The sequence below is a fragment of the Hesperophylax consimilis genome, chromosome 19, assembly GCF_061612785.1.
Source record: "Hesperophylax consimilis isolate HC1 chromosome 19, BYU_Hcon_1.0, whole genome shotgun sequence".
NCBI classification, from domain to species: Eukaryota; Metazoa; Arthropoda; class Insecta; order Trichoptera; family Limnephilidae; genus Hesperophylax; species Hesperophylax consimilis.
Window position 1 is genome coordinate 5,718,693 of NC_142854.1, and position 116,826 is coordinate 5,835,518.

The 116,826-nt window shown below is 35.4% G+C and overlaps 6 protein-coding genes across 9 annotated transcripts; 4 read left to right on the forward strand and 2 right to left on the reverse strand.

Moving 5' to 3' along the window:
- Window positions 1-13,271: 13,271 nt before the first annotated feature.
- Window positions 13,272-18,246, forward strand: LOC149414701 (uncharacterized). The gene has a single exon (XM_089643561.1). The coding sequence runs from the start codon at window positions 13,407-13,409 to the stop codon at window positions 14,880-14,882; it is 1,476 nt and encodes a 491-aa protein (XP_089499687.1). The 5' UTR covers window positions 13,272-13,406; the 3' UTR covers window positions 14,883-18,246.
- A 936-nt stretch (window positions 18,247-19,182) lies between these two features.
- Window positions 19,183-20,432, reverse strand: Coq4 (Coenzyme Q4). Its single transcript, XM_089643161.1, has one exon. It carries the CDS (start codon window positions 20,363-20,365, stop codon window positions 19,553-19,555), a length of 813 nt encoding a protein of 270 aa, XP_089499287.1. The 5' UTR covers window positions 20,366-20,432; the 3' UTR covers window positions 19,183-19,552.
- An 817-nt stretch (window positions 20,433-21,249) lies between these two features.
- LOC149414703 (uncharacterized) lies at window positions 21,250-22,683 on the forward strand. The gene has a single exon (XM_089643197.1). The coding sequence runs from the start codon at window positions 21,553-21,555 to the stop codon at window positions 22,420-22,422; it is 870 nt and encodes a 289-aa protein (XP_089499323.1). The 5' UTR covers window positions 21,250-21,552; the 3' UTR covers window positions 22,423-22,683.
- A 1,947-nt stretch (window positions 22,684-24,630) lies between these two features.
- On the reverse strand, window positions 24,631-27,461 carry Asciz (ASCIZ zinc finger protein). The gene has a single exon (XM_089643109.1). The coding sequence runs from the start codon at window positions 27,283-27,285 to the stop codon at window positions 24,955-24,957; it is 2,331 nt and encodes a 776-aa protein (XP_089499235.1). The 5' UTR covers window positions 27,286-27,461; the 3' UTR covers window positions 24,631-24,954.
- Window positions 27,462-29,839: 2,378 nt separating this feature from the next.
- LOC149414705 (uncharacterized) lies at window positions 29,840-44,941 on the forward strand. 2 transcript variants are annotated; one of them, XM_089643590.1, is made up of 7 exons: window positions 29,840-30,056; window positions 32,813-32,965; window positions 33,709-34,199; window positions 35,968-36,073; window positions 36,334-36,476; window positions 38,146-38,319; window positions 40,984-44,941. In XM_089643590.1, the coding sequence occupies exons 1-7, from the start codon at window positions 30,036-30,038 to the stop codon at window positions 41,168-41,170; spliced, it is 1,275 nt and encodes a 424-aa protein (XP_089499716.1). In that variant the 5' UTR covers window positions 29,840-30,035; the 3' UTR covers window positions 41,171-44,941. The 2 variants fall into 2 exon arrangements, with proteins under 2 accessions (XP_089499716.1, XP_089499717.1); XM_089643591.1 differs by lacking the exon at window positions 29,840-30,056 and adding an exon at window positions 30,260-30,471.
- Window positions 44,942-49,143: 4,202 nt separating this feature from the next.
- Window positions 49,144-109,413, forward strand: Ctr1A (Copper transporter 1A). 3 transcript variants are annotated; one of them, XM_089642883.1, is made up of 7 exons: window positions 49,144-49,366; window positions 90,204-90,424; window positions 95,669-95,728; window positions 100,979-101,091; window positions 101,793-101,906; window positions 102,603-102,632; window positions 106,616-109,413. In XM_089642883.1, the coding sequence occupies exons 2-7, from the start codon at window positions 90,233-90,235 to the stop codon at window positions 106,815-106,817; spliced, it is 711 nt and encodes a 236-aa protein (XP_089499009.1). In that variant the 5' UTR covers window positions 49,144-49,366; window positions 90,204-90,232; the 3' UTR covers window positions 106,818-109,413. The 3 variants fall into 3 exon arrangements, with proteins under 3 accessions (XP_089499009.1, XP_089499011.1, XP_089499010.1); XM_089642884.1 differs by lacking the exon at window positions 49,144-49,366 and adding an exon at window positions 68,936-69,199; XM_089642885.1 differs by lacking the exon at window positions 102,603-102,632.
- The last annotated feature ends 7,413 nt before the right edge of the window (window positions 109,414-116,826 follow it).

The following is a 116,826-nucleotide window of genomic DNA, read 5'->3' on the forward strand; positions in this document are numbered from 1 at the left end:
CATTTTCCTTCAGGTCCTTTATAATCTTTGAGCATTCTGTGTGGAGGAGAGAATGTAATATACCCACAAATTGGGTATCGTTGCTTAATCTGAGAAAGGTTATTTTAATTACTGGTTGTTATTGTCTAGCTTTGATTAAGCACCATCTATATATTTCACAAAAATGGTACTACAAAAATAAACCGAATAGGCATTTCTCTGAAATCGTATGACATTACAGCAGTTAATATATGAAATAAATGTCGGTCCGATCGGCATGCATTTGGCAAGGTTTTTGGCGCGGTTCACTCCAATCCTTTGGAAGGAAGGTACAATCATATTTTTTTCCGTAGATATGTAAAGTTGTGCCTATATTAAAAAAGGAGACAAACACAATGTAAAAATGTAAAAGCTTATTTAATGGACATAAATAAATTGATATTATTACCATGTAACCCCCACCCTCCCTTGTCCCACCCCACCACACCCTCTCTGAAGCTCTGTCCTCGTCTAATATAATTTCTATCGCTTTATTTTGATATTTTATTTTATACATTATTAATAAGTACCTAGACTAGTTTTTTATAATGCTGTCTTATAAACCTAACGAAGCGGTTAAAAACAAAATAACTTTTCATTTGATTAAAGTGTCAAGCCACTTATTTAAATATTTATTTAAATAATTTTGTAAATTCATAAAACTTCTACTCAATAGTAAATATGTGTACGTTTCCCGTTTTGGTTCAATATGTAGTGTACAGAATTCAAAACTTAAAATGTGAAAATAAAAATCATTTTGTGTTATTTATTAGTCCTTTACCTGATTCAGACCTGGTTAAGCAAAAAATGTTATTTTTGTGACGGTTTTGTATTAAAATTACAACAACTCGGTAACAAAATAAACGCTGTTCCTTGGTTTCGCTTAACAGAGTTGGGTTGTTAAGTTCATCTCCGTATTTGTGACGTACGCTATGTGGTGTCATTTTTAAAATGGATTTAACTAGACAAGGCTAATCTAGTATAAATACATCAATGCTATTTTCCCTTCATTTGTATTTTTGAAACGTAATTTTGAAAATAATCTGCTTTCGTGATCTGAGGGACACTACCATGGATATGGACACAATAGTCAAATACATGTAAATACCCTTTAATATTAATAATACCTCCAACTTATGACATTTCCCATACATTCTAATGGCAACATGCTATCTCAGCGCTTCCTAGCGGCATGAGGTTTTGGTTTTCTCTCACACTTTTTAATGGATTTTATGTGAAATTAATAATATCGAGCCATGATCGCCAAAAGATCGTAAGCGACAGTTTGGCTCAAATTGCGTTTTTTGTCATAAGCGATAGTTTGGCTCAAATTATGTTTTTTTATAGTAAGCGATAGTTTGGTTCAAATTGCGTTTTTTATAGTAAGCGATAGTTTGGTTCAAATTGCGTTTTTTATAGTAAGCGATAGTTTGGTTCAAATTGCGTTTTTTATAGTAAGCGATAGTTTGGTTCAAATTGCGTTTTTTATAGTAAGCGATTGTTTGGTTCAAATTGCGTTTTTTATAGTAAGCGATAGTTTGGTTCAAATTGCGTTTTTTATAGTAAGCGATAGTTTGGTTCAAATTGCGTTTTTTATAGTAAGCGATTGTTTGGCTCAAATTGCGTTTTTTATAGTAAGCGATAGTTTGGCTAAAATTGAATATTCTAGAACCAAAAAGCACGCGCCAAATGGACGTTATGGCCGTATACATTTCATCGTATATAACTGTTATAAAAAATTTAGTTCAGGCAAAATATCGTAAGAATCTCTGAAATTATCGTAAAATAATAGTGTGTCGCTTACGATATAATATACATTACATATTTTACGTGAGTGCGGTTCGAGCACCTTTGCGTTTAATGAATAACAACTTAATCCACGTTTTTCAAGTGATGAAAACATTGATTTAGAATTGTCAGACGATTCGTGGAAACTTATAACGGATAGTTCAAGTGATGTATCTATTATTGATCAATACATCAGGAAAGTAGGCACAGAGGGAATGCAAAAATCAAAACTGTTACCATAAAAAACTACACTGGAGAAGTGTGCAGGTCTATAAAAAGCCTGTAAAATCTCCATGTGATGGTAAAAAATGTAGAAATGAATGTTCAACCAAATTTTCTGAAGAAGATTGTAGAGCTATTCATAAACTATCGGGGCATGGCGAGTACCCAACGTCAACGATATTGAAAAGATAAAGGGTTGTTGCCATCGCCCAAATACTCGTACATCAACGGTTGTTGCTAATATATTATAGTAGGCGGAGTATCACTCATTGCTGTTATATTACGTGAGGCAATGAAACACACAACGTTGCCAGAAATTCCTTCTGAAAACTCTTGAAAATGCTCAGATGACTTTTCGATATACAAAAAAGCATTCGACAAGTACCAATACTGCCCTGCTAGAAAGAGAGGACACTCAGAGGCAGTTAATAAAACCAGTATGGAGAAAATAGGATTGCTGAAAAAATACATATAAAAACTGCCAGCTGTCCCATCATACTACTCCCGTAATAAAAGCACAAAAAGTATCGTCCCATAGAATTTAAAACATTTTCAATTTATACAGACTTTACGTTGATGCATGGATAGCGGATCTTTAATTGGATCACATAAAGTTTTTAGAGTTGTTTTCATCTTCCATAAAGATTTAATGTACTTAATGCAAAAAAAATATGACAGGAGAGGAACATGTTTTCGCAACAGAATTTTGACTGACCAACTGAAAAGTAAAGCAGAACCTCTATCCCTGTGTGTGAGCTTTGATCTGCAGAAGGTGCTAACCACTGCAAGCTGGAATAGTGTGAATTGATCTGCAGAAGTTGCTAACCACTGCAAGCTGGAATCGTGTGAATTGATCTGCAGAAGGTGCTAACCATTCCAAGCTGGAATTGTGTGAATTGATCTGCAGAAGGTGCTAACCACTCCAAGCTGGAATTGTGTGAATTGATCTGCAGAAGGTGCTAACCACTCCAAGCTGGAATTGTGTGAATTGATCTGCAGAAGGTGCTAACCACTGCAAGCTGGAATTGTGTGAATTGATATGCAGAAGGTGCTAACCACTCCAAGCTGGAATTGTGTGAATTGATCTGAAGAAGGTGCTAACCACTCCAAGCTGGAATAGTGTGAATTGATATTACAGGAAAAGGTATGCTTTTTATAATAAAAGCTTTTATGAGAGCGGAACAAATATTGGTTATTGTTATTTCTGAGGCGAAGCTGATGAAAAGCGTGGGTTCATCGAAAATTGTAGTAAACTTCATAATACTTGCTGCGCACCTTAGAAAAAGAAAAGAAATTTAACGATATTTTGCTGTAAAGTGATAGTTTTGCCGGTCAAAATCAGAACAGAGCTGTGCTTTCCATTATATCGTAATTTATGAAAACTGTCACCTTTAAACAAGCTTTAAATATATTGTTTTGACTGCCTAGTTATAAAATGCTGTCCGTTGCTTCTCTACATGCGACTATTAAAAGCTTTATAAGGCGAAAAGTGTTTTGGGCACCTTCAGAATTGGCCACAATGATTGCAAATACGAGAACTAATCCTCAAAATTTTCAGATAATTATCATTGATGACACACGACGAGTTCCGTGATTGGAAATCCTTTTCAGTGTCTTATTTGCTTAAAATATAAAATTAAATTTAACGAACTTAGAAGTGCCTCATTTCAACAGGGCTGGACTAACATCGATCTCAAAAACGGGTTTTTATGAGAGCAAGGTAAATGTCATCGATACAGACTATTATTAAATCTCACAAAAAAAGAATTATTAATTCCATGACAGTAAAACTGTACGAAGAAAGACTTCAAGTGTCAAAAAAAATTTTATTTGAAAATTGCATAATTTCATCAAGATTTCGCCAGGAATTCTTGACACTCCCATTTGATACTAAAATAGTCGATATTATAACGGAATCAGATAAGGATGATACAAAAGTTTGATGACAGTTGGATTTTACTTTTTTTCTCAGGTGAGAATTTTTAATTGTACCGTAATGTATTCGTTATGTATTCGTTTGGTACATGGATGTTAGTTAGTAATACTTTATTTTATTTATTTATTTATTTATTTATTTATTTACGGACAAATAGTCCATTAACAACATATTAATTACACGAATAAGTTTTATAAACAGAGATGACAGTGAAAGGAGAGCATATATAAATGAGGAGCGAAGACAATAACAATGACAATAATAATATAAAATTAAGAATGGGAGATAATAATAAGTCAAAGCATGAAGATGGTTCAAAGGGCATTAGAAATTAGACATTGCGTATTGACTGTCGAAAGTCATTTAGGCATATACCACAAAATTCAATGCTTTGACTTGACAGTGAGTTGACAAGTCTCGACATTCTGGACAAAGGAGAATGGTATCCATAATTGGTAGAATGTTGATTGACGAACAGCAATTCATTATTTCGGAGTCTACGGGAAGGGATGTTGAATTGGATAAGTTGCAACAAAGAAGGTGAGTCTGTAATACCATTGATAATCTTGAATATGCAAATCAGATCAGTGTCCCTTCTACGTTTCTCCAAAGAAGAAATGTTTAAAGTTTGTTCAACTTCATCATATGAGTACTCTCCTCTTTCAAGACCCAACCTCCAAGCGATTCCTCGTAGGAAGCGATGTTGTACGGATTCTATGTGACAGATGTGGACAGCATAGAAAGGAGACCAAATAACACTAGCGTATTCAAGGTGAGGGCGAACTAACGAGCAGTAAAGAGTTTTAAGGGTACTTATATGTTTAAAGTCAGAGGTTATTCTATGAACGAAGCCAAGTAGTTTAAGTGATTTGTTAACAATGTTGTTAATGTGCTCACGGAAAGAAAGTTTGCAGTCTAGAGTGACCCCAAGATCCTTGATAGATGTTACAGTAGATAAACAAACATTGTTTAATTTATAATCAAACTGAATAGGTTTTTTGGTTCTATAAAAGGACAAAATTTTACATTTATCAACATTAAGTTCCATGCAGTTTATTTTGCACCAATTATTAAACGAGTCAATATCACGTTGAAAATGTAAGCAGTCAAGGTAGGATTTAATTATCTGAAGAATCTTATTATCATCCGCAAAAAGCCAGAAGCGTGTATGAGAAAAAACTTTGGTGATATCGTTAATAAAAAGGTTGAAGAGAAGCGGGGCCAAATGAGCTCCTTGGGGAACGCCGGACGTTACGTCAATGTTAAAGGATTCAAAGTTGTTTATTTTAACCCTTTGTTTTCTATCGCTCAAGTAAGAGCGAAAGAATGATAACAACGGGTTTCTAATGCCTATAGCATAAAGTTTGGCCATGAGAATCGAGTGATTTACTTTATCAAAGGCTTTGGAGAAATCAGTATAGAGTACGTCAACCTGAGTGTTGTCTTCCAAGGCTTTAACAATGGTATTTGTAAAGGACAATAGATTAATATTTAATTTTATAAATGAGGCATTGAAATACATATAAACTTACATATCTTTTTTAGGAAGAATTCGCCAAAAACTGTCCGAAAAAACTACAATCACCATTTATAACTCCATTATTGCTACACATTTTAACTACTGCTCAACTATCCTTTTCCTGTGTAACGACCGAGAGCAAAATAAATTTCAAATTCTCCAAAATAGGGCAATGAGAACAATACTCAAATAACAATACTAAGACGAAATAGATATTCAAAAGTAAATAAAATGTTAAAGGAACTAAATTGGCTAGCGGTTAAACAGATGTTGACCTTCAACACGATGATATTTGTACACAAAATAGTAAACCACCTACTACCCAAATATTTTTCAAATAAAATTGTATACAAGGACATACACAAACATAAAACAAGGACGTGCAATGAAATCAGGCTACCAAAAAAGGACAAGGCGAATACTCAGAAATCAGAATAGTATACTATACACGGTGTCCGGAAACTCGTAGTACAAGCGGGAAACTGGTGAATCTACACCACATGGGGAACCCAAATAAACATAAAGTTTTTTGATTTGAGCATTTTCACAAAAAAAATATATTTTTCTGCTATTTTAGGGTTAAAGTTTTTTCTGGTGTTTAGGGTTGAACAACAGATGTTTTAACCCTGCAGAGCAGAAATATTTTATGATTACACCGGATTAAATTAAGGGTGATTTCAAAATAATGCTTCAAATCCGAGTTTCTTCATTTGTTTTACTTTCAAATAGTTTTGATTAGTTGGGTACTTTGATCTTCAGTAATAATTTATAAGAATTTGATTTTAAAAAAAAAATCAACTTCTAACTCGATTTACTCGATAACGAAAGCTCAAATCAAAAAAAAATATACCACAAAATCGACTCCAAATGTGATGTAGATTCACCAGTTTCCCGCTTGTACTACGAGTTTCCGGCCACCCTGTATAAAGGGATGAAATACCATAATGCGCTGCCGGAAAACCTTAAGTCTACCCCAATTGGAAAATTAAAGATGTTGTGTAGGAGCCACATAAAGCAAGAAAAAATATAGTATATTTATACAGGGTGTATCGGCACTAACCCGACAAACTTTAACCAGCTATTCCTTAGCACATTTGGAGTAAAAAATGTTATGTACACTTTGCTGTCCGGTAACATTTTTTTTCTTTTAAAAACAAAAAATAAATAAAATTTCCACACTCCGCTACTGCCCACAGTATAGGGGTAAAATAATTGGCAACGCCGCGCTACTGTCATCTCTTTCACACATATTCTGTCTCAAGTCCCGTGTGGTTCCCGCCACCCCGTCTCGTATCAGTGGTCAGTGCTGTTTTGGGAGTTCGCATGTCATCAAGTTTCTAGTTTCGTTTTTGTTTTGTTATCTAAGTTTTTACTGTTGAAATATGCCCCTCAATTATCCACCTGCCGAGCAAGCAGATATTGTTTTTGTTTATGGATTTTGCAATGGAAATTCACGAGCAGCCGTAAGGGAGTATCGCATGAGGTTTCCTGGAAGACGCGTCCCACACCATGCTACCTTTGTCCAGGTTTGTACCCTATCAATTGTTTATTGAAACTATTTACATTCATTGATAATGCCAAAAAGCGCTTTTGAAATTTAAACTGGGAACATTAAAAACATAACAAGGGGCCACCAACTTTAAAAATGTAAATTGTACTTTAGGTGATTTGTGTTCAGTGGTCACTAAACGGCGTTTTAAAAAGTTAATTAATTTTAATCTCTAATAAATGCATCATTCACTGCAATTGAATTCACTCCCTTTCTCACCATGGGATTATTTAAATTACTTGAATTCAATTTCACCCCTGTGAATCCAAGATATCAACCGTACCTAGTTAAGAAAATTATAATTTAAAACACTTTGTTATACATTTTACTATAAAAAAATGAAATAAATGAAGAGAAAACGTAAGTTTTCTGATATGTGCCTAAAATAAGTGTTCTTTAAAAATAAAATGAGTGAAAAAGCCCGCGATTGTTTATTTGACATTATTACTGAGCTGAATAATAAAAGCAGTTGTTATTTGTTGTTTTGTTTCAGATGTATCAACAATTGCGTGACTGTGGCATCGGACGGATTGAAGGCGCCGGCGGAGGACACAACATCGTTCCTGTGGCAGTTGAGGAGAGAATCCTGAACTTAATTACCGAAGACCCCACGCTGTCCGTGCGTCGGGTCGCTCTGATGATAGGACACAGGGAACACATGGCGGTATGGAGAGTTCTGAAGAAGCACGGGCTCAAACCTTTTCACTATAGGCGCTGCCAAGGCCTCATGGAGAATGACCACTTTTCCAGAGTCGTGTACTGCAGAAGAATGCTGCATAATGTCATAAGAGATGCAGACTTCATGAAAAACATATTGTTTACCGACGAAGCACAGTTCACTAAAACAGGAGTGCTAAATGTGCACAACTTGCACCATTGGGCTGAACAAAACCCCAAGCTTGTTCGGGAGTCGTCGAGCCAGGACAGATTTTCCATCAACATGTGGGCAGGAATCCTGGGAAATCAAATACTCGGTCCAATCGAGTTGCCTCCCAGACTAAATGGACCGATGTATTTGGAGTTCTTACAAGTGCAACTGGGCGAGATTCTGGAAGATGTGAACCTCGAATTACTACGGAGAATGTGGTTCCAGCACGATGGAGCCCCACCACACTATTCGATTGCCGTGCGGAACTACTTGGATGTCGAGTTTCCTGGTCGTTGGATAGGCCGTGGAAGTCCGGCCATTGCTTGGCCACCAAGATCACCCGACCTGACCCCCCTGGATTACTACCTGTGGGGGGCTCTCAAGGAAAAAGTGTATGCTAAGCCAATAGCCTCAAGAGAGCAACTGCTCGAACGAGTGATGGAAGCCGCTGCAGAAATTAAAGCAAATCCTGCAAACTTAAATAATCAAAATATAACAAGACTACACGCTTGCATCGAAAATAATGGTAGTCACTTCGAACAAATGCTCCAATAAAAAAATTAACATAAACTACATGTCCGCATTTTCATTTATTATTTATTGGTAAAATTCTCACAATGTCATTCATTTACACATCAATATTACCTACATATCAATATTTAATAAAATCTGTAGAAGAGTATGCCCGTCGGCATTCAACAAGTTTTTCGACAAGTGTGTCGAAAAGCGTCTTCTCTCTTTCCTACACACTAAATATTAATGGTTAAAAATGAGACGACTGATGCTTGTAAGCGCGCCAATACGTAAAAACAACGAAACTCGAATAAGAATTGCCAGGTGGGTTTTTTAATCGCTTTAATCTGACTTTAAACAGTAATTAAACACGTAAAAATTATTTAATATAATATTACAGTACAGTACTTTGAACCTTCGCAATAAATTTATTTGATTTTAAGTTTAGTTTGTAGAACTCCATTTCAATTTAGAGATTTTTTTTATTTTAACAGTCTTATTAAAAAATTTATAAAAACAGTGTGTTTATAAACAAGTTCTGCTAGTTGTAATTATTATTACGCGTGACAGCTGTTTCACCTTCTGACGGCATTATCAAACTTTGGTAAAGCCACTTACAGACGACGTAAGTGATAACTTTCTTTTTTTATTATTCTGGCTTTATTGATTTCCGAGTAAATTGTCGTAAATTATTATTTGCTAATCCCAATATTATTTGCTAATGCTAATAATTAAGTGAAATTTTAAACAATGCAATAATAGGATTATTGCATTGTTAATTTCACTTAATGTCGTTGGTATTTCCAACTGATGACTCAGGGGTTTATTTCCCTGAATAATTAAGTATTTTGGGGTCTAATTATTATGCATTTCATTACATCCGATAATTTAAACAATTTTTATGTTGAATTGGGGTAAGTTTTATGGCTAAGGGAAGGAGTGGAAGGTGAGGAAGTACCTGGATATTCAGATCTGGTCACCAAATACGGCTAGTCATTTCAAGCAACGTTTAAATTCTAAACCTGGATATTCAGATCTGGTCACCAAATACGGCTAGTCATTTCAAGCAACGTTTAAATTCTGAACCTGGATATTCAGATCTGGTCACCAAATACGGCTAGTCATTTCAAGTAACGTTTAAATTCTAAACCTGGATATTCAGATCTGGTCACCAAATACGGCTAGTCATTTCAAGCAACGTTTAAATTCTGAACCTGGATATTCAGATCTGGTCACCAAATACGGCTAGTCATTTCAAGCAACGTTTAAATTCTAAACCTGGATATTCAGATCTGGTCACCAAATACGGCTAGTCATTTCAAGCAACGTTTAAATTCTGAACCTGGATATTCAGATCTGGTCACCAAATACGGCTAGTCATTTCAAGCAACGTTTAAATTCTAAACCTGGATATTCAGATCTGGTCACCAAATACGGCTAGTCATTTCAAGCAACGTTTAAATTCTGAACCTGGATATTCAGATCTGGTCACCAAATACGGCTAGTCATTTCAAGCAACGTTTAAATTCTGAATTAATTAATCAATTACGAAAAAGCGTGGGGTTAAGAATATTTTTTTTAAATTATAGTTGTAATTTATTGTCGATTTTTTAAAAAAATTGCGATATTTTAAATAAAATTTAATAATTATTGTTTAAATAAATTAGCAATCTGGCAGCATTCATTTGCAGGTGGTCAATCCAATGCAGTCATGACGTTTGTGTGAGTGCTTTCCTTTGTCTCAGTGTGTTGCGCAGCAGTTTTATATGAACCGTTTTTTGATTCATCGGGATTGTTTTTAAAACTATACATTCTTTGTACCTTCAAATTAGTGGAAATAAACTTAAGTGTGTCAAGCTGCTCGTTATATTCCGGTAATTCTGGAAGGCTTTTAACATAAGCAATAATATTCATAAATCACATTCCGCGAAGTTGTAAATAACTAAATTTATTAAAAAATATACGTTGTAGGATAGCCTAGCAAGTAACATTTTGACAGAGCACTTACGGTGATTTAAAAAACAACGGCGCTGTTCAAATAATCCAATTATTATTATTGATAAGTACCTAAGTGAGGAAAATTGTTTTTAAAAGTGCTCAGAATTATTGGACTTCGATTATAAATTCAGGAAATCTACTAATTAGTTTCTTAGTTTCAAAATTAGACTATTTAATACGTGAAACGCGTAAGAGGTGAAACCAAAGCATTCCAGAGGTGAAACAATTTAGATACAAAAATAAAACTGATGTGTACAATACAAGAAGACAATCAGTGATTCGCATACGAAAAATGTGAATAATCATTATTGTTAAATAAAATATTTCTTTTCTGGTACTGGATTATGTAATACGGGCTTCGTTCGCAGCAACACGCGAGAGTTGCGATGTTGCTTTCAAATTTTGACAAAGGATAAAACAGTGGTGACATGTGGTGAAAATATGTTTAATTAATTTTTTATTAAAAAAAAACGTTACCGGACAGCAAAGTGCACATAACATTTTTTACTCCAAATGTGCTAAGGAATAGCTGGTTAAAGTTTGTCGGGTTAGTGCCGATACACCCTGTATGTAGGTAACAAATTAACTAGTCATTTGTAAACTTAAATGTACAAATTACTAAAATAAAATAAATAAATATGATAAAGTTTGTTTCTTTCATGATAATTATAATGCAAAGTTTATCGACAAAAGATTTAGTTTAAATAAATTGGTTTATTGTTTTATACCTGCCAACTGTTTTCATGTTTGAGTTGTAGATCGAATAATGATAAATCATGTGCGTATAATACTTTCCAGCTTTTTATTGTAACCAGAACGTGTACCAACGAATTGATAATGAGAAATAAAAATATATATTTTTATAGTAGGTCCGTTTTGTATGATATGCAAAACATCGTAAGCGACAAAGATTGCCTTTTACGAATATTAGAGGGAGCGCGCTTATATTAAAAAAACATAATAATAATAATTAAGTGAAAATATTTAATAAAGTACGACTCGTTTGAAATAGAGCAAAACTCTCTTATGCTTTAGTTGCATTGATGTATTATACTAGATTAGCCCTGTCTAGTTAAATTAATTTTAAAAATAACGCCACGTAGCGTACGTCACAAATATGGAGATGAACTTAACAAACCAACTCTGTTTAAACTCCTTGTACAAGCGTTCAAACTCGTAAGCGAAACAACGGAGAATTTGTTGTCAGAGGTGTTGTAATATGGACATAATTCAAATTTAAATATTTGGAACTCGGTTATTTTTGTGATTGAAAAAATGAACTTGCCCAGCATAGCTGAGAACCAAAATAGACCAACAAAAGGTAAAACGCAATGCACAGTGCCCATTTCACATTGCGTCATAATGCGTGGGCCTTTTCATAAATGTGCATGTGAACCAAACCAAAATTGTGTTGGGGTTATTTTTATATGAATATGCCGTGTCTAGTCTAATTTAGTCTATGTTTAGTTGTATTTAAAGATACACTTTGGTTTTTTTCATGCCTTTAACATATTAAATGGCAGAAAAAAACGTGTTTTCAATAATTTTCGGAGCTTACTTTGCGATTTTTTCTGAATTTGAAAGGAAAATTCATATAATTAACATAGGCATACTAAATGCATAGATATTATCTTCAAAAATATTTTTTTTTAACATAAAAACTTAAAGACTTGTTACAAATCGGTAGAAATTGGGTATGCGGGGGCTTAACTATTTCCATAATATAAGGTGGAAGGTATTAATAAAACTTACATTCGCTATAAAGTTTGGTACCATAAGTATATTACTTAAAAAATGAGAAGAAAAAATCGTCTCCTGTAAAATTTAGTTTTTGTCGGTTACGATCTTTAGGCGATCATGGCTCGATTTATTCTTTGTTTATAAAAATCAAAAAAAAATAGGCAAGCCACATATGGTAATTTATTATCCCGACCGTCGCTTTTTCTTGCGGGCATAATGCACTTTTTCTACAATCACAGGATAATATGGAGATGAATGATGGATTCGCCGAACATCACAGCGGTGCTGCCAAGGTTTGTTATCTATATGAGGGTATTGTGTCATCGCTTTATTAGCAGCGGACACATACCTGGACGGATGACGAAACTTGCGCTGGCACTGTTGTTAAACGCGGTAGACTCTCTCGCTGCAGCAGCTGGTAGAGTTTCTTCACCACCTAGGATTCTTGCTGCAGAGTCTCCATCTTCTATCTTCGTCGAACCTCAAAGCGGTGCTGCCAAGGTCTGGTATCTAAGCGAGATATTGTGTCAGCTCTTTATTAGCAACAGATACATGCCTGGACGGGCGAACCTCGTGTTGGCGCTGTTAGTGGACGCGGTGGACTCTCTTGCTGCAGTAGCTGGTCCAGTTTCTTTCCCACCTAGGATTCTTGCGGCAGAGTCTCTATCTTTTCTTTTATCTTCGTGTTACCCGTTCCTGTACTTCATTTTACTTAACTTAACTTCACTTTCTTTTTTTTTAATATTTATATTTTTTGTAATACCTGCATCAACTGTAAAGCGCCCCTGAGGTGATGTCTCACAAAAGCGGCGCTATCCAAATTATCCAAGAAATAAATAAATAAATTACAACAGACAATTAAATAATTACACTATTTCACTTTATTTATTTAGTTTGACGTATTATTAATATAATGGGGTATTTGCTACAGTGTCTCTCCTATATAAGTACGAGAAAAACAGTTAAAAATTATTAGAAAATATGTTTTTTATTTATCAAGACATCATCACATAGATCAAAATGTGACGGTAGGAACTATTATTTGGTATGGAAAAATATTGCTAGGTTGGTACTTTTACATACATTTTATTGCTTCACACTCTTCAATTGGTAGTTTGTAAGCAACAGCGGTGACGTTTGCGTAGTGAGTGGTTTATTTATGTTTACGCGTGACATTCTATATCGTAAACAAAACTTTACCAAGCAAACTAATAACGACATCAAAACTTAATTAATTCACAAATAAAACCCCAAAATGTCTCAAGATGAGGACGTTGAACTGAAAGAGCTGGTGACAGAAGCTTTAGAAAAAAATGGAGTCCTTGCCAAAATTAGAGCTCAACTTCGAGCCAATATTTTCATGACCCTAGAAAACGAAAACGACCAGAAATATCAAAATTCAAGACTTAAAGACGTTCTGTCGACCCGTGATGGCTTACTAACCCTTCTTCTAGTGCAGGAATTGGTTGAATTTTGTAATTTGGTACAGACAGCCTCTGTATTCAAGGCTGAAACCGGACAAGGTAAAATGTATTCGTACGAAGGAAGACTCAATCTTTTGCAAGGTTTAAAATTGTCCAGCAGTGTTAATAATGATGTTCCAGTTCTAGTACATTTAATCCAGATGCTGTTTAACGTAATTAGAAGTAAAGATAAACTTCGTACAAACTCAGGTATTGCCGCAAATGATAATAATATCATCGATGGTTCAAATGAGAGATCTTTCAATGAAAGCGAGGGCAGTCCAATTCCAGGAGTTGAAAATAATACATTCCTCGTTAATAGTGGAAGATCAGATCATTACGATCTGTCTTTTGATTCAGAAAGCTCTGTCCATGATGATAAAAACAATGCACTATTGAATATAAATCATTCGTCAGAATCTAACGATTCGTTATCTACGGAAATAGCGGGAAAAATGTCTTCAAAAGTTTCAACGGAAAGTGACCTACGATCCGAGGAATCGTCGATTAAACCTGATACTCCAGATCTATCGCAAAATGCTGCTAACGATTCTTCCGAAGAACAGAATTCCAAGTCCAACGATAGTCAAAAATCTAATATGAACTCGTACAGCAAATATTTAAGCGATAAACATAAATCTAATAAAAGCAAACCGGGTTCAAACGATGAAGCCCCGCCTGTTGATAATATAATGAAGCATTTCATCAATAGTAAACTCGGCGACAGTGGTAAGTCCGATCAGAGCATATCGGAGGAGATATTGAAAGCGTACAGCGATAGCGTTACGTGGTCGGAAGATTCACCGAGAACAGAGTCAAATACGTCGCTGCCTCCGAGAAATATCCTCGACGATACATTGCAAGAAAGCCCATCTACAAAACAACGAGTCAACAATCAAATCAACAACTTAAAACAACAAAGTTTAACAGTGAAAGACGCTACAACGAATATAACGTCGAAAAAAATCAATGAAACGAACAACACCTCAAATCTCACTAAAGAATTGGTACTTAAATCCAATGATAGAAGCATTAAGATTGATAAAAATAGTGTTTTAGAAAAGGAGAACCCTGATAAAGCGAACTGGAGTCCCTTAGCGGACTTGCCTACGTTGGTTGTCACCAAAAACACAAAGATTTTACCGTGCTATAATGTTAGTAAGACTGGTTCGGAGTCCGATCCAATTGTAATCCCTGAGAAAGTTGAAATTGCCCCGAAAAAAGCTAGCGTAATTGTCGAGAATGTTAAACATTGGTCCGATAACTAAGTGAAAAGTGGAAGTGGAAAACCGTTAGAAGCGTAACGGGGACTTGTTTGTGTGTCCAAAGCAAGTTTATCACTAATCTACTTCTATATCAGTCTTTATTACAGTATAAAGTAAAAAAAATTATCACTTATATTATTTTCTTGCCATTTAAAATTGACTGAATCATCCTACATTTACAATTTTTTTTTTTAAATTGATTTAATTTACATCTAACAATTATTATTGTGTAATATCAAATTAAAAGCCAGAATATTGTTTTATCTCACCATTTCTGGCAGAGGCGATACTTAAGCTTTCATTTTTCACAAAAATGTGAGAACAATCAAGAATGTTATTTGTATGTGAAATTTATTATGATAGTGACGTGACGATTGATACGTCTCATATATTGTTATGAGATGTCAATTTCAATCGTTCAGGGGGGTTCAATGGTGGTATATTTATAGGTGAAGGATGAAAGTGGACAGAGTGCTGTAGAAATGAGTTCCGTAAGTGTTAAAACCATAGAATAAAGAAGAACACTAGAGCCGCCTTTCATACAAATTTTAATGGATTCGATTGTCGCCACTGACATCGTACATAACCATTCCATTTGAATTTCAATTTAATAATGGTGAAACACAGTTCTGCATATGAAATTTAAGCAAAGAAAGGTCAGACTTTTGAATCACGAAATACGCCTAATGGACAAGCCCATTTCTTTCGTTCTTTATTCTGTGGCTAAAAATCTGTATCTGTGATGTCAAGTGTAATAAGCAAGAATAAGAAATACTTGGGTGGTTTGGACATGGGGTGGATGAAAAAATAAAGGAGTGTAAGGCGGAAGAAGTTGTGGATGATCAAGGAAGACAAAATGGCGTGAGGCTGATAGGGATATTGAAAGAAGGGCAATTGCAGGAAACTTTATTAATAGCAGACTGGACTGGAGGACTCCATTAATTGGACAACTTTGTATTAGTGCGATTGGCAAAGAAGCGAAGCTACCAGTCCACAATGGAGTAAGTTCTTGCTGTACCAACTGATGTATGGCAGTGAGGCTTGGAACTAGCAGAGGATGGTTAAGTGTGGTGTTTGAGAGAGAGAGTACAAAAACAGTGTGCAATATGGCTGTGAATGAATGAATGAATACTAGGAGCAGGTATTTGGGAAGTATGTTTATGAGAGATGGGATGGCTGATAGAGATATTGAAAGAAGGGTGAATGCAGGAAACTCCATTAATGGAGGACAGAACGCGATTGACGCCAATAAAAAGTTTTCCAAAGAAGCGAAGCTAGCTGTCCACAGTGGTGTGCTGTACCAACTGATGTATAACAGTGAGGCATGGAACTAGCAGACAATGGATGAAAGTAGACTGAATGCGGTAGAAATTAGATATCTGAGGGGTTTGTGTGGTAAAGCTTCGTATGACTGTTTTAAAAATGAGATCCAGAAAGAATACAAGGCAGATGTAAGCGAAATGGTTAAGAAAGGGACACTTAGATGATTTGGGCATGTGAGGAGAATATATGATGTGGAATTTAATGACAGTAGTAGTCTGGGACAATGCGGTCAGAATAACTGAAGAGTATGTATGAATTTTAATGTGTGGCAGTCTTCTATGCTTACCCCTGCGGAAAAATTATTTAAAGGTTAATAATTAGTACTCTGTTTTTAAGTTGTGCATTTTCTCATAATTTTATTAGTATCTGCTGTGTTTTGTTTTATAACTTGAATCATTTCATTTTCGTATGTGTGTTGAAGTAATGCTAAATCATGTGTTTTTGGTTTGAAAATTTGATCGCCTGGAAATAATTTTGGTGCGTAGAAAAGAATAAAATATCAGGCCTACAAAAAATGCTTTCAGGTGTAAAATCTCCTGCTCGCATATCAGACTTTTCGGATATGGTTTTATCGCATAATGAGACAAATTAAGTTTTTTAAATTATGATATGTTTTTTATTATTTGTGCCGAACTTCAGAAATTATAATAAAACATGAATTTTATCAGTGTTTTCTTGTTTCAAATAATTAATAATAAATAATTTTAATTTCAAAATTTTCGCCATCTGCGTAAGGAGTATGTGATTTCGCCCAATTCCGAATTCGCCTTCAATCAGAATTGAGAAAAAATTGTTTTGTTGTAATATGAATGACTGCTTGTGTTAATTCACACGTAATAATTAATAGTAAACTTTGACTGACTTATATTGTAATGCCGTCCCATTTTTAGGAATAATTTAGGTCTGTTTGTCTCTAAAAATATCGAGGATCAGGGTCCCAGGTTACCAAGCATCACGGGTTCAATTTCTGGTAGAAGTCCACTATCATTGCACAAGCAAAAAAATTCTAGTGGGTAGAATTCAAACAGTTCAGCCATTCGTAACCCGGGAATGTTTGTCATTCTTTTTAAAGCGATGCCATACGTAGTAATGCAAAATCATCTGTTTTTGGTTTGAAAATTTGGTCACCTAGAAATATTTCAGATGCTTTAATTATATACTGCGAGTAGAATACATCTTGGCCTTTGAAACGATCGAGTATTTTTTAGATAAGTCTTTTTATAAGCCCAGAAAAAAATAATGTATAAGGCCTATGAAAACTGCTTTAAAGTTCAAAATCTCCTACTTACGAACCCATTTTCGGTTATGTTTTTATCGTATAATGTGGCAAATTAAGTTATTTATAAAATGATTAAAAAAAAATTAAATATTTATGCCTGAACATCCACAAAATAAAATAAAAGGCACTTTTTGGCCATGTTTTTTTCTTGCATAAATCAAAACAGGCGGATGGTGTTAAGCGGGAATTTAAACCTTATCGCCATCTACGTAAGGGTTGTTATTGATAGCGGCTCAATTTAAAATATTACACGATGTAGTGCATCGCCTTAATAAAATAATAGTAATTTATGTGTGAATTAATCTGTAGATTTATAAATTGTATTTCATTGTCACTTACCGAAAATGGTAGACTATTTTTTATTATTATTTTTAACATAATTCATATTATTTCTAATTTAATTTAAGACATTTGTATTTATTTTTTAGTTTGTTATTTATTATTATTAAACGAGCAGGCAAAATTCTGCTGATACGATCATACCTGGTTTCACAATAAGTTTAACAATAATTGAATAAGTAAACTATGCATTTCTTTTCTCCAAATTAAATTGGTTTATATGTATTAGCAGCAATGATGATATGTTGTGGAAGTTTGTTCCATGCATCCACTACTCTATTTGCAAGGAAGTGTTTCCTAAGATCGGACACAAAAGGTGTTGTGTCTACAGATTTTTATTTTTTTGTTGGTGGTGAAGATTTCTTGGACGCCAAGGTGTTTTTGTTGTGCATTGTACTTAATTATTGGAGAGTTTCTTTCTCAGTTTGTCATTGATTTTTTGTGAAATATATTATTTAATATTTAAAAAAATAAAACATTCTCACTTCAATTGTTTTTTTTGTTTGTTTGTATACTCCATTATATACTATTTGTACAGTATTCATACTTCTGCCACACATCTAGGTTCATATCATAACACCATTGTAGACTGTTGGTGTTCAGTCCTCTAAATACAGTTCCTGCATTCCATCCTTCTTTAAATGTCTTTCCGTCTCTCGTGAGGATACTTCCCAGAGTGTGTATGAATGTAATTGTAACGTTTAGTAAACCAACCTTGACAATATTACAAGCGTAAAGAGTTGGAATAACGAAGGAATATAGATGAAGGAAGGATGGTGTTCCAGGACGAAGTTGCGATGTGTTAAATCCTCTCTGCCTACCTTGAGATGAAATGGAGTGATTTTTAAATACATCTGTTTGAATTTCACTTTTATTTTGGGGAATGAATGAATGCAAACTTTGGAAGTGGAAATTAACCCACTTCCCGACATCCGATCAAGCCGAAACTTGGCATATAAAATCACTCTCAACACGCATACTTCGTCCTAGACATAAGAATTGATAAGCACCCACTTGTATCTTGACTTCTGGACCGAACAGACACGCGAAAGCGTTCAGTTTGAGATAAAATTCAGGACATAAGGCCTCTGAAGATGGACAGTGAGATCTGTCCGAAACGTCAGGAATTAAAAAGTCCTTTTAAGGACTACGTTACGCGGGTAAACGGAGAACATCATTCTACATCGTACACCCGTGAAAACCTTAACCATAACATATATATATACATTTTTTAATTTAAAAATAAATGTATCGAAGTAAAAAACAAAGTTTTTTACGGATTGATTTTTAGTGACTACATACAAAATATCAATAAAAGGAGAATAAGTAACATAATTTATTTATAAACATAACAGTTAAAAATTCTATATCCACTAATAAAATACTACATAATGTCGCCGGATGCGTAATACCTCCAAAGTGGAGATGTATTTTACAGTAAAATGTAAAAACCAATTTCGGAGCAGGAAAACAAAGGTAGACCTCCAAATAATATTTATTTATTAATGTACACAATAAATTAAAAGAAATGGCAGACTCCATTCATTTTCCAGTTTAAAAAAAAGATATTTAACTCGCCTATAAAATTTCAAAATTTTTCACGTTGGAGATATTACAATATCTAACCTAATGGTATATGTACTATGTTATCTGCACTGAACAGGTTATCCCTAGCAATGTGATCACATTTCTATTGGTCTATCTCATCAGTGGCTGTCGGAAATGTAACCATTTACACTAGAAGTTTAGTAATATTCATTTCACTGTAAAAGTCTTCAATCGGTTGTTCCCAACGTTTCTCAAAGTATATTCCTTGCAAGAAGCTAGCATTGGTCCCCGTTTCTATCGCCCACGGCAGATAATGCTGAATATATAACTGACGATGCTTCGGTTTGAGGCGAACCGCACCGAATATACCCCCGCCAACACACATGGGCAGCCTGGTCTGTAAACCCTCCACCCATTTGATAGTAACCTCTCCTAGCATGGTCGTCTTCATCCCTAAACACGCATGCACCAAGTCATGAACTTCCCTATACCTCTGCATCACATAAGCTAATTCCACATCCTTAATAAACTGCACAGGCAACCGCGAATCTGCTGTAACTCCATTTTCCACGAGAAAATCGCTGTACATCTTCCCGACGGTTCCATCGGGAAGTTTTCTCAACCTTTCATAGTCTAAAGTCTTGGAGTTTATGCGCGGTTTATTCCTCAAGATATCAGCTCCTTCCTCTGTCTTCAGCATCTGTTCTCTCATGTAAATCAAGGCAGATTGTCCAGTCACTTCTCCTAGACAAGCAATCATATCTCCTCTGTAAGGATCCATTAAAGATATGGCTGCCGATCCAATAGATAAAGCCACTTTTTGAAATTGGCTGAGTTCAATGAAATTAGTTTTAACTTCTTGCTCGAAAGATTCATCCTTGGGTAATTCTTGAGCTGATGGCAAATAATTATTTATCGTTTGGTGCAAATTTGAAGATTGTAGACATCTTATTCCAGCGTTTTTAAAGGGCAAAATGCTTAACGGTTTTATCAGCATTGTGTTTTATTATTTCGAAAATATTTTAGCCGACGATTTTTTTTTTAGTATCTCCTGTCAGTTTTATTTTGACATAAGAGGTCATAGATAAAATATGTTGGTGTTGCTAGTGATAAAAACAGTGATTTCGATTTTTAAAAGGTATGAGCTACAGTGAATCCAGCATGTCTAGAAATGTATTAAATTGGAACTAAATTTTTCATTACTATGGCAACACCGAATTAGTTGCTTTGTCTATGACGTTTCGTATGTCTGTCATGTTATGGTCATGTTGCTCCGATTTACTGTCTTAAATCCGTGTATGATCCGCTCATTTAATAATTATTTTTTCATTGTTTGCCTGTATATTGTTTGAATTTAATTAAAATGAACAAACCGATACGTAGTGGTGCAAGAGAAGTTATATACAGCGTTTTTCAACGCTGCCTAGCCGAATATCGCGCGAAGATGCTCCTATCTAATTTAGAAGATGTTTACAAACGAACTGCAGAAATGACTGGTACGTAGTATAGTTTTTTTAATAAATTTCATTAGTATTAGAAGATTTATGCCAATTTTCGAGCGATTATAACCGTTACAATCTGATTTGAGGTTATGCTTAACAATCCGAATTTGACATTTCCTTTTGACAGTTCATATGAGGCCACAGGAAAAAGGGAATAACTCAATTAAAAAAAAAATTTGCAACTTCTTTAAACTCATAGAAAAGTAACTTTTTTCTTAATTTTATCTTTCTTTCTTTCTTTCTAAATGAATATTATCTAGTATGTGTTTTTTTTAACTATAATTTTTTTCTATAATACTAATTTTAATGATGTTTTTCACACACAGGAAAATCTGAATCAACGGTAAGACGAATCGTCAAGGAAGGGGAAAAGGCAGACGGAAAATTTGAAACCCCGGGAAAACGGAAAATAGGACGCCCTAAAAAAGAGTTGGATGATTTTGATATTTGTGCCATTCGACAAAAAATTCATTTTTTTTACATAGTGCGAAAAGAAGTCCCAACTTTAAGAACATTACTAACTGTACTCAAAGAAGACATTGGATTTGATGGTAGCCGGGAATATTTAAGAAGAATTTTGCATTCCATCGGCTTTGTTTATAAAAAGTGCAAAACAAACAGAAGTGCTCTTATTGAAAAAACAAATATTGCGGCGAAAAGAGAGCATTACTTAAAAATTATCATGGATAACCGAAATTTACCTGAAGAACTGCAAAAAAATATTATTTACTTGGATGAAAGTTATATCCATTCATCCTACAAGCTAAAGAAATGCTGGCAATCTATGGATGTGACAGGAGTTCAACACGATATTTCAAAAGGTAAGCGCTGGATCATTGTTCACGCTGGAAGTGAAATGGGTTTTGTCCCTAATGCCCTATTAATTTTTAATGGAACAAACAAAAAAGAGGATTACCATTCTGAAATGAATGCACATAATTTTAAAAAGTGGGTTGTTGAGAAGCTCATACCCAATATAGCAGAGCCCTCCATTATTGTCATGGATAATGCGCCTTATCACAGTGTTGTGAGAAACAAGGCACCAACAACCTCAACGAGAGTTAATGACATAAAAGCATGGTTATTACATAACAACATTGTTTTTGACAATTCATTAAGGAAACCATCATTGTTGGCTCTGGTTAAAATGCATAAGCCAGAGCCTGTATATGATATTGATGAAGTATTAGGAGAGCATGGTCACACGGTTGTAAGGCTTCCCCCTTACCACTGCGACCTTAACCCGATTGAGCTAATTTGGGCACAGGCCAAACGAAAAGTTGCATCTCAGAATATTGGAAACACGGTCAATATAAAAGAGCTGACAGAAAATGCTTTTAATAGCATAAGTGCTGATGATTGGAAAAATTGTTGCAAACACGTGATGAAAATTGAGGCAGAATATTATGCACGAGGCAGTACTCTGTATGATGATATCGATGAACTGATAATACGTTTAGATGAAGATGAAGATACGGAAGAAGAAGAATCGCATGAGGACGAAGATAATAATTACATGTCAGGTGTTGAATTAATAGACTCAGATTTTTAAATACCTTTTGTACCTACGTTTTTATAGCGAAATAAACGCCCACTTAAGACTTGTTTTGTTTTATTTTACTTCCATTTAAATTACAGTTTTTTGTGCAAAATTTTTGAAAATACAAATACGTTATGAAATATGCATTTTGGCTGAAGTGTTTTTTTTTAACATACATTCATTGTCCTATGAGCCATCTTGGTGTTGCCATTTAAAACCTAGAAAACGATTGCAGCGCCATCATTTGTTTTCTACACTTAAATGTCGAGCTGTACATTGGCTAAAATCCGGTTTTGGAAAAATTATTATACTATAATTTTGCAACAAATGACGATAGGTAAATACTCTGTTTCAAAAATGGTAAAAAAAAGTTATAAAATAGATAGCCCGTGAATTTAATGTAATACTTCTGTATAACATAATATAAAAACAATATTTTTTTTATGTGACACCTCACAAAAGCGCCCCTGACCAGAGGAGCCATGTCGCCACCCGGTTGGACAGAGTTGTGGGGCGGCTTAAGATAGGGGCTGTAGAGAAGGATTTATTAATGCGGGTCTTGATGAGGCCAGTATTATATAAAGGAGGAAAAACAGTTGCCGGTAACATACGAGCCGTCTTACACAAAATCGAGTCGAAGAAGTGGCCCATTCTCATGGAGCCGACATCAGCTGTGAACAGGTGTTCCGCTCGTGTACGTCGAGCATCAGTGTATTAGAGATGGCAATCGGTCTGTTAACAATGGATTGTCAATCAGACGGACTGCCCTCCTTTATACAGAATCATGTAGGTTTATCAAGTATTGTACTGGCTCCAGCCCAGAGGTGGCTCCCAAATTCAATTTTTGGGTGTACTTGAATCCCAAATTATTTGTTTAGGGTTGGCAGCTGGTAACTATTGAAGAATCTGGTAGACCTATACAAGACGCCCAGTTTCTTGGAAGACAGATTGGAAGGGAGAGTGCCATCAAATTACACCACAGTCTCTGACCAGGTTGGCCTTACCCCAGGCGCGAACCTTCTCGAGGTGGTTGTCAACTTTTTGTCTCAAACCTACCCGAGCTGTACGGACATCAAGAGTGGAATAGGGCTTGCCAAAAAGATAACCCTCATGAACGGTGCTGTCATCAGCGTATCAATAAATCGGTGCACATTCAACAATATCGTTGATGTTTGAATTGTTCTGCCCTTGAAAAAGTCCACAATCCAACTATGCAGGGTTGTATTGATCCCATACGATGGTAACTTTCCTTCAAGCGCCCGGTACCAGACCCTATCAAAGGCTTTGGAGTTATCCAACCCAACTGTTTGAGTTTCTCCAAAACGTTCCAAATATACATTACATACCCCACGATAGCCACGCAATCGGTTTCGACGGAATCCATATTGCCGATCGCTTAGGATGCTGTTATTCTCAAGGTATGTGCCAACCTTTCCAAGGATTTGACGGAGAAGAGAATGTAGCAATCCATTGCAGATGTGATTACCTCTCCCACCTAGCACGCACAAATTGAAGGGTCCTCTGAGCTAAAGCAGACCGCACTCCAAGGAAGGAAGAGATGGAAATTGATGTTATTTTGGTGCGAGTTCATAAATTTTTTGTTTTTTTTTGTTTGGGGGATTTAAGGAGAAGTTGGGAAGGATCAGGTTAAAAAGGTTGGGTAGGGAGCTGGAGAGTAAAGCAACTAGATACACCAAATAAAGGGTACGTTCTTCTGACTGCGGTTCAAGGCAATGGGGCAGGAGAGTATGGCTGTGGAGATTGCCCAGTACGCCCCAAACGCTGGGTGCTGCATAAGCGGCAGGGTTTTTTCGTTGGCTGAAGGGGCAGCCCACCCTTAGTTGTGGTTAAATTATATGTCAATTCTCCCCTCTCTGAGATATTATTTTACACTGAATTCTGCAGTGTTCCAAATGAGCATAATGTCACTGTATTGACATCTTACAACAATTAAACCAGTCATGGTGACATTTTGGGATGGGTACATTGGGTAGGTAGGACAATTGCAGAATTTGAGATTTCCTATCCACCAAGTCTGTGCAAATGCATACCTACCAATCCCATATATATGTATTGCGTGAGCAAGCATAATAACAGTAAAAGAAATATAATAGTATAAAACAGAGAAAAAGTGAAACGTATTATCATTTTATTTTATTATACATTCCATCACCAATCGGTTGATGCAATTTTATTACATACAATAGAGTTTCAATTCAGTTTGAGATACAACAAAGTATGTGCTAATACATATCCCTACATATTTTAAAATAAGTAGTACGTAATATAGTAGAGGTACATTATTATTTCTATAAAACTAGCAGGGTTCACTCTCGGAAGACGTGCAGTCTCAGTAGCTGTGCGTAGTGATGTAAATGGGCTTGAAAGAATTCGTCGAAGAAAGTCCCCTTCGTCAGTTCCCCGGAGGCACATCTGTGCTGGACCAAGTGACTTCCCATGCCCTCGACTAACCGAATAACTTCAATACCCCAATTTATCAAGAATTTTCCCACTTTTACTTGAAAATGGTTAGAAAAACCACGGTCAAGAGCTATCATTGTTTAAATTTTTGCTTATAATTGAATCTTTCATACTATAAGTCTGGGTTTCACTCGATGTACAAGACAAAAGCACGTCTGATTTTCTATTCAAAAGACCTCTACAACAATTTTTCGAGTGGGAATTATTTGACGAAAACGAACCAGAATGCAAATTACCGAAGTCGTAATCGAAATTGATTGAATCGGCGAAACAATCACAAGTTTGCGTCTCTTTAAACGAAAAATCAGGAGATTCATTTCTAGTTTCTTCGTACAATGGAATTTTAATAGGGAAATCGAAGATATTTTCATTAGTTTGTGTTTCCGTCGATATCAAAGCATTCTCAGAGTCAGAATATTTCGGCATGTCGTCGATTAATTCAGGATTTATACAATTATCATTGAAATTAAGTCCGCTATTAACGTTTTTGCCGTCCGTAGGCCAAGTTGTTTGTGTTTGTATGTCCGACAGACAAATCAGTTCAGAAAACAAGATAGATTCGTGTTTCCAGCGATTTGAATATAGTAATTCGTCTAGCGCTGTTTGCGTTTCAATCGTCGTAGAGTTTCCGGCATTGGATTTATCATCCATCAGATCTCTATAAGCAAATTGCGCAGACATATCCGTTGAATCAAAGTTTGTAGGAGTACTGACTGCGCCAAGGTCACAAAAAGCACCAGATTTTTCAATGGATGTCCTGTTTTTTTCTGTTAAACATGGCGGCATCACGGTTTGAACTTGGCTATCCTTTTTCTCAATGTTAAAATGCTTAGCTTCATAAATATTCTCACCGTTTCCATCTGTCTGCATTGACACATTAAAACTATTTGTAAAAGTATTGGTTTTAACAGACAGATCGACATTTTTGAGAGCGACTTTAGACAATCTGTTAAATTCCTTCGCTTTAATTTTATTGTGTTGTTTTTCTGTGACACTTCTATTGCAAGTTTTAGCCACTTTATCATTGGGTTGATCTTTTTTGATTTTATTAAGAATACTTCTATGTGTTTGCGTTGCAAACGTTCTCTTGTTGTTATCATAAGATAAATTAGTTGATTTATCTATTTTGATTTTGTGTTTTGGTTTAGTTCCGGCTGTTGAAGTTTGTGTTTCCACGTTGAATTTTTGAGTATCACAATCCTTAGCTTTTATCACTGTTTTTAATGTGGTCTGAGTAAAGCGGTCCTGATTAAACGAAGAAACGCTGGATTCATCAGTGCTCATTGTAGATTCTAAAACAATCAACTGTTTCTTCTTCGATTCTTTAACTTTATATGATTTCTTACTACGTTTAGCTACACAAGTTTTCTTAATACCTTGCTTTACTTTTTTCCTGCCTTTTTTTGTCACTTTTTCCTTAGAAATGACTTCATTATCTGACAAAGAAGAGAAATTTGGATAAAAACTTCCTGTAGGAATCAAAATATAATTCATTACACCAGAAGATGCTGTATTAATCATGTTTTCATCAACATTAATAGAGCAAACTCCATTGCTATTTAGAAACGAACCAACATTTCTAGTATTATACGAACATATCTGTTTTTTTGCGGAATCAACAACACCCGAAGCTAAACTATCGCCATTTTCACATTCATTTAAACGAATGACTTCATTTTTCACTTTTTTAGTTTTAACACTAAATTCTCCAGACTCTTGGAAAGCAATTCTTACTTCAGAACACATCCCGCTGGCTTCAGCATGATTCAACATGAAGTTATTCTGTCCGGTATCACTGATAACATTAAAAGTTTGAGGTATAACTGATGATTCAGCATTGTGACAAATAGGCAATTTTTTACTGTCTAAATCAACAGTATCAGTTTTGCTGGCAGAAGTGTTACAAAGTTTATACTTATTTTGTTTGTATAATCTGTGTAAATCAGGGTGTTTTCTAGATAGATGTAACACTAAAGAACCTTTGTTGTTATACTCCCATCCACAAGCTTCACAGAAAAACATGTTACCGCATTCACTTAAATGTCTTTTGTAGATAGATTGAATTGAAAACTTTGTTTCGCATTTAACGCACTCGTATTTCTTCTGTCCATGCACTTTCATATAATGCTGCTTCAACAAACGATTTTGCGAAAAACTCTTGCAGGCTGCCGAGGTTTTATTGTAAATACATCGCTCAACGGGGCAGAAAAATCTTGAAATACATTGCTTAGTTAATAAGCCTAATTTGCCTATTTTGTGATGCTTAACGAGATGCATTGTCAAGTGAGGAGACTTCTTAAAGACGCTGTTGCAATTTTCCTCGGGACAGACAAGGTCTCCCGGTGTATTGGTCAGTTCTAGCTCCGTGGGAAAAACGTCGACAAACTCTGTCATATTTAATTAAATTAACCAACAATTTCTTCAATTGCACAGCAAATATATACGATATATTCACACCAAAGACATAAAATAATAAATCTTTAACAGAAATTGCACTTTTGTGTATTTTTTCACTGATTTAATGTGAAGGATAGCATAACGATAGATGGAATATAGAGATATGACAGCGATTTGACCATAAATATACCACTCTCTAGATCGATATCTTCCGGCTTTTTGTATCCAACAGAATTATACAGTACTTAACCACAGATATACAAGCAGTACCTACCGTGCGGAGCAGAGCAGTAGACAAGGTAGAGGAAACTCAAGGCCATTTAAAAAAAGATGCGACCATAGACAACATAATTGCTCTCAGCCTACTCTATTCACTCACTAGCCCAAAAAAACTATTATAAAAATGTCCTTGAAGCAGAAAATGTCGAAATGTTTTCCAAGGGCAAGGTTCATCTGACTAAGAAAATAAACTTTTACAGTGCATTTCCTTAAGATGAAACTTGTTAATCTGAGAAGAAGACACCCAAAATGACAAGAAATTTGCAAAAACACTGAAGAAAATTTCCAAAACATGATTGTCCGACAGTACGACGAAAAATTCCGACATTTTTCAGCCTCATGAACTCATGGTTACATATGTTTAAAAATCTTTAATTTCACCAAAACAATAAGATAATACAGGATAACACTAATCAATAACATGAATAAGTTTATCGATATAATAAATAACATTTATACGTTGTGGAGGAAGACATATGTCAAGTATCAAGCATTGTTCAAAAAACCGAACGAATAACCTAAAACTGTTAATTCACTTTAAACTTGAACTTACGTAGGTAGGTTGAATATAATATGTTTATAACTCGCTAACACTATACTGGCTTATATTGTATTTTTATCACGAACAACTTTAACACGCAATATTTTCGACGGAAATGATAGTATTTCGGCAGCAAATGACAACCCGCGTGTATAAATAAACCACTGTCATTTTGTTTGAATGATTTGAAAACTGTCAAACGGCATAATTTCGTCATCTCTTTCTGTTACACGAGTCATTATGGTAGAGAGCGAGAGATCAAACCAATCCTTCTGTTCTCACCAATGAGATCTGAGCTTTTAGCCATATTATTCGTTTTCTATAAGTATTTTGAGGTGGGCGTGGCGGTTTCAAATGAGTTTCATGGCCAAAGCTTAGTTAAATGCCCCTGGATTTGACTTTGACAGTTTCTAGCATAGATAAACTTTTAAGTAGAATGCATAAATAAATCAATCACGTAGAATGATAGTTGATTTGTTGATAAACAATCATGAGCAAATTTAAGCGCTGTTCACAGTTCACATTAGGAGCAAAAATATCCGACCGGGTGGTTTCTTGCAAATAAAAAACTTTTACACAAAGGGTTAAGCAAAGGTTGGGTGCATATTCCTCATATTTCTACAAATTAATATTTATGTAGGTACCTAAACGAAGAGAAAAAAGAAAACATTGTATTTTTTCATCTCAGTGTGTGTGTTCCGGCATGGCGACCGAGTACCTATGTCATCAAAATTAAAATTCAACACACCTCCAAAAAGTGATATAAAGTCAAGAAAAGTGATGAAACAAAACCTAGGTTAAATAGATTACAAATACAATAGGTAACTATTAAACCTAGTTTTTGTATCACGACTTTTAAAACATCACTTTTTAAAGATGTGTTGAATTTTCATTTTGATGAAATATCATGGAACCGTTCGGTCATATAGCCATTTTTATCTCTAATAATTTACTCCCTACCTTCCCGTCCTATAACTTTGTCACCAGGAGACGGGAAGTACCTTCAGTACAATTTCTTCAGAGCCTCTGATAATAGATTGTAATTCCGGGTTAAGTGCAATACGCCGTGAAGTTTTTTCGTGCTGGCAGAGAGAGGGAACGTTGAGGACACCAAGACCAAAGATAGGACTTTCATTATTTTGGTGGCTTCCTCTCATAGTTCCATTCCGTTCCCCTCTCTATATTTTATACACAGGAAACTCGCGGATGGAAATTTAATATTCCGGTATATTCCAAAAGCTATCGCAACAAGGTACATGAGGTCAAAAAAACTGTTAAATAGATTGCACCGATTCTCAACAACGCAATCGATTATGTGTATTGTAGATACGTACTTTCACAGTGATGTCCTCGCTAAACGTCACTTAAAATGGCCTTTGTCTTGCTTACTTCTACTTATCAAATTAGCAACGTCAAGCAAAAGCAAAAAGTGTACACTTTGATCAAAAAGTTTTTGCGGTTTATTTTTTATGATTTTAAAATTTGACTTTTATTCAATTTCACCGAATTTTCTCTTTTGAGTCGATTATGAACAAGTTTGATCTACGCTGATTTATAACCAATTTACCTGTGAAGTACTGTGATCGTTAGCTAATAATTGTTATTGTGTGAACAGTGCTAAATGAGAAGATACCGTAGACAACAGTGCATAGATTTTCGATTTTAGAAAAAAAAAATCTTCTGTCAAATGGAATTCGGAATCTACTCCACTGTCTATGATTTAAAAAAACGAATACATACACGAAATGTCAAAACAATGTTTGTTTTTTCAAAAAACTAAATCTACTAATTTGAAATTAGTAATGCCTTGTAAAAACGTTCCAATTTTGAATAAACTCAGCTAAAACCAAGTGTTGAAATTCCTTTTTAAAATTTTCAATTTAAATATCCTGGTTTGGTCAATTAGTAGGTTGAAAGTTGGTGCAAAATGGATCTGAAAGCGGATTCGGTGAGTTTTTACCCATTTATTTATATTAGTAAGTTCTAAATGTCGATCATTAATATCTTTTTGGTTTTATTATTGTTGTTTCATTCAGTAAATAGCGTTCGCATTGAGTCATCCATTTAGTATTGGGCTACGTTCCGTGTGCACAAAATATATTTTTAGCTAATACCTTTACGAATCTATTTCAGTTACGCGGTCTTATACGCTTTTCCTTATTATAAAAATGCATATTCCTAACTCATTACGTAATAAAATAGTGCTATAACTAACTAAACATGACGTCTATTCCCGAAGGGGTAGGCAGAGAGGATAGACCGCCACACAACTCTGTCTTGGCGCACGTTCCTTGCATCTTCTTTTAATACAATAATAAAATTTGAATACTTCTCAAGAGTCCCAACTGTTCGGAGCCAGTGGGGTAAAATTTCCGTACTCAAAATATGTCCAAAATACAGCAATAACACTTTGTTTCAACTTAATTACTACAATAAATAACTATTTACATTGGGAAGATGAAAAATCATGCCCGAAATTATTTGGTTCTTGGTCTGGGTTATTTATAATTCGTCCGTATTTAGATTGAAGCAGAACCTTTCGGCAAAGTCACACTAATAAGATCAAACATGGGAAACTATGATTGAAAAAAAAAATAAAGTTTAATGCATCTTTTCCCATCTCTCCCTATGTAAATAGTTGGTTCTTATAGTAATTTTATTTTTTTATTTTTTTTATTTTTATTATTTAACATTATAAATGATAACAATATGCAGACTTATAAATAATTTGTTCATTATTATTCTATTTCTCCATAAGTTGAGCTCCAGGAGCTCGTGTTTATGGGAGGAGTCTTTACATTTAGTTCTAATGATTTTTTAAACAATAATCAAAAACTTTTGAAATAAATACAAACATAATATTAACATAGGTACACAAATTAGAAAATTGTTTTTTTTAAGATAATTAAAATAATTCATCTTTTTACAGATTAAGTAAGCGTGAGGAAATTAAGGGTACAATATATCAAGAAAAATTTAGAAAAGTAGTTTTTTTTAAAGACAATCAAATTAATATATATTTTTTACAGATTGAGTAAGTGTAAGAAAATTAGGGGTACAATATATCATTATCCAATTTTAGGGACTTAATTAACTTTTTGAATTGTTCATAATTCACAGTTTCGGTTACACTAATTTTATTTTTGGACAATAATATATTGTACCATCTCACACCTAAATACGAATAGTGGTGCTGAGCCGTGGTCGTTCTAAGCATAGGAATGGCTATTAAGCCATTTGTTTTGAATCTATTGCTTATGCTATCTGAAAGTAAGTTTTTTTTAAGTAAAAAAAAAACTTTTAAAAAAAACTTTTTTTTTTTTTTTTTTTTTTTTTTTTTTTTTTTTTTTTTTTTTTTCTAAGTTGAAAGCAAGTGCTTTTTAAATAATTTATGGGTATTAAGAATACCCATAAATTATGTGGGATAAGACAAAAAGTTAGGAAGAGAAAAAGATGGGAGAGAAGAAGGTTGGGTAGCGTCTGGTCACTAAATTCATTTCAAGCAACATTTCAATTCTGACTGTTGGTCTTTCACCAGAGCGATGATGAGATAATATACTATTATTGGCATGGACTCCTTGCTTTATTCGCATTCATGCACTTCTGTTATTGTTGTTTGTAGATAATGCTTAGGCCCTTCTTCCATTGGGATACGCAAGAATCCGAAACTAGTAGATTCAAGTATCTTGTTGACTACCGCCATTCATTTGCTTGGAGGTTCGTAAACAGGCACACATTGCTGACATTATGTAAACTCGTCGGCGGCGCCAGTCTCCCGCAGTCAGTTGTTTCGACTCACTTCGTTGAGACTTTATACATGGCATCACTTGTTTCAGACATTTTGTAACAATGGGTGTTCTTAAAATCAATGCTAGGAACAAAACAGTCAACAAAGAATGAGACAACATAGAAATGACGGCTACGCAGCAACTGTTTGGCTGTCAGTGAGGTAATAAAAGCATCGTAGGTACGGCGCATCTACCTACTCGCTGGATTATTCTCTTAGTCAGTTAACAATCAGCTACAAGTGAGCAACCTGCTGGCCACTTCACCGTACCGCTATAGGCCACGGACGTACTTACTATGCCCGGCATTGCATGAACCTTAAAGGAGAGGCCACGGATAATCATCAACTCTGCGGGATTATAATTAACACTCTGGCCTTGGATGTCATCCCTGGCCTGCGCTCCCCACGCGCCTAGACCCTGCGACATCTTCGCCGGTCTGCGCCTTGACCCTGCGTCTTCGTCACCGACTTACACCTCCCATGCATCTGCCGACCAGGTCAATTATACCTTCGGCTATCCCGCTTCACACTGGTGTACCTGGAAGACTCAACGTCTTCACCAGAACTGAACACATCCACAAGTCCGGTCTCCACCGACTTAATCGCTTCGACCACTCCACCAACGTCATCGCCGCTTACACCTGGTGTGATCTTCGACATGGTGGATTCACCGCTGACAATATCCACCGACGCGGTGCCGATCTTCGGCCTGGGGAAATCACCATCGATCTACATCCACTAACTATGTGAGCATCGGTCCGGAGTTATCTCACACAACTGCGCTACTGTCTCAAATAAACACTGCGACCTCACAATTTACATCTTTCATTGTCTCCTTACCAAATCTTTCACTTATTCTTATAATGGCTAAAAGTGCGTTTTACTTGAGTAATAAAACTACTGTTGCATGTTTCCAGTTGGGTGTGTCAGTGCGACAGAGGAGAAGGTCCCCGGCACGATATCTGGAGAGCGTACAGGCCAGCGGGCCCGCCACAAAGCACGTCCTATATGTAGAGGTTGTACCTAAGGGATTTCTGAAGATTCAGCACGTGTCCAGCGGCAGCGATGAGGTGAGAAGCTGCCAGCTTTTGTGTTTACTCATTCTTTTAATCCCAAATCTTCAAGATCCCCATTTACAAATCTTTCCCATGGCCTTTTCCGTATTCTGCCATAAAACATATCCCAGTTTATCTTGGCTTTACACAGTTCTGCAAAGGAATACAAGAAGGCGCTGCAAAATAGCACAATACCTTTGCACGATGATGTTGTCTCTCATCCTGCATGCCATCTGAAGCCCCAACAACCTTTCTGGATGGAAGGAGAGAGTTTCCTCTAATTCCAGAAGATAGGTGGAAACTTGACTGGCAATTGGCTGATGTCTGAAATGCCCAACTCGTACACAACCCCACTGAGAGACAGCCTGGGTTTGTCTCCTAAACTCTGGTCCTCCATAAAAGGATAAGGTGCTCCCACAGCCAATGTGCTTGCATGATGCGTAGGTGGGGTCTTAAAGAATCAGCGATGTGTGAATGCGATGCGGACCACTGAACGTTCATTTCCCGGCAGGATTGATGAGGTCTACAGGGCGACTCCTAAGGCCCTAGACTGGCTCGCAGACCTATATGTCCCCCTCTGACCTACCCAACATACCAAAGTAGAAGAATAAGCCAGGGTAGGTCTTGCAATGTGTCATATTAAAAAAAAAAAACAACCGTACCAAGCAATATTTTGATTCTGAATGGTGGTTGCACCATTTGGTTCACCAGGTTACATTGTAGGCATATTATACATTTTATTGTCTTTTCTTTTCCAGAGCATGCAAGACCCTCTCATGACAGTATGCCACTCTCCTCCATCTCCTGCACTTCTCTCCTCCAAGATCAAGAGAACCTCTAAAGAAAAGATCCAAGAACGCCGTGACAGAAGAGAAAAAAAACGTGAGAAAAGACAAAACAAACAACTAGCCGCTATAAACAACATCAGCAACGAAATCAAACACGAAATCGACGAGGAAAAAATTGAACTAGACGGATTTAATTCCCCCTTTTCTTCTTCATTTCCCTCACCCGTTCGAAGTTCGAGTCCCGATTGGCCGCCTTCCCCAAAAACAAAGCCCTCAAAAAAACGGAAGAAAGAACCAACGGAGAATTCGGTCAGTTCTTTCGCCTGCAATCGGTCCAATTGCGAATTCACTAGTTCGGAGTTGACCGAATTAAACAGTCATAAAAAGAACGACCATAAAGGGAGAAAGGATTTCCAGTGTGATCAGTGCATATATAGAGGGGCTACCGCTTCAGATCTGAGGTGGGTACTTTAAACTACGATAATCTCTCACTAATCCGGCATCCCGTTACCGATATCATGTACAACTGTCGAAATTCCGTTTCCCCAAGCTCAAATCTGTCTGCATTCATTAATAAAAATAAGGACCCGAAAAATTAAAACTTTAAAAATTATTTTAACCATTAAATCTAACTATAACAATAAAAAAATAAACAGGTATTTATGTTAGTATGTTATTATTGATTAAAAAAAATGGACTGTCGTTCCTCATTGTCACGCTTATAAATTTAACTAATAACCAATATGTTGATTAAAAACTTTCAGTCTTACTAATAAAAAATCACTTCACAACAGTTACAGGACGTTTTTGTTACACTTTGTACAAAGACTGTACACTTTTCATTACTACTGAAAATTGTCTCACAACATTACATTTTTCAGTGTTGCGCACATGCGCTACTATAAGGAAAGCATGTCAGTTTCCCAGCGAATGACTGTGTTTATTTGTCATGAATCATGTTTTTAATAATAATTTCTATTTTAATGACCAATTCACTATTATATTGGTATAATTCAATATATTTACTATTTTTTGTCAGTTTGAATCCATTAATAATGTCATATTGTGAATAATATAGTGTCATCTTATCGGAAAAAGCAAGGTTATTTCCTAGTTATTATTTTTAATTGACTTTTACCCTGAGAATTTAAAAAAATCCATAAAATGATGTTGTTTTTATAACATAAATGCATATGTAGGTAAATACAAAGTTTAAATAGTTATTACATTACAAAGTTATATTATAATTTTTAATTGTATGAACAATATAAAAAGTGAAGTTACAGTCTTCTTGTAAAACCCTTCAAAAAAAGGACTGTGTTCTTTGAATTTTTAATTTTTCGATGTTTTATTAAAAATGTTTGTCTAAAGTTTTTTCAACTTTTTTCACTTTTGAAATCAAAATATTACAATTTTTAAACATTAAGAGTATATCAAATACAAAAATCTAAAAGGTAATTTTATCTACTTTCTAAAATAGTATTTTTTTTTTACGACATCTTTAAAATGAAGAAATATATAGAACATTTAAAATACCTTGAAAAAATTAAATTAAATTAAAGAAATTATTGTTATTTCAAGTTTATACAACAGAGAAACAAACCCCTTTGAATGGATAGGCAATGTATATCTCTTCATGAACTATTTTTTGGTCAGTTTCAATTAGTAAGGTTTTCACATACACGGTCGTTAATCAATTGAATAAAATTTTCACCACATTTTGTAGTAAGACCGTTTATGTTGGACGTGACTTGAGATTTCAGTCAAAAGTAATATAGTGAGTTATTTTTAGGGTATTATGCCGTGTAGCACTTCTTCCTTCTTTAGGCAACGTTTCAAAGGACACTCAGCCATCCTGACAAATCTGCAATTGCCGATCACTACTTTGCATTTGTTCGTGAAGTCCTGGGAATACCCAAAATGCATCGAGCACACTTAATTACGGAGGCAATAGAAATCCACAAATACCCATTAATATTAATGGAGACGACGGGGCTAACCTTGATAGTTCTTGGGATCCTATACTTGATGGCTACACCAAAACTAAATGCCAAAAACCATAATAATTTAACTAATATTAAAATACCGGCCCTGAGAGAATTGATACGACATTGTAACGCTCTCTGAAAAAGTTGGGTAAAGATGGAAGAACTCAACACGGCATAGTACTTCAAAAATATATCACGATATTCTTATGTTGGTACATAAATGATTTGTTTATTCACTTAGGAAACACTATCGACAGCATTCGGGGGAGATCCCATACACCTGCAAGATGAACGGCTGTGACTTCCGGGCCAAACACAACAATAGCCTGGTGTATCACACTAAGAAGGTATTCTTCTCTTCTTTATTAGTTTCCTCATTGCTGAGATTGTGACCCCACTCCAAATTCCCTGGTGAATAAGGATCCTCCACTCCTCACCCTTCCGCAGTATGTAGTTTGGTGTGGCAGGCTGCCACTCTTATAACCGACTTGGATCCCGCAAGACTTGCTTCCGCCTCTTTCCTCGCTGGTACTCAGTCCGCTTGTTGCCTTCAATAACCTAACTTACATACATTTCATAGGATAATCTTATCTGTTTCTGGTTCCAGTACCACCCGACAGGCGAGCCCATGAAGTGTGACGCGGCAGACTCCTGCATCTTTACCACCCATCTGAAGGCGGCTCTCAAACACCACAAGATGATGCAGCACGGAGGGGGCAAGTCGCTGGCCTGCGAGATATGCCCTTACAAGTGAGTTACGCAAATATACTTAGGACTGGGTGAGTTGAGTCAAGTCTCCGTCTATATGGGCTTTGACTATTTTATCTTCTATACTATACACAATAAAATAAAGTTGCTATCCGCGTCTGTTTGTGCGCTTGGTTCTTCTAAACTACGTAAAGGATTTGGATTGGGTTTTAACTATCTTTTAGAGAATTTCTTCCGAAAGGTTTATATACACGGTGTCCGGAAACTCGTAGTACAAGCGGGAAACTGGAGAATCTACACCACATGGGGAACCCAAAAAAACATAAAGTTTTTTGATTTGAGCATTTTCAAAAAAAAAAAAAAAAAAACCAAAAAAAAATATTTTTCGGGTATTTTAGGGTTAAAGTTTTTTCTGGTGTTTAGGGTTGAATAACGGATGTTTTAACCCTGCAGAGCAGAAATATTTTATGATTACACCGGGTTAAATGAAGGGTGATTTCAAAATAATGCTTCAAATCCGAGTTTCTTCATTTGTTTTACTTTCAAATAGTTTTAATTAGTTGGGTACTTTGATCTTCAGTAATAATTTATAAGAATTTGATTAAAAAAAAAAAAAAAAATCAACTTCAAACTCGATTTACTCGATAACGAAAGCTCAAATAAAAAAAAATTATACTACAAAATCGACTCCAAATGTGATGTAGATTCACCAGTTTCCCGCTTGTACTACGAGTTTCCGGACACCCTGTATATATAAACATACATATTATATTTATAGACACTAGAAAAAAGTCGATGTTTTGTAATCATAAAACAAATATTTTCAGGCGCTTGCATTGCTAACACTGGCTAAACCTTATGAGATACATCAAAATAATGTATTACGGAATTGTACAGTTTAAAAAGGCCTACAAAAAAGTCCACAATGGTATATGTATATCTCCTAAAGATAACCCACAGCAATACCAGGTACGCTTCAGCTAGTCATGCATAAAAATTGATCCTGCGTAAGTTTGTGCTCGCAAAACTCGAAAAGTAGTCGACAGATATCGCTTAAAATTTTAAAGATTATTCTTATTAGTGCCAGGAGTGTTTAAAGGGTGGTTTAAATGGTAGAAGTAGTCAGGGACGCCTGAGGAATACTTAATGCAATATCTCTGCACTGGAATGAGATACGGAGTCAAATTGAAGTCATTGTGATGTAATTTTTCTAACAGTAGCATTGTGGTATGCAGTAGTGAATGGTGGAAGAAGTTGGAGATGCCCTGGAAAGACATTAGCAATAGCGAAGCATTGTGGGGTACACTAATCTTTCATATAGATCTAAAGTATTTTTGAGGTGATTCTTAGTCTAGTTTTAAGTTTTGTTTTTAAGCGTGAAATTTGAACAGTTCCTATGGACCGTCCTTGTAGTCTTTTAACGCATATACATAACACACAATTTGAGCTTAGGGGCTCGAGGTACTGCCTATAGGCCACGCGCACAGAGCAGGCAGAGGACATCACAATACTAGAAATTTTGCTTTTCCGTGCATGCCCACTTGTATGTGAATCTCATGGAACTCAGGGACAGACTTTTAAATCCCCTTGTGATGAATTATTGGATCGTTTGCAAGTTTCAAGTGGGAATGGCATACATTCATCCTGTGAAAAATATATATTGAATTATAATTGCCCTATGTCTAGAAGTAATGAAATGGTATTGTTGCAGGTGTTACTTGATGGCCGATCTGCGTAAGCACCACCGCGTGCACACGGGCGAGAGTCCGTACGCGTGTGACTTCGAGGGTTGTCGCTACGCATGCAAGATCTCTTCCAACCTCAAGAAGCACAAACGCATTCATACGGAGGAGAAACCCTACTTCTGCGATGCCTGCGAATTTAGGTTTGTCAACTTTTTAACTGCGTTCATGATAAAATTGCAATTGACTTAATGACATACATATTGACAACTGTCGCTTAAAATGAAAAATATACATGTTTTGTGTTTTGCCCGCTGTCAACTACTGAATTATAACCGTTGGAAAATCGCCGACCTTGATGCAAACATTAACAAAATAATATCGAACAATCATTATTATATAGTACTTTCTCACTAATCTGTCACCACATAAATCGGGCAAGTGACCAATTAGTATGCTGAAAATTAAAACAGGTGTTTTGGGAAACAAACAGGTATTTCGTAAAATTTGATTTTCTTGCTTTAAGTTAAGGTGTCATATTTACGCTAGTGAGAAAACTCCATTTTGAAAACTTATTCAAACAGAACGAAATGATCTATAACACGTGCGGCAGTTGCCTAGGTAGCTACCTAGCTAGACGGCGGTATAGCAACTGATTGTGTAAGAGTAAGGTAATACAACCCGTCGGTGCACAAAGCTTGGTGCTCTAGTCTAGACACTGAATTTGACGTACGAATACTTGCAAATTATAGAGCTTGACTTTGTGCTTATCAAAAATAACAGCCGATTATAGTAATTGAGCGACGGATTACTGAGAAAGTACTGTAAAAGTTGGGTCTGTTATTGTTTATATCGACATAGCTATATTTTTTACTTGAAACCTGTAGAATTGTTTAACACTAGGTGCTACCTATTGGCCATATCACATCGTAAAACCCAAGAAGACGTCTAGTAGACAACCAAAAGACTATTACAAATTACGCATAATATTGTTCATTGAGTATGAACTTTTAAGCCTTAATTATTTTATTTTATTTTGTGCTGTGACTCCTTAAACAATGCTTAGTCACAGACTGTGTTGCGTTGTGTTGAATTATGTATGTAATAATAATAATAATAATTGGATAATTTGTAAAGCGCCGTTTTTGTGAAAAATCACCTCAAGGGCGCTGTACAATTTATTTCCTAGGATCTACATTTGTTATTTAGAAAAGATACCAAAACATACTTACCTGGCAAGTCACTTCCGACAAACACGCTTATATTAAAAAGTTTATGCTTATAAAAGATAGAACTGCACGCAGAGGACACTATATCAAAAAACACTGGTCGTCGCATGATCTTAAGTCTGCTATAGTTTTTATTTTAATTTAAATGTATTTTAACTGTCTTAAAAAGCCTACAAATTGTTAGTTGTTATCATTTTTATTTATTTATTTTTAATTATTATTTTTATTTATTTTATTTTGTATTTAGTATTTTTTACATTTTGTTAATTTAAATTGCCGTCAACTGTGAAAGTGGAGGTTTCTGAAATTATGGATACGACTGTCTGAAAAGGTGCGTTTTAAGTTTAGACCTAAATTCTGTCGAGTCTGCGATCATTCTCAAATCATGTGGCAGTCCATTCCAGGCTTTAGGTCCTGACACGGCGAAAGCACGCTCACCGAACTTGGTATCTGGTGTTCGCTTTGGTTCCTTCAACCTTCCGATAGCTGATGACGTTGCTGACCTAAGGGTTGACTGTCGGGAATTGGAATCTTCTGGAATACACAATTCTGATAAATAAGCCGGAGCCATTCCGTTAAGTGACTTAAATACCATCCATGAACTGGATTCTTTCAGGACATTTGAGCCAGTGCAGATTTTTGAGATGCTCTGAAATGTGGGAGTATTTAGATACTCCGGTGATAAGCCTTGCCGCGGCTTTGAAAATGTAGTTACTGAGGTTGTTTTTTCGTCAATACCGTGGGACTTTGATGGCATCTGGTTGTGATTTCCAATGGCTTGTCATAATTTGATACAATAGTTAGTACTATCAATTCCGATTTCTTGCCGTATCAACTGTTGTTACGGTAGCGCGTGTAAAAGGTTAAAAAACTGTATGTATAAAATCCAGAGATGTGCTTTATTTCAAATAAATCCATTTCAAATGGAAATGCAAAATGCAAAATGGGTATTTTCCATTTTGCATTTTAAATGCTTTTCTAAAAACCATTTTGCATTTTGCATTTTAAATGCTTTTCTCAATGCATTTTCCATTTTAAATGCTTTTTGCAAAATTCTTCCAACTATCTCCACTCATCTTTTTTTCATAAGCCCCAAATATCAGTCGGTCCTCAACCTCGCTATGAGAGATAATTTACATTTGTCAAGTTGCTCCCTGGTAGGAGCCCTTGCAATTGAGTGATACCATTACAAAAAATACTGATTCAAATAGGTACTGAACATGGGGCCATGACTCTGTAATATTAAATGTTAGATAGCAGTTTCTATGTTTTTACGTTGGCAATATTAGTTTAATAATCTGTAGTCGTGGTGTTTTTGGATTTACCATCATGTAATATGTTTGTTCTACATTGATGTCCAATATTAAATGACAATTTTTTTTTAAATTCTATAATTATTTTAATTGTTTGACCTGAGAAACCATTTTGCATTTTCAATGCATTTTGAAAATAGGTATTTTGCATTTTGCATTTGAAATGCTTTTCTAAAACCCATTTTGCATTTTGCATTTTCAAATGGAAAAGTTTTGACCCATTTCCATTTTGCATTTCAAATGGTTTTGGATCCCATTTTGCACATCTCTGATAAAATCTTTCTCTTCACTGAGTTACTTTTTAATTTTTTATTTATAATTTCAGAACGAACTTCATTAATTCGCTCAAAGTGCACAAACGAACACACACTAACGAGCGGCCCTACTGCTGCGATCAGTGCGGCTACCGTTGCAACCACACCTCCAACTTAAAGAAACATGTGGCTCGAGTGCACTCCGGACTATCCGCTCCGTCTGTTTTGCCCGTATTTCAAGGGAAGGTGCTGCTCTAGAAATAAGCTATAAGCCCCTCGGAGATCGGAGTGTGAGCCTGTTGGAGCAATAAATGATTTACTGGTATTTCAATGGAAGATGCTTTGCGAAACTATTGTCAGCGATTGGGTTACAGCATGCCGGCATCCTTTGTCGGTGTTACCGGTATTTCAACGGAAGTTACTTCTTAGAGCAAAGAGAAACTCATCTATCGACAATGGACCCTGTTGAATTAAAGAGGATATGTGCGATTTCATCATCTGTTTTACCGGTATTTCAATGAAAGTTGCTCTTAATTCGTTTGATGAGACTACCTGTATTTAGACCATTAAAGTAAATAATGTGGTGTCTGTTTTACTGGTATTTCAATGGGTGATGATTTATTTAATGTGATCATACAGGAAGTCCCAACTGCTCAGAGCCAGTGTGACTATGACACCCGTAATTTGGAGTAAGATTTTAGGCTGCTGAAAGCGGGGAGGGGAAGGGGATGTGACTGGCTGGTACGATCAAATGAATTAAATGTATGAATGCGAATGAAACAAGAAATATGCCAAGACAGCTGTGTGATAGTTAGTTTATACTATACTCAATTATTCAGATATATGATATGAACAATAAGCACATGTTTCCTCCCTCCTACAATTTCAATATTGAATTATATTTTTTTTGTTTGTGTATGTTTTATGATTATTTTAATCTATTTTGTGATGATTTTAGTCAAATTACAATAATGCATGTTTTACCAAATTACAACTTATTGTAATGGATGTTTTACACTATGCCATGTTTCTATATTATGACAAGATGCTTTTATAATAATATGAACAATGGTTGCTTTTTCTGGAATGTTTCTTGAAACAGTGTTAATCTCAAGTGACCTACCAGGTAGGTATGTTGCTGTATATTATCTGAATATATGGTTGGTAATATCATTCTAGAGGTGTATTATATATTTGTACAGCGTCCTTGAGCATTCCTTAACGTTCGTCTTATCCTCAGTTTTCGTATCGCGGTATCAAAGGTCGATATTTCAATTCATGTTTCGTAGTACATTGTAGTCTGATTATTGATTCAGCTTTTCTTTGCCTTTCTACACGTAGTGTCTGATCTATGATATGATGATCCTAGCAGCGATGACGCGGCTGCTACAAATATAATAATATGGTATAGACCAGAGGTTCCCAAACTTTTTTGCCCCGTAGACCACTTGCAAAAATTTTTTTTCCCGTAGACCCCCTGCCTGCCGAATATTGAATTTTCCTAAAACTATTAACGTCCCGTGTGATCATTTATTTTTTTCGTAAAAAAATTCCCTTCCCTTGCCTGCCCTACAACCAGGTGGCGGTATAGTTCCTCTGTTTTTACATTGTGTAGACAGGGGCACCCTTGTGAGGTATTACACCAAATGAAAATGAAGCAGGATAAGCAACGGGAATTTCTTTCTGTAGCTGGCCCTACAGAACTGCCCCTTAAGTTCTTTGTCAGTGCTTATTCCGGTCAGTTCTTCTTGTCACATGATATCTGATTCTTCAACGTTCCATTTCCATAGTCAAAATGTCCTCAAACTTAGTTTTGAAGTCTGTGTGAAGTGCATTTAAATGTTGAACGTCATTATTACCCTGGACGTTTTACAAAAACAAGTTGGGGAACTAGGAAAATTCGTGGCTTCCAATGTGCAATGTTTCGCTTGAATATATTAATTCTGACGCGAAAAGGAACGTAGACTCTATTTACATACCTCAATTAACAACTTTACGAAATATAAAAATACAAATATCAAATAAGTAATTTCCAGTCTATTATATTTGTGTTAGGTGTGTTGTGTCATTTACGGAACTCCTAAATGTTGACTTGAGGTAAATGGGGGTCCACTCGTATGTACCCCCATTTGAATCTCGTGGACCCCCAAATTTTTTTTTCGCTGACAAGACCCCCAGCAAGCCGATATCGACCCCTAGGGGTCCATATAGACCACTTTGGGAACCTCTGGTATAGACCAACTTAGGAGATTTTCATATATCTGAGGGAAATTTGTTCTCCCTTTTTTAAAGTCTGATTAAACCGTAGACATCCAAATTGTTAAGACTTGCCTTGACATGAAATATGGGTATTATTTCGACGAGCCTGAGCCAAACCATGTGACCATATTTTTTGCACCAGGAGGGTTCCAGAATGCTTTGAATGAACAACGACATTGACCACCGAAGAGCGCACATTGAAATAACCAGACCCACTGCAGAAAAGTAAAGTTTGCCAAAGTAAGGCTAAGGTTTACAGCGCAGTACATTGTGGACTTTTCTATGCGGGATCTGAATATTGTTTTTAAACAAACTGCCTGGCGAAGCGATGTTAAAAACGAGTGAGGTGGGTAAATTATAACACATTTGTAAGAGTGTCTAAAGTAAATAGTGTAACAAAATATTCAATTTTGGAAACAAGCCCGAACTTTTGTTAACCCCATATGGGATTTGTAGTTAAGTTTATTACGCAACCAATAAGCAATTTGCGCGCTGTTGTAAAAAGGACTAGTAATTTGTAAGCAGTTTTTATATTCGAGAACCGTATAGTGATATTACAGTGCAAGTTGCATGTAAACTGTCAGATTCATTTATTGACAAATAACAGAAAGGGAGACGCCGCCCCCCGCGCTCTGCACAACTTAGTTTGTTTCCCTCTCCCTGGCTGGCTGATCTATTGATTTTAATGTCTATGGATTGAACCCCCCAGTGAGAAACACCATAAATCGCCACTGGCACCGTCCCAAAATTATTATTTTTTCTCTAATGGCAACTATCTATGTATATGAAAATAATGATTGTGTAAAGCAAAGTTTTTTCATATAGGTCACAATATAGTTTCCATACGGGAATCAGTATGAAAAAAAGCATCTTGTAAAACACCTATTAGTATAATATGTAATGTGATGAAGAAGGGTGATAGTACTATAGGTATTGCAATCAGAGTTGATTCAAACACATTACACGCTCACACAGATGCATTGCTTGCATACAGCATCTTTCAAACTACAAAATCTTTTCAAGTATTCAACTTGGAATAACATATACAATTTTTGTCACTTTCTCACTAACAATTAGCAGGTGTAAGCACGACAAAAGGCTGTTTCTCAGTGACTTTTGGCAAGGACTGTAGTTGTCAGGAGTGTGACCAAGTGTGTGTTGTTTGGGTCTACTCTTGTTTTGCGCAACCTATGTAATGTGATAGTAATAAGTATTTTATGTATGGAATAATAAATTACATATTGCAATTAACTATTGATTGTACATATTATTATGTAACTTAAAAATAATAATGTCCTAATAAAAATGTTCCTTTCGAAATGTATCTAAATTAAGATATATTTCCACGCACTCCAATGTACCTAGTGTCCACTGAAAATATAAAATAGTTTCTTTTCTGCTTAAATTGTTGAAAGATTTTCAAATATTTAACTTTCAAAGGGGTTAGAAATATGTATATGGAGCTGTTTAGATCTCGTCACTAAACTTGACTAAAGCCATTTCAAGCAACCCTTTGATTCTGAATGGTGGTCTTCTACCAGGGCGATACTGAGAGTATCTACCACAATTTCAGCAAAAATAACAAGCATAAAGGAATATTAGGTATCTCATCATTTTTAAATTATATATTGTTTGAATGTAATACTCTGGATATTTATATGTGTAATATTCATTTATTATTGCTAAAAGTGCCATTTTCATGATATCAATCTGCCATTTACAAGTCAATTATGTAAATATGTACCTATACTACTATGTAAATATATGTTGTCAAATAAAAATGTTTTTACACTGTCAATTTCTTTCATTTCTGTTAGATCTTAGGTAAGGAACTTTGTCATATTCAGATGACATACTCTCTCTCTCTGGTTTCAATCCTGGGATTGGTTTGCAGCAATTTCATCTAATCTCCTCTTCCATTCTTCCCTGTCTTGTGCGGCTCTTTTGACTTGTGCATATGATGAGCAGCGCACGTCCACCAGCAGGTCCTCCAGGTACTCTCGGCGTGGGCGTCCCCTAGAGTTGGTCCCCTCGGTCATACCCTCCATTATGACATGCGAGAGGCCTTCTTGTCGTATAACATGGCCGATCCATCTTGCACGCCTTTCGGACAAGGTTCTGAGCAGGTACCTTCCTCCTTCGATTCTTTGGAGAACCTCCTCATTTGCAGAGATGTGCAAAATGGGTACCCAAAACCATTTGAAATGCAAAATGGAAATGGGTCAAAATTTTTCCATTTGAAAATGCAAAATGGTTTTTAGAAAAGCATTTCAAATGCAAAATGCAAAATACCTATTTTCAAAATGCATTGAAAGTGCAAAATGGTTTCTCAGGTCAAACAATTAAAATAATTATAGAATTTTTAAACAATTTTGTCATTTAATAATGGAAATCAATGTAGAACCAACATATTGCATGATGGTAAATCCAAAAACACCACGACTACAGATTATGAAACCACAACAAATTTGCGCGGGAATAATGTTGCCAATGTAAAAACATAGAAACTGCTATCTAACATTTAATATTACAGCGTCATGGCCCCTGTTCAGTATTTGAATCAGTATTTTTTGTAATGGTATCACTCAATTGCCAGGGCTCCTACCAGGGAGCAACTTGATAAATGTAAATTATCTCTCATAGCGAGGTTGAGGACCGACTGATATTTGGGGCTTATGAAAAAAATATGAGTTGAGATAGTAGGAAGAATGTTGCAAAAAAGCATTTAAAATGAAAATGCATTGAGAAAAGCATTTAAAATGCAAAATGCAAAATGGTTTTTAGAAAAGCATTTAAAATGCAAAATGGAAAATACCCATTTTGCATTTTGCATTTTGTCTATCTCTTCAGGTCTATGAATGCGATGAATGTGTTTTGGTTTCTTTTTATTCTTTTTTCTAGTAGTATTCGTAGCGACAATATTGCTTCTCTGGTTCCTACACCTCTTCTAAAGCCATACTGGTCTCCGGAAAGGATGTTCTCTACAAATACTATAATGTCAAATACATATATATATATATATTTTTTTTTATAAATCGCTAATATTGTCTTCAATAATTACATATATTTTATGTAATATTTCATACCTCCATCACCCCGTATCGAGGAATGAATACATTAACACGAATATTATACTGGCATACAAGCGTAGTCTAAGGCCAATTTAAATAAATAATATATCACAATAAAAGTATATAAATTTTTTTTAGACCACTTTAATTTTAATTACACTCTACCGGTTTCAGAAGCATCTTTCCTTCGTCAGGAGAATATTAAAACTATTACAAATATGAAATTAATATATCATTATCGTCATAGAATAGAAGAACTGTAAAAATGCATTCCATGTAGATTTGAATGGAAACCATTGTCGCCACTTGACTTGGTACCTTTTGGTTCTAACCCATTTAGCACATGCTCTATCTTTCTTACACTTACACTTGAATTTCATAATGATGAAACACAGTTAGGTTTTTGAAATTGAAGCATAAAACGGTTCGTCGTAATAATTTAAGTAATAAATAATTATTGAAGACAATATTAGCGATTTCTAAACGAAAATCTGAAATAGAAAAATCAAAAAAGGATATGGTCACATCTAGGACTCGAACCCAGGACTCTTGGCTTGCCGGGGCACCGCTCTTTACCACTGAGCTAATGGGACCCTATCCCCTTCGGTCACATTTAACTGTATCATACTTCGAATAAGAACTACCAACATTGTCTTCATTTTTTCACAGCACATTTTTTTATTGGCAACTATCTTTATGTATGATTGCAAGATTCAACCCGAACTAAATGCAATCTAGACAGCGTCTTTTTAGATAAACCTATCTTATTTTTTTTTTTTTTTATGTGCGACATCTATTGACTTTTCTGCAAGTCTGGGATGAATATTTATTTTTTGGAATAACTTTATTGAGTAAAACCTCAAATTGTAATATTTAATTATTGAAGACAATATTAGCGATTTCTAAACGAAAATCTGAAACAGAAAAATCAATAAAGGTTGTTACGGAACTTCGCTGAAAAAAAAATTCCGCACATCCAAAAACATCATATGTGATTCCCCACATCAATTTTTCGAAATCCATGGGGGGGGGTAGCAGGTTTTTGTTATGGTTTTGTTGTTTTTATAATTATTATTTGTGATTTGGCTGATTCAAATAACTTGTCTCTGAAGTAGCCTTTTAGATTTTTTCGTCGCCGATTCTCGTTCTGAGTAGCCCAAATGGCGATAAATCGCCTTCGTTGGCAACACTGGTCACGGCACGGCCATAATTTGAATTTAATAATTAAATTTGTTACACAAAAAAAAAGATAATAAAACACTGATTATTATAAATCTGCGGCGCGCTAATAAATATGTCAATAGACAATCTTGACATTTCTGCATAGAGTTATGATGGAGTACCGTTTTAGTCCGATGTGATAAGTTTGTCATAACTATACTTAAGGGAGTTTAATATTAACACAATGCATGTAAAAGAAAAGGAAGAACGATTAAAAAATAAAGAAGTTACGTAGTTACAATTTTTTTTAAACATTTATTAAAAATAAGTGTATTAGGTTGAGTGTAAGTTTAAATCTAGGCTTAATACTATTATTAATTCTAATTCTTAAAATTAACTGTCCGTTTCCTTAATTCTAATTTATTGTTCATTTAATGTCTTTAAAAATTTGTTTCGCGTTACGAAATAAATATACCAAAATTGTTCAGGAATTTCATTTAAGATGATTCTGAATTCGCGGATCTCCACATTCGCACTTATCACTGATAACACAAGCGGCAACTTGGGCTGGTTCCGAAGGGCGGAATCAGTTCAGCCTGGGCCAAGGCTCAGAAGAGCGGAGTTGGCAGGCAGCGACTTCTGAGAGGGCAGCTTCCTGGGCGGTAGAGCCTCGGCGACCGCTCCAAGGGGGAGGGCAGGAGGTTTCTCGGTGGAGGCGAGATGGTAACTCCTGAGAGGGCAGCTTCCTGGGCGGAAAAGCCTCGGCGACCGCTCCAAGGGGGGAGATGGTAACTGCCGAGAGGGCAGCTTCCTGGGCGGAAGAGCCTCGGCGACCACTCCAAGGGGGGGCGGGATGATAACTCCTGAGAGGGCAGCTTCCTGGGCGGAAGAGCCTCGGAGACCGCTCCAAGGGGGAGGGCGGGAGGTTCCTCGGCGGGTGAGGAATCTCCTGCTCCTGAGGCGAGATGGTGACTGTTGAGAGGGCTGAATCATTTGTCTTCAGCAGCGCGATCCGGCGACCGTAGAACGCCTGTGGTGGGGTGCTGGAACTATAGTGGTTCCGCTTTACACCAATTCGGTACGTTGTTCGGGTCCATGGCGCTGGCATCGCTATTCTCACCGCTAGATTTATTATTATTGTTAAATATTTTAAAATTACATTTCGTCCAATACGACCTTCAAATTATTGCAATATAGCCTAGCGCCTTGGGTGAAGGTTTTCATTGCCCTTGGGTCGCTGGCTTAACATTTTCCGCTCCTACTCTACAGCTAAATCTGCGGACTAATAGGTGTAACCCTAGGTTGACTTCCTAATTTTTTATAACGGTTGCCGGCCAATCTATACACAAAATATTTAAGGTCTAATAATACGAACTGCCGCCTCCATCTACGTGTAAAATTACGAAGAACATGTGCGGGCGAACGTCTTCAATTTGGTCGTTCTGTGAATTCAAGTTACGTAAATACCTAGGGACATATCATGTTTAGCCAAAGGGAAATTTATTCGTTTGTGAAATCGAAAGATACAGATTAAGCTCCCCTCTTTACCAGTCATTTAATTTTCTACAGTACGGCCTGTATTACTAAAGATGGCGGTGGTAGTTGCCGTTTCATAAGGAATCGAATCATACACCTCTGGTATAGTGCACTCTATGTACAAATGGAAAAGGATTTCTAAACATTTCAACAGAGCGCCCAATCTACTTCTGTCACTTTATCTGTGTATCTAGTTCAATTTCTCTTCTATGGCGGTCGCGCTGTCACTTTCCGTCAGAGCAAAGTGAAAGGTTCCCTGCTCTAATTTCCATTCATTGAATAACCCCGCTCCGTGCCGCAATGTGCTCTAAACCTGGTGAATTGTGACTCTTTTGTGAAATATTCATTGTTAATTCTTTATACTTCAAGGCTAAAATCGTCATTATATAACTCGCTAAACCTTCGCGAGAAAACTGCTACAGAATCGGTGAGTTGATTATTTATTTTCAATGTATTCTATTTGAGTATTAAACATATAAGATGTCTTTTTTTAATACACAATTAATTTCAAAAGACAGCTCTTTCATTTTGAATCTTGACATGCAACATATGTTATCTTCTGTCATATTATTATTTAATAAGTGTAGTTTTTTTATTCTAAATGTGGTGGATACCAATAAAAAGTTGTCAAAAGAACCAGGGCTAGCAGTTCATAGTTGTTTGTTAATACCAACACTTGCAGAGGAGGGATGAAAGTAGACTGAATGCTGTAGAAATGAGTGCCTGTGGAGAAGGAATGCACCATGTAAGCATAGAACACGATTAAGAAAGGGACTCTTACATTGTTTGGACATGTAGAGCGGATTAACAGACAAAGCAAAGTCAGGAGAATATATGATGCTGAAGAATGTATGACAGAAGAAGTGTATGACAGAATGTATGACAGAGTCAGTCCATTTCAAGAATCAGAATAACGGAACAGTATGTACCTTTGAGACAATGTATGAATGTGAACGAAGCAATGAGTGTGTGCAAAGATGGTGTTGTGTGGCGGTCCGTCCTCTGCCTACCACCCCTGCAGCGAATCAGCGTGTAATTTATTGGGGCAATCATATACCAAGGAGACAAATTTTGTGCAAATCTCAGATCGATTAATATCTTAAGGCGGAACTAGAACTTCGCCAATGATATGAATGAGTTTATTTACCGTTGGTTGCTTCTATGGGCTCTTTGGATCGATTTAGATGTTCTGCCTTTGAGGTTATTATATTTTCACTTAACTCCAACATTTTAATTATTATTTTGTTTTATCTCCATACTCTTCTGTTATTCTGATCCTTGACATGATCCGACTCAAGTATTTGATCCGCATGGTCGTGTCGTATCTTCCTTTAGGCTTCCCCGATTTCTTCTATCATGCGCGGTGTAATTTCTGATGAATTGTGAACCTTTTGTGATATAACTATTGCAAATTTTATGATACTCTATGTATCGCTCTGGTAAAAGACTTCCATTCAGAACCGAAACGTTGCTTGAAATGGCTTTAGCTAAAGTATTTAGTGACCAGATTCGAATAGCCAGGTACTTCCCAATACCCAACCTTCCCTCCTCTTCCCCACTCCCTCACAACACACCTAGTTCGGGATACCATAGTACCACTGGCCGAAGACGGTTGGGAGCAGTTGTGACTCTTGTACGGTATTTACATAATTTTTTCAATTAATGCACAAACCTCTAGCCAGGTTTGTCAAAACAGAATGCAATCAAAAACATGTAATAATAATAATTAATTGTAGTGGTCTAAAATAAATGTATGTGTTTATATTGCATGTAATAATAATACATGAAAATAAACGCATGACGTTTTTCAACGAGTTTTAAAATCAATCTTTTATTATAATAAACCATTGTTCTTTTTGAATGAGTTTGTTTGTGTTTAAAAATGAATACAAAATAATGTTATGTAATGTTTAAAATAGCTAGCACAACCATATGGATAGCACAACCAGGGTTGACCTGAACACAGTAGGTTCTCACACAGATGCATTATCTGCGTACAGCAAACTTCAAATTTGTATTCAAACTACTTTTCCACTTCTGAAATTAAAATTCATGAACACATTAACCAATTCCACTGTACTGTTTATTTTCGTGATAAGATTCATGATCCAAACCGCGGATTTCCATAGAAACGAGCACAGAAATGTCAAAACTTTTCCATTTGAAAATGCAAAAAAATCAGTATAGATTCCAATCTTAACTAATGGAGTGGAGTCTTTCGGGTGATAATTCTGTATTTGTTGAGGGTGATCCAAATCCAAAGGACTAACTTCTTTAATACCTTCGAGTGAACTGGCTGTTTAATTAATTGAAATTTAATTGATGGAAACCCATAAATATATCAATGAATTTCCATTAAACTCACAAATGTCCATAAATAGCCATTAAATATCAATGAATTTCCACAAAACTCACAAAATTTCAAAAAATCGCCATTAAATATTAATGAATTTCCGTTAAACTCACAAATGTTTATAAATAGCAATTAAATATCAGTAATTTCCATTAAACTCTCAAATGTCCATAAATGTTTACAAATGTCCATTAAAAGCATATATATATCAATATCATTGAATTTCCATTAAACTTACAAATGTTTATAAATAGCCATTAAATATAAATAATTTCCATTATATTCTCAAATGTCCGTAAATGTTTATAAATGTCAATTAATAGCCATATATATCATTTAATTTCCATTAAACTTACAAATATTTATAAATAGCCATTAAATATTGATGAATTTCCATAAATATCCATAGATATCAATGAATTTCCATTAAACTCACAAGTGTCCATAAATAGCCATAATATTAATGAATTTCCATAAATATCCATAACGAGCCATAGATATCAATGAATTTCCATTAAATTCAAAATGTCCATAAATATCCATTAAATATCAATGTATCTCCATAAAATTCACATATTTCCATAAATATCCATTAAATATCAATGTATCTCCATAAAATTCACATATTTCCATAAATATCAATTAATTTCCATAAAACCCCATAAGTATCCATGAATTTTCATAAAACCCACAAATTTCCAAAAAAACTCGCATATTTCTATAAATACCCATGCATTTCCATAAAACCTGCAAATTTCCATGAACATCCATAACTATTTTGCAAAAAAAAGTCCTCTGTACAGTATCTGAAATTTAGTGTAATCAATGAAGAGACAAACAGATAGAAATGCGTGTTGTGTGTCTGTGGGTCTGTGCGGCCAAAGTAAACTCGAGTTTTTTTTTTACTAATGATGAAAATGATCAAAAAATAATCAATTTAACTGTCCTGCCCGGGGCCTAGGAATCAAAATGTTTTTGCTGCCGCAATAAAAAGTAACATATTAAATTCAATAGCTACAATATCCGTCTGAGTACCTATTGTGCGAAACAAGGCAATTTTTTGTTATTATTTCTGCCCCAGTTTACGAAATAGAAAGTAAAAATTCTTTCCGATACAAAAAGTCAATGAGATAAATTCAGAATCATTGTCATAATTACAATATTAAAATGTAGATTTGTCTTAAAACACATTGAAACGTTTGAAATAAAGTGGTAACATATTATTATTGGCGTGGACCGGCGAAAAATCACGGGATAGTAATAATAATTGGATAAGTTGTATAGCGCCGTTTTGTGAAAAATCACGTCAAGGGCACTGTACAATCTATTACGAGTTCCTAGGCTCTATCTATTTATATTATAATTGTAGGATTTGTGAAGATGAAAGTAGGTATTTATAAAAAAAATATTTGCCTCAGGATCATTGCCTTTCAAAAGACGATCAGAAATTTAACTTTCGAATGAACACCGTTACTTAACTTGAAAAATTATAACATCTCTCAAAAATTTTAACTAAATAAATACAAATTTCAAGTAAAGTCGCTATCCGCGTCTGTTTGTGCGCCTAGTTCTTCTAAACTATGCAACGGATTTTGATAGGGTTTTCACTATCATTTATAAAATTTCTTCCTTAAAGTTACACAGTACATCATAGACATATGAATATTAGTAGACCTGCCCTAAGTGATTAAAAGCGTATTATCCCCACTCCCCATACCGGTTCCATTGGAGCCGGCTGTGCTCGCGTATGGCCTCAAGTGAAATTTGAAAACGTGACGTCATCATTCTTGTGCGAACTATGGTCGAGGCATCATCGGTTCATTTTACGAAATAACACGGCAAAATGTTGACTTGTACTATGAAAACTTGTAAAAATAGATGTGAAAAAGAGAATAAACCCAATTGTCGTATTACATTCCATATATAAGCATTATTTTACTTTATTTTAAGCATATTCACATCGTATAATATGGATCAGTTGTTACTATCACATCGAGAAACGTCTGGACGCGAAACACAAAGCTGGTTGGTTGCTGGGAAGTAAATTATGAACATTTATAAAAGTGTCTTAACTAAATACTTAAAAGAAATATTCGACTCTGAAAATAGAACCGAATTTTTTTGCCGAATTTGGACTTCGCAAATTTGTTCATAACGTGGCGAGTAATTTGCGCTCCCATGTAAAAATGTCTATTCATTCAAAAGCAGATTTTACTTTTAATAACTAAATGGTGATATTATAATGCGAGATGCCTATTTACTGTCAGATTGATTTATTGACGAATCACAGTCAGCCTTACGCCCTTCGTTCTTCAACAGTTGATTTTACCCCTCGCCATTATCTTCTCGTCTATTAATTCCTATGTCTGTGCAGTAAATGCATATTATATTTATAGAAAGTAGAGAAAAGTCGATGTTTTGTAATCAAGTCATAAAAAATGTATATCTCCTAATGATAACCCTAGCAACACCGGGTACACGTCAGCAGGTACAGAATCATTAATTAATTAATTGATATAAAATAATTTCAACCTACTTTATAACTTGTCTGAATCATTCTGAAAATCAGTTCCAATTTTGAAAATCAAAGCGAATCCCAGTTAAAGAGTTCATAGAACCGGAGTTACAGACACGCCACAAGTATTTTATTCATATTGCGTTAGTTGTTCGTTACTCGTTAAATAATATTATTTATCGTGTTTAATATCTTCCAAGGCTAACTTGATGGCTAATGGCTTATAATTCTACCAATCACAGCGCAGCACGTGGTGCTCTGGTTTACCAACGGCGACGGGTACATACTTTCATGTCGGACTAGGCATGGCAAACCTATTTTACCCGCGGGCAAGAATTTACTATTTAAAACTTAGTCAAACATTTTTTTTTTGAAATTCTGAATTTCAACAATTTCAGTATAGGTTCTTCAAAGAGACCCTCCACAAAGCATCCCCAAAGATTTCGTAGATAAAAATTTACCTCCGATCCTCCTGTGTGGAGTTATCGTTCTCAAGATACAAAATATATAAAATCACCCCCTTAAGGCGATGCACTATGTCGTGTAATATTTTAAATCGAGCCGCTATCAATAACACCCCTTACGTAGATGGCGATAAGGTTTAAATTCCCGCTTAACACCATCCGTCTGTTTTGATTTATGCAAGAACAAAAACATGGCCAAAAAGTGACTTTTATTTTATTTTGTGGATGTTCAGGCATAAATGTTTAAATTTTTTCCGATCATTTTATAAATAACTTAATTTGCCACATTATACAATAAAATCATAACGGAAAATGGATTCGTAAATAGGAGATTTTGAACTTTAAAGCAGTTTTCATAGGCCTTATACATTATTTTGTTCTGGGCTTATAAAAAGACTCGATTATTTCAAAGGCAAAGATGTATTCTGCTCGCAGTATTTAATTAAAGCATCTGAAACATTTGTAGGCGACCAAATTTTAAACCAAAAACACATGATTTTGCATTACTACGAATTGGTGTACATTATAAATACCAAAAAATATGTTTAAGATAAATTGAAGGTTTTTCTATCGTTTTGCTTAAGTAGAATACAAATAAAAAAAATAAATTACTCCATAAAAAAATATAAATGTAAGCTACTAAAAAAATATTTTTTCAATAGAGTTGTATGAACGCGTAAAGGAAACAACTTTAAAAAAATACATTATTATAGATAAGATTATCTATGACAGTTTCACTTGATTAACTTTTTTGCTTTCTTATAAAATTATTTAGAAAATAAATAAAAACCAGTTTTGTGCTTGAACTCGAACGTTTCTAGACTCCGTTTGTCAAGCGATTTTAATGCTATTATTACCTACAATATAAGGTTTACCAAGAATATACACATTTTTGGCTTGTAGCTTCCTCTTAAACAGTGATTTCCTTGCCAAATGTCACTGATAAACAGCCTTTGCCTTGCTTTCTCCTGCATATTGTTATTATGCGAAAAGGGACAACAAATAATGCAAACTATATATATCCTCCATGGTATGAATGAGTTCATCGAATTTGAATATACGAATAGTTTTACAGTAAAATAAGTTTAAAACGTGCTGTACGCAAGTGATGCATCTGATTGAGTACCTGCTGAGTTCGTGTCAACTCTGTCTGTGATACCTATTGAAAGTTGTATCCACTGAAGATTATATATCTACAGAAGTGTTGTATGCGCGTGTTCCCAAAGTAAGCGAAAAGTTATCTAAATTCTTGATAAATTTATGAAAAAAAAAATCCAAATTATTACTTTGGCTGAACGTGTAATCAATTTAATTGTCCTGTCTGGGGCCTAGGAGTTGAAAGGTGTGTAATTTAAATTGGCGCAATCGACAGGGTACTTACCCACCTTACCCTATTCCCTTTATCCTTCCTCTCCCCACTCAGAAATAATAAAATAATGATTGTGTTTCGTCAAGCTATCTTGTCAGTGTTTAAGAACGGTTTTGTTTCAACCGAGCTACCGACAACTCTGAATTAAATTGGATATAATCCGGACGAGCATTGAAGTTTTTTCTTTCATTGGAATGACGACAGACAGATATCGGGGATTTAAAGATGCCATGTATAATCAAAGCATTGGAGTTACGCACACAAGATTGGTGTTTGCAGCTTCAATATGACCTTTATTGAGTAGTCAACTGCGCGGCCTTTTTCATAAAAACTTAAATTTGGATTTAAGCCCGCGCATACTCAATTTCTACCGATTTATTACAAGTTTCTCTTTAAGTTTTTTAGGGCCAAAAATATATGTTATTTTTTAAGATAATAAACATACATTTCTAATGCCGAAACGTTAATTATATGAAATAGAAAAAAAATCGCAAAGTAAGCTCCGAAAATTATTTAAAACATGTTTTGTTCTGTTATGTAGAATGTTGTAGGCATGAAAAAAAAATCACAGTGTATCTTTAAATGCAGCTAAAGTATTTTCGAGAGATTATTGCTTTATTTCAAACGAGTCGTGTTTTATTAAATATTTTCACCACTTTCGCTTAATTATTATCGGTTTTTTTTAAATATTAGAGCGCTCTCTCTAACATTCATATTTACATATCTCCTTTTCAAACCATCTTTGAAAGCTTACTACGCAGCCTTAAGGTTAAAATACCCAACCAAATTAAAAGATAAAATAAAGATAAATAGAAGACATAGCATATATAATTGATAAATAGAAGGTATACCATTTATAAAATATAAAATAAAGATAAATAGAAAATATACCATATATAAAATATAAAATAAAGATAAATATAAGGTTTACCATATATAAAATATAAAATAAAGATAAATATAAGGTTTACCATATATAAAATAAAGATAAATAGAAGGTATACCATATATGAAATATAAAATAAAGATAAATAGTAGGTATATCTTATATAAAGTAAAGATAAATAGAAGGTTTACCATATATAAAATATAAAATAAAGATAAATAGAAGGTATACCATTTGAAATACAAAATAAAGATAAATGGAAGGTATACCATATATAGAATATAAAATAAAGATAAATATAAGGTATACCATACATAAAATAAAAAAAATCTGATAAATAGAAGGTATAGGGTATAGCACATGTACGGATATGTGCTATTTTATTTATTTGTGTGTTTAAATTATAAAATACACAATTAATACAGGCCAGAATTCGATTTTTCATGATTTTTGAGGCAACTTTGGCAATTACTTGTCAGTTAATTATAATTAGTAATTACTTTAAAAATATTACTCTACTAAATAAATTTGATGAAATATAAAATAAAATAAATTTGGTTGAAAAAAGCATTTTGATGTGCGTAAATTAAAATTACAAACGACCGATTTACTTTGGAACATTTTTAATTTTATTTATTTATTTGAAATACATACATATGACAGATTTACATAGAAGAAAAACATATGGTTCTAAAAACTAATTACAATAAAATATTTTCGTAAACGTAACTACCCAATTCCATAGAGCAAAACGTTTCTCGTGTTTTAATTGGGGAGTAGTGCCATTACAGTATATGAATTTCATTTCTACTAAAAAAAACGCTTTTTTGGGTAAAAATGTTTTTTTTTTATGTTTTACTTTTCATTTTATAACTAACTAACTTTGGAGGATTGTGATAATTTAAATGGGTTGTTGGCCGAATGATTCTGTTGTTCTCCAATCCGCAGAATCCACGGTTGCGTGATTACTCTCGGTGTGTATTAATGAGAATTCAGATATCTTCAATTTAAATGGGTTGTTGATTGAATAGTTCCGTGGTTCTCCAATCCGCAGAATCCAAGGTTGCGTGATTACTCTCGGTGTGTATTAATGAGAATTCGGATATCTTCAATTTAAATGGGTTGTTGACTGAATAGTTCCGTGGTTCTCCAATCCGCAGAATCCAAGGTTGCGTGATTACTCTCGGTGTGTATTAATGAGAATTCGGATATCTTCAATTTAAATGGGTTGTTGACTGAATAGTTCCGTGGTTCTCCAATCCGCAGAATCCAAGGTTGCGTGATTACTCTCGGTGTGTATTAATGAGAATTCGGATATCTTCAATTTAAATGGGTTGTTGACTGAATAGTTCCGTGGTTCTCCAATCCGTAGAATCCAAGGTTGCGTGATTACTCTCGGTGTGTATTAATGAGAATTCGGATATCTTCAATTTTAGTTTTTATTTTAACAAAACTCACGTTCCAATAATTTTATGAACAAAACAGATCGCGTGCGTTAGAGGAGATTTAGGGCTAAACCGACGGCTAGACCACTGGAGATAGAATGAATTATTTGCCGCGCGAGGTATCGCGCGCAGGTTCATAGTGATACCAGCCTCACAAGAATGTGGATAAAAGTAATGTTGTCATTATTTTCGGGAGATGTAAACTTCCTATAATTTACCCCATCACACCGTTTCCTCGCAGGGGTAGGCAGGGAGCACGGACCGCCAAACAGCTCGGTATTGGCACACACTCCTTGCCTCATTCACATTCATACACCGTCTCATACTCTTCTGTTATTCTAACTGTTTACATGGTCCGACTCAAGTATCTAATTCACTCGATCGTGCCATGTCTTCCTCGGGCTTCCCCGACTTCTGCTACAATTCAAATTTGCGTCGTATAATCTCCTTACACCCTTTCATAGCTCATTCGCTTTACATACCCAAACCATCTAAGCGTCCATTTCTTAATCTTACTCATTGCGCTTACATCAGCCTTGCACTCTTTGCGGATCTACACATTTCTCACACGATCAGATCATACATGGTTTTATCACACATACGCCTCAGGGATCTCATTTCTACAGCATTAAGTCAACTTTCATCCTTTCTCTGCCAGCTCCATGCCTCACTTCCATACGTCAGGGTAGGTACCAGCACTCCATTGTGGATTGCTAGCTTCGCCTCTTTGGACAATTTTTTGTTAACGCCAACTGCGTTCAGTCCTCCAAAAATACAAAAGTAGCCTCTAAAATCAGAAAAATACCAAAGTTGCCTCTAAAATCAGAAAAATTTAGTGGCACATATATCATAATTAAATAAAATAGCACTTATCCGTACTAGATATTTGCTATACCTTTTGATTAAAAAATAATTATTTAGTTTTGTTGTGTATTTTGGCCTGAAATCCAAATTTTAGTTTTGTATAACTTTGTTATTTTTTTATTATTTTAACTTTCTGTGATACTCATTTATCTATGTTAACCTTGAAATCTGTATGTATTGTTTTAAAATTACATATAGTTTTTGGCAGAGGGCGTCCCTAGTATATTTTGTATAAATGGTAATCTGAAATTAGACCACAATAATAATTTGTCGTGAAATTGACGGTACTGTAATTTACCACGATTAAAAGTTCAGTGACTTTGGATAAATTATAATTTGTTGCTTATTTTGCGGTTGTCATTCAAAAAAATGCTAATAATATCGTGTACGTGATAACAAAAAAAAACATTGGTAAAAAATCTCATCTTACTATAGGTACTACAAAATATAGATTCTATTAAAATATATATTTATTATTGACTTGATGACTATTATATCCATGTGCAAATAGTGGATTATAGCACGTACCAATAAATTTAATTTGTTCATCTATACCATGTAATATGAACTCAATTCTTTCAAGAAATGAAAACAAATTTAATACAATATTGTATCGGTATGACTTTATTGAAATAATTGACCTTTTATAAGTACAAAACTATTCATTCAATTTCATATTAATTGGCGCAAACATACCTATCATCCATCTTAATGTTTTAAACCAGAGGTTCCCAAACTTTTTTGCCCCGTAGACCACTTGCCAATTTTTTTCCCCCTGCCTGCCGAATATTGAATTTTCCTAAAACTATGTGATAATCATTTATTTTTTTGGTAAAAATATTCCCTTCCCTTGCCTGTCCAACAACCGGGTGGCGGTATACAGGGGCACCCTTGTGAGGTATTGTCACATGATATCCGATTCTTCAACGTTCCATTTCCATAGTCAAAATGTCCTCAAACTTAGGACGGGTTGTTTCGGAGAATTTGAACAATTCATCAAATTTCAACGTTCATTTTCGGGTTCTGTGAAAGTCCTATTCAAGTTCTGTTACTATATCATTGTAGGCTAGTTGCTTGACAAAACTGAAATAAAAACAGAACTTGAAAAAATCTTTCACAGAGCTTGAAAATGAACGTTGAAATTTGATGAATTATTCAAATTCTCCGAAACAACCCGTCCTAGTTTTGAAGTCTGTGTGAAGTGCATTTAAATGTTGAACGTCATTATTACCCTGGACATTTTTCAAACACAAGTTGGGGAACTAGGAAAATTCGCGGTTTCCAATGTGCAATGTTTTGCTTGAATATATTAATTCTGACTAGAAAAGGAACGTAGACTCTATTTATATACCTCAATTAACAACTTTACGAAATATAAAAATACAAATATCAAATAAGTAATTTCTCAGTCTATTATATTTGTGTTAGGTGTATTGTGTCATTTACGGAACTCCTAAATGTTGACTTGAGGTAAATGGGGGTCCGCTCGTATGTACCCCCATTTGAATCACGTGGACCCCCAAATTTTTTTCTCGCTGACATAGACCCCCAGCATGCCGATATCGACCCCTGGGGGTCCATATAGACCACTTTGGGAACCTCTGTTTTAAACCCTCCAGGCCTCGGAAGGACATTACTAGCCACAAACATCATATTCCATTATAGCCTCTAAAGGACAGATCTGACCGGGGCGTCAATACATTATAAAAGTGTTTTTATCTATTTTTCTATAATGCGTAGATATGTGATATATTCGTCATTTGAAAGATAAATAATTATTCTTTACAGTTTGTATCAAATATTCATATTTTATTACATGGATAAAATTTTATAAAATTGTCTAAGTGTATGATTACGAATTTCGGCATTTTTTCATTGACAATATTTATACTTTTTTTATTGTATGAACGGTATAAAATGTAAAGTGACAGTTTTATTACTAATTACCTACACAAAAGGAATATGTTTTAAAAATATCGAATTATTTTAAAATTATGGACGTTGATCGAATCAAAATGTCCTGGTAAGTTTTTTTGTTAATATTTTCACGTTTGATATTAAAATTTTATTATTTAGAAAGATCTATGTTTTTTTCACATGCAAATATTTCAAAGATAATTTTATCTAGTTTCTAAAATATTATTTCTTTTTAACGACAACTTAAAAAAAGTAATATTTAGTACATTTTAGATACTTCGGGAGAATTCCGAAATTCTAAGAAAATGTTAATGTAAAGACTTGTTGGTAAAAATATTTAAAAACCTGAAGGGTTAAAGCATAACTATACACCGAATATAATTAAATTAGCGCCATATATGAAATAGCAGATAATGAATTATTTTAACCCTTAAATGCATGATTTATTTATTTTTCTGGAAAAAATATATTTTGTAGATATTTACATGCATATGCAAGGAAATATAAAGAATTTTATTTTTTTTGTAATTTTTTAATGATATTTGATTAAAAGAAAATTGGTGCAGGTTTACAACACAATGTATTTAAAAAAAATTAATATGAACAATTTACGTATGAAAAAAAAAAAAAACCTGAAAAAAATTCTCAAAACTAATAAGTGTACCGGAAAAATACGAGTTATTACATATAAGTATTGTATTATCGTATCTACTTACCTAAGAAAATCAAAATAATAACATCAAAACAAAACTGTAATTCTAACCTCCAACCAATTTTCGAGTATCTTCACTTTGTTAAAGAAAAAGTGACATTTGACATTCGCGAAAGAAAAAAAAGGTGACGCCACTCGATAAAATATATTACCGAAAACTTGATAATTCTAAAACGGCATGCATTAATTATATACCAAAGAGTTAAAGGCGGTTTGAACGGTATGTTGCAGTTTTGCAACAGTATGCATTTAAGGGTTAAGTATAACCTTAATTCGAGCGCTTTGCATTATTTCGTCTGTCTGTAAAATTGATGGAATGTTCCGTGTACGGTCAAATCTGTCTAGACAGAAGTCGTGTTGGATGGTACATTTTTACTGCGCCAGAGTTCGCACAAGCATTGTATACGCATCATGGCTTGGCCTATTTCAGCATATCGCACGGGAATGTGTATCGATATGATGAAATAGGTCAAGCCACGAAAATATAGCGTGGTCTGTCACAGGTTTTACTAACTAACTAACCACCACGAAGTTTCCCCGCAGGGGTAGGCAGAGAGGACAGACCGCCAAACAACTCGGTCTTGGCACACACTTCTTGCCTCATTCACATTTATACATCGTCTCATACATATACTCTTCTATTATTCTGACTCTTGACATGGCCCGACTCGACCTGATTCACTTGATCGTGCCATGTCTTTCTCGAGCGTCCCCGACTTCTGCTACCATTTCCATTTCGTTTGTAGCTGAAAAGTACATCTAAAAGTTGAAATATCAAAAAAAGTTATTATTATTTGTACTTCTACCATAATGTAGAATCATCTCGAAGTTAGTGCACTTTCACCCCGGACACTCTGTATATTTTTAATGATTTTAATAGTGAAATTATTTAAATAACGCTCCATAAAGTAATAATTAATAATATAAGCATGTACCGTATAATAATATATACTATAATAATAATTATTAAATCAATTTCGCTATCAATTCGTAATGCTGTAAAGAAACACGTAATAAAAATATTGATGCATTAACGAATACTAAAAATGCCAGCCGATCTGTTGACCGCGTGTCAATATTAATTCTAATATACAGGGTGTATCGGCACGTACCCGACAAACTTTAACCAGCTATTCCTTAGCATATTTGGAGTAAAAATCTTATGTGCACTTTGCTGCCCGGTAACGTTTTTTTTAATAAAAAAATTACTATTCATATTTTCACCACATGTCACCACTGTTTTATCCTTTGACAAAATTTGAAAACCCATCTGGCAAATATTTTATTCGAATTCCGTTGAATAATGCACGTGTGTACCTATATTGGCGCACGTTTACAGTCACAACGAAATAGCACGGCACCATTCGTCTCATTTTTAACTATTATTATTTAGTGTGTGCGAAAGAGCGAAGACGCTTTTTGACATACTTGCTTATAACAGCTGTTGAACACGAATCGCAATGCCAATGACAGTGATGTAGTGTGGAAATTTTATTTTTTATTGTTTTTAATTGAAAAAAAAATGCTACCGGACAGCAAAGTGCCCATAACATTTTTTACTCCAAATGTGCTAAGGAATAGCTGGTTAAAGTTTGTCGGGTTAGTGCCGATACACCCTGTATAATTTCGGTTTCTTGACCCTATCAAAAATTACAAAATAATCAATAAAATATCAAACACTATCATCATTACGTGTTTATTAAGAAATCAAAAACCACTTATTTTAAAACAATTTGAATTTTGTCAATTAATTAATGCAAATCTTGGAAGTGGAAATTAACCCACTTGCCGATATCCGATAGAGCTGAAACTCGACATATAGACTCGTTATCGATTACAATGGATTATATCATCTTTTGGTGGCAATCACGCATACACACGTGGATATAAACGCATTTCTCTGAAATTGAATGACATTACAGTTAATATACGAAATAAATGTCAGTTCTACCCAATCGGGATTTGGCTCATTTTTTAGCGTGGTTGACTCCAGTCCTTAAGAAGGAAGGTTCAATACTCAGTCAAACAAAGAATACATTTATTAAAAAAAATAGATAATTGGAGTAAAAAATGTTATGGGCACTTTGCTGTCCGGTAACATTTTTTTTCAACTAAAAACAAAAAATGATAAAAAAATCCACACTCCGTCACTGTCATTGGATTGTTTCTCGTGTTCAACAGCTGTTATTAGCAAGTGTGTCAAAAAGCGTGTTCGCTCTTTCATACACACTAAATAATAATAGCTAAAAATGAGACGAATGGTGCCATGCCATTTCGTTGTGATCGTAAAAGCGCGCTAATGTAGGTACGTACGTATATTATTCAACGAAACTCGAATAAAATATTGCCAGGTGGGTTTTCAAACTTTGACAAAGGATAAAACAGTGGTGACATGTGGTGAAAATATGAATGAAATTTTTTTATTAAAAACAAATGTTACCGGACAGCAAAGTGCCCATAACATTTATTACTCCAAATGTGCTAAGGAATAGCTGGTTAAAGTTTGTCGGGTACGTGCCGATACACCCTGTATATTGAAGTTGATTGAGTTGATTTTTTTGTCTTGAATGCAAATCTAAATGAAGAAAGGGATGCTTAGATATTTTTAATAACTTTAACCGTGTTGAGTGACCAGATCTGAATAGCCAGGTACTTCCCAACCTCCCTCATCACCATCTCCTTTCCGTCTTCATTCCTACAGCTGGGAGCAGTTTGGGAAACTACTTCACTGTGCAGGAACCGAACAAGATAAGATTAAGGTCACTTCTGGTACACAGATTCGCCCACAGCAGACTTGTAGCTGTTCGAATATTCGTTGGTTGTTTACGTTAATATAAATCTGAAATACCAAAGCAGATGTAATTTTATGCAGTATTGACAAATCTATAAACATAATGATGCAATTTTGCAAAATCAGGAAATGTTTAATATTTATGGGATATTCCAATGCGATTTGCGTGTTTAACGTGTTGATTTGCTAACAGAATTCCGTTGTGCTTATCTTAAGAGTTCTTAGAAGCCGAAATACATAAACACGCAAAGTAAGAAAGTAAGGTCCAATCATTGATGTATTATATTTAAATGAGACATGAAGCGAAAAAATAGTTTCCTCTTTTTTACCTCCAACTGACCGAGAATTATTGTCGTTGAACGAATGTCGTTGCGATCAGCTGACTTGAGAAATGCCCATCAAGGCCAGACCGGAGTTATATGCCCCTGTCTAAAGACATAAGAATACCATAGACAAATTATGAGTGCTTTATTTATTTATTGACGCCCTATTGGGCTTAAGTACACAACAATTACAAATTTCATTTTTGACAACAGTATAAAACAAACAATAGAAAATCGAAATAAAATATAATTATTTCTCGTACATTATTTACATTTAAAAAGTAGTGGACTAATTTGGCTTTAAATGTATTGAAGTTTAAATTAAATATGTCAGCGACATCACTTAGTTCATTGCCCAACTATTCTTTCTAACACAGAATTCGTAGCGAAGTTATTGTTGAATAAAATATTCCGTCTAGTATATTTTGGAGGTATATGTAAAGATAGCAAGTTTATAGTGTCAGGGCAGTCTAACCTTGAATGAACAATTTTATATAATAAAAGGAGATCAAATATTTTTCGCCTTTCAGATAATTTCGATAAGTTAAGTTTACTGCGTAAATTGACATAATTGATTTCAATAATAGGAATACCAATTTTGAAGTTAATAAAACGTTATTATTTTGAAAAAATTATTTTGAATTTTTTCAATTTGTTTGAATTGTATTCAACCTGACTTCTAACCAGAGACGTGTATAGTAATTTTATAGTTTTTATGTTATTAAAGTCTTAACGATTCTGAGAATAAATCCATGCATTTGTAATCCCTTACTGGTAATGCTATTTAATGTGATTCAAGAAGCGTAATTTGGAGTCAAAGATAACTCCAAGGTCATTGAATTCAAAAACTCTTTTTAGATTGGCATTGTTAATTGAGTAGTCGAATAATAAAGGGGTTTTAGATCTATGGAAACTGATCGTTGGGCATTTGTTGATATTAAGATGTAATTTGTTTACGATGCACCATTCATAAAGTGTATTTAAGTTCATTTGTAGAGTTCAACAATTAGAAGAATTACCGATCGATTTAAACATCTTTAGCTCGTCGGCGAATAGAAGAAAGTGAATATTATCGAAAATTAGTGATGAGCTGATTCCTAAGTTTTAAAATGGGTATTCCAGCAATTTAGTTGAACTACATACAATACTCTTGAAATGGTATAAATATGCTTAAAATATCGGATAGAAGGATTTTACGGACAAGACTACAAGGATGTGCGAGGAGATTCCTGGGATACCACCTTAGCCAGTGAGGGGTTATTCCTTTGTGGTACATGTATTATATTGTAAGCAGTCGATCATTTAATTATTAATTATAATTTACCGCATCTGTCTCACACTTGGAGACGTCCCATAACTTGCTGCATTACGATAAGTTTCGGTTTTTGCCATTACATGTTACATGACCTGTAATGTTGCTGTATTACGTCTATCAATCAAATTTAAATATTTTCAAACATAAACAGTACATTTCATACAGACAGGTGGTTTGGCTATAATAGTTAATTATTTACATTTCCGTGTCACGAAATAGATATTATTTTCCCGTTATTAATTCCCGTAAATGGTTTTATTTTTAGATCCATAATAAATTGTAAATAATTTCTCCAAACCTTTCTCCATTTCTCCTCCAAACATCATCAGTCTTATTTATAAATATTCCCTAAAACGTCGGAGCAACGCTGGTATAGCTAAACGGTGAGGAGGGCCGTAAACTGCTCGGGTTAAAATATTTACCCACGCAAGATTTTTTTATACTGGCACCACTTTGTCGCAATCCTCAAAAACACGGTAATTTTTGCATTTCGCGTTTAGTCGCTAGCTTCACATTTCTTCTGATAACATTTGCGATGTCATTGACCCGGTCTGCTTTGAATTGCTTCGAAATTTGGCCAATTTGATTATGCGTTCCGTATTTGATTTGAATCGATAAGTCCATTTTAAATATTCCTCTGATAGTTACTGCCAATGGGTATTACCGCTTTTCAACATTTTTATTGCGCGACTGATCAATATTTGTGAAATCAACCGATTGCGGATCTCCGTCTTAATCCCATAGTAATACATCCCGTAATAATCCGGGAGGTTGAACGGTTTAAAAATATGTCAGAATACTGCGGTATTACGGCCGGTATACGCAGTACGCATGCGCGTGATTACATGTAAAGTTTTTTACTAACTTGTTATTACCTTCCAGTATTATCTATTATGAGTAAGATGGAATATTATTTTGTGTTGTATTAAAAAAACGCTGCTGGATTTACGATTTATTTAACATTATTTAAGGTAATTGGGAATCCTAAACTGTATTATGTACGTAAAGTAAAAATAATATTTTTTTGAAGTAGCTAGTTACTTTGCCGAGTTTGAAATTTCCCTAGACATCAATCACACCACTGACCTGGTCTGCCTGGAGACGATGGCCAGCCGAATAGGACAAGAGGAGTAGGTACCTATATAATAACAGTCCTAATGCGGAACCACGAATCATGGGAAAGTAACGAATCAATCGCAAACGGCGCAATCTGCAGCTTGCGTTTGTTTCATTCCTTTCCCATAATTCGTGGTTCGGCTCGAAAGTGTATAGCATTACACAATGCACGTGTCTCGAAACTAGTTGTAATACATCATTATTTTTGTTGATTAATTTCTAGGAATTGTTGATTTTATATTGAACTTTGTTATGTGAGTTATTACGTTGTACTATCGGTGGTATAATATCCTTTTACCGGCTATATGTGGCCTTCTAGTGTTAACCCCAAATGTGTCAGCGAATATAGGTAGTGGGTAACGTCCGGGTTTTCACGAGCCAAATAAAAATACCGCCCGGGACCGTGTGGAGCCAGTGACATTATTGCATCCTCATATACTACCAGTATCGCCCTGGTGTAAGACCACCATTCAGAATTGAAACGTTGCTCCAAATGGCTTTAGCCGTGTTTAGTGACTAGATCTGAATAGCCAGGTACTTCCCCACCTTCCTCTTTCCCTTCCCCACTTACCTTCAGCCTCACAACATCCCCCAATTGGGGATGCCATAGTCTCACTGGCTCCAGACGGGAGCAGTTGGGACTCTCGTGAGGTATTCACTATAAAAAAAATTAAAAAAAATATGCATATGATATATGTTGTGAAGCTAAAGATAGGGGGGAAGGTAGGGAAATGGAAAGATGAAGGTGGGCAAGTACCTGACTGTTGAGATCTGGTCACCAAACACGGCTAAAGCTATTTCAAGCAACAAGGATCGTGGTATTTGACCAGAGCGAGACTGAAAGACCGCTCCTTCTACCATCTAAGGATCTAAGCTGTAAGCGCTAATATTGCTTGTGAAATGGTGGAGGACTTTGCTAGGCCACAGAACTGAACCCATGGCTCACTCACTCAGATATTAACTGCGCAAGTACTACTGACCTTTCATTGATAATAGACTTATTTAACATGTTTACTTACTTTTTACCTGCATGTTACTTTACTTGTGTAATTAACTTATACTTACCACGTAGTTCTATATCTGTCACCAAATGGACGTCCTTATAAAACTCTCCTTTTCTATTATGGTTACACATATAATATAAACAGATTTAGAAAGAGATTTCGCTTTTGCATTTAAAAGTTTACCACGGACAATCCCGTATAATTAAAAAAAATCGTCTAAAAGTTCATCGAGTTTGTCATATACTATTTTTATATAAAACGAAAAAAAAAATTGAAGTGATTATTAACATTTAATGTTTTTTAGGTTAATTATAAAATGGTAAATAAAGTTTATAAAAAAAACATCGGTAGGCGATTTTAAAAACTTTAGCTATGTTTGTGTTACAAATTTTAATATTTTTTAATTGCAAGTGTCCATTTATTCAATCAAAATCTGCAATAGTTTTTCAACTGCTTTCAAAACAGTTTTTCATTTGGGATACATTCAAATCTATTTGAAATTCAATGTCAACCTCTAATATATTATTACGTTAATGTCGGTCGAACCCACTTGCTCCATGCGAACTACAAACGGAAGTGCTGCCATCTCTTATATTCAAAGAGCACTGTCGAAAGTTTTCATGTATATTTATCTACCCCCGGGTTATTTATCTGATAATATTGATATTTTTTTCTCTAGGTCCGAGAGACGTGGGCGTAATAGTTACATAAAAATCTCTCAACACCATTTTAGGGTTAAATTCCATACCCAAAACTCTATCATAAACATAATATCTTACTTTCTAAGTGTTAACAGCCACAGGTGTCCTAAGCTAGGCCAACTAAATACAATACATGTATTATGTTATTTCAATATAATACAATCTACGTATAAAATACTTGTCCTTCAGGTAGTTCTCGACAGTCGCTAGCTAACGCTAGAAGGGAACGGTCGTTCAGTAATACTATCGTTTATTTATTTATTTATTTAAACATAATTTCTAACATCTCTCATACTGAACTTAAATAATGACTTCTCTGTTATAAACAATATTTTAATTGTGTGTTGATTATATTTTTTAATAAATAGTGCATCCGTGATTTTAAAGAAATTATTAAATTTATATTGTGATCGAAGTGTCGTCTTTTTTTTATAAATTTGAGACTTTTATTTTTAAAGTTTAAAGCGGTGCTTTTGAAGACTTGGGTATGTACTTTAAAAATAAGTAAAAAAAAAATTACGTGAATTCAAGAGTCCCAACTGCTCCCAAGCGTCTGGAGCCAGTGTGACTATGGCATCGCCAATTGGGATATGTTAGCTGAATGTAGTGGGGATGGGAAGGAGATGGTAAGAGGAACGTGGGAAAGTACTAAAATTAGATCTGGTCACCAAACACGGCTAGAGCTATTTCAAGCAACGCAATTTTTCAATTCTGAATGGCGGTTTTTCACCAGGGCGATACTTTGAGTATTTTCCACTACTGGAACGTGCCGCAAACAAAAACACTCTTTCCATCTTACTCATAATAAATATACAGGGTGTATCGGCACGTACCCGACAAACTTTAACCAGCTATTCCTTAGCACATTTGGAGTAAAAAATGTTATGGGCACTTTGCTCACTTGTCACTTACAAACATCACTAAATCTAACGCACGTGAGTGTCCCAGGCATGCAGTTCGTATTTCAGTCGTTGTTTTGGACACTTGCCAAAACTCTAACTCAAAACTGGACTCAAAACGTGACTGACTTATTTGCATAATGATTACTGTTGCCTGTTATACCGGCTGATGCAACTTTAATGATAATATCGTGACTTGTGACCTCTACTCTTATAAATATTTACTCAATATGTGACGCAATATGTAGAGTTTGACCAAAACTCCTCTAGGAGGTTGGTGCATTGACGATATAAAGATTCCCCTATCCTAACGGATTGCAGTCAGATGGGAATGCTGTTTTTACTCAACCGGTATTTCAATCCAAGATACTCCGATAATTGATCCCTTCGGCACCGGTGCACAGTCGCAAAACCCGCCAAAATGGCGCCCAACATTTGTATGCGTTTGACATTCGCCACAGCGGAACTCCCCGTAAATGTTAAGGAAGCTAAAAGTCTTACAGCTTTTCGTGCATTATGTGTCAATGTTGTGAAGTTCACATATCAGTACGTAGGTGATATTATTATTGTAGTTTTAGAATAAAAATAAACTAGATATAAAATGTAAAATTTATACCTAAATAAAATACATTATAACATTTTTTTTAAAAACTGTTTTGAATTTTTTCCCCTGTGTTTCCTCTACACAGCATCCCCAAAGACATACGTTCCGAGGGAAATTTCCCTAACCCCAAGGTAGGTACTCCAGATCAGGAGAAAGCAAGGCAAAGGCTGTTTATCAGTGACATTTGGCAAGGAAATCACTGTTTAAGAGGAAGCTACAAGCCAAAAATGTGTGTTTTCTTGGTATACCTTATATCGTAGGTAATAGGCATTAAAATCGCTTGACTTGCTAATCGGAGTCTGGAAATGTTCGATTTCAAGCAAAAAACTTGTTTTTATTTTTTTTTAAATATTTTTATAAGAAAGCAAATGAGTAGTCTGGAAATGTTCGATTTCAAGCAAAAAACTTGTTTTTTTTTTTTTTTTTTAATATTTTTATAAGAAAGCAAAAAAGTTAATCAAGTGAAACTGTCACAGATAATCTTGATAATCAAATGAGGAGTCTGGAAATGTTCGATTTCAAGCAAAAAACTTGTTTTTATTTTTTTTTAAATATTTTTATAAGAAAGCAAAAAAGTTAATCAAGTGAAACTGTCACAGATAATCTTAGCTATAATACTGTATTTTTTAAAAGTTGTTTCCTTTATGCGTTCATACAATTCTATTGAAAAAAAATATTTTTTAGTAGTTTGAATTTATATTTTTTATTGAGTAATTTATATTTTTATTTGTATTCTACTCAAGCGAAGCGATAGGAAATCCTTCAATTTATCTAAAGCATATTTTTTTGTATTCATAATGTACACCAATTCGTTATAAAGATTAATCAAAATAGTGATTTGGCATTAAGCTTCGCCTTAAAAGGTGATTGCGTTTTGAATGTTCCATTTTGAAGGTATAATAATATTACTTTTAAAAAGTCATCACATTTCAATTTTAAGAATTGCCAATAATAAATTTTTAAAAACTATACTATCCGAAATTAAAATGACCCATAAAACGACCCTCCACACAGCATTCCCCATAGTAATAAGCCCCGAGGGAATTGCCTTACCGTAATCCCTAACCGATAATTAGGTACTCAAGATCTTTTGGTCTCAATCAATTTGATGTTCCGAAACGGGAAAGGGTACCGAAAAATGAAAGAGACATAAATTCACGTTATGAATGTTCCACAACAAATAATAATAAATGAATAATGAATATACTTGGAGATTTTCATTTCTAGTTCCATGAGTCATTATTTATCGTCTTGTGCATTATATCACGTACCAGGTAGAAACACCACAACTTCTCAAACATATCAAAGGCTTATACATTTCTAATTCTTCATTGCAATCGAAGAAATGGCAAATACATGTTTATACAGCGATCATTTGGTTGGTAGGGGAGAGGACAATTACTTTGGATTTCCTCTGCTATCTAACTTCTCCATCCATTGCACAATCAACATTTTCCCGTTATAATGATGGTAGTCGGAGGAGTTTTGTGTATATACAATTAAACTAAATGCCATATTATTCAAATAGAACATTCTGAATAAGTTTGAAATTTCTGCCGCCTGTTTGATTTATGCAAAAAAAACATTTTTTTATTTTATGTTATCTTTCGATCACAATCCAAAGAACTTAATTTGCCGCATTATACAATAAAACTGTATCAGAAAAGCGGTTCATAATCAGGAGATTTTGCACTTCAAAGCATTTTTTATGGGCCTGACGCTTTATTTTTTTTTCGAGGCTTATAAATTGAAAAAAGTGCTCAATTTAAGCAAAAGCCAACATATGTTACCCGCAATATTTAATTCTAGCAAAGGCCAAGACGTGTTACTCGCAGTATTTAATTCTAGCAAAGACCAAGATGTGTTACTCGCAGTATTTAATTCTAGCAAAGGCCAAGATGTGTTACTCGTAGTATTTAATTCCATCAAAGACCAAGATGTGTTTAATTTAATTTATTTTAATTTAATTTATTTATTTATTTAATTCAAAAAACAGTTTTTACATAAAAAGCATACTCTGCACATCTCACTAGGGCATTCCTGTATCAAGATGTGCAGCTTTACAATAATATCATTTAAAAAATACATATATGTAAATTTAAAATAATAACAACATTAAATTAAATTTAAACAAAAAAAAAAAAGTTTACGACACGGACGTTTCGAGACCGGTAGACAAAAATAAACAAAATTTTAGTAAGAAATGTATGAAAAAAATAAAAACAAAAAACAAAAAAGTCAACAAAAGAAAAGAAAAGAAAAGAAGCATTATTAAGTAAGTTGGCAACAATAATATTCTTCTGTTAACTAAAGTACAAGGTACCTGTGCTGGCTTATCAGACACAGGCATAGGAAACCATACTGATAAGCAGAGGCGGTTCCTTGGTACGTGCATTTGTGCATTGCACTGCTTGTCTTCAATCTCCACATAACAAATTACAACGACATCTGTGCCCCAGTGATCGATGTAAGAAATTCGTAATTCCCGTCAGGTTATTATTTGAATTATCTTCTAGTAAAAAAATCCCGTCCAAGAGCAAGCGGTCGTGCATACCCAGATATGCACAAAACCAACTTTTACCATACTACTAAAACAGCGTCGGGCAGTATCGAGACAGCCCGAAGTAGCCGAAACGGTGACATGAGCGAGACAGATTACACTCTTAACGTCAAATTACGTGTTAGAGCAGTGCAGATACATAACCCATCCGTGCATTATCGAAGTGTTTTGACGGCGAGTGAATTTTGCATCACTTTGATCATGCGTAATCCAATGCGTTTGGAATGGATTCGCTTAGAAATACTAATGTTCAATGTTAACGCAACAACATTAACACATTGGAACTCGTTCGCGGTGAAATCAAACGGTTTCGCTATATTTTCAACGATGAATTGAGAGTCCTTTATTTTCGAGATAATTTTGTATTATTTAATCAGTTATTTTACAAATATGACTTAGAAGATAGAATGAATTGCAGTAGGTGTTCCCATTCATTAATTTGCTCCACCTAAATTACAGACTAGGTATATTTTAAAAGTGAAATGCACTGCTGGTAATTACAGTCACGGGCCGCTTCTGCTGATAAGATAAAGAAATAAGAAAAAATAAAAAATAACTAGATAAAAAAAGGTAAATAATAACCGATAGGTAAGTAGATAATATTATAATAAAAAGTAAGTAAGTAAATATTTTAGCTAGACAATAATTAAAGTAAATATTAATACGATAATTAAGTAGATAATAATAATAATAAGTAACATAATAATAAATAACCAAAAGTTATTTTAGAAGTAAATAAGTGCATGCGCAGTAAGTAAATAAGGATTGTATCGAAACAGAGCTTCCACAAGGAATTATGATATAAGCGACAACATGGGTGATCCAAAATCATCATTCTCAGCTAGTACGGAGATTTGTTCAGGTGTTACTCGCAGTATTTAATTCTAGCAAAGACCAAGATGGGTTACTCGCAGTATTTAATTCTAGCAAAGGCCAAGATGTGTTACTCGCAGTATTTAATTCTAGCAAAGGCCAAGATGTGTTACTCGCAGTATTTAATTCTAGCAAAGGCCAAGATGTGTTACTCGCAGTATTTAATTCCATCAAAGACCAAGATGTGTTACTCGCAGTATTTAATTCTAGCAAAGACCAAGATGGGTTACTCGCAGTATTTAATTCTAGCAAAGGCCAAGATGTGTTACTCGCAGTATTTAATTCCATCAAAGACCAAGATGTGTTACTCGCAGTATTTAATTCTAGCAAAGACCAAGATGGGTTACTCGCAGTATTTAATTCTAGCAAAGACCAAGATGGGTTACTCGCAGTATTTAATTCTAGCAAAGACCAAGATGGGTTACTCGCAGTATTTAATTCCATCAAAGACCAAGATATGTTACTCGCAGCATTTAATTTTAGTAAAGACCAAGATGTGTTACTCACAGTATTTAATTCTAGCAAAGACCAAGATGGGTTACTCGCAGTATTTAATTCCATCAAAGACCAATATGTGTTACTCGCAGTATTTAATTCTAGCAAAGACCAAGATGGGTTACTCGCAGTATTTAATTCCATCAAAGACCAAGATGTGTTACTCGCACCATTTAATTTTAGCAAAGACCAAGATGTGTCACTCGCAGCATTTAATTTTAGCAAAGACCAAGATGTGTCACTCGCAGTATTTGATTCTAACAGAGGCCAAAAATACGTGATTTTGCATTGTTTTGCGGACACGGTTTCATTTCTACATACACTTCATCACAATCTTCTCAAGAACCCTGATGATGGACACTGTAACGCTGGCCGAAACATTGGCAAAAGAAGGAAACGCAACACGGTATAATAACCCAAACATTAAATAAAGTAACAAACTAAACATAACGCTGTTTCCCGCAGGGGTAGGCAGAGATGACAGATCGCAAAACAACTCGTTCTTGGCACACACTCCTTGCCTCATTTACATTCATACATAAACGTATCTGGTATATCTCGCCATGCCTTCCTCTGGCGTCCCAGACTTCAACCATTCACATTCGTACCATACATTATCCTTACTGTTCTTTCTTCGTTAATTTGCTATACATGCCCAAATCATCTAAGCGTCCCTTTCTTAATCTTACTCGTTAGGCTTACATCAAGTAAATCACGACTACAGGTACATACTTTAGATATATCAGATCATTATCATTTTCGAGTAGTTTCGAAATTATTAAGCAGATAATCAACTTCATTGGCCTCTCTGGGGCCCAGGAGTCGATAGTTCTTGAAAAATCGCATTATTGTTTTCCGATCTTAGTCATAATTCGGTCAATAGAAATAATTCATTGCGAAACATGATTGGTTTTGTGGAATCGCTGGAATGCGGTTAGTGGAATTCCGGGCATTTCTAGGAAGTATAATAACGCCAGCTGGCACGAAGAAGGGGAAGGTGAGGGGCTGTATAGAGGGAGGCGACGGAAGTCAATGGTGAAGTGAACGGTTTCCCAACCTACATTATTATATTCATTATCACGTTTTTAAACCGCAAAGGTGTGTTTTTACAAAATAATAATACAAATGTTTGTTTAATTCTGCTGAACAGAGCGGTGAGTGCAGTACTCTGTCTGACATATAAAATCATACGTACAAATGAGTTACATTATATAAAATTGAATATTGATAAATAAAATCGGGACGAGTCAGCGCATTGCGTCAACTAATTGGCATTTTACTCTAACTATTTGGCATTTTACGCTAACTAATTGGCATTTTACTCTAACTATTTGGCATTTTACGCTAACTAATTATTTGTCATCTTTTTACTAAACTATATTATTTGGACATCCACGGTTTTTGCATGCTTATTTTGTTTTATATTTAAAAAAAATGATAAATTTATTGTAATATATTATGTTTATTGCTGATTGCGAACGAGTATTATTACTGTTTGGTATTGCAAAGGCCAATGACAGATACTTTTAAGTGATCTATGGTTATTTTCAACGTGTTTCAATTGTTTGACGAGTCAGTAGTCTTGTCTGGTGACCAGATCTGAAACCCCAGATATTTTCCAACCTTTCTCTTCCTCATCGCCTTTCCTTTCACACTCCCTTCAGGTTTACAACATAACCCATTTGGGAATGCCAATAAGGAAGTTGAGTCCATTTTTTTATTTTTTTTTATCAATGTTCGCATTCAAACTTAAATACTGGTATTTTTTATTTTTTTTAAAGTTTGTTTTCATAATTAAATTAATTCTCAAAGTTTAACTTTTACTAAGCCCGCCAAAACGAGCGGTAAGAGGCGGGGTGTGGTGTGACGTCATTCGAACTGTGAAAACCACGTCGCTTAAGCATTTTGTATGGAAAATTTTTTAATTCTTCAACTAGGAATTCCAGTAATTTTTTTACCAATGTTAACCGTCTATTAGAATTGATGTTATTAAAAAAAAGAAAATTGATTAAGATTTCATAGTTAAATTAATATTTTAAGTTAGAATATTTGCTTTTCTCGCCCGGTACGGTACTTGTACGGTATTGCCGTCGCTACTTGTTGACGTTCCCCGCGCGAATTCAGGACCACCGCGCAGAAAAGTAAAGACCGAAAGTAAAATAACGGTTTACAGCCCAGTTCACTGTGAGACTTTTCTGGGCGGCCGGCGGCCTGAAGTGTATCACATGCTATGTGACATGTATAATAATAAAAACTTCTAAGTTATGCAATAAACAACATATTATTATAAAGCACTATACGAATATGTATCTTTATAAATCCATTTCATATAATAATAACAACAAATACGTACATATATTTGACAAACCCAAATAAACCTTTGGCCTATACACCTCTCTCATCTAAACCGACCATCTCTCATGTAATAGAAAGAGATGCACCATAGGTGATCCGTTGTACGTACAAGTCACGACACATGTGACGTCAGAATTCTTTCGACCAATCGTGGAGCGTATACAGTCTATTGCTATTGAATGCTTTTCAAGAACGTTTAACTAATTCTAAGAATAATAATATAGAAATATATTTATATATTTAGAATCGATATTTTTTGATCTACATGAACATATTTTTTATAAGTCAAAATATTTTTCACTCAACTTCCTTATTGTCTTCGACCATTCTTGTGCAAATCTCTAAATACAGGGTTTTCCAATAAGATGTGTTATTTTGATATTCAAAGAAACTTTTCCCGTAAAAGATCAATGGTTTCGTTGCTTGTGTGGCACGTAGCGCCGTCTTGTTGAAAGTAAACGTTGTCCAGATCAATACCATCCAATTCCGGCCATAAAAAATCATTGATCATCTCTCGATAGCGCAATCCATTCACCGTAACTGTTGCTCCAGCCTAATTTTCGAAAAAGTAATGACTCCGCCGGACCATAAACCGCACCAAACAGTCACACGTTGAAGATAGAGAGGCTTTTCAACAATAACTCTTGGGTTTTTATTTTATTTTTATTTTATTTTATTTTATTAGGAACATTAACAGGTTTATAACATAACATGCATAGAGAGAGAGAAAAAATAAGTAAAAGAATTAGGTTACAACCCAATAACCAATGTTCACATCATGCAATAAAGATAAAGAAAGTTAAAAAGCAATAAACAAACAAAGAAACCAAAGAAAGGTTAAAAACAAAGAAATGTTAAAAACAAGGAAATAATAAGAGAAAATGTATATATATATATATATATATACACGTATAAACACATACATACATATATATACATACACATGCATATACACATATAAATACATACGTACACACATACATATACATAGTTGCATACATACATACGCATACATGCATGCATACATACATACATACACACACGTACATTTGATATTAAATACAAATAATATGTAAGAGTGATAATGAATAAATGATGAATGTAATGTATTAAATTTAGAAAAGGGTTAATTATTACAATACTCTGTTAACAATTTTTTTAAAAGCTCCTAAGGTACACGACAGGATATCAGCATCAAAATAAGTTTTATTATAATGATTGCAAGTTCTTAGTAAGAAAGAATTTTGCCTGAGGCTCGTTGAAGCAATTTCGATATGAAACAATGATTTGTCTCTAGTTTTCTTACTTGGAATCTAATATTGATTGATGACAAAAGGTCTGGACAGACTTTTCGAGCCCCAGATGCGACAATTTTGCTTGTTGACGAAGCCACCGAGGTGGGAATGGGCCTCATCACTCCAGATGATTTTTCGATGGAATTCTAATAATTAATAATAGTGAATTTTAATAATTTCAATGCGTTGTTGAAGCGTGTATCGTTACATTTTTATTAATGGCGTAGTTTCTACTTTGCAAATGTTAAAAAATGACAGCTTCAAAAGTAACATCTACCGAAATAGCGGGCTATTCAAAATAATACCTCTTATTGGAAAACCCTGTAGTATAAAATAATGTTGCTATCCGCGTCTGTCTTTTTGTGCGCTTATTTATGTTTTAGTTATTCTAAACTAAGTTATTCATCGGATTTTTATATGGTTTTCATTATCATTCAGAGAATTTCTTCTGGAAGGCCTTCATATATATTACGTTGATATTATATTTATAGAAATTAGAGAAAATTCGATATTTTATTACAAAGTCGTAAAAATATATTTTCGAGCACTACACTGCTAACGCTGTCTAAACCTTATGAGATACATCAAAATAATGTACCACGGAATTGTATATCTTAAAAAAGCCTACAGAAAAATCTATGATGGTTTGTATCCATCTACTAAGGATAACCCCAAGCAACGCCGGGAACAAGCCAGCTTGTTTCACAATAACAAATAACTTAGGAATTGATCTTTTTTGTAGACATCAATTTTTTGTGTTGTCCAGTCTAAAAATGTATGGCTTGTGACTGTTGTGAATAAAAATGAATGCCCTTTCAACATATTGACATTGAAATACTTGAGTTATTTTGCTGCCGTGATTTGCCTATTTACTATCGGCCATCTTAATGAAAACGCATTGAGTAGTTGTCAATTGTATAGATCTGGGTCAACCATAGTATAAGTCTTGTAATTATACTTATTGAAAGACAGTCAGAAGATGACTTATTGGATCTATTATTTCAAGGATAGCCCCATAATTTGAGTAATTTGTTTTCACTCAGATTGATCGATTAAAGCGCTCCTGTACCAGATTCTGAAAGTATCTCGTATCGCGTTAGATCGCGCCACGTACGGGTCAGAGGAAAGGATTGGATCCTCTCTCTGCCATATGAAAACCTGTTATCCCTGCAGGATCGTACTGTCCCGATCCAAAATACAATATATTACGCACTGTTGTACTCCCCAACTTTGGTTATGTTGATGTGTGAATGTAAGTGGGGCCTGCACTTCGACGATTTTAAAAATCGAATCACAAATCACTAATCACTGTACAAGCACACGGCGATCAACACTGGTTTTCCACAGTGTTCACGGCAGATTATATTAATAGTTACTGATACAGAACTTTCTTCTCATTGAATTATCACGTCGTGATAAGGCTAAAGCCCTTTGCAGACTTATTGCTGCCTACAACAATGCGCAGACCCAAGTAAAGGTTTGAGTGCTTTGTAATTGGCGAAGAAAAGAACGGAGCTAGCGTGAACCGATGGCGTTACGAAAAGCATATTACTCTGTTTTCTGCCAATCTTGAAAAATGTTTGATTGAAACTAGATCTAATTTCGGTTTTAAAATTCTTAATTATTATAACTATCAAATTACGTAATTCTTATATTATTATTTTCTTATCATGACTGTCTTCATCCTGCAGGTTTCAGCTCTTCAGCTATCTTCATCTTCAATGCTCTTTTACTTGTACTAGTCACGTAGGTACTTGAATCTTCCTTTATTTTCTTATCATGGCTGTCTTCATCCTGCAGGTTTCAGCTCTTCAGCTATCTTCATCTTCAATGCTCTTTTACTTGTACTAGTCACATAGGTACTTGAATCTTCCTTTATTTTCTTATCATGGCTGTCTTCATCCTGCAGGTTTCAGCTCTTCAGCTATCTTCATCTTCAATGCTCTTTTACTTGTACTAGTCACGTAGGTACTTGAATCATCCTTTATTTTTAGTTGTACACCAATGTTTTACAGGGAATTCAGATGCCAAAAACATTACGAAAACAAGACGTATTAGAATGAACAAATACTACAATTAATCTATCTATATACGAGAGAATTTAGTATGCTTTAACGTTTAGATATATTTCTTTTGACCAGAAATACCTCGGGGTCCCCTGTTTGGACATGTTTTAAAAAATTATAATATCTTTTTGATTTTCTACAACATCATTTTTTTTATTTAAAAAAAAGTGACCCAAAGATTCCTGGGTTACGAATAACCTGACAATATTTGAAAATCTCCTACTACCACCACATTAAGCGGAAAATGTTGTTGTGATGGATGACTTAGCCAGCCGAGGAATTGAACACACTAGGCCTGGGTGGGACCCAAACGCGATGTCAACTCAGCCACCGACCGGTCAATTGTATCAGTATTAGTTGCCCTCATGAAATCAGAATCCAAACGTTGTTACTTGAAATGGATTTAGCGGTGTTTTGTGACCAGATCTGATTCCTTCTATTTCCTACTCTTCCCCACTCCTTTCAGCCCCCCATCATACCCCATGATGTCATGGATGCCAGAGCCCCTCTGGCCCCCGACACATAACATCATCATCGTTATCATCAAATCGGGTGAGTTGTATGGTTGCATCCCAGCAGAATACAACAAGAGACCATATTATATGAATCACAGCGCGGCTGCGAGGAGCAGATGAAATAATGGAGCATGTAATTGAGACGATCAGTTAAATAATAACTAATAACAAAACAAGTGGATAATTGAGCTGTTGGCAATACGACACCACTCCCGATAGAAACAACGCATACCGCAGTAATGATACAACACAATATTATGCTACGTATACATCCGCGAGCCGAACTGAATCTCAACTTGTAATTCGTGGTACGGTTCGCAAATGTATACGTACCCTAACATCGCAGTGTTTTCGGGTGGCGGCAGCAGTGTTGCAATTGAAAAAAACGCGGGATTTTCGAATTGATATTAATACGAGTATATTTATTATTATTTTATTTCCTCGATGTAGACACACAGTGTCCGGAAACTCATGATACTAGAGGTAAACTGGTAAAAATCTAAATTACATTGCAGTCGATTTTGTAGTAGGTATGTATAGTATTTTTTGTTTTGTTTCGAGCTTCAGTTTGCGAGTAATTCTATATTGTATACTTTTAAAAAACGCCAGTTCAACATATGGCCAGAGGAGCACAATGTATAAATAGTAGGAAGAGTCCATACTAGTTGTTTACAGAATGATAACATCTTTATCATTACTTACTTGGCTATAATTCCCCTTCATTATCACACTAAGCAGCTAACACGCCATATTGTATGCAATATGCAGCTACACGGATTGTGCAGCGAAAAATATTACGACATAATTTAAAACACGTAATATTATGTTATTATAATATCTCCAGATAGATTACAGATTTCTTCTTTACCAGAAGGTAAATATATATATAATATAATAATTACAATAGCGTATTATCTAAGGTTGATATTTTCAGTTGCGAAATTAACAAATACAAGAGGTCCATAAAATAATGGTTCCATGATAACTCAACACAGTGACAATTCAACAAACTTTTAAAAAGTGATATAAAGTTATTAGAAACGAAGAAAAAATGATTTTTTTTAACCTAACCTAACCTACATAACCCAGTTAATAAAGTTTTTGTTTCGTCACTTTCCATGACTTTATATAACTTTTTAAAGATGGGTTGAATTATCAGTGTGATGATTTATCCGGTTACCAAAATAATATTTCTCTGATGGTTTGTGAATAATGTTTATGTCTCTATGTTTTATATCTCTATTATGATTTGGTTTATATCTACAACCTCTCTCCATGGCTATAAATGTATTGTTTTGTAAATTTTTCGTTTTATATAATATTTTGTTTTGTATAATTTTTTTCATTCATATTCCTTCCTCACAAATTTAAATTATGCTGTCTCAGTTAAAGTCACAAGGAGGAAATCCATAATTGGTTTTATTTTACTAAATAACACTTATGTACAAACTGATTAAATGTAAACTGTCGATTTCCCAAAAATTAATAAATAAATAAATATCCACAAACTCTTAGTACAAGCGGGAACCGCTGAATCTATGTAACATAAGGAATATATACATATATATATTTTGACCTGCCGTCAAATTGCTTTGGAAAAAAAATTGAAAACAAAACAACAAAAAATCGATCTGAGCATTTAATTTTTTTAATACTTTTTTCGATTTATTTCGGCAACTAAGGGGTTAAAAAATCTTTTGGGGCTGGGTCTACACTTCAACGCATTTAAGACATTAAAGAGCTGATATTAACCCCCTTGCGAACGATTTTTTTGACGAACTTGACCTTAAAAATTCCATCTTTGGACCCAATTTACTTGAAAACGAAAGCTCAAAACAAAAAAGTAGAAACATGCAATCGATGTGATGTAGATTCACCAGTTTACCGTTTGTACTATGAGTTTCACGACACTGTCTATGGGGGGATTAACGCGCGACACCGCTATGGGAACCCGGCGCACTAGTAATCTCGGCTACTAACCGCTACTACCAAACGATGCCTACGCCAATACTATTATGTTAGAAAACTACAAAATACAAATACTCGTACAGCGGTTAAACCCGTATTTTTGTTTCATTGCCCGAGTCATTCTCTTATCTGAGTTTACCGTAAACACACATAATGATAACAATTGATATGTGTTTAGCGCCATTTTCGTCAAATATTACTTCAAGGTCATTGTACACATAGTATAATACAAAAATAAATGTTTTGCAACAATAGTTAAGGTTCCGTAGTAAGCTTTCAAAAAGAAGAAGAAGATGGTTTGAAAGGGAGGGTGACCGGGTATCTCATCAAAATGACAATCCAACACACTTACAAAGAGTGATATAAAGTCATGAAAAGTGATGAAACAAAAACTAGGTTAAATAGTTACCTACACTTTTCATGACTCTATATCACTTTTTAAATGTGTGTTTAATTTTGATGAAATATCATGGAACCGAAAGGGAGATATGTAAATACGAATGTTAGAGGGAGCGCGCTGATATTAAAATACGACAATAATTAAGCGAAAACTGAAAATATTTAATAAAAAACGACTCGTTTACAATACAGCAAAAATCTCTCGACAAATGTCTAAATTTGCATTTAAAGATACACCGTGAATTTTTTCATGCCTCTAACATATTAAATACCTGGACAGAATGTGTTTTTAATAATTTTTTATTTTATTGATTTATTGTGAAAAACAGTATAATCCATTTACATTTCACAAATAACAGTTTATAATAAGTAAGTACATACATTTATTTGCATGGGTAAGTACATCAATACTATCTGACTAACCAGATTTGTTAAATAGTATGCTTATTGCCATCTTAAATTCTCTTTGGTTCAAATTGAAAATGTCAATCACAGAAGAAATGTGATTTAACAAAGTAGTTATTCTCCCCAAAGGCATGATCATTGGTAGGTTGGTCCTGCCCCTTGGAAAAATAAATAATCTGTGCTGTCTACCTCTGATGAAATTATCAGGGACATAAAAAGAAATTCGTTCCAGAATATCTGGATTGCAAATGTGCCCATTTAGCAGCTTGTGCGCCACTAACACCATTGAAATATTTCTCCTAACGTCTAGACGTTCTATCCCCAGCATTCCGGTAAGAAAATCAGAGGGATACAATAAAGGGTAATATCCGAACTCTTGCATGTAGAGGTATCGCATAAACTTTTTTTGCACCTTTTCTACATCATTTGAGTAAAGGGCATTTTCGGGTCCCCATATTATCGATCCATTCTCAAGAATGCTGCGAACCAGAGTAAAATAAAGCATTTTTATGACTGCCGTATTCGTAAAAGATTTCGAATTACATATAACAAAACCCAGCATTCGCATTGCAGAGTTGCACACCGAATCGATATGAGTTCGAAAAGTCAGACGCGTGTCAAAAGTGATTCCTAAATCCTTCGTTATCGAAATATGTTTTAGAGAGGTACCAGACATTTTATAGTTAAATATAAAGTACGCTTTGCCCTTGTAATGCACATAATTGTACACTTGCTACTGTTAAAATGAAGTTTATTTTGATGACTCCACTCTACTATACCGTCGATATCGATTTGTAGACGAATGGAGTCTTCATTTGTCATTATACAGGTGTATAGTTTAATGTCATTCGCAAATAACAAAAATTTTACAAATCTTATAAACATCCCTATGTCATTAATAAACAATAAAAATAATAGTGGTCCTAAATTAGACCCTTGAGGGACCCCAGAATTTGTGGCGTAGAGTTTCGATGTGAACTGCCCGTAAACAACGTATTGTTTTCTGTTAGACAAATAATTATGAAAGAACAAAAGCAGCATGTATGAGAAGCCGAAGCTTTCAAGTTTATTCAGTAATATGAGGTGATCTACTTTGTCAAAAGCTTTCGCAAAATCATTATATGAGACATCTACTTGTTCGTTGTTGTCCAATATATTTGAGACGTAATCCGTAAATACCATTAAGTTGGTCGTTGTAGACCTGCCCTCTCTAAACCCATGCTGCTGGTTTATGAGAAATGGTTCTACTTTATTTATATTTATATTTATATTTATATTTTGTTTATTGCAGAAACAAACAGTACATAATTACATAGATGACAATAGTTACAAAATTATAAAAGTTAGTACAATAATTGGTACCAATGACATGTCGCTGACATATATGCATATGAGGTATATTATACATTTTACGGTTAAGTTACATTTTTAAGTTAAGTTAAATTAGTGTGCTGGGGAAGGAGAGAGGTGTGTTTGAGTGTGTGTGTGTGTACGTGTGCATGTGTGTCTGTGTGTGGTTGTATGTGTTATGTGGGCGAATTCAGTGTGCTAAAAAAGTTTTTCTTAAATAGAGGGAGAGAATCAAAAAATATATCGGTATTTGTGCTTATTTGAATTGAGTTGAATGTTTGAAGGATGCGAGAAATAGGGGAATTGGCTGCAGCGTTTGTATTATTACTAGTTGTGTAAAAAAGGTTGGTGTGTCGAGTTCTTTTAGATGGGGTGTTAAAATTTATTTGGGATAGAAGTTCTGAGCAGTCTATTTCGTTGTGTATTATTTTATGGAGAAATGTCATGTCAGCTACCGTTCGCCTGGATTTCAGGGATTGGAGAGTGCAGATGTAATTATTGTTGTATTTATAACCTAGGTACTTAATGAATGTATTTTGTATGCGCTCTATATTATTGACATAGTAAGTGTATTTGGGATTCCAGACAGGCGATGCATATTCCAGTGTACTTCTGACTAGTGAGGAATAAAGCATTACTAGGGTACGTGGATTTTTAAATAATTTACTCAGACGCAGTACGAAACCTAACATTTTGTAAGATCTGGTAGTGATTGAAGAAATGTGCGTATTAAATATAAGTTTACTGTCTACGTAGACTCCAAGGTCCTTACATTCGCTTTTTGAGATCACGGGTTCATCGCGGAGTGAATAGGGAAAGTTAATTATATGCTTGTTTCTGGTGAAGGACATGGTGTGGCATTTTGAAACATTGAGGTCCAAATAATTAGCTGTGCAATAGTTGCAGAGCCTGTCTAAGTCACTTTGTAGCTCTCTACAGTCCGATAGAGAGATGACCGTTTTATAAATTTTCATATCATCTGCAAACATTAAAAATTTTGAGTGTTGGAAACATGAGCCTATGTCGTTTAAGTATATGTTAAAGAAAAGCGGACCAAGGTGAGAACCCTGAGGAACGCCCGAGGTTGCGTTGATTATTTTGGATAAGACACCATTTATTGAGATAACTTGACTACGATTACTAATGTATGACTTAATCCATCTAAATAAGTCACCGTGTATTCCAAGACGAGTAAGTTTATTTAAAAGAATTGAGTGAATAACGCGGTCGAAGGCCTTTGAAAAATCGGTGTACATAGCATCGACCTGTACCCTTTCGTCCATATTGCTGTGCAAATAGTTGACAAATAGGACCAGGTTAGATGTAGTAGACCGTTTAGTATATACGTTTTTGTATTACGAGTTCAAATAATTTGGCCGGTGCCGAAAGAATTGCCACAGGTCTGTAATTAGATACACATGATTTATCGCCGTTTTTGTGTAATTTTCGTAGCATTCTTTGCGATTTTTTTCTATTGGGGGAATTTCATATAATTAGCGTTTCAACACTAAAAATGTATAGATATTATCTAAACACATTCTTTGCGGGAAACGAGAAAACTCGTCATTTGTCACTTTTACAGTAAGACGCGGGAGAAGAGTTTACTCGTTTTGTTGCGCAAAGCGGTAAGGAGTGGGAAACTTGTAAACAAGGGGTTCTAAATGGGTGCGGGGTCATGTGTTTTCTATTGTCGGCGGTACCCGATCTATCTACCTGTCAATACAATGAGTTTGAAACACAACAAAAAAATAAAATCGTTGTCGCGTATGTTCCGCTCACAAACTACGCAGTGAAACGCGGTACATGTGCAATTTTTACAATGTGCCCCTGCATAAAGGAAAGTGTTTCGAACGCTATCACACATTGAAGCACTATTAGGTTATAGTTTTTTTTATATGTATTGAAAATTTCTAAATAATCTTGTAATTTTGTATGAAAAAATTTCGATATGTTATTTCGATTGTGAAATACTGTTTTTTCTATGATTCCCAAGAATCTGCGGCCCTCAGGTGATAACTCACAAAAGCGGCGCTATAAAAATTGTTCAATTATTATTATTATTATTATTATTAAAAAATAAAGTTTTTGTTCATAAAAAAAGGAATTACACATACATTGCTAAGTAAATAAATAGAGACATCTTTTTAAAGTAAAACACTGAAAGTTTCATCGAAAAATATCATAAGATATGAATATTTTGCGGAAAGTCTAATTTTGGCGCTAAAATTTAAAAAAACACCCGCGCTTCGTCCCCAATTTGGCGGTAAAATGCCCGACCATATAGTGTTAAAAACAACATATTTTCACTTCAAGTGCGCTTAACTATACAAACTTTAAAACGGTAATATAGTATTAGTACGTCGACCCAGTGTGTTTCTTTCTACCTTAAAGCACGTTTCAAATGTGCTATTTGATTTCAGAAAATGAAATTCAGAAGAAAGTCGAATAAGTACATATATTCAAATGCGATTAATGTTTCCATATTATTGTCTATTTGTTACAATAACAATAAGTTAGCGTAATATTTTAAAGAAAACTGATGTCGCTATTTTACAAAATACCTTTCGACTGTTAGACCCCTCAGACAGGGCAATTGAATTATCTTCGTGATTGAGATTGATTTTAGGGAGATGTGTAGATTATGCGTAGAAGTGATACCGTATTGCGTTAGTCAATACTCTTATGGCCAGTATTTTGAAATAATGTTTATTTATTTATATACAATTTGTACATTTATTTATAACAATTACAGGTAATATAGCCTAAGACGTTATAATTGTACCATTCATGCAGTGTATATGCAATGCCAAAAATCTCGCAAATGCGCTATAGGACACAAAAAATAAATCTATTTTTTTATCTACCGCATTCAAAAAGCACGTAGCTCTCCCCACAGGTGAGTTCATAAATAAATTAGTGCGGCTTGCTCTACTATATAGAAGATTGTGATGACGTCCTCGATAGTGAGACTCTGGTACAAAAAAATTTAACTGGGCCAGTATCTCATTATTAGATAAGTGACCGTTTATTAGTTGAAAAACATATTTAAGCAAAGCAATACCTATTTAGTACCGGTATAACCTTCAAGAACCGGATACCGAGATTATTTAAACCCAAAAATCAATCACTATATTGCTTTTGGCCAAATATATCAAATTAGTTATCTGTTTGAAAATAATGTTTGCTCATTTATTTGTGCAAGCTTCCTTTTAATAAACGTAGAATCGTTATTTTTGTTTATCTTATATTATCAAAGATATACTAATTAATTGCTTTATCAACTGTTATCCCGCTTGTATGATACATAGATACAATTATATTTTATCTGATAAAGATAAGACTTTATCATGCCAGGAAGGAAATCGTAAAAAAACATATTTTTTAATAATATTATACATAATACATGTTCTACACTCATACCGTGAAACTTTTGGGGGGGTAATTGATTATTCATTAAATTATCATAACTTTCTTATTTTTGTGTGGTTCGTATAAAGCATTCGTATACTCCGTGGTCGAGGGGTAATAGCTCGACTAGCAATCCGGGTCGCGGGTTCACATTCCGGCGGGTGCAAGAAAATTTTATCTGATGAATTTGTGTTCTATTCTATTCAGAATTGAAAAGTTGCTTGAAACGCCTTTAGCCGTATTGGTGACCAGATCTGAATAGCCAGGTACTCCCCACCTTCCTCTTACCCATCTCCTCCCCCTCCCCATTGCCTTCAGCGTCACAACATACCCCGATTTGTGATGCCATAGTCTCTTCAGATAAACCTATCTTATTTTTTTATTTTTAATGTGCGACATCTGTTGACTTCTCTGCAAGTCTAGAATGAATATTAAGTTTTTTCGGAATAACTTTATTGAGTAAAACCTCAAATTGTAATATTTAAATATTGAAGACAATATTAGTTGATTAGAAGATTTACAATTTGAGGTTTTACTCAATAAAGTTATTCCGAAAAAACTTAATATTCATTCTAGACTTGCAGAGAAGTCAACAGATGTCGCACATTAAAAATAAAAAAATAAGATAGGTTTATCTAAAAGACGCTGTCTGGATTGCATTTAGTTCGGGTTGAATCTTGCGATCATACATAAAGATAGTTGCCAATAAAAATGTGCGGTGAAAAAATGAAGACAATGTTGGTAGTTCTTATTCGAAGTATGATACAGTTAAAAAGTGACCGAGTAGGATAGGGTCCCATTAGCGCAGTTGGTAGAGCATTGTCCCGGAAAGACAAGGGTCCTGGGTTCGAGTCCCAGATGTGACTGTTTCCTTTTCTGATTTTTCTGTTTCAGATTTTCGTTTAAGAATCACTAATATTGTCTTCAATATTTGAATTTATATCACTTTCAAAAGTGTTCTGATTTGTCATGGAACCCTTTGACCAGGGCGATACTGAGAGTAAGGTCGAATTTGAAGGTCGTTCATTTCAGGCAGTGCTTCGCCTTAGTATACAGGTAAATAAAGCCATTTATATCTACTTTTGGAAAATATTATAGGTCCAACCCTGTCTGCTGTCCGTTTTATCATATTAATAATCTCATACAAAAACACTTGAACATTTATGTCTCACGTCTATGAAGAAATATTATAAAATATAGTCCCGTTCGAGAAAATAGATTTTGTTTTAAGCGGATATTTCTTTGAAAATAGATATATTTGAATTGGCATTTTTACACAATACTAAACCCAACAACAATTTGGGAGGCGGGTTCGGGTACCGCCGCCCTGGGAACCATTTATTGGATAACCATCACCTCTGCCATAGGTCACCCTAATGGTTCGCTACGTTTGGTGACTTAGCAGGGGTGCCCGTGTTTTTCAGGTGGCGTGTGTTCAGGTTTCGCCTGCCCAGCAGCTGTGTGGCGTCCCGGATCAGGAGAGGTTGGTTTGGGGAGACCCTTTGACCTCTCTAACTGACCTTCGCTTTGCACCGCAGCGGGAAGGATAGATCATTCGTCCGTCAGACACACTGATCCCTAGATTCATACCTTTTTTCTTCCCAGAACTTCCTCTCCTTTCTTTCCTTAAAAAGATCCTCCCCACAGCATCCCCAAAGATTACCTAAGCCCTGAGTTAAAATCAGCGTTGAGCCATTTAGTGATGTTTTATGTGTAAAACATATGTATTTTATTACATTACTTATGCATTACGAATGCAACAAATAACTCACCAATTACTCACGCTAACACAAACATATACAAACTACAAAAAATTACTACATTTCGAAATTTTTCATGATTCTTTGCTAACATGCAAAACTAGTTTATATAAATTTTTAGCATGATATATATTACATATTTGTAAAAAGCATTAACTTTGTGGCTCATCATAATTTACAATAAAAACACATAAATTTGTTATTGACCACTTTAATTAAAATTCACAAATCATTACAAAAAACCAACAATTTCCAGTGCCATAAGTGTAGCCTTTCTACGGGTCTAATATAGTTTTGTTTCGGTGAAATATTCTTCCACACAAACGATAAAAAGACGGCGAAGACTTGTTTCACATTTTTTTATACTTATATTCTTATATACAGTTGGGACCCTAATAAAGAGATTGGTATAAAATATTCATTTAAAATTATCGTATAGCAATATCATTCCTGCTATTCAAGTAGGACCGACGTAAAAGAAAGAATAACCCTTCACGATGGAAGTGTGTTAATATATTATATTTTCTTTCGTTCCAGATTGCTTCTAGCCTTCTAAAGTTTTGGCGATGGATCACTCGGATCATGATTCGCATTCTGGTCACGATATGCACACAGGTCATGACATGCATGCAGGTCACGACATGCATGCAGGTCATGACATGCATGGGAATCACGGGTCGCCTGTGCAGGATGTGATAGGGGCTGTCACCGAGGCTGCTGTCAACTTTGTTTCATCCACTGGTCATGCACATGGACACGTAAGTTTTTCTTGGATCATTGATTTATAATGGATGCTAATATCAGCCCTGATATACAGGGTTTTCCAATAAGAGGTGTTATTTTGATATTCAAAGAAACTTTTCCCGTAAAAGATCAATGGTTTCGTTGCTTGTTTGGCACGTAGCGCCGTCTCGTTGAAAGTAACCGTTGACCATCCAATTCCGGTCATAAAAAATCATTAATCATCTCTCGATAGCGCAATCCATTCACCGTAACTGTTGCTCCAGCCTCATTTTCTAAAAAGTGAGGTCCAATGACTCCGCCGGACCATAAACCGCGCCAAACTGTCACACGTTGAGGATAGAGAGGCTTTTCAACAATAACTCTTGGGTTTTCCGAGCCCCAGATGCGACAATTTTGCTTGTTGACGAAGCCACCGAAGTGGAAATGGGCCTCATCACTCAAGATGATTTTTCAATGGAATTCTAATAATTAATAATAGTGAATTTTAATAATTTCAATGCATTGTTGAAGCGTGTATCGTTCCATTTTTATTAATGGCTTAGTTTCTACTTGTCAAATGTCAAAAAATGACAGCTTCAAAAGTAACATCTACCGAAATAGTGGGCTATTCAAAATAACACCTCTTATTGGAAAACCCTGTATATGGCAGTGAGGCATGGACCTAGCAGACTCTGAGCAAGGATGAAAGTATATTGAATGCTGTCGAAATAAGATAATACTCTTTTGGGAAGCTGTGTGGAGGGTCTTTTTAAGTAAAAGAAGTTCTGGAATGGAAAAGGGTATAAGAGGTGGATAGGAATATGGAGGTCGGTGTGTCCAGAAGTGATGGACTTGTGAATCTATTGATGAGAGGTCAACCGGCCTCTCCTGATCCGACCCGCAACGCAACAGGCACCCCTGCTAAGTCACTCAACGTAGAAAACCACTTGGGGTGACCGATGGCAGGGGTGTTAGTTATCCAACAATTGGTTCCTGGGGCGGCAGTACCCATAACCGCCTCCCAAATTACGATAATGTTTTAAGTATTTGAGTTGATCGAATAATATTTACAATTTTAAATGAGTAATCAATACGTTTATTTGAGTCAAGTTATTTGATTAATATCTCTTGAGTCTGAGTCTTTTTTAAATGTTTGTCTTGAACAAAGATTTTTTTTTTTTTTTATATATTTACTCCACACAGGAGGCCCTGAAGAAAATAATTTCCCTCAGGGCCTATGTCATCTATGGGGATGCTGTGTGGAGGGTCTTTTTGTGGAGAGGAAGGAGTGAACATGGGTCTTGAAGAGTCCCATGTTGTAGGAGGGAGGAAACACAGAGGCCGGCAGTTCGTTCCACAGCCGAGCTGTTAAACTAAATAACGAATCGTAGAAGCGACCCGTTCTCATGTGACAAGTGTCAACTGTGTACAAATGTTGGGCGCGCGTTTGGCGTGTATCCCGACTACGCACCGGTGCCGAAGGGATCAATGACGCTAGTTCCTCAGAGCATCTTCCATTGTAATACCGATAGAACAAGGACACAGCATACCTACCTGACGCCTGTGCTCTAAAGATTGCAGTCCGTTTGTTAAGATTGGGGAATTTATCAAACGGACCGCCCGTTTCTGCACAGAGTCAAGGGTTTTTTTCAGGTATTTTGGGGCTCCAGACCAGAGATGGCTGCCAAATTCGACAGTAGGGCGCACTTGCGATTTGTACAGGGTGAGCAGTTGTGTACTATTAAAGTATCTGCGGGCCCTGTACAGTACGCCCAGCTTCTGAGAGGCCAACTTTACTCGGGCTTCGATGGAGCCCCCGTACCTGAGCTGGTCACTTATAGTTACACCAAGCATATCAATGGAAGGCCTGTTCGGAAGATTGCTTCCGTTGAAGGAGACTAGATTATCAGTTGGATCCCTTTTAGACGTAATCAGACAGGATTGGGTCTTTGAAACATTAAATTCGACGAGATTATTTTTACCCCAAGAGGAAATACTCTCGAGATAACCGTCCATTCTCTGCTTCAAAGCCCTCCGAGCCGTTGGAGTTTGTGTGCCCTTTGGGGGCTTATCAAACAAAAAGCTATCATGAACTGTACTGTCATCCGCGTAACAATGAATCGGTGCACATGTCAAAAGGTCATTGATGTGCAACAAAAACAAAGTCGGAGACAGAACCGATCCCTGTGGGACGCCAGCATTTATGGAGTGCGAGGAAGAGGTGAAACCGTCAGCAACCGCCTGAATCGACCTATCCCTTAAAAAGTCAGCAATCCACGTACACAGGGATGCGGGAAGTCCGTAAGAATGCAATTTGTTGACAAGTCCTCGGTGCCAGACCCGGTCAAAGGCCTTGGATATGTCTAGTGCGACCGTTTGGGTCTCACCGTGACGTTCCAGGCACCGCCCCCAAACATGCGTCACATACGCGAGAAGATCACCGCACGAGCGGTTCCGCCGGAATCCGTATTGACGGTCGTTGATAATTTTGTTCTTCTCGAGGTATGTGAGCAGTTTGTCGTTGATCACACGTTCCATCACTTTGGACAGAACTGATGTGATCGCTATGGGGCGGTAGTTGGCCGGGTTGGAGCGGTCACCTTTCTTGGGAATAGGGTGAATTACCGCTTTTTTCCAACCAGAGGACACAGTGCCACACTTCAGTGACATTTTGAAGAGCTTTGTCAAAACTGGAACTATTTCCGCAGCACACCTCTGAAATACCAGGGCAGGTATTCCATCAGGTCCACTAGCTTTGTTAACATCGAGCCCCCGTATGACATGGAGTACATCCCGATGCCGGATCCTCAGCTTTTTCATATAGAAGCCGCAGTGAGGAACCGACGGCGGAACAGCACCCCCGTCGTCGAGGGTCGAGTTTTCCGCAAACATTTTCCCTAATAGGTTAGCCTTTTCGGTGGCGGTGTTTGCTAGTGAGCCGTCAGGTCTGGTAAGAGGTGGCAAACTGGGTTTGCAAAAATTTCGACCTATTGAGCCCGCAAGCGACCAGAATGCTCTGCTGCCATGCGGGCAGGCAGCCAGCTTTTTGCTGATCTGCAGGTCGTGTTCAAATTTTGACCTATTAATGATTCTCTTGCATTCCTTTGCCGATTTGTTGTATGCTGATCTGCTTTCGGGCGTTCGAGATGTGTTGTAGGCTCGGTAAGCCGCGTTTTTTCGTCGAACTGCTTCGGAGCATTGTCGACTGAACCACGTCTTTGAGCCCACACCAGTTTCTTTAGTAGTCGATTGTATGAAGCCATCCATCGCCGATTTGATGACTTCACCAATCTCCTGGGCACATCTTGAAGGGTCCGAAGTCCGAAAACAAACAGCTGACCACGGAAAAGCGTTGAAATGGGCCCGCATACCGAACCAATCTGCTGACCTATAGTGCCACACTTTTCTCCTCAGTCTCTCATTGGTTGGTCTGAGGCTAACGGGGATTGATGTCGTCACTAGGCAGTGGTCAGATGATCCCAGAGGCGCTGTGACGTCAATCTTATAACCGTGTGGCACAGTAGTTAGAATAGGTCTAACAGATTGGAGCGGTGAGTCTGGACACCAGGAACCCTTGTAGGCTCCTGAACTAATTGCTCTAATCCGTAGCAAATGGCAAAAGATTCCGCCTGTCGGCCAGCCGAGTCCGTTGGGCCTGAGAACTTCAACCATGGTTCGTTATGAACATTGAAGTCCCCCAGAACAACAAACTCGGCCGAAGGGTAGCGGGGCAAGAGATCATCAATAGTATCGCTCAAATGTTTGAAGAGCTCGGAAGTGTCTGATTCGCTATGGTTCGGTGAGCGGTATAGACATGCGTAGAATCTTGCCGTACTGGCAAGATTGACGCGCACCCACATTACGTCGAATCTGGAGTTTTCCAGACTCAATAGTCGTACACAGTTGACGTCAGCTCGACTATAGAGGCAGACTCCTCCTTTGAGTCGGAATTTGCTTGCGAGGGTAAAGCCCGGGCAGTCCAGATAGGAGGAGTCTGGCGGCTCGGCTATCTGAGTTTCGGATAGGAAAAGAAGGTTGGGACGTTGGGACAAAAGATGGTGATGGACGGAATTTAAATTTGTGTGCAGGCCGCGAATGTTGGCAAAATTTACCAACAGTTTTGGCCCGCACCGATGTACTTTATTTCAAATGGAAATGCAAAATGCAAAATGGGTATTTTCCATTTTGCATTTTAAATGCTTTTCTAAAAACCGTTTTGCATTTTGCATTTATGCTTTTCTCAATGCATTTTCCATTTTAAATGCTTTTTTGCAACATTCTTCCTACTATCTCCACTCATCTTTTTTTCATAAGCCCCAAATATCAGTCGGTCCTCAACCTCGCTATGAGAGATAATTTACATTTGTCAAGTTGCTCCCTGGTAGGAGCCCTGGCAATTGAGTGATACCATTACAAAAAATACTGATTCAAATACTGAACATGGGGCCATGACGCTGTAATATTAAATGTTAGATAGCAGTTTCTATGTTTTTTACGTTGGCAACATTAGTCCCGCGCAAATTTTTTGTGGTTTCATAATCTCTAGTCGTGGTGTTTTTGGATTTACCATCATGTAATATGTTTGTTTTACATTGATGTCCATTATTAAATGACAAAATTGTTTAAAAATTCTATAATTATTTTAATTGTTTGACCTGAGAAACCATTTTGCATTTTCAATGCATTTTGAAAATAGGTATTTTGCATTTTGCATTTGAAATGCTTTTCTAAAAACCATTTTGCATTTTGCATTTTCAAATGGAAAAGTTTTGACCCATTTCCATTTTGCATTTCAAATGGTTTTGGGTACCCATTTTGCACATCTCTGGTCTTGAAGATACATAATACTGTTTTGTGTTTTATTTTGATTTGTTTAATCACAACAGGAAAGCACATTATTTTATGAAGCACAGTTTAATGATATTTTTTATAAATGTGTTTCCTCCACTAGCTTGTTTTTCTATAGGTCGCACAATTCATAAATTGGTTTATAATATTTTTTATCTGAATACATTGCTCCCCTCTGTACGGAGCTAGTGGGAAGTACCCGACTATTCAGATCTGGTAACCAAACAAAGCAATAAAGCATTTTGAACATTTCCATTCTGAATGGCGGTCTTTCACCAGGGAGATACTGAGAGTATCTTCCACCCTGAAACATGTCGCAAATGTATTACATATTAATTTATGAAATTTACGTGCACGCCTTTCCACCACATGATGGTCGTTTCTGCTATTGATTATAATTTAATATATTGTTGTTGTTATTGTGATTGCAGGCAGAGGGCCATGCGAGGGACACCGGACACACAGTGGGGGGACACGCCATGTCTATGACGGTAAGGCTGTTATGATGTCCCCACTACATATTGTTATGATGTCCCCGCTACATCATTAACAAAGCCAATAAAATGCTGGGATTTATAATTCGCATAGCAAAACCCTTCCACAACATAAACACTCTATATTCCCTTTACACCTCATATATTCGCTCGCACCTGGAACACTGTACACCGATCTGGACTCCTTTATACCAAGCCCATATCGAAAGAATAGAAAGAATTCAAAAAAAAATTTTAAACTCATAAATTATAAACTAAACTTACACTTCTCAAATTATACCGAATCCATTAAATTTCATAATTTTAACTCCCTCCAAACACAACGTCTAATTTTTGACCAAATCTTAAATAATGGTCTGGACTCACCAGAACTTACCAATTTAATAAATCTTCATATTCCGTTTAGATCAACCTGACAATCTGATTTATTTTATCTACCCTCGTGTAGAACAAACATTCGAAAATATTCCCCAATTCCTCGTATATGTGCACAATATAATACAAAATTTTACAGCATTGACATTTTTGGTAATAACCTAAAGAAATATCGATATGAAGTAATGCGTACGATCGATTATTAATATGAGAGTGTGGAATGTATCGGGAGCATCTCCTATCCTCTTCCTATTTTCCTCTTCCTCTCCCCTTCCTTTAACACCAAATTAATTTTAAGATATTAACACTTCAATTCCAATGAACTTTAACATAAGAAACTTCTGTGGCTTGACTTCAGTTAACTTGTATATTTATATCTTTCATTGTATTTTATATAAAAGCTGTTTGTTTCTTACAAAATAAATAAAATAAAATGAAATATTGTCAAATGTCACCACCTCTGTTTATCAAAAATTCTAGCGTGCTCAATTTTATCGACCAATCTGTGTGACTGCTAAGTTTAAATTTGACTCAATCAAATAATGTAATTTTCACCAAGGTGTCTGTGTTTTAATTTTACTCAGAAATCGAGGGCTTAAAGACAGACAACGTTATCCACAATAAACAGACAAATAATTCTAGGTTTTAGACGTAGAAGACATAGGTTCCGATAATTAACTTTAAGGATCTGTATTAAGAGTTCAAAAAGACGAAGAAGGTGGTTTGAAGGGATATATGTAAATGCGAACGTTATAGGGAGCACACAAATAGAACGATAATAATTAAGCGAAAATTATGAAAACACTTAATAAAACACGACTTGTTTACAATACAGCAAAAATCTCTCAAGAAATTCCTAAGTGGCCTTTAAAGATGTACTGTCAATAATTTCATATCTATAACATATTAAATAACAGAACAAAATGTGTTTTAAATAATTTTTGGATCATACTTATTTCATATAATTACCGTTTCGGCTTTACAAATGTATAGATATTATTAAGGGAACTTAAAACGTGTTCAAGAGAAAAATATTATAAATCGGTAGAAATTGGCAATACTGGGGCTTAAGCCAATTCGCAATACTGGGGCTTAAGCCAATTCGCAATACTGGGGCTTAAGCCAATTCGCAATACTGGGGCTTAAGCCAATTCGCAATACTGGGGCTTAAGCCAATTCGCAATAGTGGGGCTTAAGCCGTCGAATTGTAAAGTCGTGAAGTGTCTGTAATCTCCGTGATTGTAACTGGCCAATTCAGGACAGTGGCAAATTCAACACACTCTTAACCCATTGGCCTCTGAATTGTTTAGCTAAAAAATTGTCCTTCACATCCGAATTAATTTTGTACCAAAGTTTTAAATCTGCAGTGGTGTATTAAATCTTACATAAATTTTAAACTAAACATGCAAACGAAACAATTTTTTTTAATTTACTTGTGCATTGAATTAAGGTATGTAAAAAATATATGTAGTTTTTAAATTAATAATAACAATATGAATAAACGAGGATATAAAAATATATTTTTCACATAATAAATTGGTTTTATAAAAATATTTATAAAACCAATTTTTTTTTCATTTTTTTATAATTGGATTAAGAAAAGTTTTACACTAATCATACTTATTACCATAATATATATTTTTTCAATTTGGGCTGATGTTAGCCGCCCACCACGCATTTTACGAACAAGTTTGTCAATATCTGAACCACACGCCATTTTGAAAAAATTCAATGACACTGAAATATAACAAAATTTCAATCGTAAATATCAGGAAAAAACTGTACCAACGGAGTCCTGCCAATTACTACGAAATGAATGCTTAATTATATACAGAGCGATTAGCATTAAAAATTTTAAACACAGATGTCAATAATGTATCCCTTTTTCGTTTTTAAGCCGACAGATATCAGACCCGCCGGGACGGCGTCGTTTGATTTTAAGACACATCGCCGTACACTCCGGGACGGCGTTGTTTGAGGCCAATGGGTTAAAAAGTGATAAAAAATCCTCTATTTCATTTGTAAAATAATTAAAATGTGAAAAAGTCTTTAATTTTGGGATATGTTTCAAAACAACCAATCTATTTGAAAATTATTGTTATACGGGAATATTTCTAAATAAATCATGAATCTGACCGATCTAGTAACTTGACGACAAAGCCTCAAAAGACCCCAGTGTAATTTTGACTTACCTTAGAGTTAGCCAAGTTTTGATTGGTGAAGTTATTCTACAATAACCATTGTTCTATTGTTATTGCTAAAAACATTAAACACAGATGGCAGGAGTGTCATTATTTAATATTTTCATTGCTGAAACAATATTGTTGGACAGACCTGCGTTGAACGTAATCTATTTTGTTGAATATGATAAATTCTAAACAAAGAATGTTGCTGTTCTTTAGAGGTGTTCAAAATGATTATAATGATTATATTCATACTAATCGAACAAAAACCGCTTATAAAAAGGATAGAATTCAAAGAATATGTGTGTACACATGAAATAGCTACATTAACGGCCGCTAAAGAATGTCCACTAGACGTAGTTCTGTGAAACCATGCGCACTGTCTTAATAACTTATCATCACTATTAATTCATCTAAATTTGATGCCTTTAAAAGACAAATAAATTATCTCTAAATATTTTTGCTATTTGTTTTTGGGGTGTTATGCCGAGTTGCACTAACTCCTTCTTTAGCCAACTTTTCGGACAACGTTACAGTGTCCATCATCAGGGCAGATGTGTAATTGATAGTAGTTTTGGAGATACATGTATTTGAGAATGCACAGAGAGTACCCGCGATTCATGCATCACGAAGATTTGCTTGCCGAAACGCGCTACCAAAGTCTCCACTCGAGGAGGGGTGGGGCCCTTGCAGTAACGGCGTACAAAATTCTTAATAATTTAATAGATAGCCCATACTTTCTGGAATGCTATAAGTTGTTCGTACCGAACAACTACAGCCAGGGACGGCACCATGATCTGCTATGTATCCCACGTGGCAGAACGGACGTACTGGCTCGGCATAGCATGACACGAGGTATGGCGCTGTTAAACAACGCCTCCAAGACTATCGATATTTTTAATAGTAGCCTTGAAGAATTCAAGAGGCATGTCAATGCCAAAAACCACTATTTATAACTTTTTATTTCTATTATTTTTTCTTTCATTGTTTCGTATTATCTATATGTAGTTAATGTTACATGTGTATTGTAAATGGACACACAGTCTGTAATACACAAAAAAATTAAATAGTAAGTACGTCTGTGCGATACCGTGATGCCGGCTCCACTACTGTCCACTATTTCAAATGATCCAAAAGCAATAATAATTCAGTACGCACACGCCGGCGCAATTTTTTGTTTGTAGGCGAAAATTACATCTAAAAGTTGAAATTTCAAAAAAAGTTATTTATCTATTTTACTTCTACCATCATGTAGAATCACCTCCCGAAGTTACTGCACTTTCACCCTGTATATAAACCTTCTGGAAGAAATTCTCTAAATGCTTCCAGAAGGTTTATATATATATAAGTTTATTTACATATAATACATCAATACATGCATATTATAATTATGGAGAGTAGAGAAAAGTCAATGTTTTGTAATCAAGTCTTAATAAAAATATTTTCGGGAGTTTACATTGCTGACGCTGGCTAAACCTTCTGAGACATCAAAATAATGTACTTGGGAACTGTATACCTTAAAAAAGAAAAGTTCGCGATGGTACATATATGTCTATCTCCTAAGGATAACTCCCAGCAAGGCCGGGTACACGTCAGCTACTCTTCATAATAAATTTGTATAATTTTCCTTTATTCATAAAAAAATTAGTTTCGGTATTGCAATCGTTTAAGCATAGTGTAGCAGTTCACTTTCGCCCCGCTACTTTTATGGAATTCTTTACACAACTCTATCTGAAGACCGCTTTCCTCTATGGGACTCGCGGCCTATGGTTGATCGCAGAGATGGAGGAACTTTACGGGAGAACCAGTACCAAACGGGCAGCCTTGGAGCGAAGACGGGTCAACGGGAAGGATTCGAGCAACTCCTCCAGACGACAAACTTTACGGGAGATTTTGATGGCTGATTAGCTAGCTGTAGTAATCGCTGGTCATCATGTTAACCTTTATAAATTTTACAGTTCTTTTCTCTTTTACCAAGAGCTGTATGGTGCCCATCTGTGAAACTCTGTGTCTCATGTTTCTATTTGTTTTAAAATAAATGTTGTTAACTTCATCTTTCTTTTATTCAATATCAAAGCAATCCTTACTGATAGCAATCCAATTATGTTACAATGGTGACCAACGTGTCTTATTAATTTTAGCTATTTTTAATTGCGTTACAATGGCGACCTACGTGGTTTGATTTAACATAATTGAAATACAAACGTTACAATAGATGTAATGTGGAAATGTTGCGTTTATTCTACCAGTATTTAAATGTGAAGTGCTTTAAACCACTAATTCTTTCATAACCTGTTTATGTATTTGTTTATATAAGCAGGATTACATAGTTAGGCGGCCCATTTATCTATCCGTTCTGGCATCCAAAATAGGCTGTCAATTGTCTACAATTGTACTACAGCGTATCCTAAGATACTTTGGATGCGTTGCTCGCCAAACTGCCAACTTAAACCCAAAGAAAGTCATGGTCACTGGCAAAGTGCTTGGCAGGAGAAACCGAGGAAGTTCACTGATTTGGAGTGACCAAGTATCGCATATGTTTGTTCTCCAGGCAGTGCAGGACCGCGAGGAGTACAAGAGCCTTGCCCACCAGGGAAATTGGTGGGGTGTAACAATTCTCAGCAATTAGGAAATAACTAAAGAAGAATTATTTTTAAACTGTGTTTGTAAAGTGCATTTGAATTTGCAGTTCCACGGGGGTTACAGCGAGACGGTGCTGTTTGAGTGGTGGAACTTCAACTCGGCCGGTGGCCTTTTTGGCTCCATCGTGGCCATCTTCGTCATGGCCGTGCTCTATGAAGGGTGAGCCTTCTTTTATATAACGCTTGTTTTATCGTAATTGTTAAGCTTCCTCCTTCTTTAGCCAACTTTTCAGACAATGTAACAGTGTCAATTGTAAAGAACACCAGGGTATATTGTGGTAAGGTGTGTGCTTATGTTGAACAAACTTCACTCCTGATAAATCAGCTAACCACTTGGGGTGACCTATTACAGAGGTGTTGATTATCCAATGAATGGTTTCCGGGATGGCCGCAACTATACATGCCTCCCAAATTGGTAATAAGATCTGGTCACTAAACACGGTTCTGGTCATTTCAAGCAAAGTTTTGATTCTGAAGGTATTTCACCGGGTTGATACTCTTAGGATGGGTTGTTTCACAGAATTTTAACAATTCATCAAATTTAAACGTTCTTTTTCGAGTTCTGTGAGAGTCTTATTCAAGTTCTGTTATTATATCATTATAGGCTATTTGATTGACAGAACTGAAATAATAACAGAACTTGAAAAAATCTTTCAAAGAACTTCAAAATTAACTTTGAAATGTGAAGAATTGTTCAAATATTCCAAAACAACCTGTCCTTAGTACCTTACACTCACGTATTATGAGTTTAGTTATGATACTTGAATTGAAATTATTCAGTGAATATTGAATAAAATACATAATTATAATGGATTTTCTCATTATGAAGTTGTGTAACAACAATGCGTGTTATATTTGCAGACTTAAATACTACAGGGAGCACCTGTTTTGGCGTACTTACAACAACCTTCAGTACCGCTCCGTACAGCCACCTGAGGAGAAGGCCACGCCTGCAGACCAGGCGCGTGTCGTACAGTGAGTACCACAACCTCTCTGTATGTTCTAATGCCAATGGTAGCTAGCGGACACACTCTGACATACATAAATCTCAGAACAAGAGTGGTTCAAGATAGGGACCCTTTGGTATTCCGTTCTCCACTCAAGAATAACAAATAAGTTACTGTCGGAGGGAATACGGAAGTGTATCAAACCTCTACATATACACTAGCGCCAATGGCAGCGAGCAGGCACACTTTGGTACACAATACGGAAAACTCTGAACAAGAGTGGTTTAAGACGCGAGCCCTATGGCGTTCCATTCTCTGATCTAAAACTACAAAAAGGGTATTTTATCAGAGTCTCTTTCCAACTTTGTTCTTGTTTGGAAAATAACAGCTAGAAACAAGTAGGAATCAGCTGGTCTACAGGAACCCTTCATGCATCATGTTCAATAGGTCTTCATCAGCCTTGCATTATTTATAGATTTCATCATTTTTAATTTGATTAATCATATATAGATATCATTTTTACTGCATTCATTCTACTTTGGTCCTTCCATGCGCCTCACTCCCATAATATCATCTGTGTTATCATAACTACATTTTATATCCGAGGGGGTACCCAAAAGAAACCGAATTGAATGATTTGCCAGGTTTGCAAAAATATGCCTTATTGATTGTTAAAGAAATTGCTTGAGAATGTAGCTCTAATGCCCTGTCTGTGTTTTCGCAGTATGGTGGGAGAGGTGTTCCGAAAGCAACCGTAAGTCTCTGCAATAATATAATTTCTGCATGTTTTTCTCTGAACAAGGTGTCCAAAGTGTAACTTCGAGGTGATTCTAACATGATGGTAAAAGTGAAAAAAAATAAATAACTTCCTTCGAAATTCCATTTTTTTTTCTCTTAAAAAAAGTCATACTTTCCAAAAATCTACAGTGTAAAGTCGAAGTTACCTGATAAATAAACCTTAAAGAATGGCAACATTGCACATCTATGTCAGATCTGTAGCCACGGAAACCGCACACAAACAATGAGATTTTTTGACATTTAAATAAATGGGAACTTAAATGAAAAATATTTATCATTTAAAACCAAGAGAGACTTAAACGCCCTGTGATTGGTCGACTAGTTGACAGAACTGAGACCACTCCCCCATGTGTCCGTTGGCCGTGTACATTAAGAATGAGGGTAACGTTGCGCGACGTCGCGCTGCATGTACTCGCACATGGGTCACCACTGCAGTATACAAATTATTCAAATGTATTCATGATTTAACTCTTGCAAATTGGCATTGGCTTTACTATTAACTGACAAAACAAAGGTACGTATGACGTCACCCAAAACACGCCAGTTTGGCGGGCTTTAAAAATTAAAAAATTTAACAATTATTTTAAATGTGAAAGTGACATTTGTATTAAAAAATATGTATACTTGTATATAATACCTACTGATATTTATGTTAGAAGGTGATAATTTATTGAAAAAAAATTGTTGACTAGAATTCGATATTGCACAATTTGACTCTGAATTAATGAACTGAATTTTTACCTTACAATGTAAGAATCTCGAACAAATAATTAATATTTTATACTACTTTTACTGTCACGTAGAATCGCCTCCTGTGATTGCATTTTACCCCCGGACATTATTTTATTTGTATGCACTGCACTTTTATTACTTTTTTTTTCCTGTAGAACCCTTCTGTAGAAATCCCACCACTGACTGGCCAATGAATTATTACATTTAGTTGTATGCACTGCACTTTTATTACTGTTGTTTTCCTGTAGATAAATTTTATTTGATTAATTTGTGTTATTTCACAATTAATTAATTAAAATAATATATAGTATATTTGTAGCACGTTCCAGAGTGGAAGATACTACCAGTATCGCCCTGGTGTAAGACCACCATTCAGAATTGAAACGTTGCTCCAAATGGCTTTAGCCGTGTTTAGTGACTAGATCTGAATAGCCAGGTACTTCCCCACCTTCCTCTTTCCCTTCCCCACTTACCTTCAGCCTCACAACATCCCCCAATTGGGGATGCCATAGTCTCACTGGCTCCAGATGGGAGCAGTTGGGACTCTTGTAAGGTATTCACTATAAAAAAAAAAAAAAAACCCCGCTGTAGAAATCCCACCATTGACTGGCCAATGAATTATTATATTTAGTTGTATGCACTGCACTTTTATTACTGTTGTTTTCCTGTAGAACCCCGCTGTAGAAATCCCACCACTGACTGGCCAATGAATTATTACATTTATTTGTATGCACTGCACTTTTATTACTGTTGTTTTCCTGTAGAACCCCTCTGTAGAAATCCCACCACTGACTGGCCAATGAATTATTACATTTAGTTGTATGCACTGCACTTTTATTACTGTTGTTTTCCTGTAGAACCCTTCTGTAGAAATCCCACCATTGACTGGCCAATGAATTATTACATTTAGTTGTATGCACTGCACTTTTATTACTGTTGTTTTCCTGTAGAACCCCGCTGTAGAAATCCCACCACTGACTGGCCAATGAATTATTACATTTTTGAAGAAATAATATTAGCAATCTTGGAATTTAAGCCTCGCTTTTTTAAATACATCTATTTCAATTTCGATTTTGTTTTCTTGATTGAATGAATAAATTAATAAAATGGAACCTACTAAGTGGAAACTAACCCACTTTCCGACATTCGATCGAGCTGAAACTCGGCAGAAAAACTCGTTGTCGATGACAATGCATTCTATTAATTGAGGCGGATTTAAAAAAGTTTTTAAGTAATTTATGTGACCTTAAAACGGGGAACCCCAGTAAGGTCACATTCTTTTCAACAAATTTAAAAAAATAAAAAAAAATTCTTTATTATGGTCAATTATTTTCTGAACAAAACAAATTTTTTTAAATCGAGGTTTTATTTGGAATAATATATCTATTGGTTTCCAAAAAGGTGGTGTTTAAACCCCTTTGGCATATATATAAATGGATAAAGATGGCATTAAATACTTTTTTGGAAAACGATGGCACTTAATACTTTTTTTGGAAAAAGATAGCACATAATACTTTTTTTAGAAAAAGTTGGCGCTTATTACTTTTTTTGGAAAAAGATGGCATTTAATACTTTTTTTGTTACATAAGCTTCTTTGGCATTAACATTTGCAAACTCAGATAATGGACATAATTTTAAAAAATGCATGTTTTAATGTAAGTGTTTGGATAGCAATAAAAAACATTTTGGAATAACAATTTTTAATTAATCGTATTTATGCCAAACAAAACCTAACAACCTCATTATAAAAGAAAACAGAATGCCACAAAAACTAACTGCCTTAAACACGTTTTCGCCACTGCAACAATGATTTCAAAGCTTTTTGATGGTTTTGTCGTAATAAGCGTCGATTTTCCCAATAATATTAATAATGCCAAATGAAAACGTTACTCCAAACTGATCAAAACAATAATATTACTATTCAAATTTAATACAACCATTTTGGTTCGGGTGATTTTTCAAACACTTTTAGTGTATCTAAATTATAATTGGGTATAAACCAGATGAAAGTAGATATACTTTTTTTAAGTTTACAAGACATTTTAAAAGTCCACAGCACACAGTCCCTGGGGAGAAAGGTTAAATCCTCAGTCAAATTTAAAAAAAAAAGCTTTGAAATTGGCTACTAATTTTAAAATAGATGTATTATAGTAAAAAAACTAGTTTTTAGGGGTTGATTTTTTATGCCTTTTTGCTAACTACTTATGTGCATGCATTATGTAAATACTGTACACCACACAAGAGGCCAAACTGCTCTCAACTGTCCATAGCCATTCAGACTAAGGAATCCCCACATGGGGTATGTTAGAGGCGGAAAGCAGTGGGAAAGGGAATGTGATGAGGAGGAGGAAGGGTCAGAAATACATTTGCCTCCAATTCTCAATCCTTTACATCCTGCTCCAATCCTCTTCAACGCAATCCATCCACCGCTTTCTCAACCTGCCTACTCCAGTGGGGTCGTTTCCACTGTTGAGGCAATCAAAATACTAATACTAGCTAAATAACTGACAGGGCAAGACAGAGAGAGACCGCCACACGACTATATCTTGGCACATACTCCTTGCTTCATTCACATTCATAAATCGTCCACGCTCCTCTGTTATTCTGACTCTTGACTTACCAAATTGTCTTCCTCAGGCGTCACTGGGTTCTTCTACAATCCACTAATATATTCTCTTCTTTCATCCGCTGTACATGCCCAAGCCATCTAAGCGTCCCTTTCTTAATCTCAACTATTAAACGTGTTTCCGCTCTCTGTGTCTGATGGCTCTTTAATAAAATCTCTGGGATCAGCAAAACACCATGGACTTTTATTTGTGACTAGCTGACGTGTTCCGGCGTGCTCCAAGGCATTTCTCTACTTTCTTTTAATATATTATGCATGCATTATATATATAAACCTTCCGGAAAATATTTTATAAATGATAGTGTAAACCCTATTGAAATCCGTTGTGTATTTTAGAAGAACTAAGCGCACAAACAGACAGACGTGAATAGCGACTTTATTTAATACTATTTAGAGATAATTATAATTGGAGCTTGGACAGTCAGTTGGCCAGTGTCCTAAATTAGAAGGCGGTAGGAATAATACTGAACTGACAACCTTGAATAGCAATCTCTAAATTACCTCCAGTTCTACATTACACCTCTAACTATAATCTAAGATTTCACAAATGGATTAATAATGTGTTATTGCATCTTTTGCAGACCTTCAATGTGCAGTCGTACGCACGCGTGGCAGACGTGCCTACACGCCGTGCAGGTGAGCGTGTCGTACCTGCTCATGCTGGTGTTCATGACCTACAACACGTGGCTGTGCCTGGCGGTGGTGGCGGGAGCCGCATGCGGGAACTTCCTTTTCGGCTGGAAGAAGTCTGTCATCGTGGACGTGACGGAACACTGTCACTGACCGGGCCAGCCGCATTCCGACGTTGAGCTTGCCGCCACCCCCATGACCGAGGTGTCCAGCGTGCTTGACAACCTGTGAACGCCTCTTGGATGGCCACTTATTGAGAACCTGTGAATGCTTTGCACCTAGATTGCCAGTTACTGACATTATGTGAATACGTCACTCCTAATTAGCCAGTTACTTGAGAACACAAAACACCTAAATGCAGACAGTAACAGTAACTAACACCTGCTGTTCTTCAATGACTACAGTAACAGTAACTGACAAAATTATTATGAACAAGTTGCTCTTCAATGGCTGCAGTAACAGCTATGACAACTTGTGAAAACTTTACACCAGAATGGTCACAATTACTTATAACCTGTCTATGTATTCCGTCTAGATGATCAGTTACTGACAACATTTGAATCACCGAGGTATCAGTTATTTACAACTTGTGAACGCTTTACAACTGAATGGTCATAATTTCTGATAACTTATGAACATGCTGCACCTAAATGGCCACAGTAACAGTAACTGACAACATTACGAACAAGATACTCTTGAATGGCCGCAGTAACAGTAACTGACAACACTATGAACAAGATACTCTTGAATGGCGCCACAGTAACAGTAACTGACAACACTATGAACAAGATACTCTTAAATGGCCACAGTAATGGTAACTAACAAGATACTATTGAATGGTCACAGTAACAATAACTGACAACGTGTGAACGCATTGGACCTGACTGACCACAATAACAGTAACTGGCAAGTTTTGCACCTCTACGGTCGCAGTAACTGACTATGTGTGAGTGCGTTACGTTGACGTGGCACGGTGTGAACACAATGTGACAGTGTCCAGTGCACTTGACCAAACGCGGCGAGCATATCTGACAACATGTGAACACGATCTGATTTGTTTGTGACAACATGTGAACCCAACACATTGTATTGTGTGTTGTTTTAGCTCATTTGTGATTTCATTTGACTGTAGAATAATAAAATTGATTGCTTCGGCATAGAATAGGGTTGCTCTGCTTTGGGTGCATTTATAAGACGCAATGTTCGCTGTTATGATTTATGTATGTGTAACGTCTTATAATTAGGATGGCGGAATAATAGTCAAAAGACTATGTATTATCTCGAGTAACAGGTGATGAAGAAGAGACAGTGGACAGCCGTTATTAGCACACTCTTATAGTCCTTTCATACTAAACATCAGTTGCATGGTCGTTACAGTTGGTGGGTCAGGCCAAAGCCACGGGTTCCTAATGCATTCAACCTCACATAGAGAGAATTCACATATTGTAAGGTTATTGCAACCTAGGAATGTTTCTTTCTTTTAAAAATAACATAATATCTTCCATTTACCATTAGAGCAGCCCTTAAAGAAATTATCATTATCCTACCAATCATAATAATATATACATACATTATTATTATAATCAGTTTGTTTTTACAAGCAACTTGTTAATGTTGACACTTACTAAGACAAAACACAGTATGTAGTATACTCACGGATTTGACTAACTAAGTAGGAAGAGAGGAGGTTCGTCACGTTACTCTGTATGTATTGGTACATTCTCCTTTATTCACATTCATGAATCATCTCATACCATACTCTTCTGTTATTCTGAGTCTTGGCATGACGCCATTCACTTGGCTGTGTCCGACTTCTTCCATTTACTTCCGCCTCATGTATTCTCCTTTCTTTGCTCATCTGCTCTACATGTCTAATGGTCCCTACCTGAATATTATTCACTAATTTCAATATCATTCAGTCTACTTTCATCCTACCTCTTATATGCCTCACTGCCATGCATCAGGGTTGGTATCAACCCTCCCTTGTAGGCTGCTAGCCTCCCTAGTTCAATATCCTTTCGATTTAGCCTTACCATCTCTTCTAACCTAGTGAATTCAAACAGATCAAATATGTACAATAATAATATAAATTTGTGGTAATTTTATAGCCAAGATATTATTTTGAACAATCTACAACAAGTTCATGTCTCAAATATTATGTATTTTTATATCAATTTATTGATTGATTTATTCTATAAAAAATTTTGTGTAAATTTGATTTTTACCTTTTTTTATCAATTTTCAGCCAAAAATTTGGCCCATTTGAATTTTTTTTTGTTATATTGATTATAATTAGGACCTGCCTGGATTGTGGTTGCAAGAACAGGACGCAAAGATATTTTATGAATGCATTGTAACTTCTAATTGAAACAGCGGTAATATATTGCTTGTTATGTAAATGTAAGGAAAATGATTCATAAATGAAGACAAGATGAAATTTATACGACGTATCGATACGTATTATAAGTATCGCAATCAGAGTTGATCTAAAGTACAGCACAATTGCTTATTGGAAGTGTTACACACTTTAAATATTAAAATTCCATTAAGATACCCATGTGTTGTCATCAAAAACAATAACGGACGTGAATGTATATACACCAAACAAGACACACACACAATAAGGATGTGTTGTTTGCATCACCTCTAATTGCTATGTTATTTGTAGGTATTTAATTATTTAAGTTAATTTTTGACCTTATGTGTTTGCTCCGAATGTGGTTAGTTTAAAAAATCAAAATAAAATTATTCAAACAAAGTTTTGTCTTTTTGGTTTATTTATTTTTATTTATTTATTTAAGTTTTAATCCAGCAGGACTGGGAGGATAGTGCAATACCAGTCTGCCATATTACACGAAATGCAGTAAAACAGGGAAACAATAAAATAAAGTAAAAAATTATAAAAATGAAAATAAGATAAAACAAAGAGAAAAAAATAAAAATAAAATATATATATATATATTAGGCAGGTACCTAAACATAAAATTAAAATATAAATCAAAAATAAAATAGTCATATAAAGAGATAATACAATAAAAACAATTAAGTAGATTAAATTTAGTTACAGCGTTTTATTTTATTTATATGTTGCAAGACAGAGTTTATGTACGTACTAAAATATTATAACTACATATGAATTCTAATAAAATCTAAGGGAACAAGGCATAGGCCACAGGGCATGGTAAGGCACTTGGCTCACGAAGAAACCGAAACACAGAGCAGGTTGCCAACTGCTTGACGACCGAGCTCCTCTCACGACACTGCTCAAGTTTACGGTTTCAGTCATTCTCTTAGATTGTTTAAACATAGAATAAATAAAAACACTTTGTCTATCATTGTATGATGATGAAGACTCCATTATTTATTAATATCATTATCAACGAAGGCGGAATAGTCTAAAAGAGAAATCTTGGGATATCCAGTACAACCCACGACAATTTCAATACAATACAAATTGTACTCCAGACCGAAACAATACTATCTTCACAAGATCTTTAAATAACTATGCAGTCTGGAACTATGGACCATCTTAATTCTCTCCACAGCAAAATTAAATTCACAATGGAACTGGAAAACAAAGATAAAATCCTGCCCTTTCTAGATGTGGAGGTGATGCGGAAACACGATGGTAGCCTAGGGCATACTGTATATAGGAAACCAACTCATACGAATCGGTACTTACACGCTGATTCGCACCACCACCCAGCGCAGAAGAGAGGACTTATCCATACATTGGTGACCCGAGCGACCAGAATATGTGAAGAACATAAAATTGGAGCGGAACTTACGAAGCTGACCGATGCACTGGAGCGTAACGGCTACCCAGCAAGTCAGACAAGGCAAATCATAAGAGCCAAATCTGCACCAAACGAAGACAGAATTGAACAAGAGTCGAAAGGCTGTGCCTTCCTGCCTTATGTGCACAATGTGACAGACAAAATTGCCAGGCTATTGAGAAAGGAAAATATCAAGACTGTCTTCGGAACCACAACAAAGATACAGGACTTACTGAGGTCTGCAAAGACTAAGTTTCCTCTGGAAACAGATGGAGTGTATAAACTCAGCTGTTCCGGATGTGACAAGGTCTATGTAGGCCAGACAGAGCGGACTATCTCCAAAAGGATTTCAGAACACTTCAGAGCTTGTAAACTCGGCCACCCTGACAAATCGGCAATTGCCGAGCATTTGATTGACACCGGGCATTACTTTGGATTTGTTCCTGAAATCCTGGGGAGACCGAAAACTTATAGAGCACGGCTGATTACGGAGGCCATTGAAATTCATAAAAATCCCGTAAACATTAATAGAGACGATGGAGCTAAGCTTAATAGTTCTTGGTATCCGGTAATTGACGGATACACCAGAGCTAAACGAAGAAAACCACTTTAATTAAAAAATGATACGTTAATGTTAGCTCAGAGGGTTGGAGCTGGCAACACGGTATCACAACCCCATACATAAGCTCACATTTTAACACAACCTCAAGTTACACATCTGCCCTGATTATGGACACTGCAATGCTGTCCGAAACGTTGGCTAAAGAAGGAGTTAGCGCAACACGGCATAATACCCCAAATACAAATTGAATTGATTCAGAAAAAATACATTTCTTACAAACCGCACAATCGATTTAATAATTACATATTTGTAATAAGCATTGATTTTGTGGCTCGTCATAATTTACAATATAAACAAATTTAATGTTTTTATTGTAGATTTAATAATTATCTGATGAACTGTACTTTTCTAAATTTTTTCCATTATTTTTGGCTTTCACCCTTCAAGGGTGTTTCTTGGCCATCATTTAAAATTATTGAGAAATGAAAGGTGAATTTAAATATTAATTTTATTTAAATAGGCAAATTTCAAAATTATAATGAAAATTTGAGTCGAGTTCAGACTTAGAAGAGATGAGATGTTGAATGGAGGGGAGGCAATTTTAGATAAGGCTTGATAGAAGAGAGGATATTTGTTTAGAGAGGGACAACCAAAAAATATGTGATCTAAAGTTCCCACTTCTAGACCACAGAATGTACAATCTGGGGAGTCAACAACGTGAATTTTAAAAAGATGGGAAGGAACGGAACAATGTCCGATCCTCATTCGAATGAGTGAAGAAATTTATTTTTTGGAAAAATGAGGGAATTGCTGAAACCACGGTTTTGATGGAATAGTCCTTTGTATTGAGGCATAGCAGGCTCCCTTGGATTGACTAGCAATGTGCCAATACTCCGACCAAACATTGCGGGATCTATCTTTGATGATGGAAAAAATGTCAGATAGGGGAATGTTTTGCAAAGGGATCCGAAATATCATTACCCATGATACCAACATGTCCAGGAATCCAAATCAGAGTTACAGTTTTACCTGAGCTTTGAATGGAGGCTATCATCTCTCGAATAAGGCATACAAAGTGATCATCAGGATGAAGAAGAGGACTGGATTTAAGTTTTTGGAGGGAACTGAGAGAGTCGGAGAGAACGAGGGAATTTTCAAAATTATTTTTGATTATATATTTGAGAGATTCTATTATTGCAATGCACTCGGCTGAAAATATTGAAAATTGATTTGAAATTGAATGAAATATTCTGTCATTAGAATTATTGTGGTAAACGTTAATACCTATACCACAGTTAGGAGAGTCGGGAGATTTGGATCCATCAGTAAATAAAAGAGAAAAGTTGGGCCATTTAGATGAAATAATGTCATTGAACATATTATTGACAGTTCGGGCCGGGAGATTGGAATGACTTTTAAGGATTCCGATCCCTTCAAATATTGTTGGGGATAGGGTGACGTGACTATATTTTAATTTGTATAAGGGAAGTAGATCATTTTGGATGATGTGAAGCTCTGAGAGAGACTTAAAATTTTATTAATCCACATGAATTAGACACACCATTTGTAACGTATCTGTCACCACATATATTACCAAAAACTTACCGTATACCGGTTATTTGCTCCACCATAGCTTGCAGCAATAAGGGGAATGAAATGATGACAGCAATATTAATTGTGATAAAACAACATTAAGTATATTTGAGTTAAACTTGAATACAAGAGCAATGCTTAAATTTAGAATATCAGGGGTGGTTGGCTATTAGATAGCACAACGTAAATTGAATTCGGCCATGACATTAACTTGTATGATTATATTGACTATAAAGCTAAAAAAATAAGACATCACCACTGAGCGCCAGTCTAGAAAACTCTTCTAAACGAATTTATAATCATGGTGATATCTAAGAGATTATGTGTCTAATTCATGTGGATTAATAAAATTGTCTCACGTGCGTGTATTAAATCTCCGACATTCAAACAACCCGTCCTGCGATGTGCTTCCCTCCTGCCTCGAAAACATAAATAAACCACTCTCTAGATCGATATCTTCGGGCTTTTTGTATGGCGCCATTTTGTCACCCCCTTAACCACAGATAAAACGGTCGTTTGGTCCAGACAGGTAAATATATGGTGGACCATAAAGAAATCTCAAGGTCATTTAAAAAAAGAGCAAACATAGACAATATACCTGCACCCAGCTAACATCGTTCATTCACTAGCCCAAAAAAATTAGAATGGAATGCAGGAAAAGGAAAATAAAAATAACCCACAGCTATGCACACATCAAAATATTTTTTATTTTCAAAAAGACAATGGACAGTAATACAAAACAGGGTCAGTACAACCGATGTATTGAGCATTGATTTATCATTGAAGTAGAAGATAATACTAATATATCTAAACAAAACATGAAACAGAACAAGACACAAAAAAATAAAAAGTAACAGTCTCAACTAGGAATCGAACCGAGGATTTCTGTCTTACTGCAACAACTTAATAGGATTTAATTTGACCTTGCACAAAAATACAAGAATATAAACACAAAATAGCACTAGAAGTTATTCAAGTTCTCCTGCAAGGGTTTCATATAATTTTCACAGCTTTGTCGTCAGCAAACATCATTGAAAATACTGGTACTTACATGATGTAATTCTGGAGAGGTTTAAATGAACTTGTTTGATGTAATCGTGGCTTTGTTTAGCAATTTTAGTCTCCTAATACGTGGTATAAGATCGCGTCGGAATACGGATAGGTCTGAAAAGGAAAATTAATCAAATTATTAGCCAATGAAGTACATTCAGGAATCATGAACATTGTATCAAAGAACGAGAGGTTAGTACCTGTATTTAACAACGTGATCGAGTCCTTCTTTCAATTGGTGGAGATAGACCGGATATTTTATGATGATTGGAAGATTAAGCGTTGGCAACGCATTATTTTTTAATCCCAAAAGTACCGTATTTTTGATTTCAATCGCGAAATGGCACACACAAACAAACGTATTTCTTGCTGCTTCTTCCTAGCACTGGATTATCGAATCCATTTGAGCAACCTTTAACACAACACGGCATTAATTTATCACCTTGAAGAATTCTAGCACGCAACATTATTTTTAGATGGGTGAAAGAAAATTCAAAATATTTACGCTAAAACTTTCAACTGACTTCAATCTGCGAAATGACGTCTTGGAAATTACCGTTATTTTTTATCGGAGCATAACACATGTTTAGCTTCTCTTTCTGTTACACGAGTCGCTACGGTAGAGAGCGAGAGATCAAGATACAATTTTTGCTCTGAGCCAATGAGATCTGAGCTTTCAGCCACAACAGCTTTGTCTATAAGAATTTGGGTTGAGGATAACTCCTCCCATCAGGGTTACAAGGTTATGCGAGAGTTATACGCCCCTGCTCGAAAACCAACTCCCGGCCAGTGTTCCCGAACTCAAAAATTCAAAATCGGAAGAATTTACGCCTAAAAATCGGGAGAAATCGTGAGAAATCGGGAGATTTTCTTAGAAATCGGGAGATCACTAGAATTATTTTAACAAAATTTCTCCTTTGTCAATAATACGAATCCCTTTTATTATTCCGAAGCATAACCTTAACAACTAACGAAAAAACCCATAAGCAGCGCCGTCAATATGATTATTGTAGATGTTGCCCGTGGAATAACGCAATTTGCCCTAACGTTTAACGGGGACTTATTTTATGTCTGGCAACTCGGCGCAAATTTTTGTGAAACATCGACCTTGGACTGTCACCTGTCACTTTGCGAGACGTCAACAATCATGTAATACCTACTTACTTTTAAAAGTGAGCGACATTCATACAAGTAACGACCTTCGTCATCGGGATGTGTACAATTAAATGAAACGAAAAAAATTATATTTTAATTTAAAATATTAATCGGGAAAAATTTCCCACTCCTTTTTATATAATTGGGAATATTTCTTTTTTTTAGCAATGCTCCTACTCGTACCTTCGCCTGCATCAGAGTCTGAGCTCGTCATAATTAAAGAAAAACGTTCGTAGAACAAAGCACTGAAAAACGCAAACGGAGAGGCAAGAGGAGTTGGCGTTACGTAATAAATTATAAATCACAGCACAGCTCGTAACTCGTAATTGATCGGTTCGTATTGGTCTATAATGGCGCGTTCTGACGTTTCGACTTTTGTTGGCCGACTTTTATTTTACGAAAAAAGTTTAACAAGATTTGGTTCACACGTATCGATTTAAGTTGAAGCGATTTTGACATTCAAAATGGCGTCAACTGAAAATTATAATTAATTAAATTAATTAATTAACCCATTCTAATCGGAACTATAGAATAAATGCCTAATTAATAACGTTCATAGCTTCTTTCAATTTGTTCCTCCTGTTATATTTTATTAGATTAAATTTAATTACAATAAAAATACTCCTCGCCGAAGGAGGTCCGTTTCAAATTTTACTTTTTCCCGCGAGTAACTAAAAAAGACAAGCGAGTTGAAACATGTGTTCACACGGGGCGATTCGGTGAAAAACTCGAACGACAAGTAAAACCAAAATGGCGATGGTCGTACTCGAACGTCAAAAGTAGACGGGCTTTCAACTTTTGCTAGGCAACAAAAAAAGTTGATAACTTTGTTGACAGAGTGTTCACACGTGGCGATTAGCTTTCAATTGTCCAACCAACAAAAGTTGACCGACAAAAGTCGCCCCGTGTGAACCGCGTATAATAGAGATTTGCTTAGATTGCAGTATTTTGTAAATATTCTGGTCAATTCCCGAATCCGGGGAATTTTTTAGTTTTTTTTTTTTAACCATAGACTATTATTTGCCTGTTGTGCGGACCATAAACAAAGAATCGACGAGAAACGATAAATCGCTGAGAACACCGAAAAATCGGTAGATTTTGGTGCCATTTCGGTAGATCGGGAGATGAAGTGAAAAATCGGTAGATCTCCCGAAAAATCGGGAGCTTCGGTAACACTGCTCCCGGCTCATAAACATACCACTCTCTAGATCGATATCTTCGGGCTTTTTGTATCGAACAGAATTATACAGTACTTAACCACAGATATACAAGCAGTACTTACCGTGCGGAAAAGAGCAGTAGACAAGATAGAAAAAACTCAAGGTCATCTAAAAATAAGATGCAACCATAGACAATATAATTGCTCTCGGCCTACTCCATTCATTCACTAGCCCAAAAAAATATTTTAAAAATAAAAATGTCCTTGAAGCAGAAAAATGTCGAAATGTTTTCCAAGGGCAAGGTTCATCTGACTAAGAAAATAAACTTTTACAGTGCATTTCCTTAAGATGAAACTTGTTAATCTGGAAGAAGAAACCCAAAATGACAAGAAATTTGCAAAAACACTGAAGAAAATTTCCAAAACATGATTGTCCGATAGTACGACGAAGAATTCCGACATTTTTCAGCCCCATGAACTCATGGTTACATATGTTTAAAAATCTTTAATTTCACCAAAACAATAAGATAATACAGTATAACACTAATCAATAACATGAATAAGTTTATCGATATAATAAATAACATTTATACGTTGTGGAGGAAGACATATGCCAAGTATGAAGCATTGTTCAAAAAACCGAACGAATAACCTAAAAACTGTCAATTCACTTTATTTATTTATTTATTTCATTCAAAAAACAGTTTTTACATAAAAAAGCATACTCTGCACATCTCACTAGGGCATTCCTGTATCAAGATGTGCAGCTTTACAATAATATCATTTAAAAAAATACATATATGTAAATTTAAAATAATAACAACATTAAATTAAATTTAAACCAAAAAAGAAAAGTTTATGACACGG

Excerpts from the sequence above, each read along its gene's own strand:
- LOC149414701 (XM_089643561.1), top strand. The coding sequence starts at position 13,407 with ATGTCTCAAGATGAGGACGTTGAACTGAAAGAGCTGGTGACAGAAGCT.
- LOC149414705 (XM_089643590.1), top strand. The coding sequence starts at position 30,036 with ATGGATCTGAAAGCGGATTCG. Across the intron at positions 30,057-32,812 it reads TGGATCTGAAAGCGGATTCG|TTGGGTGTGTCAGTGCGACA; the intron begins GTGAGTTTTTAC and ends GCATGTTTCCAG. Across the intron at positions 36,477-38,145 it reads TGCGAGATATGCCCTTACAA|GTGTTACTTGATGGCCGATC; the intron begins GTGAGTTACGCA and ends GTATTGTTGCAG.
- LOC149414703 (XM_089643197.1), top strand. The coding sequence starts at position 21,553 with ATGGATAACCGAAATTTACCTGAAGAACTGCAAAAAAATATTATTTAC.
- Ctr1A (XM_089642883.1), top strand. The coding sequence starts at position 90,233 with ATGGATCACTCGGATCATGATTCGCATTCTGGTCACGATATGCACACA. Across the intron at positions 95,729-100,978 it reads GACACGCCATGTCTATGACG|TTCCACGGGGGTTACAGCGA; the intron begins GTAAGGCTGTTA and ends TTGAATTTGCAG. Across the intron at positions 101,907-102,602 it reads GACCAGGCGCGTGTCGTACA|TATGGTGGGAGAGGTGTTCC; the intron begins GTGAGTACCACA and ends GTGTTTTCGCAG.
- Asciz (XM_089643109.1), bottom strand. The coding sequence starts at position 27,285 with ATGACAGAGTTTGTCGACGTTTTTCCCACGGAGCTAGAACTGACCAAT.
- Coq4 (XM_089643161.1), bottom strand. The coding sequence starts at position 20,365 with ATGCTGATAAAACCGTTAAGCATTTTGCCCTTTAAAAACGCTGGAATA.